The following is a 136556-nucleotide window of genomic DNA, read 5'->3' as shown; positions in this document are numbered from 1 at the left end:
ATGTTTACAAAATTAGATATCTGTATTTTGCAAAAAAAAAAGTGTTGCTTTATCTTACAAAACAAATGACGGCAAACAATTCAAACAAGTCGTGTTACTTTCAAAGGATAGTAGGCGACTTAAATCTTTGGTTGACCAAATTATAACACTTTTACAAATTCGATCCTCTTATTCCTCTACACATCTTAGAGACATTGAATGAACTTGAACCAAAAGTGGATATATAGCATTTTAAAAATGAATTATTCTGCAGTATTATTGTTGCTGTTGTAGTAGGTTTCAAATTCTCTCCTTCTCAGCGTCCTTCTTGTGCATATACCCCTCCTGTATCAGTGTTGATGAAATCCCTGGAGGTTTACCTTCAGCCATGTTCATGTTGTACAGTAGGGCTGTGGCGATTCACTTATCTCCCGATTCGATACTATCACGATTCTTGGGTGCCGATTCGATTTATATTGCGATTCTTAACACATTCACTGCCAGACGTTTTTTTTTTACTGTAGTTAGCTTCTGCCAGAGGGGTTTTTTGAGGATTCTGGCTCATCTTTCAAGACCCAAGGATTCTTTTCTGCTAAGATTTTGTGAACACACAATATCTCAAAAGAACTAATAGAATGTGTGCTTTCTCTGTCTAAAAGAGTTAGTTTGTAGAGTTAGTAGTTATGTAAGCATTAGCAGTTGAATACAGCATGGTTTTAGCGTCAGAAAAAATATTCAGAGATAAACGGCTTTTTGTGAAATTCGATAGAACAGTCACTTTAACCATTCATTTTTGGCTCTCTCTCTCTCTCTCCCCCTCCCCCTCTCGCTCTCTCTCTCTCTCTCTCTCTCTCCCTCCCTCTCGCTCTCCCTCCCTCTCTCTCTCTCTCTCTCTCTCTCTCTCTCTCTCTCTCCCTCCCTCTCGCTCTCCCTCCCTCTCTCTCTCTCTCCCTCCCTCTCGGGAGGGAGACGCACTAGGTTTAATCCTAGTGAGAGGGAGAGAGAGAGAGAGGGAGGGAGGGAGAGAGAGAGAGCGAGAGAGAGAGAGAGAGAGAGGGAGAGAGCGAGAGGGAGAGTTGCTTCAACTCCTCCCTCCGTGGGCGTTCTTCTTGGCTGCAGCGGCCGTCACAAGCTTGTCACCAGTCTCAGTGCTTTGCTGCTGTCCTGTGCCTGTGGCTGCGCGGCCGCTGTTTGAGGAAGTCGGGATGGACTCGCTCGCTTCTTGGAGTTTTGGTTGAGAGAAGCTTTTGCGATTCTGGTCATATTTATGCTGCGTGTTTCAAAGTGTGTTACACCTGTAATCTATTATGTAAATTTGCAATCCCGCATCGCCAGCAATCAGCGCGAAAACGAAAGCGTTTTCCCCCATCCATTTTCATGAGAATGGCTGGGGTGAGAATGGCGTGACAAGTTAAAAAAATGCTTGCCTTCCTCTAGTCAGGAGAGCACTGTTGCCACTTAGTGGGTCGGTGGAATGGGTTGTAAACGTTCGGTGGCTCCAATAATTATATAAGAGATGTAAAAGGGTTAGATGCACAACCCACCGTCAAAAAAAAAAAATCGATGCCAACGACGTGTTAACACGTCGCTGGCAGTCAACAGCTGGATTCTGAAAACGTGTTTACACGTCGTTGGCAGTCAACGTGTTAAGTATTGCGATTCTACGATTATTGCGATTCGATATTACGATTTATTGCGATTTTTGTTTATTTTTTTCTTTTCTTTTTTCAGTTTGTTTGCTTTTTTACACTAGATTAGAACATGTGAAAAGTTGAATCATACACTAGAGCAGGGGTGCCCACACTTTTTCAGCTTGGGAGCTACTTTTAAAATGACCAAGTCAAAGTGATCTACCAAACATATTTATTTATATATATATACACTGAGTATACAGTGGAAAACAGTGGAACAGTGGAAAAACAGTGGAAACAGTGGAAAAACAGTGGAAAAACAGTGGTAACTGTGGAAAAACAGTAAAAAAAAAAAAAAAAAAAAAAAAAATCTTCCTCAATGCCATGCGATCGACCACACTACCTTCGCGATCGACCGGTCGATCGCGATCGACGTATTGGGCACCCCTGCACTAGAGACTGTATATTATATCATGAGTAGGGCTGGGCGATATAGTTAAAAACAGGGGCGGACTGGGATCATAATTCAGGCCGGGCATTAGATACCAAGCAGGCCAGGCCGATATGGGCCGACGCACGTGAAATTTGGGCCGTTTGAAGCCCAATTTGGGCCGTTTGAAGCCAAATTTGGGCCGTTTGAAGTCCAATTTTACAATGAGATGCACCCACTTTAACCCTGAAGTGTAATTATTACTTCAGACTAACTAATAAAGTAATAAAACCACTATTAAACCAGTAGGCGGCATCTGGCCTGCTGTTCAGTGAGTGGCCTGACTGCAAGCACCAATTTTTTTTTTTTGCGATTATCGATTCTGGAATAAAAGATCGATTCAAAAAATCGTGACATTAAAAATCGCGATACTTAGGTGAATCGATTTTTTCCCCCACCCCTATTGTACAGTCATTTACATTGACACTGGCTAGTCTAGTTTCCATGACATGTCGCAGGATGAAGGATAGCTGTGCCTTGTTGTTTCCCCCTCTGCCATCGAAATGCAGCGTGCATATTTCTGTCTTTACAAGCCCAGCCTGAGCCTCCCCCTTGGAGATATTTTGAGCAGGTACCTGAAAAAGAAACTCCCGGTGACCACGGCGGAGCCCTGTGGTGTCCTGTTGCTCTTATTTTGCTAACTGGACAACAAACAGCCTCTCTAAGCCGGGGCTATTCTCTCCACCAGTACACACAGACGCACGCGTGCACGCGACCATGTGCACACGCTCACACACACCCATGCACCAGCACCCCCGATGGCTGGAAGGATACATGTCAAGCCAAGGATAGTGTTTCAGCAGCGCGTCAACAGTCGGCGTATGTAATGTAAAGGGTGTTTCACGAGACGGAAGATTGTTTTATATGAAAGCTTTTTAATTATACAGTATATGAGTGTGTTGGAGAAAAATATAAGTTCCATGCCTTCAAGTTCATTTGGTTTATGTTGTTATGTATATACATTAGCGGATGAGGAGTGGAAATTTCATTCCCTAACAGAGTGTTTCATTGGTATATATGAGAGCATTTGATGAGAGATGGTGTATGTTAGGGAGTTTCAGTTGTGCTTAGTGTATCTGTAAGGTAATGTTTGCATAAAAGGTCTCTGTGGTTAATAAACGTTTATGGGAACGCAAATTTGGGTTCAGCATGATAATCTTCACAAACGTGGATAACTTTTATGACTTTTGGAACGTAAATGTGTTTTGTTTTTTTCATTTTTAGAAAACGCTTCAAAAGGCATCAGAGTTATTCACGTTTGTGAAGATTATCATGTGTGGGAACTACTAGTTCAGATGTACCTTACGTCTCCACGGTGCAACTAAACAAAGACGCAAATTTAGTGTCAAACGAACTAGTTTGAACGCAGCAGTTAGTGTGGACTTTACATCCTAACTTAAGAGAGAACTTACGTTCAGCTGGTGCAACAGGCCACTGATGTCTTCATTTCAAAGTGACTGTGCATTGATCTGTGCTTGATGACACGGTCGGTCTTGGCTCTCAGATTTATAGTAACATCACAGGACTTCGCTATTACGCTAGAATGGTATTTGCTGCTGAAAAACCATAGGGTGACGTTGCAGACCAAGGTTGTGTGTAAAGAGGAAGCGATTGCATTTGAGGCTGATGCGTCATTTTGAGAAGGGATTACATTGTAGACTTCTGTTTTCTCAAAAATGAGATTATTCCATAGTATTGAATAATAGAAACAGAGCAAGCCAATTTGACAACAAATTAGTGAATTTATAATATCAGCTGACAAAAACGGATTTGTTCTGGAGCTTTTGAATTGTGTTGAGAGGTAGAAATTGTCAGTTCTCAATAGTTCCAGTGGACGGCTTCTTTTTGTTTTGTTCTTTAAGAATCCCCCTTCACAACAGTGAGAGAGAGAGCAGCCTCGGGGCCAGTGTGGTGAGTGATATAGTTCGTGTGACTCGATGAGTTCTGTGCAAAGAAATGTGACTGGTGGGGTGAGTCAGCCTACTGATGTAACGTCGTTTTAGGAAAAACAAGTACCGTAAGTTATATTACCAAGCTCGGTGTGTCGCACTCTCACAGGCAGGCACGCACATTACAGCCTATACAAAACAGTAGGAACATATCTATATGTACAGCACGTCCTCTCTGAAGTAGATCCAGGTGAAAGCTATGTCCCCCTTATTGTCTTCACCACCTGAATCCTCTTCAGTCAGGAAGTGTAGATGTCAACGAAGGTGGACCGAGACGGGTTCTCGAGACACCTGAGGCATGGGACCGTGCAACTCAATCTCAGGGCGGCGGTCGTGTGGGAGAATGAACACCAGCCACCAGCCCAGCGTAGGTCTTTAGATCACTTTGTGAGGTAACCAGCCCTCATTAGAGCTCCTCTTGTGTTCCTGTTTGCCAAACATGCCTCGTAGAAGGTCGTAGGAAACGGAAAACGTAGTAACCATGAGAGGCGAGGAGAACAATCTTGACTTCGACGATTTTCCTTTTCGTTGAAATGAAAATTGATTAAAGAAAATGTAATAAGTAATAAATAGATAATGTTGATGCATGACGAATAATGTTGGATTACTATTTAAAAATAAATGTAAGAAGAAAAACGAAGAATTCAAATACTAATTTGGAAATCGATTACCAATGGCATCGGTTGAAGCTTCGAAGCGTTTGGGTCAGCCCTAGTATTTACCAGCCCCATGAGTTCTGTGGACAAAAAGAAACGGTAGTTTCCTGTCCTGACGGTGCTTCAAAAGTTTTGTACAACGAGTCTCGTACGTCCAGAACGATGTATTCTAGCAAGGTGAGGATGTATGTTCTCAACAGTCTGTTGTGTGTGTCCGTGTTTCCAGGTGCTTGGCCGGTGCTTCCTCACGGTGATGCAGGTCCATTTCCAGTTCCTCTCCCAGGCCCTGCAGAAGGTCCAGCCCGTGGCCCAGTCCTGCCTGGCCGAGGCTCTGGCCCAGGCCCAGGAGCGACGCACCAACGCCCGCTCCCAGAGCTCCGGTCCCGGGCCCCTCACCGAGCTGGACGAGGCCTCGCGCTCATGGAAAGGTGCCGCTGAGGTACGTAACGCAGCCACAAGAGCTTCGATCTCGACCGACGTTGACGACGGCAATTACCCAGAGTGCCTTGCGGCCCGAACCATAACCGTAACCACCAACATCCTTAAAACAAAACTAAAAATGCATTGAAACATGTTTGAAGAGTCGTCATGGCGATTCCTCTGTTCCCCATCTTTTTCCCGACGGGAACTCGGCCTTCTTCGAGCCGCAAGGCAGTCTGGGTAATTGCCGTCATGTCGGTCGAGATAGAAGCTCCCGTGCAGCCATGGGGCGCCCCCCAGGACTGTCAGGTGAAAAGCCGGCTTCTTACACATTCCTGAGAAATGCCGGCCATTTATGATTTCCGGCCTCAATTTCCTACTTTCTCTTTTTCGGCTGCAGTTTGTCTGTGTGAACCCGGTATTGCCATATTCCATACCCTTCTTCTAACCCCCCCCGACCCATGTAAAGGAGGCCATTTTGTAAGAGGAGCTAGCTAATCCCCCGGCTAATCAGTCCCTCTGGCCCATTTGGAGCTTTGTTCTGTACAGTGAGCCAGAGAGCTGCAGAATAGTGGGCTTGATTGATCTGTTAAGCCCCGGCATGCAGAGTGTTCGCCCCGGAGGGCACTAAGGCCCGGATCGTTCTCTGCTGGAATGTGCCGCGGAATGGGCCTCACTGCCGGGGAGTTTTCACAGGGGGATGTGGCCACTGGCCAGGACTCCATTTCGGCAGCCACACATCGTTTTTTAACGGCCTGCAAATGTTTGTGAAAAACGTGTTATGTTCAGTGTCTCTGGAAATTTCCAACAAGTTTTTGTTATTGATAGAAGTTACAGTACATTTTGCAATGTTATATATTCCCAGAATGCTTTCCATGTATTTTGGCCAAAATAATATCATTACCTTGAAGTTCAGCATTCCTAAAATAAAGAGGATTTGTCAATAAAGACTTGAGTTACCGTACTCACTATCCTTCTCAAAACACCACCATCATTTTTGTGTGTGCTATCCACCCTTTCAGAAGAAAAGTTAACGTCGTTTGCCCAAACGCTAGATATGTCATTTGAAATAGAGCGGTCTGATTTTCAGAATATTTCTTTCTGCGTGATTGTTGTGTAGCTGTGTGTACAGAGAGCCAAAGTGGAACGTCACTTCCTGCTTCAGCACTGTACCAGAGATTTTCATCCGCCATTTATTTTCCCATAGACATTTCGTAAAATGCTTATAAAAAGTTTTACTTGTTCAAACCAAACTGTACAGATATATTTAGAAACGTGAGAGACCGTGTAACATTTCACTCGGACCAAAACGTTAAAAAAATGCGGGTTTAAAGAAAATATTTTTTTCGTGTTGTTTTGGTCCAAGTGAAATGTTCTCTGGTCTCTCCCGATTCTAAATATATCTGAACCGTTTGGTTTGACCAGGTAAAACTATTTCTATAAGCATTTAACGATATGTCTATGGGAAAATGAATAGCGGAAGAAAATCTCTGGTACAGTGCTAAAGCAGGAAGTGACGTTCACTTTGCCCCTCTATATGTTGCTGTCAGTCTGACTTCTCACCATGTTGTCCCCCCTTAGGCCACCGGGCGGCTGAGGGAGAGGGGCCGGGACGGCTGCCTGGCAGGCATCCAGGTTCAGCAGCTCTTCTGCTCCAACAACACCACCATCCCTGAGCACCAGCTGAAGGAGCTGAACATGAAGATTGACCAGGCTTTACAGGTAACACCACCACCACCATCCAGGGCAGGAAACTCACTTCACCCATCCACAGTTGACTGGTGGATTCCAAAAACAACAGCCATTTTCAGCATTTTAACAGCCAAAGAAGATTTTTCTTTAACGAACAGAGAGGAACCCTCAGAGCATGGTTGGTTACTTGCCAAATTGGCTGATAAAGTAGACAAACTTACCAGTCACAGACTAAAAGACTTTGCACACAGAGTCCGTTTTTTCGTCCGAAATTGACGCACGGAAAAATGAAAGAACATGACCTAATTTGTGTCAATCATCATTGACACACCGTGTCCGACAATTAAGTCCGTCGTTTAAGTTTTCGGACGAGGTTCGATTTTCTGCGTTTTTTCGCATCCATGAAAAGCGTTTTGACAGTTGTTTGACCACCCAGAGCCGCCGTAGTGTTGCTATTCACAATGAAAAATGGCGTCTGAGAAGTTAATTCACTTCGTCTCCCAGCACAAAGCATTTTATGACAAAGCAGGAATACAGAGATTCGGAATTAAAAGACAGAAAGTGCCGGGTGATTGCAGACCAGCTTGGAATGCGGGACGGTGTGTGTGTGTGTGTGAAAATTTGCAACGAAAATAAATATTGGATAATTAACGCATCGGACTCGGTGTGCAAGGTATCTGTGCGTGACGTTTTTTTTTTCCGGATGACGGATTAAAAAAACGCAGCGAACAATTCGGACACCGTGTGCAAAGACCTTAAAGCATTGCCAGCGTTTCAGGTGGCTGATGGTCATTTCCATTCTGTCATAGACAATCATTGCCTGAAGAGTTGTTTGAATTCTTGCTTTCATCATATTTTAAATTAGAGAAGAAAATATTTCACTACATTTTTAAAGGGACAGCTCACCCTAAAATCCAAAATACATATATTCCCTCTCACCTGTAGTGCTATTTATCCATCTATATCTTTTCTCTTTTAGGGTGAGCTGTCCCTTTAAACCTGTCTCACTTTGTTGCAAATTGCATCATACATTTTCCATTATACATGAGTAAAAAGTTGACTTGGATCAGCACCCTTCAGTCCCTTCAGCTAATCAAGTGCTTTATGGATTTGGCAAAGCGACGACTGGCCTACTTCTATACTAAATGTTGAATGTATGATTGTAGAGTGGTATGTGTAGACTGCTCTCTACCGTCTCTCTTGCACCATCCCCCTGTGAGACCCTGTCCTTCTGCACCACATACATCAGCATCTACTGTTACCATGTTAGCTTCCAATATGTCCCCATGCCCGTGGCACCTAGCCAAATTCTGATACCTTTATTGTACATGGCTATTAAAATGATCCTGATTTTGAAACTTTAGGTCTTTAAGCAAGCGTCCTATTTTACTCATCATAAACTCAATGACTCTGATCACTTTGTTCCTATGTTTCATCTGTTGAGACATTGAAATGGGAGACTAGCATTTAATTTCATTTATTTCATTTATTTGTTTATTTGAATAGGGACAGGTACACGTATAGTGTTCACAACATAAAGTGTCAATAAACCTATGATGTGTTGTACCAAAGCATGTATAGCCCAGGGCTAGTTTGTTAGCAGTATTAATAGAGTTGATAGCAGTTTTAGTAGTTAGTTAAATGAGTTAGTAGCTAGTTAGTAGCTATAGCTAACCCTTTTGTCTTTAAAGTATTCAATTGAAATGTAATCTTACAGGGTCGGGTCTCCAGGGCTGTTGCAGGGAAGGAATTTCCCTTGTCCTGTAGTAGTGATTTAGAGTGGCTCAACAGCGCAGCAGATGCGATAACCGTCAAAAAGTCACTAGAAGTCAGCGGGCGTTACATGCTAATTTACATATCAGTATATAACATTAGCCTACAGTCTCTGCTCGCAGTGGAGGGAGGGGGGCTACACTGTGTGTGAGAAACGCTGTGATCATCAGACCTCTCTGGATGACAAGCAAGTAGAGAAACCAACATGGGGGAGAGGCTGAAATACAGCATGCTAGCTTCGCTCATAACAGAGCTACTTCATAGAAACAACATTTTCACAACACATCGTGCCACCTCCGCGGCTCAGAGTAAACTGTCTGTGCTTGTCGCTTGCATGTACATTTGTTTAAATTCGCCAGGCTTTTCGGTTGAGTGGGGTTTGCCAAGTTGAAGCACCGTGATTGGCCTGAAGGTCCAAACCCCGCCTTAGCCAGGAAACTAGAGGCCATCTGAGGAGGCGACACCTCACTAAGCTTTACTGAATTAGGCGCGCGATGCCCTCAGCTCGGCTGCGCCGTGCGAAAAACACGAGCTTGACGCGGTTGTGGCGGCCGGGCGCTTTGCCGCTTGCTATCCACCACAGTTGGCTCGCTATTATAGTGCGGTATTCCAATATCATGGTTATTGCGACAGCTCTACGGGTCACCAATGGAATTGCACGACCACAGAAGGAGTGGAAATGAAAAAGCATTGTACTTGGTGATGATGAAAGCGATTGTGGTTCCGATGCTGAGCTGATAGTTGGTTATATTCTTCTTCTTGGTCCGCAGGCCTATAAAGCAGCACTGGAGAGCATGGGCCACAGTGAGTATGCACTGAAGGCCGGCTTTCACCTCAACCCCAAAGCTGTGGAGGCAGCCTTGCAGGTACCCACTCTCACATTACTATACATTTTTGCTCCATTGATGGATTTTCTTCATCCATAGATGAGTTATAGATGGAATAGATTTTTTTTTTTGCATTATCCTAACCCATTATAAATCAAATTTTATTTTAAAGATTGAATTAAAATGTTAACATACACTATCAATTATTGCATTGTTGTTTTGTGTGTCTGTGCCTATATATGATGCATTTTTCTTTGTATGTGTGTGCGTGCGTTAATTGTGTTTCTATTTTTGTTGACTCGTGTGTTTGGTGGTTGTGTGTGTGTGTGTGTGTGTGTGTGTCTGTCTGTCTGTCTGTGTGTGTGTGTCTGTGTGTGTGTGTGTGTGTGTGTGTGTGTGTGTGTGTGTGTGTGCAGGGCTGTTGTGGCGATGCAGAGGCGCAGCAGGCGGGCAGGATGCAGACCACCTCCCAGCCCATCCAGTGCGAGCTGCCCACCATCCCCGTGCAGATCGGCTCCCACTTCCTCAAAGGCGTGTCCTTCAACGAGTCGGCGGCCGACAACCTCAAGCTGAAAACGGTACGAGCCTCGACCCCACTGACGGCTTCCCACTTGTTTCATTGTTCGGCAACCTTGTTCTGCAGAGAAGTTCAAGTGGCCCTGCTGGAGACACGAGATGTTTAAAGGGTCAACCACCTCACATGCTCTCTATCTCTCTCTCTCTCTCTCCCTTATAACTTCCATGCTCTCTCTCTCTCTCTCTCTCTCTCTCTCTCTGTCTCTCTTATAACTGACACGAGTTCTCTTCAAGCCGTACTACTCAGTGTGGTTCACATGAGGCTTTGGGCCGCTGTGTGAGTGCGTTGTGTTTACACTGGGATTCTCCTCTTATCTACCAGAAGAACAAGCCACTGATAGTCCCTCTCATAACAGTTCAGTCCGGCTGCTTCGCTAACGATGTCTGATGATGCGGAAGTGAATTGAAAAGCTGTAGTTCCTCGAATGGCCACTAAGCGGCGGGGGTAGTAGGCATTCCGCCCCCCCCATGTTAAAATGCCCGACTTTGTCACAGGATTAAACATCTTTCCAGTGAAGGGTAAAACACGGTTTTGGTCTGTATAGCTAATTTCAAGAGCGCTTAAACGCCAGGCACGGTCCTTGAAAGAGGAGCGCTCCTCCCAGCGCGTCCTTACCATAGAGAATGAATTGCAGAAAGGCGCTAGCTTCTCAAATACATGTTGCCTGTCGATACGGCCTCTTATGATTCAGAAGAAATCGCAAGACACAGCCTTTCCTAGTGAGCACACAAGGCTCTGGTCAGGTGAAAAACAGGTGGGGAAAAATCTCCCCTGGACTCATGAGATCAATGATGATTTCAAATATTCTGGGTCACTAGTTGGAACTCAAAACAAAGCTGTTTTTTTTTATAACCTCAGCAGAGATGCAGACAATCAAAGTCTCTGGAGGCATGTTCAGCAGCATCTCTATTGTTCCAGTGTGTCGGCCTTACGTCAGCAGACAGACGCTGGTGGCTGTGTTGACGTGGCACCGCCTTGTTCTGTCTCCTCAGCACACCATGCTGCAGCTCATTAAGGAGGCTCTGGGCCAGAACGGGGTGACCCCCAGAGACGACTCCCCGGTCACCGAGGTCCTCAACCAAGTCTGCCCGTCCAGCTGGAGAGGGGCCTGCAAGACCGCCGTGCAGCTGCTCTTCGCCCAGGCCGGACTGGTGAGTGGAGGAGGGCTTAAAGACCGGGCCTCCTACGCAGGTCTGCAACACCTTTTATAGCCTACGAACCTGTAATTACGGGGCAGTCTCCTCCAGATGGTGGATAGTTATTTGGATTTTTTTTAAGCTCATTTATTTAGCTAATGATTGTATCCAGAGTGACTGGATGTAGCAGTAGAATAAGCCTCGGTTCCTATGTTACAAACATTGCAAGCAACCAACAGTACGGAGTGCACAGGTCAGAGGCGCAGTGTGCTAAAGTACGGAGTGCCCAGGTCAGAGGCGCAGTGTGCTAACAATATTCCTTGAGGAAAAACAATGGTTAAGGCTAAGAGTAGAAGGGCTTTGTTTCTTTATTAAATTATTTCTTGCATCAACCCCCCCAACTGCGCTTCAAAATCGTATCACTTTAGGAGAACAAATGTGGGTTGAACCTTGAAAAAATGTCACCATCAACTAGAGCTGCAACGAAAGAAAATGAATCGACAACTATTTTGATAATCGATTAATCGTTTTGAGTACAATTTGAAGAGAAAATGTCAAAATTCTCTGATTCCAGCTTCTTACATGTGAATATTTTCTGGTTTCTTTACTCCTGTATGACAGTAAACTGATATTATCTTTGAGTTGTGGACAAAACAAGACATTTGAGGGTGTCATCTTGGACTTTGCTACCATTTTCTTACATTTTGTAGACCAAACAACTAATCGATTAATCGAGAAAATAATCGTCAGATTAATCGATTATAATAAAAAAACACACCTGCACGGCAGTCTATTTCGGCTGGCAGCATCTCAGGCAAAGCGTGTCTCTTGTAGCAGCGCTCTGTCGGAAGACAGACACAATGATTGTGTGTGTGCAGGATAGAACATAAACAGCCTTCTAGAACACTCTCTAATGGATTTACATGCTGTGTTTCCGTGGTGTAAACTCCCACCACCACCGCGATGGTACAGTACAGAGGTCATGGAAAGTAGGTGGCTCGCCGACGTGAACGGGCCCCATTGTTACTTCAGCGCTGCTTCGCCAGCGAATCCGCTGCGTTTGTGCGTCTGTGGGGTTTGGCAACTCGCACGCCATTGTTTGTCGGGTCTGTAACGGAGACGAGGAGCGCCTTGCGTCGGCTTGCTTTGAGGAGATGGAGAGGTGTAAACAAACACCAGAGAGACACAAAGGAGGAGGCCAACATTCCTGCAACATCTGGGCGAAGGATGGGCCCAGCCTTGGGGGGCTCTGCAAACAGAATCCCCCCCTCCCCTCCCCTCCCCTCTCGTCAGAGGGGGGAGGGTCAGCGTTGCAGGCCTCTCCTCAGAGCAGCAGCAGCAGCACTCAGTGTTTATGCTGCAATGTTTATTTCCTCAGTGTGTGGTGGTCTGCTGTGTTTTGTGTGTCAGTGCTTTGGGAGCGTTCCCATCCAGCCTGCCTGCCAGCCAGCCCAGCACTGACTTATAAAACCAACCCCTCGTTGATGGACGAGCACTTCACATTCACTCCCTTATCTGAGCCTATGACCACTCCCACCCCCAGAATGGAACACACACACACACACACACACACACACACACACACACACACCAGTGCGCACGTGCACCTTGGTACACACCCATTCTCACGCACGTACTATCTTCCTCTCTCTCCCTCACACTTACGCACACACTCGTATATATACACTCTCATGCACAGACATTCTACATATATATACAGACACACTAGGGCTGTGAATCTTCACTGGCCTCACGATTCGATTAGATTACGATTCATCTGTCAACGATTCGATTCGATTCCACGATGCAGCACGATGCATCTCGATACAGCTCAAAGTATCGCAGCTCCAAGTATCAAATCCTCAATTTTCTATATTATCACTGCACATGGCTACTTTTTCATCAATTAATACAAGCAGTCAGATAAATATCAACTCCCTTTTTTACTTAGAAAGTGCTTTAAAATCTGAATGTCAACAGAAATTTAAACATCAACGATTCATCCGTCTTCGATTCGATTCACACGTCCGCATCGCGATGCATCGATTATACGATTAGTTTTGACACCCCTAACGCACACACACCAGTGTGCACGTGCACCTTCGTACACACACATTCTCACGCAAGTAGTATCTTCCTCTCTCCCTCACACTTACACACAAACTCACTCTCTCACACACACACACACACACACACACCCACTCACTCATAATATATACACTTTCATGCACAGACATACACACACTCTCTCTCCCTCTCTTTCTCACGCACACACACTTGTGCTCACAGGAAGGATCACCATATCTGTCCCATTGTCCTTCCTGGCAACATTACTCAGCACCAGCGACTCCGCCCAGCGAGAAGTCATAACTCAACGCCTGGGAGCTTCCAGCTACGGCGCTGACCTCGTCTATTTTGCTGCTGTTCCTCCCTTCCCTCTGCTGCCCCCGGTGACCTTGCCATGCCACTTTCAACATGGCGGCCACAGTCTGTGTGTGTGTGTGTGTGTGTGTGTGTGTGTGTGTGTGTGTGTGTGTGTGTGTGTGTGTGTGTGTGTGTGTGTGTGTGTGTGTCGCTCCCACACAGGACCGCTGGCAACCCGGGGTTCCCGAGGATACACCTGCTTTATTAATAACAATAGGCCCACTTCCTGTGATACAGGAAGGGGGCTCCTCCCTCTCCTGCTCTATGTGACCCAGTTGCACACGGGGTCTCGAGGAGCCAAGGCCACTTTCAAAGAACTAGGAAACATGACCAGCAGCAGTTCCAGGCTGTTTGCTGCTGCCAGGGGCTGATTGACTGAATTGACCTGCCTCACCCTGAACCTCCTCTCCAGAGCAAGTTAGAGAGAGAGTGGCGTCAGCGGAGGACCAACATGCGTGACTCATTAGCCAATGAACACCCAGGAAGGGGTCTTGCACTACTTTTGAATGCTAAAATAAAGCTGATAATGTACAATTTGATTAAAAAAAAAAAGTACAACACAAACTGTCCATTTTGCTGCAACTCGACACTGCTGCTTAATCCAGGACCTTACTTCCTGGAACTCTTGAGGGTAAAAAAAGGTCCATTGGAGTGAATGGAGATGTCGCGACTCTTCTATACATACGGCTCTGCTCCTCTCTCCACATGGGAAATTAATGCCAGACCACAGCCACAAATGCCTCTTTAACTGCTTGTAACTAACTGGCTGGTAGTTGTTGCCTTACTGTCAGATGTCACTAGTTAGTAACATAGTGAAGGAAGCTGCTGTTTTGGGATCTATCATCAACCACTGTGGCCTATGGCGACAAAAATGTTAGTTTTCCATGACAGACCTTGTCAAGAGTTTATGCAGAGGCCAAACGCAACCTCTCGTTTCACCAAAAAGCATAGTGGGATTACATTGTGTCACATCGGGAGAAATTGATGACCTAGTTGTTTTACTTGTCTAGACATAAAAAAAGGGGTCAATATACAGTCAGTGCCTGCACAGCCTGTAGTAAGAACAGACATGCCGGTGAGGAAATGCGTTCGTCAGGAGCTAGGCTAATACGTGTGTGTGTGTGTGTGTGTCCGTGTGTGTGTTTGTGTTTGTGTGTGTGTGTGTTTGTTTGTGTGTGTGTCCCAACAGGTGGTTGTTGACACAGCTCAGATTGAGAACAAGGAGGCCTATGCTCCCCAGATCACTCTGGAGGGATCCAAGCTGGTGGTCCAGGTTCCCTCCACCTGGTGAGTATTATATCAGGGGTACCGATCTTCTTTGTAAAGCTAGCGTGAGACAAAACTTGCATTTTCTGTATACATCATCTCTCCGACAAGTGGCAGTGTGGTTTAAAATGACCAAGAATGACCAAACTCTGCTGCTTAATTAGTGAAACCTCTCCTTTCTGTCACAGCTGCTTTGACAGACAGAGTATGAACAGACATGGCAGTGTGCCCTAGCTAAAAATCCCTGAAAATGAACGATCATATAGGTCTATAGATGAAGATGAAGATATCGGAAAGAAAAATTGGTTAGCCAGGTACATTTGCATGCACTTTACACAAGGTACAATAAGTATGACACCGTGAACACACAATCATAATGTTATGCAAACATAATGTACACAGTAAGATATGAGGCAGAACGGTTAGTTAGGGGAGGGAGCAAAATGACAGCATGACTTGGGTTGTTGATCCACCCATTCAGTGTGCATGAGAGCTGTCCCAAGGCGAGCGTCCAGGATCTGCTCACCACACACTAAAGGGGATTTGAGACACTGGTTCTACTGGTTCCGTACACATTATCCCCACCTTCCTAATATTGTCACGGCCCCAGAGCACTCCTAGCCACTAGTAGTAAACATTAACATTAAGCTCGTAAAAGGGTTTGTTTGCACTTCCATAGTCTCGCTGGCCAGCCTCGCCTCCCTTCCGTGAGAGGAGTCTGGCGGCACTGGTCTCCATTCTGGAATTATGATGGCGCTTAGCGGGCAGTGCCCTTGGAAGATAGTTTCCAACAATCCAACTTGCCATTTTCAGCAACGAGCTAGCGTGTAGGTTGTAAGCCGTTAGCTTGCTAGCTAGTTAGTGTTTGTGTTTTCACTGCGGCGGCAGGGCACTATTTACAGCGACACACAGGGAGGAGGAGGGAGCGGAAGCCGCTCTGATTGACATGGTCGGAGCCAATGACAGAGCTTCTTAAGCGGGGAGCGGAAATCCGGCAGCATCTGAAATTGACGCCTCCAATGGGAGAGCTGCTCTCCTGGGTAAAACAAACTTGTATTAGTGAGACTTTTTATGTAAAAAAGGTATTCGAGTGGGGATTGAATTAGCACCCAGCTACCGAGAGGTGCGTTTGATTTGCAGTGCAGCCAGCGACAGAGAGGTGCGTTTGATTTGCAGTGCAGCCAGCTAGGTGCGTTTGATTTGCAGTGCAGCCAGCTACAGAGAGGTGCGTTTGATTTGCAGTGCAGCCAGCGACAGAGAGGTGCGTTTGATTTGCAGTGCAGCCAGCGACAGAGAGGTGCGTTTGATTTGCAGTGCAGCCAGCTACAGAGAGGTGCGTTTGATTTGCAGTGCAGCCAGCGACAGAGAGGTGCGTTTGATTTGCAGTGCAGCCAGCTACAGAGAGGTGCGTTTGATTTGCAGTGCAGCCAGCTACAGAGAGGTGCGTTTGATTTGCAGTGCAGCCAGCTACAGAGAGGTGCGTTTGATTTGCAGTGCATACCAGTTGAGATGTGAAGAGGCATGGGCCACAATGAATTAGACATTACATTACGTCATTTGGCAGACGCTTTTATCCAAAGCGACTTACAATAACACATTTTTGTCAGCAATAGAGCAATCAACTATGCAACACAGTCTATGACAACTACAACCTCTGAAGGAACAGTGGTACAAGTTTTTTTTTTTTTTTTTTTTTTTTTTTTTTTAGAAAGAGAAAGAAGTTAGATCAAAAAGGGCCCAGATGGAGCCTGAATTAGCACTGCAGCGCCAGTCTGTGCCTGCCAGCCTTGTGTTTGGCTCAACTGTTCTGTTGTGTTTATCACGTGTCAGGTGTGCATCTCTTCAGCAAATGCACCTGGGCTTTTGTGTGTGAGGGATTGTGTTGGGTTTGCTATTCATGTTCTGTCCTGTTGTGGCTCTGTGTGTGCGTGTGCATGTGCGTGTGTTCGCGTGCGTGCGTGCGTGTGTGTGACTGCGTGTGTAGGTGCCTGAAAGAGGACCCAGCTACCATGTCCCTGCTCCAGCGCAGCCTGGACCCAGAGAAGACGCTGGGCCTGGTGGACGTGCTGTACACAGCAGTGTTTGACATCAACAGATGGAAGGAGAGAAAGTGAGTGGATGTTGAATAATAACCTCATTAGTGATGTCTCACACACACACACACACACACACACACACAAGGAGGCATTGTTACATCACTGATGATGTCATCAGTGATGCCATAAGACTGATGATGTCACTGTCTTATCAGTGATGTCAGTGTTCTGGAACAAGCAAAGGCTTACCAGGTATTTCCAATACATGTATCCATACTGCCTTTAAGATCGCTGTTACACTAACATACTGTAAATTTACTAAATATTACAATGTCCTATTTCTCCACACTTTGACTTTCTCCATATTGTTGCTATGGACGGTATGGGAAACAAATGGCTAGCATCTTTGTCATTGCAATTGGTTTGCTGGAAAAGGCAGTTCATATCACCCGGCGCTTTTCTTGCTTTTCTGAAAAGTGTAACATTTCTGAACCTTTGAAAGCACCTCGCTCTAAGGCTGCAGCTCTATTCTGGAGCAGCTGCCTCCCGTTGTTTTGAATGAGGAAAGGGCGCTGAAAAATGCTATTTGGACACACCCCTAATACTGAAATGTTTCAATGCTTTTGTGTGTGTCCTTCAATCCAAAGAGAGCAAGCCTTGCCCACCATTCAGATGCAGCTGCAGCGAGACTATGGGGGCCCGGTAGACCTGCCCCCAGGCAACAGCTCCAAGGCCTCCAGCGGCTTGCCCAAAACCATCTCCAAGCTGACTTCCAAGTTCACCAAGAAGGCCTCATCCAGCTCCAGCAGCAGCGGGGGCAGTTACTCCATCCCGAGCACCCCGTCCCGGAGCATGCTGTCGGCCAGCAGCTCAGAGGACAAGGCCAAGAACTTGGGTCACAGCGATGGAGGGAGGCTGCAGAGCATCCTGCAGATGGGCAGTCTGTCCCGCACCCCTGACCCCACCCAGCAGAACCCGCTGGCCAACGGCTCCGTGTCCGACGACCAGGGCATGAACCTGCCCACCGACCAAGAGATGCAGGACGTCATCGACTTTCTCTCAGGTTTCAACATGGGCAAGTCCCAGCAGGCCTCCCCGCTGGTCAAGAGGAGGAACTCGGTGGCGTCCGCCAACCCCGCCGAGCTGAAGCCCCCCAGCGGAGCTCCGACCGCTTCCCAGGCCGTCTCTCACGGCGCCCCGCAGCAGCCTCCGACTCAGCCCCAGGCCCAGCCTCCACCGCCGGTGCAGAAGCAGCAGCCTCAAGCGCAGCCCCCTCCTCCGCAGCCACAGCAGCCCAGCCCACAGGCCCTGCAGTACTACCAGCACCTCCTGCAGCCCATCAGTCAGCAGCAGCAGCCGCCTCCTCCTCCACAGCTTCCCCCCCAGCAGCCCCAGCAGGCCCTGCCGCAGCAGAGAGTGGCGAGCAAGTGGCTCGGCGGCACCTCAGGCCAGCAGCAGCCTCCTCCACAGCAGCAGGGCCCCCCGGGAGGGCTGTCACCCCTGGGTCCCATCGGGCAGTGGAGCTCCCCTGGGCTCCCCGATCTGAGCTCGGACCTCTACAGTCTGGGCCTGGTGAGCACCTACATGGACAGTGTCATGTCAGAGATGCTGGGCCAGAAGCCCCAGGGACCGCGCAATAACACTTGGCCCAACCGGGACCAGAGCGAGGGGGTGTTCGGGGGAGTCCTGGGAGACACGCTCCCCTTCGACCCTGCAGGTGAGATTCACCTCCCATTTTTACACACGTCCGCGAGCCCTTTATGTTCTTATGTGGAGTTCAGAATCAGAATCACATTATTCAAGGCCATGTCAGGGGTTTGTAGGACCAACAAACACACCGCAAGTTAGCTCCCATAGCTCCATCTCAGCCTTGTTTCAGACTACTGAATTTGACAGCGACCTATTTTAACAGCTCAAAACAAAAGCATAAAATATCCAACAGCTTGTGCAGTATAATCCCAGTGTAGCCAAACGATTGCCCAGATCCAAATGTTAAATATTCGTATCCCTCCGCCAGCGATATAGCCAGGCTGGAGGCATTATGGTTTCGGGTTGTACGTCCGTCCGATGTTAGTTAACGCGATATCTGAGGAACGCCTTGATGGAATTTCATTCAATTTGCCTCAAACGTCCACCTGGACTCAAGGATGTACTGATTACATTTTGGTGGTCAAAGTTCAAGATCACTGTGACCTCACAAACGCCATTTCCAAGCTTGTTAACGCGATATCTGAGAAACGGCTTGACGGAATTTCTTCCAATTTGGCTCAAACGTCGACTTGGACTCAAGGATGAACTGATTTGATTTTGATGGTCAAAGGTCAAGGTCACTGTGTTTGACTAGTTTCAGTAGTCAAACGCAACTAGTACTTAGTAGTATCGATTTAAAAAAAATATCGCCTATTTGGAAATATAATTTTGGAGAACCATGAGATAGCACAGCCGACCGACCATCTCAGCCGATGTAAGCCGGCTCCAGAATGGTCTGAGGCAGAGAAGTATAACATCGCAGACGGACGCAAGTGGCGCTCGCTGGAGCTCCAGAGGAGAGGAGTGGAGTTTTAGCTCCAGAGAGGGGAGGAGATGTGCGGCCTCTCCTCTCGACGGACGGACAGACGCTCGGCTATGGTAATGATCCGAGGGAACGTTTATTGTTATTGTTTATTAAAAACATCACAGGTGTTATTGCTCGGTTTGCGGGTTTTCTGCGCCGCGTGCCAGATGCTTCACAAAAACCAGTCTACATGCGAAAAAAGAGAATCCTAATTGCAACATAAAAGTCCCACATATTAATGCAAAGTGGTCTCGAACCTGCACCATGATCTGTCATTTCAATCGTTTTAGAGAAGGCTGTGATGGAACTAGTCGGGGGCCCATAAAACTCTGAAGACTCGCTGAAGACTATGTCTGGCCTCTCTCCCCTCATGAGGAGTCTGTCTGGGTGGGAGACACTGTCTGGCCTCTCCCTCCTCATGAGGAGTCTGTCTGGGTGGGAGACACTGTCTGGCCTCTCTCCCCCCTCATGAGGAGTCTGTCTGGGTGGGAGACACTGTCTGGCCTCTCTCCCCCCTCATGAGGAGTCTGTCTGGGTGGGAGACACTGTCTGGCCTCTCCCTCATGAGGAGTCTGTCTGGGTGGGAGGGGGCCCCAGTTGGAGCATAAAGTCAGCAGGGGGAGTGGGGCAGGCGTGGAGCTGTGCTGACTCTTTGGTTTTGTTAGGAAGAAGAAGAAGAAGAAAACAAAGCCTCAGAGATGGAGTGTTTTTATGTCTCAACACTGCAGTCATTAGTCAGGTGTTCATTATGCCTGCAGAGTGGAGACTAATTTTCAGACCAGGATGTGGCTTGTCACGGTTAAGTGCTTTCATATTCCGCTCGAAACCATTAACATGCTTGCGGCGGTGATCCAGCTGACAGATTAAAAAAAACCTGCTAGTTAATTCAATTCAAATCTTTATTGTCCCATAATGAGGAATTTGTTTTGCATACGTGGTTGAAGAGAAAACATACAAGAAATCACCACTTTATATAGCAGCCGGACAACCAGTTTGGTAAGACCACAGGAGTGAATGGGCCATTGTGGTGGCAGAAAATGTTCCTCGGTGCAGAATACACCGTTTGTTTACATGTACTGAGGCAACATCATCACATTATCGACGTCAATGACATTAAAAATCCAATCCAGCAATCTGATGTCTCCTCTTCAAGTGAAGGCAGTCTGAAGTGAAGGGCTGTCCAGAGGGCATCAGCTCAAACTTGGCTCAATGGGAGCCGGGAGGGACCAAGGCAGAATGACACTGGGGCCTCTTCTTCACTACTACTATTAGTCGCGGCCGACTCAAGGCAATAACCTCATTGGCTATTTTCACTCCAGCATCCTGGTCGGGTTTTTATAGCACACAGGATCAAGTTGTCAAACCAGGCGACAATACAAAAATGTAGGAACACATTCATTAGCTTGTAATCGCTGTGCGCTTTCCGTATGAACGGATCTCCTAACTGGTACCAAGTGCAGGTATGGCCTGCTGCCAGGTACTGTTTATACCAAGCAAGTCATTTGATAGTATTTCATTGTACATATTATAGTCTTCTTCTAACCACTTTACTCAGACAGATTAGAGACACTCTGGACCGTGAGGTGGGTAACATGACTACAAACACTCAAATGTAGGTCAGTGTACGAGCAGCTGTTTCCCCCCCACCCCGCAATTGGCTGTGGCTGTAATTTGACGATTTATGCTGAATTTAGAACGTGTCGGTGGCTATTTTTACAGTGGCAGCGCGCTCTTTTGATCGCAGCCGAGGTCCCTATTGTGCAGAGTTGACTCACGGCTATTGTGATTTTTCTGCTTTGCTCGACAGTCTGGGCTGAGCAGGATTTGAGAGGAAAAAGCTGAGGGAGTCACAAACTCACCGTTGTTGTTTTTATCCTCTCCCGCAGTCGGCTCCGACCCGGAGTTCGCTCGCTACGTGGCCGGCGTCAGTCAGGCCATGCAGCAGAAACGGCAGGTGCAGCACATCCGCCGCCCCAGCAACGCCCGCAGCAACTGGCCAATCCCCGACGAGCAGCACCGGACCTGGTCTCACCCGGAGTACTACAGCGAGGGGTAGGTTACCCGTTACATGCATCGCCTTCACCAGCTGATCCCCCTGCCCTCACAAATGCTGTGTGAAGCAACCAAGCTGAGAAACGAAGAAGACAATCCAGCGAAGCTTAGATTGAGAACATGTCGACTTCAACAGGGGTTGCAAAACAAGTTGTTAAAAATTATAATATAATAGAAAAAAGAATTCACATGCAGAATTATGAATATGAACTACTGTATATAATATGAATATGAACAATTCCAAAAGAACAATTGGAACTCCCAACACAGTGGCTGTTCCAATCCCATGCCCCATAACCTGTATGGGTATATCTTAACGAACATCTTCCGCTGTTCCCTGAGAATGTTTCGACATTGTCAACACAAATGTTGGATCTCACAAGTCATTCGGTAATCTCAACTCTTAAAATGCCATGGTCAAGCAGCCCTCGACCCTGTGAGTCTGTTCTCAGAGTGCCGCTAACGCCTTCGCCATTTTCTGTCCACAGGGAGGCGGTAAACAGCAGCTGGTCAGCCAATCAGGGGGACTCGGCCAGCTCCAGTGACGAGACGTCCTCAGCCAATGGAGACAGCCTGTTCTCCATGTTCTCCGGGCCGGACCTCGTCGCCGCCGTCAAACAAAGGAGGTAAACCACGGCTACTACCCACTAACAACTATGTTTGTTGTCGTGTTTTTTAATTTATCTCGTATAAGTTTCAGTCAACCAATTTGATGGGGCAAAGACATTCTAGCCGTACTGATAATTCTCATAATGCACAAGCTTTATGATGCATGTGTGTCATCAGTTTTGTTTTTATGCAGCTGGAGTTTGGGGAAGTAAGGAATTTTCCAAGGTGAATGCCATCCAAAACCGCGCAATCCGATGTTTTCTGGGCATACATAAATTTGCACCCGTGTTGGTTTTTCAAGGGGACATATGTTGGGAGTCTTGTTTGATCAAACTAAAAGGTGAAATGTTGAGATTATGGAACCGTCTATCTAATATGCCAGAGAGTAGAGTAGCAAAACAAGTGTTTCACTGGGATAAAGCACATAACTATCCATGGTGTAATGATATGAATGCTGTGTTCAGGGAAGCTGACCAGCAATTTATTTTCAGAAACGGTTTACGTTGTAGTGTTCGCTATATTAAACATAGGCTATTTCTTGACTATAAAGAAAAATGGGCTAATGACATCTGGCTCAAACCAAAATTCAGAACATATGTTCAAATTAAAAATATGTTTACTCCAGAACCCTATGTTACTTTACCCCTGGATAGATCCAGAAGATCTGTATGTGCCCAGTTGAGAACGGGTACCCTCCCTTTGGCTATTGAGGTTGGCAGGTTCAATTCTATTGCTGAGGAGGAGAGACTTTGTACTGTATGTGAATTAGGTGTTGTGGAAGAAGAATTTCATTTTTTGTTTCATTGTACGCTATATGAGGAACCAAGATTGTCTATATTTCAGTTAATGCAAAATAAGAAATCTGAACTATTTTGGTCAGGAGATGATGCTAAATTGGAATGGCTATTCAGAGATGAAGTCTTCAGTTTGGCCAGGTTTATTGGGAGTGCTTGGAAACTCAGAATGGAGAAGTTGTTCATCTGAATATACAACTCTGTCTATGTTTGAGCTTTTTGTAGCTTGTTTGCTGATTGGTTTGTATTGTTGAACTTGAATGATTTGTGTCTTGTAAGCCCAGACGGGTTGGACACCATGAATATGGTGCATGACACAGAAATAAGAAATTATCTTATCTATCTATCTGCACCACTAGACACACACACAATTTATTATGTACTATTCCATAGTGTTGTGTAACCAAGGATCTTTTCTCCATACCTACAAGTACAACCTCACTGTCACACTCATAAGCACAGCAAAGAATGCCTGCTTGGTTAGCGCTGTGCTGCTAAGGTTCAGCTGTCTGTTTTTTCTGTCCTCAGAAAACACAGCTGCGGTGAGCAGGAGGTGTGCACCTTGCCCTCACCACCACTTCATCACATGGGGGATGATAACAACCAGGTAAAGTAGCGGCCCCTGATATTTTACTGTCAGATGGTCAGATGACCCCATATTTAGATACTGAAATAATTCCTGTGACCCCAACATTTGAAACACGTGAGAATTGGGTGTTAATTTTTCATCATTATCACATTATTATTGTATCTCTTCATCGAGGAGACAGAAAAGCTGCTCTTAAAAGCTTGTGTAAGGATCAATCTGACCATGAGCCCATTTTCCACCATTTCTCTCTCCTTTACAAAACAAAATCCTTCTTTCTTAAATTCCTTGTTTCTTATCCACTATGAGAGCCAGATATTATATAGGTGAAATGCGGGTCATCCACGAAATCCCTTTAGCTAGCGGTTACCAGAAAATAACTTCCATATCATTTATTAATATGAATTTATATAGAATTATATTATGTAATTTCATATAGGAGAGAATGTACTCTGGAAAATGATCATGGCCACAATCATCCTTTTAATGGCAGTAAAGTCGACCTGATGTGCAGTTCAAAAACCATCACCGGTGGTTATGCATTTAAAAAAGCCAGTCAGCTATTTGTAAGGTAAAGTGAAGTCCCACTGATTGTCACACAATGTGTGAAATTTGTTCTCCGCATTTGACCCATCCCCTGGGGGAGCGGTGAGCGGCAGCGTGCGCCGCTCGGGAATCACATGGTGATTTAACCCCCCAATTCCAACCCTTTGATGCCGAGTGCCAAGCAGGGAGGCAAATGGGTCCCATTTTTATAGTCTTTGGTATGACTCGGCCGGGGATCGAACTCACGACCTCCCAGTCTCAGGGCGGACACTCAGACCACAAGGCCACTGAGCTGGTGTAGTGTAGTGTAGTGAGTAGGATTTGATCAATTTTTTAAGTAAGGGTCAACTAAAAAAAAAAGTGGGGGGAGAGATTAGGGTGAGTGTGTGACTTTATGTTGACTGTATGCTGACTTTTGTCCCCTCTGCTCCCAACAGGACAGCAAAACAAAGACCTGGCCCCCTAAGGCGCCTTGGCAGCACTCCACCCACACCAACACCATGCCCAATCCCAGCTCTTCCTTGTACCAGATGAACATGCCCGCCTCCTCCCAGTGGAGCGACTCCATGCAGATGCTGCAGTCCCCGGTGTGGTCCACCGCCAGCGACTGCTCGCCCTCTGCTGGCATCTCCTCCGGCTTCCCCTTCACCCAGCAGCAGCAGCAGCAGCAGCAGCAGCAACAACAACAGCAGCAGCAGCAGCAACACAAATCCATGACCAAGGGCTTCAAATCCTTCCCCGTCAAACACGAGCACAGGCCCTCCTCCTACCTTCACCAGTACTGATCGGACCGGTCGGAGTCTGATGTTGGGCAGTCCCGGGTGGGGCGATCGCGCTGAGCTGGGGCTGCAACGATTACAAAACCACACCCACTGAATTGGAAGATTTCAGCCTCGGGGGTACGCCCCAAACCGAGGCAAAAATTTAAGTATACACACTGGCTTGACATTTTGTATCTTTATTTTTCCATGTCAAACATCCCCATTTGAAAAAAAAACAAAAACAAACAAAACACAAAAAAAGAGACGTATTTTGAACTTTTTTTGAACTGCCATGTTTTAACTACGAGCGATGCATGTGTCACGCTGGCAGCGGTTAAGTCTAGTGGTCGTTTCTCTGTCTGTTGAGCTGACGTACGGTGTCTCCTCAGACAAGAGCTGGAGACGCACACGACCGTCACCCACTTCGCTTCTGCCGCCGAAGGTGTGTGTGTGTGTGTGTGTAAAGGGGGATCATGAGAGTGGAGATACACTTGCGTTTAACTACGTGTTTGCGTGATGGCTCGCGTGTCCTGCGTCCATCTGGTGCGTACCCATAAGCGTTGATTTGGATGGGACGTACGCGGGCACAGGATGCTCCAAACGGACGCACGATGTGCATGCGAACGCATAGCCAACAGCAAGTCATATCTCTGCCCTAAAGGGGGCAAGGGCTTGAAATGCTCTAATTTTGCCCATAATTAATATACTGTGTCTACATAGCTGTAACTGCCAAATCTCACGCAAGATGACTCAGAATACAGCTACCATCTACTGTTTCATAGCTTGTAAATTACTGAAGTTGAAATATAAATATTTAGTTCTTTTTATTAAGAGGCTTTGAGCAGGCTCAGCATAAATATAGTAAATCATCGCAGAGGTGTAATTTGAGAGAAATACACTACTTTTTCAAACAACTGACAAGAGTTAAGAATTATCGCAGTAACTATGTGCCATGTTGGTATTGATAGCACTTGCAGTATATTATGATTTTTCCAACCAAAGCGTTGTTCAGAAGATGAATGGTGCTGAAGAGACAGGTGGTGGTCTGAGATTAGTCTATTGATAAATAGTAACTTTACACCCGATTGGACGATAGCGTTGGGGAACATCTTCACAACCGGAAGCGCATTCATTTCCTCTCCCCTAATTGGCGGTTTGCTTTAGATTGACACTAACTCCCGAAAACCTAACTTTTGTTCCATTTAAAAAATACAATATTTTTCTTGTACAAATATTGACAGTATTAATCTTATTTTTGTATTTTCTTACATGTTATACCATTACTGTATATTAGTATACTTATAGGCATATTACATACCCCCCTTCCTCCCCAGATGTGAAAAGCACATGTTTTTCTTTCCTACAGAGTGAACTACACCATATATCTATAAAGGTTACCAAATACGCCATGCTAAACACTAAAACATTCATGTGTGTCGAGGGTGTTTTCGAGCCCTTGTTTCTTCGGTTTCTATGGCGATGGGCTTGTATTTAAAGTCCCAGAATGTTAACTTTTTGTGATGTTTGCGGATGCCAATGTTGCCTGTATTTATGAAAAGACACCACATTTTCTGAAAACTAACATACTTACCATGTTTACAGAGAATTGTTTGCTGTATATACATATAAATATATATCTTTTTATAGTTAATGTGCTTTGCACAATCAAGATATAGGGTTTGTTGCTTTTTGTCTGTGTTCTCTCCCAAACTGTTGCAGCCTTTTCTAAAGACATCATTAAAAGACCTTGGACTGTAACTGTTAGCTTCTCAGCTGTGTCAAATGGTTTACTAGTGGCTTCTACAAAATGGAAAAAAAAAAGAAAAGAAAAATGTTGCCCTGATAGACGATATGAAGGGGGACTGCTTGGCTTATGTTGCTTATTCTCTTGAGCTGGCAACTGAATCTTTCCAAGTGTACCAGCAATGCAAAAAATGAATAAAAATGACTAGCAATTCAAACTGCCTCTTGCGTTTGTCTTTCACTCACTCCTCTGTACAGACCGGAGCACCATTCCCAGTCTGTCCCATCATATCGAACTTCTTGTGAAATTCGTACGTAAGATTTAGTCATGATACTAATTGTGTAATAGATCAGTGTTTCTCAAATGTAGGGGAGCTTTGAAGGACTGCAGGGGGTACTCCGAAATGCCTAAAATGTTTTAATATATTGGTTATGAACAATCATAAGATAATTCCGGGTTCGTACAGCTTTTTAACAGTAAAGTCCAAGCACAGAGCAGATGGTCGCCCTCATGACGTGGAACAGGGCAGAGTTGAACAGAAAAAGTCCCCCTTTCGTTTCGTCAATCTAGCTCCGCCACTCTGTGTTGTGTGAGATGCCAGGAGACAATAAATATGACATGCTCAGTTATTAAGATTTTTGGTTGACAAGAGTGATTGTGTTGATGAAACTCCAGATTATGTTGAAAATCCAACACTTTTGAAGGAGTATATTCAAATTCAAGCATATTCCTAACCTTGAAAACATGACAATTAAAATCAAGCATTTTCCAAACTTTCAAGACTTTGTGGTATAGTTGTTAGGTTGATACTAGGGATGTTCATTTTGAAAAATTTCCAAAATCGATAATCGGTGAAAATTAACGATCAATTATCGATCATCGATTTTATTAATACTTAGAAAATTTTCAATATTTTAATTTTTTTTTTTTTACAAAATGAATGCCTATGGCAGAAAATACGAAAGACAACGTGTTCTCCTCAATGAACTCTTTATTTCAATGTGTCTCCTCTCCAACACTGCTGTCCCCGGCGCATGCCGGTGTGAATTTCCCATGTTTAAAACAGTTTTGTTGGCACAAAGGCCCGTGCCCAGCCAGAAAACTAGAGACTATATGAAGCTCCACCTCACGTTAGTCGGCTGTGCAATGGAGTGGGGCGAGGAGGAACGAATTCCACCCAAACCTAGTCAAAAAAAAAAAAAAAAAAAAAAATATTTAATAATTAAAAAATCGATCCAAATGCCACAGGATCGATTCCAATCCTTAACGATCGATTATCGATTTTCGATAATTGATGAACATCCCTAGTTGATACACAATGTGGCTTCTCAACTGAGATAAACAAAATGAGAAAATACAAAATATGTTTTATTCTACAAGTAAAACAGTTCTGTTTATCACAGAAAATTGTGATGAAAAAACAAAAATACATCTGAACAATCTCAATTTACAACATAATGATCCATATATCAGCACCAATGACATTTAAATATCAACATTCTCCACAGAAAGAGAGGGAAGCAGCCATCATTGTGTTCCTTCAGGTCCAACATTTACAGCTGCCATCGATGCTGGTGCCTTTGCAGCAGTGGGCTACAAACAGAAAACATAATACACAATCTGTACAGAGCCAACAGTCCAGGAATACTACAATGGAAGTGTTGCACATTATTGCACATGCAGCATGTAGTGAGTTAGCCCCATAACGTGACGCCACTTACTGTACTTACTGTACACACACAGCGTTAGAATCCTCAATAGGTGGGCAAGGCTGTTCAAAAAGCTCCTACCCGTATCCGATTGCAGATCCGAAGATATGATCGCCAGCCTAGTGAAGCCAGTAAGTTCGCGGGGGCGGTTAAATGATACTGCTGCATGAAACAACCGTTTAGAAGCAGTCTTTGCACAGCCTGTGCCGTATTGAGGACAGGAGAAGCTTCCTAGTGCCGACAGGAACCTTGGGAGTTTGAGTATTTCATATCATGTTTTGCTTCTCAGGTGCGCTGGATTTGCGTTGATCACTGACAGCCACATGTGTTGTTTGTGTGCAAGCGGTGCACCATGATAGTGAGATCAAACACACCCTGCTGTAAATTCAGTGCAAAGACTGCTTCTGAAACGGTTGTTTCACGCAGCAGTATCATTTAACCGCCCTGGCGAACCTACTGGCTTCACTAGGCTGGCGATCATATCTTCGGATCTGCAATCGGAGGTCGGATACGGGTAGGAGAGCTTTTTTAACAGCCTTGCCCACCTATTGAGGATTCTAACGCTGTGTGGCGCCGACTGCTGTACAGTAAGTGGCGTCACGTTATGGGGCTAGTAGTGAGCAGGAGTGACAACTTACATTTGAAGGAGGCATGATGTCAGGGCTGGCATCTGCTATGGTTGCCAGATAAACAATGTTGCGGTGCAGAATCTGCTGGTATCTAATGGTAAATGAAACATAACTAAAATAAATATCCAGTAGGAAAGATGCAGACATTATTAGTTTATCTAACTCACCAACGTGCAGACATGGGACACAATGAGTCAGCAAAGATAAGTTACAATTTAATCTACAGCTTAATCTATACTTGTAACAACAATACAGTTTAAACCTGGATTCCTACACATTTTCATGAGAGTAACTGATCAAAACAGTCATTGTTCTACGAATCTAAATAAGGAAACAAATGACGTTTGTTTAAACTTTACAGTAGAGACCATAGACTGTATTACACAACATTGAGGTTTGTTTGACTCACTGCACACACTCCACTGGTCTGCCCTTCTTCATGTATTCGGCGATGCATCTGACTAACTGGTCGTTTTCATCCAGCAGCTAGGGGAGATGAAAAATAGAGAAAGGGAAGTAGAAGAGCGAATTTAAATTTGTCTATGATGTAATTAATGTTTTCTGGCGTAAACCTTTAACTATGCGACACACACAAATGGTTATGAATGATGCCAATAAATGTGGCCAAGCTAACGTTAGCTAGTGAGCTAACACTCACTCACAACACGAGTTGAAACTAAAGGCTACGTTATTTGGCCGGTTTGCTAGTCACTCTAACGGTTAGAGTCTAACCAATGCTCTTAACTGGTTACCTACCCTCTGGACTGTTTCTTGGTTTATTTTCGCACTTCCCCGCAGTACCTTTGGCACAAAAGCAATAGACATTTTAGCCGACTGGCTTGGTTTTAGTCTGGGCACCTTCCACCCCGCTTTTTGTCATGGGGCGTAAACCACGGAACCAGAATGAACACCGGAAGGCAGTGCGCCAAAAAACATCTGTGTTGCTGTTAGCTTGATGTCTCTTCCCTCGATTAATTGTCTGATGCAAAGCTTCTGTATTGGCTTAAAAGATGTGAGATTGTGAATCCGCAATGTTTCTAAAAGAACTTCGGTACGTCCATCTTTTGTTTTGTTGTTTGCCGTTCTGATACTTGGGTCAAATTGTCAAGTTAACGTGAAAGTTGACGAGCTAGAAACGCTGCCATCCGGTCTAGGGCGGGCTCTAGGCCGGAACCAGCAGGGTGACAAAATCAATTGTGGGCGGGAGCCAGGCTCTTTCTCGCCGAGAAGAGCCTGGTGACGCGAGGTTAGCTTGGTTTAACCGCTTCTTCTGTTTGTTTATTTTTATTTTTATGGGCGGATGATGCAGCAGGGGTTGTAGCCATTTTAGTGGTACCACTAGGGGGTGCTAAAGCGAATGGTCCGGACCAGTTGGTGTTGTCCGTCACTGTACCACGGACCACTGGTGTGGTCGGTCAGTGTGGTCTGTCACGTGGTCCGTCAGTGTTCCTTATCGCATCGCAGTCAGCGTACAGACGCTCTGACCATGGTCCGGACCATCAGTGTGTGGTCAGTCAGCTGGTCAGTGTGGTCTATCACGTGGTCCGTTAGTGTTCCTTCTCGTCACAATGCATCAGTCAGTGTACAGACGCTCTGACCATGGTCCGGACCACCAGTGTGTGGTCAGTCAGCTGGTCAGTGTGGTCTGTCACGTGGTCCGTCAGTGTTCCTTCTCGTCACAATGCATCAGTCAGCGTACAGACGCTCTGACCATGGTCCGGACCACCAGTGTGTGGTCGGTCAGGTGGTCTGTCACGTAGGCTACGTGGTCCGTCAGTGTTCCTTCTCCTCTTAATGCATCAGTCAGCGTACAGACGCTCGGACCATGGTCCGGACCACCAGTGTGTGGTCTGTCAGTAGGCTACGTGGTCCGTCAGTGTTCCTTCTCCTCTTAATGCATCAGTCAGCGTACAGACGCTCTGACCATGGTCCGGACCACCAGTGTGTGGTCTGTCAGTAGGCTACGTGGTCCGTCAGTGTTCCTTCTCCTCTGTGTGTGGTCGGTCATGTGGTCTGTCACACCTGGTCCGTCACGACAGGGGCCAGTCAGGACCCCAGGTGAAACGGCCTCGCTCCCAGGGCAGAAGCACAGGCACGCTGGATTCTTTCTTCAAGAAGAACTGAGGCTACAAGTGTACTTTTCAAAAAGTATTACAGGACTATTTTATATTTTATGAAACCCATAATGTAACAGGCTTGGACCTGGGTTCATGCAGTTTCGTGTTTATTAAAAAGAAAAGTAAAGAAACCATCATAATAGTGTAACGGGTTGGGTTTGTGTGCTACTGTTGTGTGTTATAGACCAAATCAGCGGGATGTTTACATTTACTTCCGGGTACCCCTGAGGTCCACACATTATAATGGCGGTGGACGGCACAAACTGACGTGTTGAAGACAAAAACAGACAAAGAAGACAAAAATGGTTCGTCTGTGTTGTGTTGTTGTTTAATATCATTCATAACAACACTTTCACTAACGTTAGTGGAGACCAGACTAGCTAATTTACCTGTTGGACCAGACTAGAGTAGACTTGAAGCTAAATTAAATTGACGTGGCGTCAGTAGCTCTGTCTGTACCAGGCTCTTTCTCGCCGAGAAGAGCCTGGTGATGCGAGGTTACTCTGTCTGTAACGTAAAAAAACAGCGAGTTTGACAGTCAAACAAACGTTATTAGCTAGCTAACACTACATAAAACAAACACAGAAGAAAGGCTAGATACGTCGGACAAGCATGTTTACCAACCGTTTAACCATTTAAATTGAAAGTAGTCGGCCGAAAACAACGAGAGGGTTTGACAGCATTTATTTGACAACACGCACATTTAAACCTGCCGCCTTCCCCAAGTGGTACCCGGAAGTAAATTTGTTTACATGGTGACGTCACGGTGATTTGGTCTATACTGTTCTGTGCATGGGGGTTAACTGTGGGATTGACATGTCTGTGGGGATTTACGGGGGGTCTGTGAAGGCGACATATAGCCAGTGGGTGGGGTGAGAGGGGGGTTCACCTGTGATTGGCTGGGGGGAGGGGAGCTGTGGGCGAGCGGGGAACAGCTCGGGGGAGTTGGAGCGTGAGCCTGAGGGAGACGGCTGTGTTTGGGGAGAGCGGAGAAGCTAGGAGAGATAGCGGGGGTTTTGGCGTGGGCTACGGCTGACAGTAGCCCTGGAACCTGTGTTACAGAATAAAGTGCGGTAACAAGATCCTGACTCTCGCCTGGTTCCTGACAATGCTACAATAGTTTTAAATTAATTATATAAAACAAAACCGGTCATTTAAACATTTTGAGGTGCACAAATAGTGTTATCTCTGATGTGCCACTAGATGTCACTATTTCATGTCAAATGTAGTCCAAATGAGAACTTCTGCTATATCAGCCCTGTTGCTCTTACTGTACATTCAAGGAAATTGGCACTTTCTATGTATGCTCAATATGCATGTCAATTTCTTTTGTACATACAAAATAAATACATAATTTCTTTAATACTAGCGAGCATACATTTGTCAATACAAATAGTCTTGGTATTTAGTCAGCAATCAAAAATAAACTATCACAATTATGGCCAAATGTAGTTGTTTGTTTATGTGCATGTTAGTCAGAATAAGAGCATATAGCTAATCTGACCGACAAACAAATTGCAACAGAAAATCTGTCAACTGTTCTAATCTCATATATATGTAATTTATAACATATAAAAGTCTTAAAAATGTCCCATTGCTGACATTAATGTTCTGCTCATCTGTTTGGTAGAGCACATTTTGAGTCTCTATATCTTGTGTAACGGTATGATGTACGCGCAGCCACAACAAGCATGGCTGAAAGCGGCTCCATGGTGGACGAGTTCATTCCAAAAAGGGGAGTGACTTTGTGGACGTGGTTTGGTTACTAAAGAGCATGTGACAAACCATGGCAATATTTGAAGGCAAACCGTTGTTTATGCTGACATATACTGTAAAACTATAAGACTTATTTTGTTGCAATTGTATGTTTCTAGAAATTAGTAAAATATTTTTCAGTATTTTATCATATCGACAAGAATCTCGTTACTGCAGAAACACCCTGGAATATTGTGATATTATTTTAGTGCCATATTGCCCACCCTTACTGTAGGGCTAGTCCAGTAATATGGGTCAACCTCTCACTAATTGCAGCAAAACCAAATTCAATGCGTTTTGTCTCCTCAAATATGTTCTAAATGAGAGAGAAAACAAGTATGAAGGAATCCTAGGAGTTTTACATATCTGTGCTAGTCATTTACCACCAGCAGGTACAAAGAAAAACAGGGTAACCCCCCCCCCCCCCCCCCAGTGGCTTTTCTATTATTTTAGTAAATAGTTGTTTAGCCAGTTAATGTGGGGACACCTCCATACCTGGCCTGGAGTTTTCCTAATGTGAGGAACATTCATGTACTGTATATTATGTTCTGTTCATTGTTAGCATCCTGTTGTGAATAAGCAGAAGAGGACAACATTTTCACCAGGAAGTACACACAGGAAGTCTGTGAATAGGCTACACTGTTAATACAGAAGCATACAAACCGCAATATAATTAATAAGGTCCAATAGAGCAATAACAATACCAGTGCTGCTATAAATCAAGATATTATGACCAACAATTCACACTCAGTTAGATAATAATTACGCCATTACTTGCATGGTCGAGGTCTTAGATGTTGTTTGCTCCATGAGTCCTATGATCGATCACTAATTATTATACTATCACAAAGAAGATTATGCAAGATTATGACCACACATGATCCTGGAAAATGTCTCTATCTTACCACTGTGACGGCTGATGCTGCCGCTTTGGCCTTCTCTGAAACAAACAAGGAAACTCCATGTAATTGGCTCTCACAATGACTGTAGGATTCATCATTTTTAAAGAAAATTTCATAAAATAATAATGTTTATGTTCTGAATTTGATTCATCGGCGTCTGCCATAGACTTACTATGTATTATTATCCTCCAGCCAAACAAGGCAGCCACCACTACAACCAATACCAACGAGACCAGGGGGATGAGGATCATCTTTAGGTCAATGGATCTAGCAGAAGATACATGCAGATGAAGTGCATTTGATTCAAATTTATTTATTTGAAATATGTGTATTATCTGGGATACTCATTAAAATGTTCCTTTTTTGCACTAATGTTGAAAATGATAAGCTAGAGCACTAAAGCACATGAGTCACAAAATGCATCCATATTTCACCTATGGGCTGAGTGAGTTTGGTTAAGAAAACTGTGTTTTTAAGAAATCATCTTGTTTTATTAGACAGTTACAGCGGAGATGGACAGGGTATACTGCACATACAGGGAGTGGAGACCAAATGTGAATCAGATTTGAATCCATAGTGTAAATGGAAGTAATGGTAGGTGCATTGGATCTTTAAATAGGATAAAGTAAAGGGGACTGACCTCTGCTGTGGTGGGCCTGGCAGGTTGTCTCCACCTGCAGTGGAGTTTGTGGGCTGAGCAGTAGATTGCTCAATTTAAAACAACCAAAGGTTTCGCACAACTCGAAAAAGCATGTGCATCTCTGTTTGTGGGGTGCTGTGCTGCTTTGGAATGGCTTGGACGAAATGATCAAAAGGAGTAATCATATAGGAAATTTCAAAAGAATCTATAAACTATCAATCATCGACATGTATAAGAGAGAGCTTGAAAAATGAGTATTGCACTTACTTAGTATATTTTATTTTTCATTTCGTAGCATTAAGTTGGATTGCCTCTGGTAGGCTATCTGTTTTGTATTGTAAAGCAGCTATTATTATTTAAACCTTATCTAATGAAGTAGTAAGGAGGGGCAGGACTAGATAAGCATGGCTTCTTTCCGTCCCTTCTCGGACATATAATATGTTGTTTTGTAAATTAATGTGTTTTTAATTTCTGTTCGAGACAAATAAAAAATTCAATTCAATTCAATTCAATGCTTGTGATTGTGACCAAGGAGGAATGTTGGTGAGTGGTTGGAAGCAGCTCTATAAATAGTGAGTAATGTGAAAATACATGTCCATCCTCATTGGATATAGGTTAACTTATCAGGCTGATCATGCACTTTGAATTCTCATAAACCCCAGATTTCCAAAGTAAATGACAAGGATGGATTCTATACGTCATGATTATTGGAATTTGGAACTATTTTGGAATTTGACTTATGTTACATTTGTGTGTGTTCGCTTAATGGCTTGATTTTTTTTAAATTATGCATCATATAGGCAATCGTATGTGGCAATATGAAATGGTTTGATTCTTACTTGTTGTGGTAGGGCTCATTGTAGTCGATGAGTTTTGTTCAACAGTGATTTGCACCGGCATATCTAGGGCTCCTTTACGACACATAGTCACATTGAAGACAGAGGCACTCGCATTGATTGTCACATTAGTTCCACTTAAATATCCAGACTGCCCCACACAGACACCGTCCAGTCCACACCACGCCATTTCTCCAGAGGAATCAGTATGGCGGCAACTGACAGTCACGCTCCCTCCTTCAAATCCTAGTATCTCCTGTTCGTCCACATAGAGAATGGGCTTATCTTACAAACAAAGGCAGAGAGGAAGAACATGAGTATAAAGTATAAATAAAAGCAAAACTGAAAAACATCTTACATTTCTACAGACAGGTGCAAAAGGGAAAGTCCATTACGCTCCTACAAATGACAAGGTGATCTTACCTGCTGAGACATCCAGGTTGAATTTGTTTCTAACATGTGGCAATATAATCCTCTCCACAGCACACCAGAAATAACCAGTGTTCTGTGGCACCAGGTCATTAATGGTCACAGTGAAGATTCTTTGGTCGGTGTTATCAGATATAGAAAATCTTCCTGAAGGACTTGGTAGGTTAGTTTTGACCACAGGACTGCAGCCGTTGAAGAAAAACCCTTGACACAAGTACTTCACATTGTTTATGTACTGTGCATTATAGAGACAAGGAATGGAGATGGAGCCTCCTGCCTTCACTGACACTCTCCTCACTGTAATGCTGTGAATTCCTGCAGCAACAACAACAACAACAAGAGGTAGATTAGTTTACAATAAGGTCCCTTCATATGACTGCCTCACATAGCTCTCTGTCACACAACTATACCATAACCATAAACATGTCAACTGTAACGTCATTGGAACATGAGGAAAGAACAGTTTATCTTATATTAGAGGTTGCTTGTACCCCAATTATGAATAATCCTCAATTTACCATTAGTCCATCTGATGGACCTTAAGAGTAATACTGTACTAATTTATAAATATTAATTTGAATTTTTGATTGTTTATAATTCATTGGTAACTTCATCTCTAATACCTCATACCAACATTTCATACCTATTTGAATTTTAACCCCTCAAATGTGTGTACAGTAAGTACAGTAAAAATTTAAAACTACAGAAAAACAACAAAAAGTGAATTTTTTTCCTTCCCATAAAGTCAAACTGGATTTCCCCTGGGGGGGATTATCATGGCTTGGGATATGTCAAAGATTGGCAGCAATATTTATTCTGATCACTCTTTAGTTTTTCAAGAAATGTACATTTGCAAATGAAATCCTCAATTTACCATTAGTCCATCTGATGGACCGTCATATTTGTAATGTATTCATTTATGAATATACTTTAATTTTTGATTGTTTATAATTCATTGGTAACTTTCTCCCTAATACCTCATATCAACATTTCATACTTAGTCAGAATTTTAATCCCTCAAATGCCAGCGTACATACAGTAAGTACAGTACAATACAAAACCCTGTAGTGAAAAGACTCCTCAATTGCCTATTATTTTGTTGTGGAAATAATAAAAACACAGATACAAGTTAACGTTGAGAAACATAACAGTATTTATTTTGAATTAGAACAGAATTTTGTGGTTTCACACCGGTGGTGGCCTGCAGTTGCCTCAGAGCACAACCCTTGCATTGCATTTTGCGCAGACGCTTTTGCCGCAGTCTGCGCAGTTGCTAGAGCTGCGCCGTCATTGCACAGCTGGCACAGCCTCCTGGAGGTGGGGCGGGGGGGTGGAGCCGGGCGGGGGCCTGGACCCGTGTGGGGGGGGAGGAGCTGGCGCTGCTGCCTCTCTGGCTGTGATGACCAGGGCTGCTGCTCCCACGGCTCTTGGCAGCCGCTCCCTTTTGGCCATGAAAGCAGACACCAGGTCCTTCCCCGACTCCTCCAGGAAGAGACGCCTCTTGAATTTGGCTGCTGCGTGCCATCCTGGGTCAACAGCCTGCCACACTACCCATGCATTGAATGCAGAAACATCCAAGATGTGATGGAACAGCGCCATCGGCCAGCGATTGGTTTTCTCCGTGATGTGTAGGTCCCCACACACTGTATATGAGAGAGAGGGGGGGATTTCAGACAAGCACAATTCAGTAAGCAAATATGCTATTTGAGTAAAATACTAAAATAATGTAACAGAATAATCCTTTATATAAAAAGGGAGTAAGTGGGCCCACTGATGACCTCATCAGTGACATCAGTAAGTGGGCCCACTGATGATGTCACAATATCTATGACATCATCAGTGATGTCATCAGTGACATCATTATTGACCCAAATCATAGGCACTGAATAAGAAGAAGACTGCTACACACCTTGTCGAGGTTGTCGACTGCCCCTTTGCGCTTGTTGTAGTCCAGGATGATGGTCGGTTTTTTCTTGTCATCCTGGCTGACAACTCCCTCGCGGTGCAGGGTGGAGAGAAGGACAACATTTTTGCCCTTCTTTGGGGTGTAGCTGACGATTGTCGCTGTGCTCCGGAATGCGAACAGGGAGGAGAATCTTTCACGCCTCACGGCAGTCCGCAGCGCTGGGGGGACCTCAGCCCTGTTCTTTCGGATTGTCCCCACCAACGCCATCTTCCGCCGCAGCAGCTCCACTCCCAGCCCGTAGCTGCAAGGGTAAGTAAGCATTTACAACATAAAAAATAAAGTAAAGTAAAATAAAATAAAATAAATGCATAAATACCTGGTAAAGAAATTGTCAGTGGTTACGGTGCCCTGCAGCCCCTCTGTCAGCTGCAACACCACTCTTCCCCTGGTTCTTTTCAGCGTGGTCTCCTGTCTTCCCTGTGTAAACCTATAAGTTCGGAATACAGTACATTGAGTGTTACAAGGCATAAAAAAATAATCATTTGCAATGTAATAATAATGATAAAAAAATATAGGTTACCTCGAGCTTCCAAGCATAGGAGGTAGCCACATCGGCGAGGCACCACACCTTGAGGCCATATCTGCATGGCTTGGAGGGGATATATTGTCTAAACAGACAGCGACCACGGAATGGCACCATCATCTCGTCTACAGACTTCCCTGCCCGGGTAAAAACACATGGCAAGACGGCGGTGCCAGGAGTCCCAGAACGCCCGGATTGGGGCAAGGCGGTCTGGGTGGGTCCTGGCCCGAACTCTCCTTGTGAGCTTGTCATCAAATCTGAGGAAAATAGAATATCTGTCAATACAAATTATATTCAGTAATTATAAAAATAGACTATTCAAGAAAAGAAAAAAGAAACCTCATGTGACTGGAGATGTCCTCGAAGCGGGACCTGGACATCGTGGCCCTAAAAATGGCCCTGCCGGTGCCATCCACCTACAGGCTGCGGGTGCACTCATGGGCTGAGCGATAAACACCAGCCAGCAGCAAGAGGCCAACATATGCCCAAACCTCGTCTGCGTCCACCATCTTCCAGCCGGGGCCTACTGTTGACCATAATATTTACTCATCACCACCAGAAAGAAAGAAATACAGCCACCAGCAGATTACATTACATTAATTATTACTTCTCCTTCTCCTATGGCAAGATTGGAAAGCTCTCTCTCTCTCTCCATCTATGATCTTGTCTCAGCCCCGGGCCCACACACAACCGGTTTTCTTGGAGTTTAATCAATTTACCTGGGTTACTAAGCGGCTGTGGGATGTCACAGACAGGTGCATGTCCAGTAGCCTATTATCTTAACTATACTTGATACAATACTTGAATTCTTAAAATAGGTGGCATTCCCCTTTAAACTGTAGCTAAGGATGTTGACAAAGCTCTTGTGTTTGAGCCACGGCAATGTCGAGATTGATGTTTACTCACCTTAAATAGTGTGTCCTCCTCATGCGGCGGTGTGTCACGGGCATGTTTCCATGGTATATTGAAGCGCTTTGCTTCCCCGGCTTCCCACACTAGCCCGTAGCGCCCACCGTCCACCTGCGTCCACCTGGCTTGCCAGGCCAGGCCCGTAGGCCCGGCCTGTATGGGAGAGCGTAGTGGGTTGGGTTGACCCATTCCATGCCTGGGAAATTGCCACTATTGTTGAGGTGTTCAGTACACACCTGTGCAGGCTGAGCCTTGATGCTCTCTGAGCTGCAGGCCTGGAGGATGGAAGGCAATGTAAGCATCACTGTCCTGGTGGCACTTTCCAATAGGCTATTTCCCCAGGGATCCATGCATTTGTACTATTTTTCACTTTTTTTACAATTACCGTAATTTCCGCACTATAAGGCGCACCGGAGTATAAGCCGCAGCAGCAAAATTGCCGGTTTGTTACATATATAAGCCGCACCGGACTATAAGCCGCGGGTGTTTTAAGTTTTTTTTTTTTTTTTAATGTTTAATTACCATATGCAAGGGTTTGTGCACAGAGGGGATTGTCGGGAAAGAGATGGCTGTTTGGGGAAGCTCCCATTTATTAACATTTCAACAAAATAAATATAAAAAATAAAACAATAATAATAATAATAATAAAACAATCCTCAAAAGGAGAAGGTGCAGTACACGGCTGTAAACAAAATAACTGTAAAACAATAATAAAACAATCCTCAAAAGGATAAGGTGCAGTCACGGCTGTAAACAAAATAACTGTAAAACAATAATAAAACAATCAGTCAACAGTACTGAGCCTACCAGAAAAGTAATTAATCCTTGTCTTCATCTTTTAGGTGAAGGTGCAGCAAACGGCTGTAACCAGAGAAGTCAAGTCACTAATCCTCGTCTTCCTCTTCTTCCTGCGTACTGAAACCACCAAAGTCCTCATCTTCAGTGTCGGAAACGAACAGGTTCAGGGTGGCTTCGTCAACCACTCTCCTTCGTTGTCACTCTCAAAACCAACAAACTCCTCTTCGTCACTGTCTGTGTCGGAATCGAACAGCCTCTGAAGGGCCTCAGCTGTGGCGGCGTCATCCTCTTCATCACGCAGCAGTCCAGCCTTTCGGAACCCGTTGGTGATCGTGGATGTTTTCACACTCCTCCACGCTGTCAGGATCCACTGGCAAACTTGAGCGAAAGTTGCTTTTCGCATGCGACCAGTTTTGGTGAATGATTTATCGCCGCTCGTCATCCACGCCTCCCACTGAACGCGTAGTGCCACACGATTGACACTGATGTCAAGTGGCTGCAGATGCTTCGTTGTGCCCCCAGGAATCACAGCTGGAATTGAGTTTGTGCTCTTGATGGCTGCTTTCACGGAATCTGTTATATGGGCCCTCATGCTGTCGAGAACGAGCAGAGCTTTTTTTTGGTGAAAGAATCCTCCAGGGCGCTTGACGTAGCACTCAGTCAGCCACTCCTTCATCAGGTGTGTTTGTTAAGGTCATGAAACCCCAAACTAGACATGGTAACTTGCTTTGAGCTCCTGGTTGGTGTTGTGGAGCTGGCGACGCTCCATCTCGACGGCATGAAGCTGACCCTTAAGGCCTGAGACCGTCACCTGGAATTGAGAGGCTGTTGTGGATCACTACAATCATGGTTAGGTGCTGCTGGTAGTGCAAGTGTCCACGACATGGCATGTAACATGACGTTAGATGACATTTACTCAATTTCCCCCACGGTGATCAGCTGTTCTGATTCTGACGATACCGACCATGGGGAAAATTCCCCATTATTTAGCTACTGTCCGACTGCTGACTTTACCTCGTAACAGCCTTGAGCTTTGACAAGAGGCTATGAAAAAATATACCGTAAAACTGCCAATAAGGGCCCGGGCGCTTATTATGCTAAATCAATTTGGACCAGGCGGTAAAAGGAAGACCAGGCGGCAATTAGAGTCAGGCGGTTATTTCCATTTGGGCATAATTGAGCCAGGCGGTTATTATTTTTTTAACATAAATGCCTGCTCAGCAAAAACGTAAAGTATCAAATTGCTTATTTAAACCAGTGAGATAGTACTTAGTACACACAAGAGGCTAGGTACAGGCAGTTTAAACCAGTGAGATAGTACATAGTACACACAAGAGGCTAGGTACAGGCAGTTTAAACCAGTGAGATAGTACTTAGTACACACAAGAGGGTAGGTACAGGCAGTTTAAACCAGTGAGATAGTACTTAGTACACACAAGAGGGTAGGTACAGGCAGTTTTGACAAAAACAACAATAACAACGGTAACCAAAAAAATATTCCATTTCCGGCCCGGGCGGCAATTAGAGTCAGGCGCTTATTATGCTAAATCAATTTGGACCAGGCGGTAAATGGAAGACCCGGCGGCAATTAGAGTACAGGCGCTTATTAGAAGAATTACGGTAATTCAATTGAGTGTAGGCTACTCAACTCACCCAGTTGGCGATGACCCTCCCCGGGCTCCTCCAGCAACGCTGCAGCCAAAGTCTGACTGCCTTTTCAATGTTCAGTGAGCGTGGCCCCTCTGATCACTCTCAGGTGTAAGTCATTGTCTCTGATTAATCGTTGCAGGGAGACAGCACTCTGCTGCCTCACTACAATAAGAACTGACGGTGTTCGTTGTTCTACATCAGCGCACAGCAAATCTGCCATTTTGGAGAGACTATGCTACCTCTGATTGGTTGTCATGGTTCGGGCCAAGATGGCGGGAGCGCACACTCGCTCTTGTTTGCTCTTCCTGTCTATACTCTTTGGTCTAATAGTCTTCGTCGCTTTATGATGACGTATACATACATCGAACTTCCGCGAAATACGAAGCCAAACGAGCACAAGTAGCCCTGACTGCAGTACGCAGATCGGGGAGTGGCTCAACCTCAACGTTTGACTCATTTGCATCGACGTTTGCATCGGATAACCTCTTCACTTCACGTGAAGACTCTGGTAGGAGCCGGCTTTTAGACCTAGACGTGAAAATGGCACAGTGTAAAATGGGAAATGCGTGACGTTCGCCGGGCTGTTGAGGCTACATTCATATAAGCATTAGACAATCGAATAGCCATCATCTGAGTAATCTGCAGGAAAGATCAACTGATGTTTAATTAATGAAATATTGTGTTGCTTGTGTTTGTTGTTGCTTGCGTTTGTTGAGTAAAACAGAAGATCAGGATATGAAATAACAATTAAATGGTAGCTAAATAACAGTAAGCTATATATAAAAAAATCTGATCATTTGTTTTGGGCCGGTCTGGGCCAACATTTGTTGTTGAGATGAAAAATTATTTAATTTTGTCTTGTGGATTTTAATTGCTGTGCCTTTTGTCTATTCTTTTCCCCTCTGATATATAGAGACACCTTTCTATTATCATAGATGGTGAGGTCACTGAAATTACTAAATGCAGGGACAGTGAACTTGTCCACTGTCCCTTCTGTAAGTAGTACACGGGAGAAAAGCATATGGTTGACAACCATATAAAAGGCCATTCCACAGTGAAACACAAAGGTGCGGAACTTACATATTACACAAATTAATTACTTATTATATATATTATATACTATTTTTTCACAAGTATGAATCTTGTTCCCTTCATTCCTCTCTTACAGAATTCACAATGATCAAGTGTGGCCTAAGTTGTCGGACGGCAACACATTTTCATTGCTGCTATTGTGCAGCAACAATTATAAATAGAATGCAATTTGCAAGGCATTTACAAATACACCAGCTCCCATGGCGCATCACAGCTTCCATGGCACCCATGCAGCACTCTGTGGCCCCCACACAGCCCCCATTGGCCCCCGCTCAGCATCCAGAGGCCCCCACACAGCCCCCATTGGCCCCCGCTCAGCATCCAGAGGCCCCCACACAGCCCCCATTGGCCCCCGCTCAGCATCCAGAGGCCCCCGCTCAGCATCCAGAGGCCCCCGCTCAGCATCCAGAGGCCCCCGCTCAGCATCCAGAGGCTCCCACACAGCCCCCATTGGCCCCCGCTCAGCATCCAGAGGCCCCCGCTCAGCATCCAGAGGCTCCCACACAGCACCCATTGGCCCCCGCTCAGCATCCAGAGGCCCCCGCTCAGCATCCAGAGGCCCCCGCTCAGCATCCAGAGGCCCCCGCTCAGCATCCAGAGGCTCCCACACAGCCCCCATTGGCCCCCGCTCAGCATCCAGAGGCCCCCGCTCAGCATCCAGAGGCCCCCGCTCAGCATCCAGAGGCCCCCGCTCAGCATCCAGAGGCCCCCGCTCAGCATCCAGAGGCTCCCACACAGCACCCATTGGTCCCCGCTCAACATCCAGAGGCCCCCACAAAGCCCCCATTGGCCCCCGCAGAGTATTCTAAAGCCAGTCAACAAAAGAAATTCACTTGTCCTCATTGCACAGTGAAGTTAAACAAAAAAAACTTTAAAACACACTACAAGAGAAAGCATACCCACCACTTTGAGACAGTGTCTCAAGGACAGATTTTTGGCCTGTCTGTGTGTTGATGTTAAACATGGTGTGTTTGCAGTTGAGAAATCATTTATTGGGCCAGCAACACCCATACACATCCATCAAGGTTGTAGATGTGGGATGTCACAGAGCTGGTTTTGCAGTCATTTTTCCATTTTCATTAAACCAGTATACTTCAAATCTGCTAATGATCTTTTTTTTTTTACATCTTGCATTGTTATTGTGCCTATAAGAACCACAATCTGTTTCCTTTCTAGAAGAAACTGAGAACTTGCCAGAACTGGGAACAGGGAACGGGGTATGTTGCCTGTTGTGGGCTTTTCTTATTTCACTGTTTTCTGCCTTCTCCAACCTGGTTTTCTTTATTTTTGATTAGGAGGATGCTCTGCTTAGGGACACCATTGAGGCAGCAAGGTGGTGTGGCACAAAAACATTCAAGGGAAAACTTTCCCTTCCCCAAGTCATCACCATGGACAAGGAAGATCGCTTGAGGGCAGTGGTGGAACTGCGACAGATGTCTGATGGCCTGGATGAAGAGGAGACTGAACTAAGGGAACCGTTCATGTTCCATTTCAGTCTGCAGGAAGATTACGAAGAATTTTGTGTAGAAATTATAGACACAAGGCGAATGCGGGTGTCTGCTGCTTTTGGAATAAAGGAATAGAGTGTAGAGTGTACAGAACACTTACTGTTTTTGACACCGACAGGAATAAAGCGTGTTCAAGTGTCAATGGCACAGACATCACTTCAGTCTCTGATCTCCTTAATGTAGCTGATATAATTGAGTGTACACAAATTTAACATGTGTCACTCACTTGTGGAAATGCTATGGTATATATTTTTTTAAATATAGGCAGCATGGATAAAATAATGGACTTAGTAAAAAGAAAACATTTAACAAGTAAAAAATATAGGGATGTCTGTCTATCAAATGCATTGATTTCACTTCACTGTTCCAATTCAGCTGGCCCTAGTTACACAGGTTTCAAGTTCAGTGGGAGCTGAACTTCAGTAAGAAGTTGTGTGTGAAGTTTTGAGGGCTCATGAAAATGTAAACGTGTTCCCATTATTTTATTCACAAGATGAGACAAGAATATCGAATATTAGGTAAAACATATCCCAACACCTACACAGAACATTACAATAATAATGTGTTGTAGTCACTGATGGATAAACCTATACAAAGTCTGCTAGGATCCCCACTAGCTGCTAAACACAGTGATATTCAGAGTCGATGGGTTAGGTTTTCTATAGATACCTGGTTTCGTCTAGTGAAACAACTTAAAATTCAGAAAGAAATAATATTGAGGTGGCTGAGCTTTGACCCAGACTTTAAGCCAGCTGCAAGTGATAATATATTTATTCAATGGGCAGAGAAAGGAATCACAGCACTGTTTGTTGGTTCAGTTTGATAAGCAGGAATTTCCAGACAATGTCATAAAATTACGATCTTGTTCAACAGGATTTTTACAGTCATATTAGAGTAGTTTTGTGGATACATGATAAACACTGTAAAAAGAGTCACTATGAACTTTATCCTGCGGAGGGCAGTAATACGCCTAAAAGCGTGCACACTGCCGAAGATCTGATAGAAGAAGAAAGAGCTGAGTTTTACTTTGAGTGGGCGCCATAGACTGTATATAACGTGGGCGCCCACGTTGAGCCACTCCCCGATCTGCGTACTGCAGTCAGGGGCTTCTCAACGAGCGGGATGCAACTTATGATTGATTCGTGAATATTATTTTTTATGTGTGCTGAACGTGAGTTCACAGCGAAACATCCATTATTCCTTAGTCCACGTGGTTGACTCGGGGACACCTCGGCATTCCGAAATGTCGGCACTCCGAAATACCGGCATTCCGACAAAATTGAGATCTGTCTCGCCATTGCGAAAGAACCCTCCCCCAGACCCTAACCCTAAACCTAACCTCTCCCACCCCCCATGCCTAAACCTAACCTCCCCCAGACCCTAAACCTAACCTCTCCCACCCCCCATGTCTAAACCTAACCTCCCCATGTTGATTTAAAGCAACCAATCATGACTTTGTCCTTTGATTAAAATCAAGTGGCCAAATTAGTCTGGATGTAAAAACCTCACTCCGAGACTTTAATCCAGCTATGGGCGGAACATAGGAACCAAAGTGCTGTACTCCAGGAAAATATTCTGCTCAATTCTTGCGTTCCATTCAGACGTAATGTTATGGAACCGGCAAGTACTTCGTTGAATATTTTGTTTGGTATGTCCATGCTTCTTATTTGTTCTCTAACTCGTAGCCACTGGCGAGGTTAAGCTGCCTACTGCTGCATTACTATAGGGGAATGAAAACACTGCGGACCAGAACACAGGACCAGAACACAGGACCAGAACACAGGACCGGAACACAGGGGCGGGACATCCTGCCTGTAGTAATGCGTACCATGCTCTTCTCCTCGGGAAGAGCCTGGTGACGCGAGGTTAGGCCAAATGGATTTAAAGCGACCGACCGGGGTGGCGTGGTACCCCCCCCCCCCCCCCCCCCCACACACACACACGCACGCACACACTCACAAACACACACACAGACTCGGCATAGCGCCACCTACTGGCAAACACAAAAAGTGGTTTATCTCAAGAACTGTTCGTCCGATCGACTTCAAACTTAGGAACTGTGCTGTTGGCAACCCCAGTCCCCCAGTGCAGTGCTGAATTCTGTACTATTTGGCATAGCGCCACCTATTGGCAAACACAAAAAGTGGTTTATCTCGAGAACAGTTTGTCCGATCGACTTCAAACTCAGGGAGTGCGCTGCTGGGAACCCGACAGAGTGCAGTGCTGAATTATGTGCTATTCTGCAAAGCGCCACCTAATGGCAAACACAAAAAGCGGTTTATCTTGAGAAACGTCAAGAACCTTTTATCCAGTGAAGCTGAGGTTACACTACAAGACAATTCCCCAGACAGACAGGATTTCCAGTTGGGCAGAGTCTGTCTTTATCTACAGTAGTCTCAGCTGCAGTTGTTATGGGCAGTTGGCAACAAAATCTGTGTATGAGAGCTGTAAGATGAGAATAGTAGTGTCATCAGAAAATGTGATTATAAAAAAAACACGAGCCTGTTAGTGCAGGAACAAAGTCTACTTGGACAGAGTGCATGTTCCTGGTTATATAGTTTACAGCTCCACACAACAGACAGCCTACTCCACGGCCTGCAAAACTATACACCGCATTTGTTCTCCCCCAAAAGGTAGGTTGTGTTTATTTACAAACTTTTTAATATATATATATTTGCCATTGACACATTTGACATTATTGTGTTACAATAATGTCCAATAGTCAAATCCTCCAGATAAGGGATTTAAGCCTTGAGACAATTGACACCACTGTGCTAAAATTAGGTGCAACTCAGTAATATGAAAGTGTATCCTGTAGCCTATTTTACAGGACAAGATGAATTTGGAGGAGTACTTCAGAAGGATCCAGTTCCATGGCCCATATGAAAACCCAGACCTGGCAACACTGACGTTGATCCACAGACAGCACATCATGACAATCCCCTTTGAAAACCTCAGCATCCACTGTGGGGAGAGGATCACCATGGACCTCGAGGTCATCTTCAACAAGATCGTCAGAAGCGGCCGTGGGGGCTGGTGCTGTGAGAACAACTGGCTCTTCGCCTGGGTGCTGAGGGAGCTGGGCTACAACCCTGAAACCTTGGGCTCCAGGGTTTTCAACAGCATCAACAACGACTTCAACCCCACGGATTCTCATCTCATCAACAAGGTCATCATTGATGGCAAGGCATACGTTGCAGATGTAAGCTTCGGGGTGTCTAGCCAAATCTGGGAGCCCCTAGAGCTTGTCTCCGAGAAGGAGCAGCCTCAGGCGGCCGGTGTGTTTCGTCTGATAGAAAAGGAGGAGGTCTGGGTCTTGGAGAAGACTGGCAGGAAGCCGGAGGTCCTGAATCCGGACTTTGCCAAGTCGAGTCTTGTGAGTAATATGCAGACAAAGATGATCTACTGCTTCACCTTGGTGCCGCGGGGGGTCGATCATTTCCTGGAGACATCCCACAAGCTTCAGACAGATCCCACTTCACTCTTCACCAACAAGTCCATCTGCTCTCTGCAGACCCCTGCAGGATTCAGAGCCCTCATTGGCTGGACCTACAGTGAGGTCACCTTCAAGCCTGAGGAAGGGGTTGATCTGTTAGAGATGAAGGACATACCGGGTGATGAGGTGGAGAAAGTTCTGAGGGAGAAATTCAATCTAAAACTGGTGAATAAGCTCGTCCCTGTAAACAACAAAGCATCATACACATTATGAGGAACTCTAGATTTTCTGTTTATGTAGCCTACTGTAAATATGATTACACCTGTGTTGATTTAATGGCTTATCAGATTTTGTTGGCAGCTTTTTGAAGAAGATATATTTTAATCCATATAATGGATGCTTTAAATTTCCACATTCGTTCGATATACACTCTGCTAAGGGTTTACTATTCACTGTCAATACATGCAAACCCAACAGGGATTATACAAGTGTCCTCTGAAGGTTCAATATGATGATGATGGCTGCAAATGCAACATGTTTTTAATTTGATCTTTGTCTTCTGTTGAACTGAAAATTCTAATAAAATACAAGTGAAAAAATATGGCATGTTTTACATGTTATTGTTGGAAGTCGTTTTCTTACTTTGCCCGGTGAATATGTAAAGCACGATAAGAGTATAGGCATACTGTGTTCCTGAGGACTGACGAATCTGTTATAGGTTATGACTGAGTGGCTCAGCACCGCGTCATCATAACCTCGCGTCACCAGGCTCTGTCGTCATCATTCTCACGAGTCACGTGGTCAGACCCTCACTACAGTTGCTGAAGTGGAGTGGACTAGTAACCTTGCAAGCAAGCTGGATTCTCTCGCGAGAACAATACTGCCCCCTTCTGGCAAATGTCAGGTTAGTGAACCAGAAACTAGACGATAGTGGGCGTGCTCTGTAGGAGCGAGTTGGCTCATGTTATTTACATAGACTGTATAATAAATAGGTTATTTAGTTTTACAATTTTGAATGTTACGATTAAGTCGAAAAACAATCAAAGTTACGATTGTCACATTTCAATTTAAACGGTTATTTTTTATAATTTATTATTATTCTTTTTAATTCTCGCTCATGGGCGTGCTCTGTACTTAGGGGGCGTGCTCTGTACTGGCTCCGGCCGGAGCTACACCCTTCTCTCTCACTGGCTGGCCTATGGGCTCGAGGGGGAACTTGGGGAAGTAAGCAGCGGCAACAAACAACAGCGAGAGACAGACAGACAGACAGACAGACAGACAGACAGACATGAATTCCTTGGAGCAGGCCGAAGGTAACCAACACAGCAAGCAAACCTCTCACTAACAGATAACGTAGTTAGTAGCGGATTTGTTTTAGCGTTTGTGTGACCACCATCAAAGGGAACTCAGACCACAGTTCTCAAGATGCAGGTGCAATGATGTAGCTAACGTTAGCTGGCTTTCCCGCACCGCCACCGATTAGCTTGTTGCTAGCCAGCCCCCATATAGCTTATAGCCGTTTTAGCCGAGATTTCAGTTGAGCTATGGTTAACGTTAACCTTGGTTTCTTTTGGTAACGTTACTGTAACTAGATAGATAAATTATGATTTGCCAGCAGCCATCGAGATCTATAAAGGAGACTGGCCATGATCAGCTGGCTAAACATGCATGCAGCAAGTTCATATTTGTGGATGTTTGCAACAGCCAAATTCAAATGTCCACTCAAGTTTAGTTGCTCCTATTACATCTCTATTCAGGTACTAACTATTAACTGTGCTAACCTTATGGTAACGTTAGCCTTAGAGTTGAGGTGTGCTGTGAATCCATCCCACTGTTAAGGAAAATGTTATTCCTAAAACTACCAGTTTAATAACTGGTCATGTAGTAAAGGCACAATCCCAAATGTAACAATATGCATTTATTGCACTGACATCAAACTAAAAAAATGCACTGTCCCTTTTTGTTGCCAGACCTAAAGGCCTTTGAGAGAAGATTGACAGAGTACGTCTCCTGTTTGCAGCCTGCAACAGGTCGGTGGCGAAGTAAGTACATATTTGTGGCCACCTGGCCGGATGATTGCAAACACCAAGCAAGCCACAAACATAACACTTGTAAGCACACAATGCACAGGAATTGGTTTTGGAATTAATTTGGTGCAGGACATTTTTTACAACATACAGAGTTGTCAGTAGGCTAAATAGTATATTTGTGAGCAAAGCCAGAGATGAGATGAATGAAATTGAGAGATTGATATGAGGGTTGGTGATCATTTCTCGCACTAGTCTGTGTCTAATTCTCACGTCTTGTTTCAGTGATTTTGATAGTGATCTCTGTTTGTACGGCTACTGGGGCTTGGAACTGGTTGATAGACCCCGACACACAGAAGGTACGCTTATGTTTTCAACTGAAATGTTTTGGATTGTGGGCATGTCTATCATGTGGCCCAGTTATTTTTATTGTCTGATCTATCTATCTAGATATTATATCTGATCTCTCAATAAGATCTCTATAAGTCTATTTTTTTTTAACTTTATATATACACACACACACACACACACACACACACACACACACACACACACACATATATATATATATATATATATATACATATATACATACATACATACACAGGCACATGTATATATATGTACAGTACAGCAGCTCTATAAGTCAATCTGTTGGTTGGTTCACAAAAATTCACATGGAGGCGAATTGGTGTTTGCACTTGTTTGTATGTTATGTTTATGTTTCCCTTGTGATCATGCAGGTGTCATTCTTCTCATCACTATGGAACCATCCGTTCTTCACCATCAGCTGTGTCACTCTAATAGCTCTGTTCTTCGCTGGAATACACAAACGAGTTGTTGCTCCATCAATGTATGTGTATGTTTCAACTCATAGGAAGTTGCCTCTTAGCAAGTACCATAGTCTGTTATGCAACAGGCACAACAGCCAAGTGCTCTGGTCAAAAATGTGTCATTTGTACTGTTAATTCCCATAAAGCGCAGCTGGCCATTCTTTATTAAATATGGAGTTGCTGGACCAACTTATGTAGTAATTGAGGAAGCAGTCAGTCTTTAGTGTTTTGTCCAGGTTTCATGTTTGTACACTTATTGGAATACAGGTTTTCCAACCGTACACGCCTGTTGGAAACATCGTCATATTCTAGGGAGTTGTTTAGCATATCTAGCTGCATCACGGTCATGCCCATGATCACAGCAATGGCCGCCCTCTCAGTTATTATTGCTATACAGTCGTGTAGTTTTCACTACACATTCATTTGAGAAGAAAATATCACAATGTAGTCTTTGAACAGGCAACAGCTCGCATGACTTTTTGTTTTGTATCACACAAAGAGCTTGAACCTAACTTTAACCCATTGATACCTGATGCAGCATTTGTGTGTGTATCCCTTTAAGACTGCGTCACGCAGTTCACGGTCTTAAAGGGATACACACAAATGAGGGATATACACGCAAATGCTGCATCAGGTATCAATGGGTTAATATAAAGTACCACTAATAACCTGTTGTTTCTGTTGCTGTTTCCTGCTGACTTAATGCTTTTGACCTTTGACCCTTCAGTATCGCTGCCCGCTGTCGGACGGTTTTAGCAGAATACAACATGTCGTGCGATGATGTGAGTTCAACCGTTTCTGGTCATTTTGTAATCACTAGTCTGTTCTGTTCTGATTTGTGTTTTTTCATAATTGTAACACTTGTTTTGTTTACTTCTTATTTACAGACGGGGAAGCTTATTCTCAAACCACGACCAAACATCCAATAACCACAAGCTGGTGTGAGCTGGTCCAAAAAAATCTACCCGTGTAAAAATCACCATGTTGATAGCGACTGATCGCTCAGGATCTGCGATCCTTTGGGTGGACAGCAGAAGGGGAACAGTACTGAGGCAGTGTTTGTTCACGATGGAAAATGTATTGGTTAAGAATGAAGAAATGACAGAAAATGCCTTTTATCAATGTCTCTGTTGAAGCTGCTTCTCTGCTCAAGTTACCTAATGATATATTTTACTCATTCATTGAGTTCATATATTTATTTCTGATTATATGCATGATTTTAGATAAATGTTTCTATTTTTAAAGTTATTTACCAAATAAATACTGAATGTGTGAAACCTGTCTCCCTTTCTTTCAATGCTTCGCTTATATTGATAAGCCTCTTCCCAAGTTCTTGTTTCATCCAGTATGTTCTGAGTTTTGGTTTGAGCCAGATGTCATTAGCCCATTTTTCTTTATAGTCAAGAAATAATCTGTTTAATATAGTGAGCATTACAACGTGAACCGTTTCTGAAAATAAATTGCTGCTCAGCTTCCCTGAACACAGCATTCATATCATTACACCATGGATAGTTATGTGCTTTATCCCAGTTAAACACTTGTTTTGTTACTCTACTCTCTGGCATATTAGATAGACGGTTCCACAATCTCAACATTTCACCTTTTGGTTTGATCAAACAAGGCTCCCAACACATGTCCCCTTGAAAAACCAACACAGGTGCAAATTTATGCACGCCCAGGATGGCATTCACCTTGGACAATTTCTTGCTTTCCCAAACTGCAGCTGCATAAAACAACATTGGTGACACACATGCATCATAAAGCTTTGAAAATGTAGCATAACCAAGTTTTCACTTTACTCATTACTGTAGCCACGGCTCTACCAGCAGTGTCGGCCAACACACTAACTAATGCCCTCTTCAAACGTCAAATGTATCAAAAGTAAATCCAAGATATGTATATGAACTCAACTGGTGTATATGCTAATGACATAGCTCCAACATGAAAATCAAAAGTGCTTCTCCTTGTTCCTGATTTCCAGAAATGCACATTTTGATTTTTTTCTCTATTGTCTACATTTTAAAGGGATAGTTCGCATTTTTTAAAGTCTAGCCCTATTTGCTACTTGCCAATGATGATGTTGATTGGTAGAGTTCTTTCTCAGCACAATCCATCCTGTTCCTCATAGTAGCTCTGGGAAGTTGTGCAAAAACGAAGCAAAGGTCACTGGGGTCACGGCAGAGTCCTGCACCGGGTCGGGGTTCCGCGGGGCCCCGCCGGGTACCCGCAAAAAAACGCGGGGGGCGGGTAAAAAATACACTTCTGTAAATTGGTGGGTCGGGCGGCGGGTAAAAATTAATAAATGCGGACGGGCGGCGGGTGGAACAACGACGACGTATGAGCCATGTATGTTTTTCTGTTGCACTCAGATGGAGGCAGGGGGTGTGTCTGGCAGGGGGGGGGGTGTGTCTGGCAGGGGGGGTGTCTGGCAGCTGGTCTGACTCGAACAGGAGAAAAGTTTCTGACGCACGTTTTCGCTTTTGTTTAGGCTACATAACCGGCATCGTTTCAAGTATGCGCATACTGTGCAATGTGTGACGCTATATTGACTGCACAAAACATTCAAAACTCAGCTGCGGTCAAGGTGATTGATTGGAGACAATACGAGTCGGACAGATAATATAGTAGGCTAACGTTAGCTTCCAGTCAAACATACACACTGGCTGTTTTCATAGCAACAGGCAACAACATGTCATGGATGGATAGCGTGAAAGTGGAGAGGTCTCATCCCAACGTGGATTTACGTTCCTCCAACAGCGATCATAAAGGCAGTATGGATTATACCGGACATATTGGAAATAGCTGGTAAGTCACTTTGCTTGCTGTAACTGTCTGTGTGTCTGATAGCAGAGCTATCCAGCTGGTTAGTGAGCTAGCAGCTGCTAAAAGCTAATTAACGTACATCAGCTGACGAGTCTCGGCCAGAAAGACTGCTGTTCGCCTCTCGTGTGAAAGGGTGGCAGTTTCATTAGGTTCACTACAAAATGTTTGCACTGCAGATTAACGGTTATTATATATATGCGGTTCCGGGTCGGGGGGCGGGTCTCATGTCTGCGGGGCGGGGTGGGTTGCGGTACTGATTGATCATATGTGCGGGTTTGCGGAGCGGGGTCGGTACTGCACGTCGCGGGGCCGGGCGGAACCGGGTCTTGAAAATCAGACCCGCGCAGGACTCTGGGTCACGGTCCTGTATGTAGAAGCTGACTGAAGCTGACTGAAATTTACTTTGTGTGCAGTGTGGATGAAATTTTAGCGATCCTCAGTCAGCTTGTACATACAGGACCGTGACCCCAGTGACCTTTGCTTCGTTTTTGCCCAACTTCCCAGAGCTACTATGAGGAACAGGATGGATTGTGCTGAGAAAGAACTCTACCAATCAACATCATCTTTGGTAAGTAGCAAATAGGGCTAGACTTTAAAAAATGTGGACTATCCCTTTAAGATGAGTAAAACATTCTTAGATCTAAAACTGAGAAGCTCCGTCCTTCCTCTGAGTCTGCATAATGAGACAGTCATCAATCACTCTTATCCATTACAATGTGACAAGAGGGTGACATCACAGGGGAAAGAGACCAGCCAATAAGAGAAGGCCTGTTCAGTAGCCTATAGGTGTCGGGCTTCACCAAACATTTGAGTTTAGGTGTAGTTACACTGGTGGTTTTGTTTTGGTGTCGTTTTGTTCTGCTATTTTACACTCAAGTCTATGGGGAGTGTCTTTTGCATTGCCCCAGAAAAGGGGGCGGGGACATGTTGCCCGTCTGATGTAATAGTTCCTGCAATAGGGAATGGTTTTGAACAGAGCCATTGTTTCCATTTTGACTCATTTACCACATTAGCAATTTTTGTGATCATTTTTTATTGTGTTTTTTGTGTGATACATAAACACAGCACCACACAAGCACAAAAACATCCATTCCACATAGACATACACTCAAATAACCCCTCAACCACAGACAGCAATTAACACATTTTCATACAATTTCAAAAGGTTTCCATGTTTTCAATGATCAATAATATAATTTCCATGTCATGTGACTCAGAATCAATACCAGAAATTATAACTATGGACAACACAGCTGCTCTTTATATTGGTTTTTAGTGCTTTGTGTCACTGCATCATGGAAGCTGTTGAACTAAAACAGGAATTTAAATTTTACATAAAGATATGAATATAAAATACAAGAAGCACTCAAACTGACACATATTAGACGCGAGCTACATTACGTCAACAGCTACAGGGAATACATTTGCTTATTTTACATTACATGGAAGGTTATCCTCAAGAAGATTACTGCAACAATTTCATCACACACAACATTTCATGACTTTTCCTAAACTTTCAAAGATTTTACTAATTTTCCAGGGCTGGAAAACAAGATTTTGAAATCCCATGACTTTTCCAGGTGTTCCATGGAACCCTGAATTGAATGTTTACTCTCCTGTGTGGACTATCATGTGTCTCTTCAATGTGTGTTTACGACCAAAACCTTTACCACAGACTGAGCAATTAAATTGTTTATCTCCTGTGTGGACTATCATGTGTGACTTCAAGTGTGCTTTTTGACCAAAACCTTTACCACAGACTGAGCAATTCAATTGTTTATCTTCTGTGTGGACTATCATGTGTCTCTTCAATGTGTGTTTACGACCAAAACCTTTACCACAGACTGAGCAGTTAAATTGTTTATCTCCTGTGTGGACTATCATGTGTGCCTTCAATGTGTGTTTATGACCAAAACCTTTACCACAGACTGAGCAATTAAATTGTTTATCTCCTGTGTGGACTATCATGTGTGTCTTCAAATTTGCTTTATGACCAAAACCTTTACCACAGACTGAGCAGTTAAATTGTTTATCTTCTGTGTGGACTATCATGTGTGACTTCAAGGTGGTTTTACGAGTAAAACCTTTACCACAGACTGAGCAATTAAATTGTTTATCTCCTGTGTGGACTATCATGTGTGTCTTCAATGTGTGTTTATGACCAAAACCTTTACCACAGACTGAGCAATTAAATTGTTTATCTCCTGTGTGGACTATCATGTGTGACTTCAAGTGTGCTTCATTACCAAATCTTTTACCACAAACTGAGCAGCTCAAGTGTTTCTTCTCAAGTTCAGTTGAGCAGCTGGCTAGAGGCTCTGCCTCTCTGTTCTCCTCAGACTGGCTTTGATGAAGTTGTGAGGGCTGAGGTTTCTCCTCATATTCACTCTTCACAGGGACAGCAGTGAATGGGAACTTGGTGATATGAGCCTCCTCTGGCCCTTGAAGCTGCTCTGCCTCCTGACTGGTCCAGAGTTCCTCCTGTTCCTCTTTCATGTGTGGGGGCTCTGGGTCCTCCTGTTCCTCTTTCATGTGTGGGGTCTCTGGGTCCTCCTGCTCCTCTTTCATGTGTGGGGTATCTGGGTCCTCCTGCTCCTCTTTAATGTGTGGGGTCTCTGGGTCCTCCTGTTCCTCTTTCATGTGTGGGGGCTCTGGGTCCTCCTGTTCCTCTTTCATGTGTGGGGTATCTGGGTCCTCCTGCTCCTCTTTCATGTGTGGGGTCTCTGGGTCCTCCTGCTCCTCTTTCATGTGTGGGGTCTCTGGGTCCTCCTGTTCCTCTTTAATGTGTGGGGTATCTGGGTCCTCCTGCTCCTCTTTAATGTGTGGGGTCTCTGGGTCCTCCTGTTCCTCTTTCATGTGTGGGGGCTCTGGGTCCTCCTGTTCCTCTTTAATGTGTGGGGTCTCTAGGTCCTCCTGCTCCTCTTTAATGTGTGGGGTCTCTGGGTCCTCCTGTTCCTCTTTCATGTGTGGGGTATCTGGGTCCTCCTGCTCCTCTTTCATGTGTGGGGTCTCTGGGTCCTCCTGTTCCTCTTTCATGTGTGGGGGCTCTGGGTCCTCCTGTTCCTCTTTCATGTGTGGGGTATCTGGGTCCTCCTGCTCCTCTTTAATGTGTGGGGTCTCTGGGTCCTCCTGCTCCTCTTTAATGTGTGGGGTCTCTGGGTCCTCCTGAAGCTGCTCTCCCTCCTGACTGATCCAGAGTGCTTTAATTATTTTCTGATTGGTCCAGAGTTCTTTAATGTGTGGCGGCTCTGGGTCCTCCAGAAGCTGCTCTCCCTCCTGACTGATCCAGAGTTCCTCCTGTTCCTCTTTAATGGGTGGGGGCTCTGGGTCCTCCTGGTGCAGACTGGGGCTCCACTCCTGCTGCTCAGCGGGAACCTCTTCTTTAATGACCAACAGCTGCTGGAGGTCTGGATGCAAGGCTTCTCTGTGTAACCGCACAGCATCCGGTTGATCTTCAACAGCCGCAGTTAAGCGCTGCTTCACCACAGCTCTCAGCTTCTGGTCTTTAGACATTTTCACTATTTTCACACAGTGACAAGAACTTTTCCTCATGAACTTTACTGACCAACTTTATCCTTCAAAGCTCCAATAAATAGTGTGATGAAATGTGAGGGAGGGGCTCTCTCCCTGTGGACTGATGACTCACCTGTGTTGCACATACTGGACTGATGATTTGACTGATGACTGATGATGCTCACCTGTGTTGTCTGTGTGTGGAAGCACACGCTGAGATAATAAAGAGACTCCTATGCTTGACCCCCACAGGGGGGTCTCGTCTGCCCGGGGCGAGTTAAGTTTTAAACTCTCACTAGATACTTTCATGTTGACTGTTGTCTTGTCAGTCTTTTTGTCTTAAGTCTATAGCATTTATTTTTGAAATATTTACAGTATCTAAATCCTAATGCTCATCACCCTGCCAAGAGCCCCAGGAGGCAACATTAGTGATTAGAGGGGTCCTCTGCCCCCTCCTATTGGTGAAAGTTGGTTTTGACCGGCCTAGTTGTAGTTGTGCTGTGCATCTTCAATACGGTTTCATTAGTGTGCAGTGGTTCTGGCAGTGTTTTTGCCAGGTTATCCTAATTCACTTGACTTGCAGTGCTGTGCTTTTTAGGGAAGTGGGGGGGGGGGGCATCTAAGCTTACTGAGGGTTGACCTTTTGGGGACTTATTGCTGGGGTGCTGTTTTAAACCTGTGGCCCAACTTTGGGCAGAGGCAGCGAACCAAGGCTCTCCAGGTCATCCAGCTGTGTCCATGTGTCCAAATGGGGTAGAAATTTGATAGTACTAGGTGACGTCAGCAAACTGTACATTACTGTTATCAATGAAATCTTGAAAAATGAACTTTTGATGTGAAAAAGTGTGAAAAACTAAAGAAATTGGATTGTTGTGATTTTTTTGCATACATCATTAAATAGGTGCACTGCATACCCAGGTATTTGAACTCAAAGAAAAGAAAAGTCATTTTTGGGTTCAGCTCGACTTTAATGAATTGTTGTATCCAAATAAAACTTGCATCTTTTGTACCTTAACAGTCTCTGTGGTCAGAGATGGGCGAAAATACATCATAAAGTATTTTGATACAAATTACAAATACTTGCTCAAAAAATGTATCACAATACAAATACAAAATACTGGTCTGAAAAATGTATTTTAGATACAAATACGTATTTTGTATTTTGAAAATACATAAAAATACATTTGATAAAAACATAAAGAGCTGCAACAATTAGTCAATCCATCAATTCATTGCCAAATATTACATTAATTGCCTATTTTGATCATCTATTCATCATTTTGAGCTGTAAGGAAAATGTCCTAATTCTCTGATTCCAGCTTCTCAAATGTGAAATGTTCTGGTTTCCTTAGATGGCAAATCATCTCTTTAGTCCTCTGTGACAGTATTCTCCTTTGTGTACCATCTAACACATTACAGTTCTTTCATTTCAGTTTTAGCTGTTTTTCAGCACAGCTAATTTCTCCCTCACTTCAGCTGTTAATCACCTTCTGTGAGGGCTTTTGACTTACAGGCAGCATTTCTACAGTATATGTTAACCTCAAGTTTTGGAACTTTGACCATGTTAGCCCTAGATATCTGACATCAGAGGTGTAGTAGTGCTATCTCGAGAAGTGGGGGAATGCACCAATTATGCGGAACACCCCCCTCCCCGACTTAACTTATTGTGTCCTCTGACACTGCAGAAGTAGCCCATAACATTTCCAGCTCTGAAACTAAAAAAGATGTAGGCTACATAGGCACAGCAGAGCAGAGTCAGTTATCACAAACAGCTAAGCTAAACAATGTCTCCACAAGTCTCAAGCATTCACACAAGTTGCACAAGGCATAATTGATCATCATTTGGCACGGCGGCCGACATTTTTAGTAAGTAACTTACCATTTTGTGCCGAATTCTGGCGATGCAAATTGCAATCTGGTGATTAAAGCTAACTTTTGATTTATTGAAAATAAATCTCGGTAATGTAACGTGCACTCACATTTACACCGTTTGCGCATGTGCATAAACTGAGAAACATGATAAGAATATGATAAGAGCTTAAGAGAAAGTGGATTATAGCTCACTCAGATAAACATGTGAATGTTGTGTGATATGCAAAGGTTGTTGGTTCAATCCCAGCCTCAGGCAATTTCTTATAAAGTACTCACATTATAAGCTGCAGCAGTGATCCTTCTTTATCATCACCAGTAGTTTGAGATCCAGACATGTCATATACTGAGTCTAGAGCAGTTTTTCAAAAAGTTTTTTTTACGCCTAGCGGCAGCCAGGGCACGTCAAGTGCGGGTGGCACTTAGCCTGGGTGGTGGCAGCCTGGAGGATGGGGTGGCTGGCCTGGGTGTCTGTGCCCAGCGGGGTGGTGCCGCTGGCGGCGCTCTCCTCCTCTCCTCTCCCCCTCTCCTCTCCTCTCCTCTCCCCCTCTCCCCTCCTCTCCTCTCCTCCTCTCCTCTCCCCCTCTCCTCTCCCCTCTCCCCCTCTCCTCTCCCCTCTCCCCCTCTCTCCTCTCCCCTCTCCCCTCCTCTCATCTTCTCCTCTCCCCCTCTCCCCTCCCCTCCCCTCTCCTCTCCTCTCCTCTCCCCCTCTCCCCTCGTCTCCTCTCCCCTCCTCCCCCTCTCCCCTCCCCCTCTCTCCTCTCCCCTCCCCCTCTCCTCTCCTCTCCCCTCCTCTTCTCTGTCCCCTCCTCCTCTCCTCTCCACCTCTCCCCTCCTCTCCTCTTCTCCCCTCTCCCCTCCTCTCCTCGTCCCTCCTCTCCCCCTCTCCCCTCCCCTCCTCTCCCCCTCCTCTTCTCCTCTCCTCTCCCCTCTCCTCTCCTCTCCTCTCCCCTCCCCTCCCCTCTCCTCCTCTCCTCTCCCCTTCTCCCCTCCCCTCTCCTCTCCCCTCCCCCTCCTCCTCTCCCCTCTCCCCTCCTCTTCTCCTCTCCCCTCTCCCCTCCTCTCCTCTTCTCCTCTCCTCTCCCCCTCCTCTCCTCTTCCCTCCTCTCCCCCTCTCCCCTCCCCTCCTCTCCCCCTCCTCTTCTCCTCTTCTCTCCCCTCTCCTCTCCTCTCCTCTCCCCTCTCCTCTCCTCCTCTCCTCTCCCCTTCTCCCCTCCCCTCTCCTCTCCCCTCCCCCTCCTCCTCTCCCCTCTCCTCTCCTCTTCTCCTCTCCCCTCTCCCCCTCCTCTCCTCTCCCCCTCCTCCGGTTTTATACACGTCCCAAACATCGCAGGACAACGCGATTGGCTGGCTCAGATTTGAACAGATCTGAGCCAGCCAATTGCGTTATCCTGTAATGATGTAATGTCCTGTGCCCCATGACCGGATGGACCATATATGGACTTCCCCCTCCGACTCCCCCCCCCCCCCCCCCCCCCCTGGCTCGTGCTGTCATTGCTGCTGACTGTTACTGCATTATCCGTCAGATCCCTTTGCAATACCAACCCCGTGCAATCCATAAAGGTACATGGATGTTACTCTGCAGAACAACAAACAACAACAAAATCACGAATTGCTCTGTTTTTGGAGCTCTGCATGTCTGTGTTGGTCTAGTTTTAACGTTAGCTAACGGCTAACATTCGCTAGTTAGCCAACCAACCAGTAGTCTCTTAACCTTTGTACCCCAATTACGAATAATCCTCAATTTACTGTTAGTCCATCTGATGGACCTTAAGGGGAATACTGTACTAATTTATAAATATTAATTTAAATTTTTAAATTTTTGACTGTTTATAATTCATTGGTAACTTCTTCCCTAATACCTCATACCAACATGTCATACCTATTCGAATTTGAACCCCTCAAATGCCAGTGTACAGTAAGTACAGTAAAAAAAAAAAAAAAGTACAGTAAAAAAAAAAAGTGATTTTTTTCCCCCCCCTTTCCATAAAGACAAACTGGATTTGGGTCTGATATTATGGGCAGGTTGAGGTGTTTTACAAAAGTCACCACTGCAAGATGCCTAGTGTCAAAGATTGGCAGGAATGATGTCACAATACCTATGACATCACTAGCCTATGACATCATCAGTGAATCCACTTTTCTGTCTTTCAAAAACCGAAAAGCATTTATCTGGAGCACCTCGAGCAACCCGGAAGTCATTCTTCCAGGTTGCTTCAGATCAGAGAAGAAGAAGAAGCGGTGCGCCAGATAAATGCTTTTCGGTTTTTGAAAGACAGAATAGTGGATTTTATGCAACAATTTGGATGCAACAACTATATGTCATTAAAAGAAGAGGATGTTTAGCATCGGATAGCGTCTTCACTTCACGTGAAGACTCAGCTAGGAGCTGGCATTTAGACCTAGACGTGAAAATGGCACAGTGTTTGATGGGAAATGCGTGACGTTCGCCGGGCGCTAATGTGCTCAGTATGAGCGAGAAATGCCCGGCTAGCGGGGTAAAGTGTTTGTGGTGTGTGGGAAATGTTTGTTTGAAAAGCTTGTGTAATTACGTTTTCATTAGCGTTAATACACTAATAATTAATTTCAATGTCCGCTCATCAAGAGCAATTCAGTTAGTTCATGAAATCGCGCTATGCCGACCACTCGCAATGCCGACCGAGGTTTAGGCGTGGGGGGTGGGAGAGGTTAGGTTTTGGGTTAGGGTCTGGGGGAGGTTAGGTTTAGGCGTGGGGTGGCAGAGGTTAGGTTTTGGGTTAGGGTCTGGGGGAGGTTAGGTTTGGGCATGGGGGCTGGGAGAGGGGAGGTCGGAACAGCGAGAGGTCGGAACAGCCGCAGTGGTTGTGGTGTGGGAGATTCCAGCTGTCAAAAGAAGACAAAAGACTTGCTCCTGGCCAATCCCGGCGCTTGACTGCTGCGTAGGCCCAATACAGCCATGGCGTAGGCGGGCACAGGGCGTGGTTTTTGCGTAACCTATGTGGGATTCGAAATAACGCGTAGATGATGTAACGTTATATCACTCGTTTAACTCGTGGTTTTGCGACACCCTCTCCGCTTTCCGTTAACGTCAGCTTTACGGCAGGGAGTCATCTTCCACATGGCCTCCGCCTCCGACAGGCTGGAGTGTTTTCTCTGAACCGAGTGAACGACAAAGCGTTAAAATGGGTAAAAGTAAGACCACTAAATTCAGACGACCCCAGTTCAATTCGGCTGGCCTGCCCGTGAAGCCTGTGAAGGAGGCAGAGGAGGAAGAGGAGCACGACGAGGAAGATTGTTCTCCAGCTGGGGAGCTGCTGGAGAAAGTAGGAATCCTGTAGTAGTGCTAGTATTACTTCATGTCATGTTTTTAAAACCTTTGAGTCTTTTTGGATATTGACAGTATTATGCTGTTTACCCTAATGTCACAGAAAGAACTGTCATCGCCAGACCAAAAAGAAAGCATGAAAATAGAAAAAAATGACTGAGAGTGTGACATGAAGCTGTCGTTTGCTACTGTGTGAGGCAAAAAAAAAAATCTGGTGCAAAATTGATCGCTCAAGTCGACTCGTCACAAGTTGAATCTCGAGTTCATCCACTGATGAGAATTGTCAATGAAGAGTTTAAACATTTGGTTGTAAAGTTTTTAAAGAGTCAGTACGTTGCGTTTTGGTAAAAAACAAAGGTTATATGGCCACACTGTAGGCTAGTTAGTATCATCTCCTATTACCCGTTATGTAAAGGAGTCGAGACCAAGACCTCCCAGTGCAGCTGGGAATGGTTTGGGTGGCTTGAGTGTAGTGGTGTAGTCTAGTTTATATTTTAGTGGGTATACTGTACATTTCATCTTGGAGTGAGATATGTTTCCACGCAGGGGTGGGGGGCTATGAGGGGTTTCCAGGGGATCCCCATCAAATTGATGAATTGTTATTATTTTGTTATATATTCATTATTATTTCATTTACAAGAAGTGAACACAATTACATAATATCATTCATTTCATTCACAAGACGTTAGCACAATTAAAGAATGTATAGAATGGCTGTTTTGATCAAAGTTTCACTGTTATCTCTCTCCTCTATCTCTCTCCCTCTCTCTCAAATTTGGCTAGAAGCCAAGGTATGGCGAGTGCCATACCTTGCCATACCAAATTGACGCCTATGCACCCTGGAGCCTTCCTAGTGGGTTTACTATACTGCATATACCTGCATATCACATAGACTACACCACTGCTTGAGTGGAGTCTGTGTGAAGCAGGTCAGCTCAGATTAATGGCTTCATTCACCCCTCGTGTTTCCAATGTGAAGCTGCAGAGTCCCAGCGCGGACATGCGAGAGTTTGCGTGTGCCAGCATCTCTCGGGTGGTGCAGCAGAGCCAGTCCATCCCCGCCTTCCTGCAGAGGGACGCTGTGCGGCGCCTGGGGCCCATGCTGCTGGACCTCAGCCTGCCGGTCAGGGAGACTGCTGCTGGGGCGCTCAGGTGAGCTGCTGTACCCCCCCCCCCCCCCCCCCCAAAACAAACAAACAAACAAACAAACATACATACAAAACAAGAACAAAACAACCCACCCGCAGTCAGATACTCCACTGACACCCTGCTCCGCACAACACGGACACCTGTAGAACAAACCAGAGATCCGGCTCATTTGTATCCACCTTATTTTTGAATGCCCCACTGTAAAAAATAATTGTGGGAACAAGGTCCGGTTGCAGCTTGCAACAATGAGTCATGCAGGCTTCTTCTGCAGCCTTTCTCGGCTGCAGACCCGAATTATAAACCGGAAGCTGGAGTCCGTTATAAAAGTTATAAATATAGTTGCGTTATAAACAACTAACCAATGCTGCGGGTCCGTAGAAACAGTGTTACTCTAAATTTCAAGATTCAGATTCAAGTTTATTATTTGTCCCCGAAGGGCAATTTGTGTGCAGCAGACATAAAAAGCATAGCGAATACATGAAAAAACAAACATGAACAAATTAAAACAAACATGGAGCATGGCAGCAGTTTTCCAGCAGAAAAAGGATCAAGTAAACACAGGATAAAAGTAAAATAAAAACAAAATAAAAACACACCTCAGGGGATCTGTACGATGTACTTAAAAGTAGTAAAGACACGTACAATGTACTTAAAAGTAGTAAAAGACACGTACATGAACTTAAAAGTAATAAGAGTCCAGGACTATTTGAGCTCACATAAATAGGTAGGTAAAAAATAAATAAAGATATATCTCGAATATAAAATATATAAAGAATATTTATAGCAGCAATACCTACCTAAGAAGAGAGACAAGGAGAGAGAGTGCATCATCTCCTCCGCCCAGCAGCGTTTAAGCTGCACGAGAGACAGAGAAAAGAGAGCGAGACACAGAGAGAGAGAGAGAGAGTGCACTATCTCCTCCTCTCAGCAGCATTTAAAGCTGTGATAGAAACAGGAACGAAAGACAGTTTATATCTGTTTCTCGTAGCCCTCGGAACCTTTAGCCGAAGGCCCGAAGGAAGCAGCACATACTCTGGACAGAGAGGATGAGTATCGTCCATGCGAATGGACATGGCCTTTTTAAGCACCTGTTTGTTAAAAATGTGGTCCAGGCTACTAAAATTTACTCCGGCTATTTTTGATGCCGCTCTCACGATCCTCCCGAGAGAGTTCCTCCCTTGAATACCAAGGTTTCCATACCAACAGATAATAGAGAATGAGATTACAGACTCGATATAGGCACAATAAAATAGTTTCATCAGAGTCCTGTCAACCTGGAATCTAGCAAGCTTCCTTAGGCAAAAGAGACGTTGTTGACCTTTTTTGCACAGCATTTCACAGTTTAGATCGAACTTCAACTTGCTGTCAAAAATAGTGCCAAGATATTTATAATTGGTCACCAAGTCTACTGGTTGCCCATGGACAACACTGTTCTGGGGAACTGGGGAGGATCGTCTAAAATCAACACAGATCTCTTTAGTCTTTGAAACGTTAAGTTGGAGGAAGGCTTCTTCACACCAGGACAGAAAATCATTTAAAACCTGGCCATGACCGACCTCATCCCCATCAAGCAGGCTGACAATAATAGAATCATCAGCGTACTTGATGATGAATCTGTCGGCATGACGGCTAAAACAGTCATTTGTATACAGAATATACAAGAAGGCAGACAAAACACACCCTTGTGGTGAGCCGGTCGAGGATGTTAAGAAGCTGGACAGAGTTCCGTTTACTCTCACTTGTTGTGATCTATTTGTGAGGAAGTCCAAGATCCATCCAACAAGACCTGCGTCTAAACAAAAAAGGCGTACAAGTTTCTCAACCAAAATGTGAGGCTGGATCGTGTTGAACGCTGAAGAAAAATCCACAAAAAGCAGCCTGGCGTGGTTCCCACTGCCTTCTAAGTGCTTACAGACAAGGTTGAGTAGGGTAGCTGTGGCGTCTTGTACACCTCTCTGTGCTCTATACGCAAACTGAAAGGGGTCGAGCATGTGCTCAGTTTTTGCTAGGAGCTCTGCTTTAACTAGCTTTTCAAATTGCTTCATAACCAGAGAGGTTAAAGCAACAGGCCGGAAGTCGTTCAAGCTTTTGGGGCTGTTTATTTTAGCCACGGGCACCACTATGGATTGTTTCCATAGGGATGGCACCTTCTGCTGAGAGAGAGACAAATTAAAAATGAAACTAAAAATAGGACCAAGCTGGTCAGCACATGTTTTTAGTAGGCGACCGCTAAGTCCATCGGGGCCAGGACTTTTCCTGGGCTTGCACTTTTTAAAGCCACAGATTACATCGTGTTCATCAAAAAAAGGATTCAACGGTGGAGCCAGCTGGAGATTGTTTCTGATCTCGGAGTGCTTGTTGTTAAAATCATGAACATCAAATCGAACATAAAAATCATTAAGGCATTGAGCCAGCTCAGCGTCTGAATTGTATTCCTTGAGCTGAACTTTTTTTCTACCTGATTCTTTGGTCCCCGTGATTGTTTTCAAGCTGTCCCAGGCAGAGCCTAGATTATTCATTCTGAGCTGAGACTCAATTTTATCTTTGTATTTCAGCTTACAGGACCTAATTTCACGTTTAATTTCTTTCTGTAGATTATATAGATCTAGCCTATTCCCTTCTCTAAAGATTTTTTTCTTCATATACAGAAGCTTTTTAAGAGACTTTGAGACCCACGGCTTACCATTGGGATAGGCTTTCACTAATTTGTCAGGAATAATACAATTTTCACAATAAGAAACCCAACTGCTCACAACATCAGTCAGCTCGTTTATGTCATCGGAGGAATCTTTAAACATGTCCCAGTCGGTCGCATCCAGACAGCCCTGCAGAGTGAGACAGGCGTCTTCATTCCAGTCTCTCACACGAAAGCTCTGTACTGCACCTCGCTTTAGTACAGTGCGATAGACCGGTATGAGCTGAATGCAGCTATGGTCGGACGAGCCCAGGGGTGGAAGGGGGATAGATTTGTATGCATTTTTCACATTGCTATAACATAGATCTAGAATTTTGTCCTTTCTAGTCGGGCATGTAACATATTGATGGAAATCTCTCAGTGTATTTTTCAGGGTGCAGTGATTCATGTCACCAAGGATAATATTGGGGGCATCCGGGGATATAGATTGTAGCCTCTGTATGACTTGATGTATGGTTTCACATGCATTTTTTTCATTAGCCCTTGGGTGAATGTAAACAACAGTTACGAATATCTGTGGAAATTCCCGAGGCAGATATGGAGGACGTAAAGAAACAGAGAGCAATTCTATATCAGTGGTACATAGCTTTTCGCGGACAATAACATTTTTGCACCAACGTTCATTAATGTAGAGACACACCCCCCCCCCAGATGACTTGCCTGTTGCAACGGCGTCCCTATCCAGCCGGATAGGCGCCCCAAAACCCACCGTCTCTAGGTCCTTGTCTGTATCCCTGTCAGACAACCAAGTCTCGGTAAAAGCTAGGATGCAGGCATCTCTAAAATCGTGACTGTAACGAGCTTGAGCTTGGAGTTCATCAGCCTTGTTGCGCAGAGACTGGACGTTGGAGAGGATAATTGAAGGTAACGCGATGCGGGAGAGAGGTTGAGTTTTCAGCCTCAGTCGAACGCCGCCTCTTCTTCCTCGTTTTCTAGTCCTAGTCCTTCGATCTCGTCCCCCGGAGAGGTCACGGGAACCGGACATCTGGAATCCATCGAAGTTAACCGGATTGAGATCAGCAGGAGGATCATGTGTGTTCCAGCGAAGAAGCAGCTCTCTGCTGTACTGGAGCCGTGGTGGACGATCAGAAGACAGCCGTGATGGGCGATCAGGAGACAGAAGAGCGTGTCCAAGATTGCAGGCTAGATGAAACAGTAGCCACGCTAGTATCATGGCGTAGAAATCCATGTTTACACTGTGTCCACAAGCACAAAGGAGAGTTCCCGATTCTGCAGGCTCTTAAGAAGAGAGTTCCTGGATCCTCAAACACAAAGGAGAGTTCCCGGTTCTGCAGGCTCTTAAAAAGAGAGTTCCTGGATAGCCGGGCTCTTGTAGACGGTGATCAGTGGCTCTCGGTTGCAGGAGAGCTTTTGCGACCATAGGAGGATGGCTGGCAGTTAGCTAGGCAGTGCTAGCGTTATCTAGCGTCGGCTTGTTTGTAGCCAGTATGCTAAGCGTAGCCCGTTGCTAGTAGGTTACTAGGCACGGCTAATTTAACAGGCTTTTTTAAAAATGAAGAAGGTATAGATTAGCTCTATGAGAGATTCCTCGAGTCTCCCAGGGAGAGGACAGTCTTTAAATCCGAGGCGTGGATTTAGAATCCGAGGCGTAGATTTAGATGGTAGCCCTCCTTGTAGCACTGGTGGTAGCACTCCGAGCTAGCCTAGCCAGGCTTTCGCGGGAAGCAAGACAAAGAAGCCGCTCCGACTGACGGCGTAACGTTACGTTGTTGGTCGCTCAACAGAGCCAAAGGTGTAAAACAGATAGTCAGTGAGTACTTGACACAAGAATACGTTAAAACTGCTCCTAAAACACTTAAAACAACGAAAAACTTGACAAACACCGCCGTCATTCACATCTGCTGCTGGTCGCTGCGTGCGCATGCGCCCTTAAATGGTTAAAAGTTAAATCAATTTGGTCATTCAGTGGCGTTTTACTGCCATGTAGAGTAACTATTATGCTAGCCGTTAGCATTAGCCAGACTAGCCGACTACCCACAATGCATTACGTTATCCCAGCACCCGAACGACACGGCTGTAGAGCAGAATGGCTCTGCTGTAAAATCCTCATAGACGTTTTTTTGACAAGTTAAAACAGTGTAAAAAAATTACACCGGAAGCGGAAGAAGCACCCATCAGGCATCATGGCAGCTAGAAATAAGGTGGATAGAATATTTTAATTGTCATAACCACTGGCCAATCACTGGCCAAGTGAACGGTTCCCTCCCATAACCAACCGGCTGGGGGGAAGCTTCCCAGACCCAGAGAGAGCTCTGCAGCAAGTCTCAAGTCTTTGAGGGGCAAGTCCAAGTCAAGTCTCAAGTCCCTATCGATGAGCATTCTATCATCTGCTGCATGCCATCCGGTCTGCTTAGAAGACTGCATAGCTAAAACTAAGGAATTCAAAGCATGTAGCTACTAGCGTATTATCCTCACTCCGTATCTATTAGAATACAGTAGCAACAATGATTAGAGATGACATTACCGTAAATTCCGGACTATAAGACGCACCGGTCTATAAGCCGCAGCACCAAAATTGACTATTTTTTTCTTCTATAAGCCGCACCGGACTATAAGCCGCGGGTGTTTTGATGTTTAATTACCATATGAAAGGGTTCGTGCACAGAGAGGAATGTCGGGAAAGAGATCGCTGTTTGGGGAAGCTCCCATTTATTAACATTTCAACAAAACAAAACAAAAGTCAGGTCACTAATCCCCAGACAAAATCACACAACAATAGGCTACCGTACATGTGCAGCAAACCTGTAACCAGAGAAGTCAAGTCACTAATCCTCGTCTTCCTCTTCTTCCTGCGTACTGAAACCACCAAAGTCCTCATCTTCAGTGTCGGAAACGAACAGGTTCAGGGTGGCTTCGTCAACCACTCTCCTCTCTCCTTCATTGTCACTCAAAACCAACGAACTCCTCTTCATCACTGTCGGCATCGAACAGCCTCTGAAGCCTCTGACGGCCCTCAGCGCCAGCTGTGGCGGCGTCATCCTTTTCATCCCGCAGCAGTCCAGCGTTTTGGAACCCGTTGGTGATTGTGGATGTTTTCACACTCCTATAATATTCCGTGATCTTCCTTTGTGTGAATTCGCCGAAGTTTGTGATTTTCTCCTGGTAGTCGGGAGGGAGTTGTTCAGTAGTTCTCCCCCGGACGGACAGTCCCTTTCGTCTCATGAATCGGTAGCACCAAGATGGCCCACCTCTGAAATGTTCAATTTTCATCTCGGTGGCGATTGTTTTGGCCTTCAGTCGGATCTGCACCGTGGAAACGCCTCGGCCGTCTCCTCTCTGGGTCAACACCCAGTCCTCAAGGGAATCTTCAAGTTCCGGCCATCTGCTTTTGTGGCCTCTGAAGGACTTTTTTGTCTTATTACACTGAGACAGTTCCTCCTGCTGCTGCTTCCAACGTCTCACCATTGACTCATCGATGCCCAGGGTACGCGCTGCTGCTCTGTTTGTTTCTTTTAGTGCGAGTTCGACTGCTTTCAGCTTGAAAGCTGCGTCGTGTGACTTTCTGCGTACCTTCCCCATGGTAAGTGAGAGAGAGACTGCTCGTCTTGTTGTGATTCCGGGCTGATGAACTTTGCTTACCGTAATTACCATATGTAAGGGTTCACGCACAGAGGGGATTGTTGGCTGTTTGAGGAAGCTCCCATTTACCGTATTACCGTAACATTTCAACAAAACAACATAACACAACACCTTTGTTTATTTCGACAGTGCACACAGTGTCCGCGGTGTGGTGAAAAGAGGGCAACAGAGGAAATTAAAACAGAAGTGGATTTATAGGTAGAAAGAGTGCTAAAAAAGAGAGATTTTATTTGTATTTGAAATTTTTTTTCTGAAAAAATCCATAGATAAGACGCACCGTTATATAAGCCGCAGGGGCCAAAAAACGGGAAAAAAGCCGCGGCTTATAGTCCGGAATTTACGGTAGTAGGCATTTCCTTAATGTTAACGCACCAAAAAAAGAAAAAAAAAGAAAAATAAAGATTGTTCCGAAAAAGTCCCAAACCTTCATGTCCAGGTCAAGTCTTAAGTCAAATCTCAAGTCACTGTGTGTGCGACTCAAGTCCCCATCTCTGTCGTGTGGTAGTGATGAGTGTGCGTGTGGTCTGCTTTGCTCCTGACAGGAACCTGAGTGCATGCGGAGGCCACGAGGTGTGCGAGGACATGGTGAAGCACGACGTCATGACTCCTCTGACAGCACTGCTTAGAGAAGTGAGACTCCGCCTCCGCTTTCTGCTCACCCAATCACTTCACCTCCTCATCAGCAGCTGCTAACTTCATGCCACTGTCTGTATTCCCACGCAAACAGCTTTCATTGTCACTATGTGAAGTTCCTAACTATCTTAAAAAAGTTCACCCAGAAATGAGAATTTTAGAACTTAAACAGAGTTACAGCAGGGACCAACTTTCAAACACAGCGGGGGGGAAAGAGCCCCCCGTACTGCTCATCTGGCGTAATCCAAGTCTCCACAAGCCCCGAGATGCCAAATTGACTTGAAAAGAAGTCATTCACACGCTTTTTTGAGCTGAAATCTTCACTGTAGCTGTGACCTTCAAGTTAAAGTGTAAATGTGACTTTCAGCTCACCGCTGGCTACACTGAAGATTTCACCTCAAAACAGGGCGTAAATGGCGTCTTTTTCAAGTCAACTTGGCATCTCGGGGCTTCAGGAGGCTTGGATTATGCCAGACGAGCAGCATTATGGAGGCATTTCTTTTTTACCTTTGAAAGTTGGTCACCATTCACTTCACTTGTTCAGGAGAAATGCTGTAACTCCGTTTTAGAGTTCTCAACGGGCCTGAAAATTCAGACCCGACCCGAGTTAAGTTGAACCAATTAGCATAAGTTGAAACAGAACTTTAAGCTGTGTCTGTGCATGCATGTGTGTGAGTACGGTAGATAATGACTGCATTTTCATTTTTGGGTGAACTTATCCTTTAAGCGTTTTACTAACAAAATAGTAACACTCAATATTTGCTGGGGTCATGTAACGTGTATACCGTAATATCTAAAGCACTTATACATACAGAATGATAGATAGGGAAGAGTTTTGGAAACGTCAGATCACTTGTGCTTATATAACCCACAATTCTTATTTTTCACATTTTGCAGGGCCAAATAATTTAGTACATTTTAAGCTTCTAACGGTGGTTCAGGACACTTTGACAGGACATAGTAGCTGGTTATGAACATGCTGTTGCAGGTATCGACCCCGCGACCTTCTTTTTACTGGACGGTAACAGTCATGTCAAGAGAACAATACGAAAATCCCTATAGCCAAGAACAGCGCGTCGCACAGTCTGCCTGTTGAACAAAATAAGTCTGCCCATACCTTTTGGAAATGTTTATCCAAAGTCATCAAAGTCATGGGTGTGCTTCAGAAAAGTTGAGATGTTTAGATTCTGAATTTTTTTTTGATGCATGAGTTCAGAGAGAAGAAAACTCATAGCTGTGCAGTTAGTCACCATGTTGTTTCTCTGCAGTGTTGTGCGGGTTTTGACAGCAGCGCCGTGCCGATGAAAGAGCAGAAGAATGGTGTGGAAGATGTAGCCAATGAGGCCGTGAATCTACTGTGGAACCTCTGGTAAGAGAAGAGCTTATGAATCTACTGTGGAACCTCTGGTAAGAGAAGAGCTCATGAATCTACTGTGGAACCTCTGGTAAGAGAAGAGCTTATGACTACTGTGGAACCTCTGGTAAGAGAAGAGCTTATGAATCTACTGTGGAACCTCTGGTAAGAGAAGAGCATGAATCTACTGTGGAACCTCTGGTAAGAGAAGAGCTTATGACTCTACTGTGGAACCTCTGGTAAGAGAAGAGCTTATGACTCTACTGTGGAACCTCTGGTAAGAGAAGAGCATGAATCTACTGTGGAACCTCTGGTAAGAGAAGAGCATGAATCTACTGTGGAACCTCTGGTAAGAGAAGAGGTTATGACTCTACTGTGGAACCTCTGGTAAGAGAAGAGCTTATGACTCTACTGTGGAACCTCTGGTAAGAGAAGAGCTCATGAATCTACTGTGGAACCTCTGGTAAGAGAAGAGCATGCATCTACTGTGGAACCTCTGGTAAGAGAAGAGCTTATTAATCTACTGTGGAACCTCTGGTAAGAGAAGAGCTTATGAATCTACTGTGGAACCTCTGGTAAGAGAAGAGCTTATGAATCTACTGTGGAACCTCTGGTAAGAGAAGAGCTTATGAATCTACTGTGGAACCTCTGGTAAGAGAAGAGCTCATGAATCTACTGTGGAACCTCTGGTAAGAGAAGAGCATGACTCTACTGTGGAACCTCTGGTAAGAGAAGAGGTTATGACTCTACTGTGGAACCTCTGGTAAGAGAAGAGCTTATGCAACCACCTTTTTCTTCGTCTTTATTTTCCCAGGAATGGTTTGCTGAACATGCATGCTCTTTCCATACAGAGCATGATGCTCTGCAACTCATTCCATACACTTACACAGATTAGCTCCTGGAAGCTGCCCAGGGCTAGCCTGGCTAGCCCTGAAGCTGCACCAGGGCCTGAAGTCAACTTTCTTCTCTCCACCAGCCTCTGAGGCAGGTGTATGAAAAACGTTACCAGCCACTCAGATATTTCACCAGCCAGTTCTGTACCGCATAATAATAACTGGGACAGAAAATCTAGATCCACAGTCAATCTGAGTTATTATTCATTAGTCACATGTTACGAATGCACATTGAAATTGACATAGTCAGAAAGAGGGCTTATTTCTTCAGTCAGCACTATTGAATTCCATCAACAGCCAAAAATTATAAATGTCGCAGGATGAATGGAACAATGAACACATGTTGAATGTCAATGCTATACCTGCAATAAAGTATTAAAAAACAAAAACAGCCATATGTGTTTGCGCCCATCTCCTGTGGTTTGTATACCTCAGGCAAGTGTTGGCACATTTAGAGGACCACAGAGCTGACAGTGCCTCCATGCAGACTATGATTGAGAGTTGAGATTTATGAGAGCCATGTTTTTGTTGTCAGTTGAGTATCATAATTATATTGTCTGCAAGTCTTCCAATGCCACCAACAGCAATGTCTCTTTCCAGAAATCATGACCCCGTTACTCAAGATAACCCACAGACTTTGTTATGAGCAGTTTCATGTAGGAACTATTTTCTTTTGACCGAACTACAGCCGCTAGCTGCTAGCTAGTTCCTACATGAGACTGCAAAAGAAAATAGTTCCTACATGAAACTGCTGACAACAAAGTCTGTGCATTATTTTGAGTAACCGGGTCATGATTTCTGGAAATAGACAATGCTGTTGAGTTTTTCAAATGTATTTTTTTGAGTGCCATCCAGTTCCATTGTATTCAAGAGAAGGCAGATATCTCTGCCGCCGATATCGCCAAAACTCAGGCAACTATCTCAAAACGATATAGATAGATAAATAGCACTACAGGTGAGAGGAAAAATATGTATTTTGGATTTTAGGGTGAGCTGTCCCTTTTAAATATGCAATCATAGTAGTTGCACTATCTTGTGAGAGAAAAATCACACTCATCAATGATGCAGTGAGATAGTTCTTACTCGCATACCTGCATTTGGCAGTTGGCGGGTGTTAATTTCACACTCTGGCCCTATATAACCTCCTACTTCCCTCTTCTACTGAGCAGCTCAGATGGAGCCCTTGGGTGTTGAGTCCCTGACTCAAGTAGTTACCTTACATCAGCTGTAGTCGTGGAAGGAGGGGAGAACATTACTTATTTACTTCCCCAGCCAGTCCAGGGACCTGACCTGGTGGGACACAACCTTCTGGGTCACAAGCTGGCTCCTCCTAACATTTAGGCGACTGGCCACTATCATTGAAATGAGCAGTAACCGTGAATACTACTGACCCAATGTGTGTTCTTCTTTGCTTGCCTTAACATGCAACTCTGCTGCATCATGTTGTCTTGCCAGTGAGAGCAGCAGCCAGGCGCTGTCTGTGTTCAACAAAGCCGGCCTTCTGGATGTGGTTCTACAGTGTCTGGAGAGACACCCACACAACGTGGAGCTGGCCATATCTGCTGGTAGGACTACAGTATATAAATAATTGTATAAAACAGGTGTTGAGTGTTGAAAATTCTTAATTTTTACATGACAGTATTTGCAGACAGACTATATATAGTGCTCACACCTGAGCAATTATCCAATGTTGCTTAGTCAAACTAACTACCACACATTATGCCTCATCTAGGCCTGGGCCCAGTTGCACAAAGCACCTTAGGTTAAGATTTCCCTTAGTCAGAGTTAAGGTGTCCATAAAATAAAAAATCGGCTTCACAAAACACCCTTAAATCTTGTGCTAATGTTTTCCTTAAATTGTTTAACCTTATGGAGAAGATTTAAGGGTGTTTTGTGCAGCGGATTCTATTTTATGGACACTTTAACTCTGACCCTAAGGGAAATCTTAACATAAGGTGCTTTGTGCAACTGGGCCCTGATCTTTAACTAGGTTGTTTTTGAAGTTTGAGAAGTCTCCATTCAAGAGAGCCTTTCAAATGAAACCGGTCAGCATTAGTAGTTGCATTTAAAGTCGAAGTGAACCGGAGGCGAATGCAATTGCGCGACCGTCGGAGACTCGAACAAATCTTGTCTGAGATGACAGGGTTGAGAGGCGGACCACAAGCCGCACAATGCCTGGTGTCGATGATTTGATTTGACAATTCTGGGGACTGGCTTTGGCATTGGCCAATCATGGCGTGTTCCACCCCCAAATCGAGTGGGATTCAGCGTGTTGTCGTGCTACGTGAGTGGGATCCGCGGAGTACCAGGCAGCCACCTGCTTCGTGCGGAGCGAGCGGACAATCCGATGCATGGGTGCTGCCCGCCCGCCTGGGAATCTCCGAGGGGCGACCCCTGACAACCAGGCTCTCAAGCGCGCCTTTATCGCTATTGCTGTAAATACAATATTCCTGGAATGCGCGTTTTAACGAGCCAGTTACATTTCTTTGCATTCTTAGACATTACCGTTTTTGTTTTTTGTTCATGTTTCATACAATTGGCCAAGTTAGTAGTTAGTTTATGAATTCTGCCAGATGACAGGCACTAGGCGCCATTTTCTCTTTCTTTTGGAAGAGAAAAGTATCCTGAAATGAAGATTTGAATGACCGCTGCCATGTCGTGATATGATTGGTTGAAATGGGGTAGAAATTTGATAGTACTAGGTGACGTCAGCAAACTGTAGATTACTGTTATCAATGAAATCTTGAAAAATGAACTTTTGATGTGAAAAAGTGTGGAAAACTAAAGAAGTTAGATTTTTGTGATTTGTTTTGCATACATTATTAAATAGGTGCACTGCATACCCAGGTATTTGAACTAAAAGAAAAGTCATTTTTGGGTTCAGCTCGACTTTAACACATTGAGTGCCAAGGACGTCTGTGGACGTCCTAAAAAAAAGTAACGAGGAGTGCCAAGGACGTCTGTGGACGTCCTAAAATCATAATTCATATTATTCCATAATTCTGCTGTTTAAGGTCGTACCTAGCCAGTGAGCATGAATCCCTTCAAGGGATCACACGGCGCCACCTTAAACATCGTCACAGGAGCTGCTCCACCCACCTCAGATCCTTTACTTTGTACAGGAGACAGCGGAGAAAGCCGTGATCAAAGTGGAAACCGATGCATGCTTTCTGCCAGAGCCGTATATATTGCTCTGTCTACAGCGGAGAGTGGGCTCGGCTGCATCCGCGCTCACAACTGAGCTCTTATGCTTCTATCTATCTCCACACGATTTCCTAGAAAGCCAGCATCCGAAGCCGAACGGCCAAGCCTTTTCGTTCAGTCGCGTTTGCCAGCGCGCATCATTTCCTTGATGGGCGCTGGGATCTGTCCGGGGCAAAAACGGAGTCGAGAAAACAAACTCTGTGCGTGTGGGAGGAGCCCGCAGCTCAGAGGTGGAGGGGGGGGGGGGTGTGTGTGGCACACAGGCTGCACAGAAACCACACCACACGCCACCACATCAGAAAACACCAGCCAGAGTCAGTGAATGTGCTCGAAATTAGAGTGCAAAAGGTATTCATAAAAGGGACTATATCTTGGAAAGTAAAAAAAAACGACAGAAAACCCTTGAAAGTGCACTTTTTTGAGAGGCTGTCATTTCATAATGGAACTGTCTAGAAACAAAATTTCTTCTTTGGAAGAAGCAGGAGTGTTCAATGTTTCATTAAAGTCCAGCCCCGTTAATATAGCCATAATAGAAAAAATTCTATAGCTGTTTTCAACTGAATGGAAGTGAATCTGGCACAGGCTCCAGACAATTTTACTGAAGCGCTGTGGCACTCAATGTGTTAACTATAGCGCACCTTGTATCTCGTTTAGGATGTGGTTTGAAATGTCATGTTTTTTTTGTGTGGTCTGCCCAGCCCACTGTTTGCACACTGTAAGCGAGGATAACGCAGAGCTGCTATGCAGCATGGACGCCGCTGTGCTGGGCGGCCTGGAGAAGGTGCTGAGTTCCTCTCAGCCCGGCATGGCGCACACTCTCCTCAGGACGCTGGCCGCAGGTACAATCTCACTACTAGTAATGTCTTCTTTTTCTCTCGAAATTGCTCAAAACTACAACTTTCCACCATCACACTAGTTGAAAAGACGCTAAAATGACACTAAAAGCCCTCTCTGCACAGTCATTTCCTAGAAATCTATATATAAAAAAAAGTCTGAATATACCCATCCATATACTGTAGGTTTTTATACATTTTCATTTTATGTTTTGGGCATGTAGCTGATAGTCTTCTCCAGAGGACATTATAATGAGTGGAGAATAGGCTCCCAGACAATAGACCCTTTTCACGGGGGCCATTTTGTGTCGAAAAGGCAGAATAAACACAGGTGTGAGCAAAACACTAATGAGGGTTTCCACATTCCATTCATGAAGTTTGAAACCCTCATTATACTTTTGCTTGCCCCTGTGTTAACCCTGCCTTTTTGACACAAAATGGCCCCCGTGAGAAGGTCATATAGATGAAAACAAACTGCAATTTATAAAAATAAATAAATAAATATGTGATTTAGTGTTTGAATATCTCTTCCTGAGCCCTCTGCCTGCTTTATCACACACAGGAGCAGTGTGGAACATGAAGAGCAGCCTGCCCGCCGCCCGGCAGGCTCAGACCCTCAACGCCGTGGTGGCCATCTTGTCCCAGAGCCTGGATGTGGACGCGGGCGTGCTGATCCCCGAGCAGAGACGGGCCGAAGAGGCCCGCCTCGCCAGCTCATCACCGGCCTCTGCCGACGCTGAGGAGGAGCAGGCCGCCAGAGAGCTCGCCGTGGAGGACATGGACGAAGAAGAGGGAGAGGCGGAAGGGGGAGCCAGGCACAAGAGGAACGGAAAGTCTGTGAAGAAGATCGATAACGACATCTCGGACCTCTTGCCTGTAAGTGCTGCCTCCTGGTCTAGATATAGAGAGCCAAAGTGAACGTCACTTCCTGCCTTTCTCTCGGTACCAGCGTCTGAAAAAATGTGAATGGTGGTGAACGGCGAGAGACGATACTTTTTTGATCCCGTTTGAATTGTGCCACAGGGGTACACGTGTAAATTTTGTCAATTCAAAAGATAACTATGCATGTCAAGAAAGTCTAGAGCTGTAGGGCTCTTCTAGAGCTGGAGAGCTCTTCTAGAGCTGTAGGGCTCTTCTAGAACCGGCAGATTGACATTTGACACCGGTCGTCTTGTGAGCGAGGTGCACCACTCTACTGTAAAAGAGCTGGTACTGTAACAATGCTCTCAATTAAGGTGCGTTCACACCGAGATATTTATTTTTCGCTCTGTCGCTCAAGTCAACCCTTTGGAATCGCTCTGTCGCTCTGTTTAAATCGCTCATCAACAGGCACACGAAATGACGGACATGTGGGGGATATAACGTTACGCACGTCATGCTGTTTGTCCACTACGAGCCACCGTCATTGTTTACAAGCTAAGCCTATCAGCGTGCTCCTAATGCGAGCTGCATACCGGTAGTACAGACTTCACTTCATGTCAGCTGTCAGCCTGTCAATGCGGTTTGTTGCCACACAATAAACCAGCGGTTTGTTCCAAGCCAGAGTGACCTTGACTCGCTCTCACACGGCAGCCAATCAGCATTGAACAGCGAGCGACTGATGCCAGCGTATTTTCGCTCGAGTTGGAATATTTCATCTTGAGCGACGAGCGTATTTTCTCCCTATCGCTCTGTCTCTGCCGCTCGGACGCCCAGCGATTATTCTCCCAGGCGAATATATGCTCAATCGCTCGTTTGCATTGACTTTGTATGTAAACTCGACGCCAGCGACCAACTTTAATAGGTCAGTGTGAACGCAGCTTTACACGGCGATAAAAGTTCATCTCGCTGTTTTGGGTCAAACAAGAAAGGCGAGGTGAGAGGAAGTGACGTGTGCGGCAGTCTGTCTTCTGGGGAGGGAGGGAGGGAGCGAGGGAGGAGGGAGGAGGAAGGAAGGGAGGGAGGGAGGGAGGGAGGGAGGGGTGAAGTATTCCGGAGAGACATATTACTAACAGGTGGGAACTGAAGCCTATGAGTCATCTGGGAGTGTGAGCCAGACTTCCACAGCGTAGATGAACTGTGGGATTTGGCGCGGGAGGTTTAGGACGCTCGAGTCGGCAGGGTTCAGCCTGGGACCGGCTTCTGCCTTCCACCATGCTGTCCCTCAGCCCAGACCTGACCTGTCCCTCAGCCCAGACCTGACCTGTCCCTCAGCCCAGACCTGACCTGTCCCTCAGCCCAGACCTGACCTGTCACTCCCCAGACCTGACCTGTCCCTCAGCTCTGTCACTCCCCAGACCTGACCTGTCCCTCAGCCCAGTTACAGCTGGGGGCCCTCAGATCGCAGGTGGCATTCATGGTCGTGTTCCAAAATAGGCTGTAATGTATGGGTAACACAGTGGGGTTGTCTCTAGCCCCTCGCTTCTTCTGAGTCTAGTGACGTTAGCGTACAGCCGTGCGGAGCATTTCTGTATCACAGCACTGTTAAACCCGCCCAACAACGCACACTCGCACACACACTTGTGTTCTCTGCCCGGCCCAGACTCTTCTCCTCCCTCCTGGCTCGTCACTGGTGGGATGATCTAACCCACCTCAGAACTGCAGGCAGGCGCTCCCCATTTTCTGCTGCAGGCTGAAAGCTCATCTCTCCAGACTCCACCTCACCCCCTGACCTCCAGCCCAGCCAGCCTTAAGGGCCCATTCACATCTAGAACAAGAGCTACGAAGATAACCATAAACTATATAGATATGTTGGTGCTCAAGCATTCACACCGCAACTGCCTGCTTCTTATTGTCCAGAGAGGTAACAGTCATTGTTTTGAGTGGACGTTGTTGACTCCATGCCTGCTTCTTATTGTCCAGAGGGGTAAGGAGGAGCTGAGGGAGGTCACGGCCTTGCTGACAGCCCAGCAAACGTCCTTGGAGATCATCGTCAACATCTGCTGCTCTGATGGTGAGTGTTGCGGGCATGGACAGCAGTCACCTACCACATAACCCTAACCCAGGCACTTTACATCAACGTTATTACATGTGACACGCGCATTGGCCACCTAAGGAAAAGGTTTTCTAAGGAAAAAAAAAAATCCTAAGGAAAATTTTGATCAGATTCTAGTACGTGAAATGCGTTCATGTGAGTGCCTTAAAAATCCTTTTGTTATTTGAGTCTGCGTGCCAGTGTTTGTCGTCTTGACCCACTTCCACGATTACCCCCACCAATTGTATATGTGCGCGGCGCGCTTGTTTTCAGACCCTTCTGACGACGAGTGGGAGGAGTCGTCGAGCAGCGACGAAAGCGAGATGGGTCCCGATAGTCTCTGTGATGGAGTCTCCAGCCTGATGTCCCCCCTGTGCTTGTCAGCTGAGGTTCACGAGGCCTTAATCAACCACAGCATCCCAGAGAAGGCGAGTTCCTATCTTGCTTCAGTCACGCCTGACCTGGCTCAAATACTCATTCTCAGTGGGACTATAAGATGGGTGGAGTTTGCCTTCAAGTGCCAGCACATTTAGGGAATAATGGGAAATGTATGTAGCAGTCGTTTTAGTATATTTTGCTGCATTTATCAAGCTACCTGACACAATATCTGGATTGTCCTAATGATGCAGTGAACCCCACCCATCTAGTACTCCAAGCAGTTTAAAGTCAAGTCACGTCGATTTTATCACCTCCCTCTCTCTCTCTCTGTCTCTCTCTCACACACACACTCACTGACTCACTCACCCCCCTCTCTCTCTCTCACTCTCTCACTCTCTCTCTCTCTCTCACACTCACTCACTCACTCTCTCTCTCTCACTACTCACTCACTCACCCCTCTCTCACTCACTCCTCTCTCTCTCTCACTCACTCACCCCTGTCTCTCTCACTCACTTACCCCTCTCTCACTCACACACACACACACACACACACACACACACACACACACACACACACACACTGCACTGTATGAAGGCGGTAGTAATATTTTGTCTCTTAATTCAATAATCAAGGTCCTGAAAAAGTCTCAGTTCCCCGGCGGAGAGGCCATGGACGTGTGCCAGCAGAACCCCTCCTGGAGAGGCCTGATAAAAAAGTAATTGTCTCACTTGTCTTTAGAGAACAGCAGCTCTGGCTGTTAACCTAAACTCAAATGCCTGATAAAAAACTGTGCTCACGGCAGCATTACACTCTGCATTGTCCATGTCTAGTGTGCGTGTCCACTGGTGACGTTTGTTGGCAGTGATTTTTCTATTGAAACAATGGCAATCAAATATACTTGACTGGAATTATCCCGAATTGGTTATGGACGGTGGTTTTTCAAGAGCCTTTTGCCGTACTGTGGAAAGAGCTTGGGCAAGTTACTTTCAAAATGTAATATACTACATATTACTAGTTACTCTCATTTGAAAGTAATACGTTACTTTACAACATTACTGTCTGTGTAGAGTAACTTGTTACTTATGACACTACTTTTGCATTACTTTCGCCAAAATAACAGCAGTAGCAGAATGACATCGCCGCCCCGGAACCATCCCGAAAAATAACTTTAATCGTCTTGAAGTCAGTGTAAACATCCAAAATTCTAAATGTTAACCTTTTCCTTTGTTATTGTCATCTATAGTGGTTATTTGCATAACAACACACAATTTGATTAGGAAATGATTGTATCTTTATTAAATATGTGCTTTGATGGAAGAAAAGTAACTCAATTTGTAACTTGTGTTACTTGACAAAGTAACTGGTATAATATTACTGAAATCCTATTTGTAATAAGTTATATTACTGAGTTAGTGCTAAAAGTAATATATTACATGTAATATGTTACTTTTGTAATGAGTTACCCCCAACACTGGCCGCTGCACTGTAATAGAAGCCGGCTGTCTCTCCTGCAGGATGCAGCGGGTGCAGTACCGCGCGCTGACGTGCCTCCATAACATCCTGTCCACGATGGACGCCGAGTCCCTCGGAGGAGCGGCCGCTCTGCAGGGCGTCGCCCAGCACCTCTCCACACTGGTCTTCTCTGCTGCAGGTCCCACCTTTATGTCAATACATGATAACAGAGCACATGTAGATCTCATTTAGAGCTGCAATGATGAATCGATTAGTCGATCGACAGAAAATTAATCAACAACTATTTTGATAATCGATAAATCGTTTTGAGTAACTTTTTAGGAAAAATTTCAAAATTCTCTCATTCTAGCTTCTTAAAAGTGAATCTTTTCTGGTTTCTTTACTCCTCTATGACAATAAAGTGAATATCTTTGGGTTGTGGGCAAAATAAGACATTTTGAGGAAGTCATCTTGGGCTTTGGGAAACACTGAATGATATTTTTCACCATTTTCTGACATTTTATAGACCAAACAACTACCGTAAATTCCGGACTATAAGCCGCTGCTTTTTCCCGTTTTTTGGGCTTTTTTGGCCCCTGCGGCTTATATAACGGTGCGGCTTATCTATGGATTTTTTCCCCCCAAAAAAAAAATCTCTCTTTTTTAGCACTCTTTCTAACTATAAATCCACTTCTGTTTTAATTTCCTCTCTTGCCCTCTTTTAACAACATAACATAACATAACATAACATAACACAACACAGGTAAGCAGAAAGAAAAAGACGAAAGAAAGAAAGAAAGAAGCAATCACCGCCATGAATGAGGAAATGACTCACCTGCTGGAGGCTGGAGATACACGGCTTGGGCTAAACTTTTACTCCGTGAAACACTATCGATTAAGTCCGACATCGCTCAGAGGTTTGAGCAGCTTGAAAACAAGTTTGAAAACGTGCAGAAGTCCATCCACTCACTCACTAAAGAAAATAATGCAACCGTGAACAGTTTCTAATGCGGAAAAGCGCATCAGCGCACTGGAGGACAAAAACAACACAGTGAGTCCGAAAGTGGATAAAATGCAAAAACATCGAAACGCTGCACACGCAGGTTGATGACTTAATCAGCAGGAGTAAAAGAAATAACATTCGCCTGATCAATGTAAAAGAGGGAGCTGAGATTGGTGACATGGACGCTTTCGTGGCAAAATCCTGTGTTACATCCTGGACCTGAAGGAAGGCGAGAAACCACCAGAGGTGGACAGGGCACACCGGGCGCCTCGGCCACGTCCAGACCCCGGCCTGCCACCGAGGGCCATCTTCATCTGCCTACTCCGCTGGCCCGACCGTCAACTCATCCTCCAGGCTGCGGGGAAGAAGCCCCTCACCTGGGAGGGTACGCGCTTTTTCGTCCGGCAGGACCTCTCCGCGTTGGTGCAACAGAAACGCGCAACATACAAGAGCATCATCGAAAAGGTTAAAGTCAATGGATATCGCTTTGGCGTACTGTACCCAGCGAGACTCGTCATAACCATTGATGGACAGCGGCGGAACAAGAGCTCAAAGTGAAACTGCCGAATATCTTTTGAGTTGGACTGGTCAATAGTACTGTGAGTAACTAAAATAAAAAAATAAAAAACGGAATTCTCTCTTCTTTAGCACTCTTTCTAACTATAAATCCACTTCTGTTTTAATTTCCTCTCTTGCCCTCTTTTCACCACACCGCGGACACTGTGTGCACTGTAAAAAAAACAAAAAATACCATTAAAACACCCGCGGCTTATAGTCCGGTGCGGCTTATATAAGAAAAAAATAGTCACCTTTGAAGGTGCGGCTTATAGACCGGTGCGCCTTATAGTCCGGAATTTACGGTAATCGATTAATCGAGAAAATAATCGACAGATTAATCGATAATGAAAATAATCGTTAGTTGCAGCCCTAATCTCATTTAAAGGTCCTTTGTTTAGTTTGATTATTTACTTGTGGGGGGAAAACTGCACGTATACATAGAAAACTGATAGAAAACACGCAACGGGAAAAAATACAAACTGTGCCGGAGGTAATTTTGTTTTGGAGTTTTCCCACGGCGCCCGCTAGCGGAGATGTGGTCATATAAAGCTGCGTTCACACCGACCTATTAAAGTTTTTCGCTGGCATCGAGTTTACATACAAAGTCAATGCAAACGAGCGATTGAGCGTATATTCGCCTGGGAGAAAAATCGCTGGGCGTCCGAGCGGCAGAGACAGAGCGATAGGGAGAAAATACGCTCGTCGCCCCAGATGAAATATCCCAACTCGAGCGAAAATACGCTGGCATCAGTCGCTCGCTGTTCAACGCTGATTGGCTGCCGTGTGAGAGCGAGTCAAGGATCACACTGGCTTGGAACAAACCGCTGGTTTATTGTGTGGCAACAAACCGCATTGACAGGCTGACGGCTGACATGAAGTAAAGTCTGTCCTACCGGTATGGAGCTCGCATTAGGAGCACGCTGATAGGCTTTAGCTTGTAAACAATGACGGTGGCTCGTAGTGGACAAATATCATGACATTGCGTAACGTTATAGCCCCCACATGTCCGTCAATTCTTGTGCCTGTTGATGAGCGATTTAAACAGAGCGACAGAGCGATTCCAAAGGGTTGAATCAAGCGACAGAGCGAAAAATAAATATCTCGGTGTGAACACAGCTTAAGGAGGCATATTCATGTGAGTCAGCCACTCACTCAGTCTGGAACACTTACTGAGGAATACTTACTGAGGTGTCCAGGGTTCCCACGGCCATGACATTCCTGGAAAAAATATTAAAAAAAAAAACTGTTTCCCAGGCCTGGAAAAGGTTAGTTTTTGGCTATTGTTAAATTTTCTTTTAATAAAAATTCCAAAATATGTCTTAACGTTTTTGTATTACCAATTTAAAATCTAGACTAGGCTGTTGCACAGGGTGATGCTTCACTAGGGCATGTCACTAGGTTGACGGTACAGTACACTAGTAAGGATTTTGAACATTTTGATGAATCAAAACAACCACAATCCTAGTCAGAAACACAACAGCATAGCTATGAGCCTGTTCAAATTCAAAATCCTTACTACTAACACTTAAATAACCTGTACTCCACTACTGTACTGTACTGTACAGTCAACTTAGTGACATCTAGTGGCGCCCTAGTTGGTGAAAAAGTGAAATGTTCATCTTTCTAGCAAATCTAAGTAAATGTCAGACTCTTGTCTGAGGTGAAATGCAAATGAACTAGTCATATGATCAAATCTTGCATGTCCTCATTCATGTGGCGTAGAGATTATGAAGCATTTTAATATATCTGCTAGGTAAGTAGAATTTACTGCTTGATTTTTTTTGATTGATTGATATTTTTATTTAAGTGTCATGCAGCTGGGTGCCCAGCCCATATGGGCTTACAAGACACTATATCATATTTACAATAGCTGCTTGAACCTCAGGCAATATTTCATACCTTGTTTTCAGAGATGCCAAAAGAGGAGGAGTTCCTGGAGGCCGTCACCAGCGCCATGCGTTCACTCTTACAGATGATTGCCTCCAAAAATATCCCCCAGGTACAGCATAGACACTACAAACTCTGTTTTTTCTCTGATTTTATACAGCATTTTGTGGCTAATTTTAGCTTCGTTTCCATGTTGATTCCTGTTTTGGTCTTACGGTATAATCCTAGTGCACATTGCAATATTGAAAATGTTCTTATTTAAGGTGCTTAATTGTTGGTAGTGGATTTTTTTGTAGTGTTTTTGCTGTTCTTCTGCACCATGGCAGAACAAATACAGAGACGGACACATAGCATTGAAGCTGATAGATTTTGTATTCCAGACAAATTTACAAGTCCCCTGCCAGTTCAAACTCAACCTCATCGTCGACTAGGGCTGTCATGAATACCATTTTTTGGACTTTGAAGCTTCTGTGAGAAGTATTCGAATATATTTGAAGCTTTGGCGGGGCGGAGCACGTCGTAACAATGAGAGACGAGAAGGGCAAAAATCTGACTGACTTCAAGTATTTTTCTTTTTATTGAAATGAAAACGGCTACAAAATTGCAATAATCACATCCGATGTGACAGAGATAGCCCATAAAACAAATGTGCTCATATGTAGGCCCTGCTGGCTGCGTGGTCAAACTGTCCCAGTTTTAGTGCTGGTAAGTAACGTTCGATGAGAGCTGTGAGGCACAAAACTATCACTAATGTTGAATGTCCTTCTCTAAGAGAATAAGTCATAAATATTAATGTTGATGCATCATGAATAATGTTGGATCAGTATAAAAAAACACACAAAAACCGGAAGCATTCGAATACTGATTGGATGTTGATTACCATGGCAACCATTGAAGCTTTGAATCAATTCAATTCAATTTATTTATTTGTTCGATAGGGGACAGGTGTACATTAATGAACATTTAAAAAAAATGTAAATGCACGACAATTGCAGTCACAAGACTAATTTCCATTGTTAGTCCCCCTGCCAGATGATACAGGCTTAGAGTCCTGATAGGGGTAAAAATGACATAGTGCAACAAATACATATTTAAAATGTAAACACATGTGCAAAGTGCAAGTATACAGAAATATACAATCAGATACTAAAAACCTGAGTGTGAGATCTACATACAGCTAAGTGTAAATTGCAAAGTACAAATATACAGGAATATACAATCGGATACTAAAACCTGAGTTTGGGATCAACATACAGCTAAAATGTAAGATCTACAAAGAAGACTTACTCAACAGATATAAGAGGACATATCCATACAGTATAAGCATACTGTTCTATACCCTAGTGATGTGTACAGAGTTGAGTGGACTTCAGCCATCTCTTCAATTGACCTTTAAACATGCCTAGTGTTGGACATTCCCTTATGGCGGATGGAATTGTGTTCCAGAGTTTGCCACCCTTGACAGACAGAACTGTCTGGCCAAAGGTGGTGCGCCTGTATGGGATAACACAGTCACCTCTAATTGAGGCTCTGGTGGTTCTGGATGTGGATCCAGATACAGGTCTCTGATTGATGTACTCAATTAGCGGGGGAGGGGCAAGGCCATTCAGTACCTTGAAAACGGTGCATGCATATCTAAAGGAAATTAAGTTATTGAAACTTAGGAAGTTGTGTTTAACCAGGATGTTACAATAGTGGTAGGAGCGGGTTTTTTTGTCAAATACTTTTAGTGCTCTCTTATAGAGTGACTCAAGTGGTTTGAGTGTGGATGTGCACGTGAGAGACCAGCTGGTCACACAGTAGTCCAGGTGAGAAAATATCATAGCATGTAGCATTTGGGTCAACCCTACCGCCGAGCCGTGTTTATTGTGGATAACTCTGTATTTGTCTGGCTGGTTTTGCTTTGATTAGTGTATGAGCCCCCAGCAGCTGATGAGCCTGAGCGAAGCCGCCACCCGCTGTGACGTGGTCAGCGTGAGGGTCAACGCCGTGGCCATCCTGGGCATCACCGGCAGCACGCTGGCCAAAGAGAAGGGCACGGCTGAAACCCTCCAGGTACCTTTTGCGCTCTCCTGGGGGAATATATAGAGAGGCAAAGTGGAACGTCACTCTTCAGCACTGTACCAGCACTGTACCAGAGATTTTCATCCTCCATTTATTTTCCCATCGACATTTCGTAAAATGCTTATAAAATAGTTGTACTTTGTCGAACCAAACGGCTCAGCTAACACTATAATCAGGAGAGACCATAGAACATCGAAAAAATATTTTCTTTAAATCCACATTTTTTTTTTATGTTTTGGTCCCAGTGAAATCTATATCTCTCCTTTTTCTAAATATATCTGTACCGTTTGGTTTGAACCAGTAAAACTATTTTTATCCGCAATTTACGAAATTTGTATGGGAAAATAAATGGCGGATGAAAATCTCTGGTACAGTGCTGAAGCAGGAAGTAGGCGGTCACTTTGCCTCTCTATTGTGGCAATATTTGTTCCACCTCTAAGAAAGTCTGCTCGTTTACAGATGATTGGAAACGCCTTACTTCAAGTGGCGACAAAAGATGCCAACCTGGTTGTGAACGGGGAAGCCCTCGACGCCCTGTTTGATGTGTTTGCGGATGGGGAGGAGGCGGAGCTGGCAGCTAAGAACATCCACTTACTGCCCGCACTGAAGGCACTTCAACCTGTCTTCAAGGCCAAGGTACTCGAGAGCTTCTTTTTGTATGCCTCCGCGCCAGCGATAGCTGTGGCCAGACGCAATATGTTTTCAGGTTGTCCGTCTGTCCGTCCATACGTCCCTACGTCCATCCCATTCTCGTGAACGCGTGTATAAATTTGAAATGAATGATTTTGGAAGTTAAAAGTTCCGGGATGAAAGGGACACACTTTCCCAGACTCTCTTCCAATTAATCGACCCCTGCCAGCTCATTAAATCAACATTCCAGACTTTGGTCACACCCATTGACGGACATGTCAATTCTTGGAATTTCTTGGACATAGTAGATAGAGAGCCCTCACACTTAGGTTTGGAATTTATATAATTGAGTAATGGATGTATGGGAAGGGCATTCCTACAGGGAACTCCAAGAGCTTGAATAACCAACCTCAGTTGTAGGTAAAAAATAAAAGGAAGTAGATTGTAAATTATACGTTTTTAGGCCATGTGGGAAGGATCAAAGGTTTACCACCTGAGGAAAGTAAATTATTTTGGAAGATTGGTGTGTGTGTGTAATGTCATTTCACATCCCAGTTTCCCAGCTTTTCAGCCCTCTGCCCTATTTGGATAGAATGAGATATGATGGGGCCAAATTTTTCCTGGCAGATTTTTTGAGACAAACCACAGAAAAGAACTTCATCCGTGATAAAATTCCTTACAATAACCATGATAAAATTCCTTACAATAGCCATGATAAAATTCCTTACAATAACCGTATGTTTTCAAAACCATGGTAAATACTGTCCATCAACCAACGTTGGCAACCGTCTCCCAGATGCAGACACGTAGCCTTGGAGAAATTATTTCAGTGAGTGTCTCAATCCTTTTTGGGTCTGAGTTTTCAATTTAAAACTTGGTGAAATGATTTCTGTGAGTGTGTATTCGTACTTTTTGGACACTTTCAGCACATTTTAACAATACCGTGATAATACTGATAACCGTGATAATTTTCGTCACAATAATCGTGATATGAAATGTTCACATCGTTTCATCTCTAGTTGTGAACAATAATGATTCAATACACGATTCAGGTCCTCCGAATCTTGTGTTAATAAAGAATAAAAGTACTAAACATTTCCTCACAAACGTTGTTTCAGCTTCTCTCTTCAAATGGCTTGTGAAGCCATTTCTACGGTTGCAATAGCCACGTTTGTAATGACTGCTTCTGCTTCTTTTCAACTAGCTTCGTAAAGAGGGCAGGGGGAAGCACAGCCCGGAGCAGCTGTGTGTGCTCGACAACATCAAAATCAATTTGAGAAGATTCATCGGTTACCTGGAGAAGGTGGTGAAAAAATGAGGGTTTTTCCATACTTCACAATCTGATCATGTGAACCGCAATGGCTCACAATGTACAGTATGGACAGATATGCCAACAGAGCCACGGCATAAAATGGAGAGTGTGGTTGTGAAGTCATCAAGTATTTATTACATCGGTAGCAAAATATTCGTATTTGCTTGGTTTTGATTTTTCTATTCTCTGAATAATAGTTCACTATTTTACTTGGTTAAGTGAACTTAATTTTTTCTTTTTTAACAAAAAACGAGATGGAAACATAAGAGTATGTTGCAGTACTGGGGAAGGTTTTGTGCTTCCTGTCAATCAGTATATTTTGAATGTTCTTTATTTTAACAAAACTGTTGTCAGACATGAATTTGTATATTCTTGTATATTCTGACCATTTTCATGTCCACAGTAGCAAATGTGTTAATGGCCCAAGTGTGTGGAGATGACATCCTCTTTGCTTTTGACATCAATGTTGACATTGATACTTTCTTCAAGCTTGTCCTACATTGAAAAGGAAGGGTCATTGAACGTTAATGTTCACTTCTGCTGGTCCTGACCAGTATTGAGAAGCAGTGTCCATTTCTGTGCCCGAGAGTGGATTATAGTGCTAGCTATATGAAAAAAAAAGTTTGTTTTATTGAATCTGGATTGAGACACTTACTTGTCTAAGGAGAAACAAATGAGATGGTATGACCTTTGTGTACCAGACTGAACTGAAAGGATTTGACATGTACACTGGCAAGATTGTCATAAGACTAAAATCTGTGAAGACACAGAGAGGTTTTTCTTGGTATTTTTGCCTAGAGAAAACATTATCCACCTCTGCCTATCAATGCTTCCCATCTCTTAGATTGGATTAATTAGACACACTGGGAGACACTACGCTCATGCAAAATGTTAATTCCTCTCTTTGTACATTTGGCGGTGTTCTGTCTACAAGTCACCAAATTGTACTTTTACTTTTGATGATAATCCAGGCCACCATTGTAAATAAGAATTTTCTCTTAATGACTTCTTGCCTGGTGAAATAAAGGTGAAATAAAAATAAAATAGTCAGCCCTGTTGGTTGCCACAGCAGAAAGACATAGTTGGCAGTAACACAAAGAAATGTTGACCGAAGCTAAATACAAGCTAAAAATTGATCAAATGGCTAAAGTGTCAGTAAACGTGTCGTGTAGTCAAAATGTTGATTCGAAATCTAAAATTGCGGACAAAATTCAGTCTTTATCTTTTTTTGCACCTGGTCAGTGAGTGATCATGTTGACATGAGTTTTAATTAAGTGGTCAGTGATACACACAAATGCCATTTACCTAAATGTGAAAACCCACAGTGAATGCTGTGATATTTCTTTCATTGTAAAAGAGTCAGACACAGCTTTCCTGGTTTGGATTTCCAATGATTTTTCAGGGTAATTTGCATACCATTATTATAAAACTGTATTTCAGAGATATGTTCTATGGCATCAGGATTTGTATAAATTGCTGTTTTGAAATAAATCCTGAATCATCATATGGCTGTCATTTTTTCTCTGTCCATAGTATGTAAAAAAAAAAGTGCACGAACTATGACTCTTAATAAGTTTAATTTAAGAGTAGTGTAGACTGAAGTTTCATAGGTTTGTGTGAATCTAAAACGAGATTCCAGGGATGTAGAACCTCGTAATGCAAATGATAACCAATAGAGACATTTTCAGAAAAACAAACAATTTGTGCTATTTGCCTTTGGGACTTGTATTTCCGTCTAGCAGTTTGATACAATTTACTAGATCGAGATTTATTGTCACTGAAAAGGTGGGTAAACTCCAGGGATGTTGTGATATACTGTATAAAAGGAATGTGCACTATGACCTCTGTTGATCACCATAAGTCAATCATCAATACAAACGTAACACAACTTAAATTTAGACATTTCCCCCCTTTAAAATGCCCAATATAACTGGTCTTAGATCACTTGATATTCAATACTCAAAGTCCTGGTGTTCATTTGATATTTATTATAAAATTACATAAAGAAATTGGTTTAAGTGGTTTTTATCCACCACTGTATCTGTACATCTTATTTCATTAATCAGCCGTCGGGACTCGTTACGTAACAAGATTCAAGAAACATGTTGTTCTCTTGCGTAACACCTGTTTCTCCGCCCCCTATTCACTCGCCGTGCGGCTGCGCAGTCGAGCAGTGTGGTCCGCCATTGAATGAGGGACCCATGAGCAGGAGGAAAGGGTCAGATTCAGCGCTTGGAGAGGCAGCAGCCGCACGTTTTCGCCAGTTTAAACCTGAACTTTGGGCTTGAGCGTTCAATTTTTAACACGTCACCTACAGTCTCTTCACATTTCTTGCGAGCGATTTTTGGTTCACAACTACAGGTATCGCCTATACAGGAACGTGTTTTTAACCAGCATCCAAAAGTAACGGGGCAGGGGCTGCGAAAACCCCAGCTAGCATAACGAGGCTGTAGGCTAGCTAACGTTAGCTAGCAGCTACCTGGCTAGCTTCACACGAGCTGTGAGCCTGTGCTTGGTGGAGGGGTCGGAGCGGGCGGGGGGGAGTGGGGGCAGTTTGCCTGCAGTGTCGTTTGATGGATCCAAGAATCGCCTGGTTTCAACCAGAACAACGCGGACCCGCAAACAACCTGTGGATGCAGATTTGGGAGACGACACAAGGGCTCGGGTATTTGCATGTAAATAACAACTATAATAACGTCAACGTGACTACGGGTTCTCCGAGCAGCACAGTGCTGTCGAGCCTGAAAGCGAACGTGAACGGGGCGTCGGGGAGCGTTCACTCCAGCAGCAAACACGGAGCTGTCAACTCCAGCAGCGAGGCCAGGAGTCAGGGAATGTCCAACTCAATGGAGGGGGACCGGGACATATCTGAACAGCGAGACTTTCTACCACTGGAAACCAATAACAACCACAACAACCGAGCCCTGGGCAGGGGCGGCACGGGCGGAGGAGGGGGGCAGCAGCAGCAGGTCAGCGGGGTCGCCGTGGTGTGGAGAGGGCTGTCGGACGCAGCGGGACACCCCAACAAGAGGAAAAGGGACAACAAGGCGAGCACTTTCGGATTCAATTCGAGCCTCTTGCACGGTGGCAGCGGCGGCTCCGAGACGGGAGGCTACCCGGCTTACCACGGCACGCCATGGAAAGTCAGGAACTACTCTGAAGGGATTGTGGGGTAAGAAGAAGTTAGAACATTTTGTTAAAGTTGAGTGAGAAAGCAGACAGATCCGATGCACTTGTCTCTTTTTTCGAAAGCCAGCTGCTTGTAGCGGCACTTGCTCGCCTCCCACAGAGCAAGCCCTCATAAAACACATAATCTCGGTTTTAGTGAAGCTGGCACTCCGATGGTTTGGCCAACGGTTCCTAGAGTGGGCTCCGGGGACCCCCCAGGGGTGCGTGAGGCTAGTGCATGCATGGGGTCCCCAGTAAATGGGGGGGTTCCTCTGTTATTTCACTTCTTAGATGTTAACACAAATGAAAGACCTTGTATTGGATGACTGGATTTTACGTTTTACTAGTCACTGTCACCTCCTCCCCTACTGTATTCTGCTTAATCAAACACTTCTCGTTGGGTTACTTTAAGTCAAACTCTTATACAATGGCAGCCTATAGTCTCTAATGTTTATCTGTTTAAGGGATCTTGATATGAACAAGTTTGGCAGTCGCAGTGTTAGGCCATAATGCCTCCATATTTGGCTTGTCATTCTACTGTCGGTGGCTGTTAGAGGCTCTTTCCAAAGTTGTGTGGTGGGGGTGGGGGTGGCCTACTAAGTGCAATTTCACAGTTTGTGAGCTTGATTATTCGGTGTCTCTGCCAGCCAGTGTGTCAGCAACATGTGTCCTCGCTCGGTCCAGACTGCTCAAATTGAGAAGTAAAAATAGAAGCGTTTGAAATAGACCTAATGATGATACAGCATCTGCATCCTACAAATAATGCTTATAACATCACGCTGTCCAGCTTAGGCAAGTCAAGGCATTTCCTACATTAGACGGATGTTCCACTTCTCCACCCCATTCCTTCTTCATTCATCCAGTTTGATCAGAATGTTCTCCCGGGACCTTCAGCAGCAACAGGGAGGGAACCATTTCAAATTGGTTTTAGTGTGTTTAAATATGTTTAAGGAAAACGCCTAGGATCATTTAAATGAGTTTGCGATTATGCTCCTGGCTGAATCCCAGTACTGGAGAGAGGCACTTGAACTACAATGGCAGATGCAAATAGTTGTTTAATGATTCCAATTCCATTATAATTGAAATTGATTCATTTCACTATTATTACCAGTGTGTATTACTATTTTCTTAATGGGTTTCACTTTTACCTTCTGTTACCATGGAGTATTGTATTGGATATATTGAGTTGTGTGATTCGGTACAAAGTCATGTCTGACAACAAAATACTCTCAGATATATATAATATCTACATATATATATAGATAATATATATATATTAGGGATGTAACGATAACCGGTTTTAATGATCACCGTGATTAAATTCCTTATGATTACCGTACCGTTTCAAAATTTCATTATCGTTAAAACCATGGTACCGTGGTACCGTGATTACAGTGCATTGAAAAACATGGTAAATACTGTCCATCATCAACCAAAGTTGGCAACAGTCTACCAGATGCAAACGTGCAGCCTTTGAGAAATGATTTCAGTGAGTGTATCAATCCTTTTTGGGTCTGAGTTTTCAATATAAAACGTCGTACAACGATTTCAGTGAGTCTCTCAGTACTTTTTGAACATTTTCACCTATTTCTTTACTAATACCATGATAATACTATAACCGTGATAATTTTGGTCACGATAATCGTGATGTGAAATTTTCATAACGTTACATCTCTAATATATATATTCCTTCCTTTATTGCAAAATAACTGGGATGTGGAGGCAAAATGATGTCACATCCATCTTGTTAGCGTTCCATTTACAGAAAACGAGCTGGGAAGTTCGCTGTTCAATTGCGTCACATCCGTTTAAACGAGTCAGCCCTTGGTCAGATCCAGTCGCTAGCCAGCTAGCCATTGTTAGCAATAACAGTTGATAACAAGGCATTTTGTGGCGTTTTGCGCATACAAACACTGCAGCAGCGTGTCCGCACAGATAGAAGTTAGGCAGTGCTGTGTGTACAGCTGATTTAATGAGACACAAACAAAACAGAAGTGCTAATAAATAATAAATAGTGCTAATAAATCACTACGATTATAACTACTGTTTTTGCGCGGAGCAGCCATCTTGGATTTTTGAGGCCGGGGCTGCTACGAGTTTTGGAATGGGAAATACCAGGTCTGGTGACGTCACTGTCTCAGCTCATGACCTTTGAACCGTAGGAGTACCAGTTCCCAGTTATAAAGGAATGCACCATAGGCAACCAGTTTCCCTGCTCTATAGCCGTTTTCACACATGCGCTTTTTACCGCTAAATGACCGGAAAGCGGTCTAATGCCTTCATGTGTGAAAGTTGGTTTCCGGTATAAGCGTTCCCCCGTCATCGCGGACATTTCACCAGTTTCGAGCCAGTCAGAAGAGCGGTATGCCGTGATAAGGGACACACACAAAGTGTGAAACGGGTCCAGTCATTTGCCGGTCCTTCTCTCGTGGGCGAGGTGTACACACGTTGCTTAACGTTCACTTCCAGCGTGCATCATCTAATCATTCGCGCACATCAAAGAAACTACTTCCACATTTCGCTTCGTGCATTTGCTTTCTTTACATACATACAAGCGTTGGGTGGCTTGCAAGCCGCTGCCATTCTCGCTGTGTCTGTCCTGTGTCGGACTGCTGCAAAGTGCGGAAGGACTGGCCTCTCTCGAGCAGAGCAGGGAGGGGGAAATCGGCTGTGTTTATTACGCTGGCTTGACGCTGCCTGGATACTACTCTGCACTGCAGCCCATGAGCGAATGTGAAGGATACAACATACTCTTAAGTCAAACGAGTGTGATTTATTGTGTGACAAGCAAACTTATTTCACCATCGGAGTTTTGCCGACCCCCAAAATAAGACCCCCCCCCGCCCCCCAACATACAGGCTATTTGACGACTATATTCACACATGCGAGCGCTCAGGTGTGAAGGGAAATTCCGGGAAATGGCCGATATTGATTTACAGGTAATCTTCCTGTATGCATGTGTGAAAACGGCTTATGTGAGAGAGCTGTAGGCTATTCAGTGCCTGGTTCAAGACCTCCCCTCTGAGCGGCCGCTGAAAGCTAGCAAACGGTCTAAACAATGACCAGAGATTGACGGTAATTGTGTGGCTGTTACCATACAAAGCCAGGGGGAGAAATAAGCACACACTACCTTCTGTGGTGTTGAAGACCCCAGTGGCAGGAAGCAGGATTGAACTTGAGTTCTTCTCTTGTCAAGTTGGCGATAGTGACACTTTGAAGTACATGTTGCCCGGTTTGCCAATTTGAAGTTTTTGTGGATTTTTTTTTAAACAGGAACATTGCAGTTAAGTAAATGGTCCTAACTTAACTTAAGAATCCACAAACTTGATCAGTTTGCGTTGGACTACCCTGGAGTATTGGTCTGCTCGTGATTTCTTTCTTTCTTTCTTTCTTTCTTTCTTTCTTTCTTTCTTTCTTTCTTTCTTTCTTTCTTTCTTTCTTTCTTTCTTTCTTTCTTTCTTTCTTTCGGGCAAGCATGCAATATCAGAATCAATCATACCAACACAATTATAGTACAAAAAAAATACACCGATATTAATTTATTCCATTTCTGAGGTCCTCTTTTCCTGACTAGTGTTCACTAGCCTATATATATACAGCTATGATAATATCTGGGGAGAACTCCTGAGGTGGGTGGGGCTCTGTTTAAAGGGCCTTTTGGGTGGCGAGTTGTGTCCTCTCTCTCTCCCTCTCTGGCTGACGTGTGTCGGCAGGCAGGCAGCACAGCAGAGCCTGGAGCTCAGAGTCTGGCCCATCCTCTTTTATAGTAATATGCAAGCTCTTGTGTTTGCATAAGGACATTCCTCAGTGATTAGCTCCTCTAATTCCTGAACCTGAACATCAGAGCCCAGATCAGAGTCGGTCACTCACTACCTACCACTGTTCCAAATGCAGTGATTCTTAATGTACAAGCTTACATTCTCAGTTATTTTAACCCCCCTTTTAAATCTCCACTCTTGGAAATAAATATTTTGCTGAGTTGCCTGAGAGACGTACGCTCTACGCTCCAGTGGGGAGACACAGGAGGGAAGTGATTGACATACAGGCCAGGGTTGGAACTGAATTGGGCACTAGCCCACTGGGCAAGTAGAGTGAAATTTCTACTAGCCCAGACAAATTATTACAAGCCCTGCCCAGTATACACAATGTAAGATTAAATTTGAATTATGGCAGAACAGGCTCTAAAATTATAGCTGATTGAAGTTTGTGTACTTTTGTATAACCTATTTTATTATTGTTTGCTCAGTATGTAGGGCTGCTTTTGCAGACAATTAGTCATAGACTTTAAATGTTTGTGTTTAGTCTAGCACTATGCTTAGGCTAATCTTTACCATGAAACCAGCACATAATATTTAATATATTTAACAAGGCAAACCCTGTTTTAAAATTATGTACGTGTGGGGGGGGGCTGATGATCACAAGTGAGTTATTTTGTATATTTTTCTCATTTCTTTCAAATGCTGCCATTTCAGTTGGGGCTTAGGTTTCTTTGTACTGCTGCTGCTTTTGTTATGGTTAGCTAGCTACTTCTGTCAGTGAGCTGAAGAGCTGCCTGTCTGTCTTCATGCCTTTGAACCTTGGCGCCCTGGAAGCAGCGCAGAGTTCTGATAGGCAGGCTAAGACAGCAGTGCAGAGTTCTGATAGGCAGGCTGAGGCAGTGCAGAGTTCTGATAGGCAGGCTGAGGCAGCAGTGCAGAGTTCTGATAGGCAGGCTGAAGCAGTGCAGAGTTCTGATAGGCAGGCTGAAGCAGCAGTGCAGAGTTCTGTTAGGCAGGCTGAAGCAGCAGTGCAGAGTTCTGATAGGCAGGCTGAAGCAGCAGTGCAGAGTTCTGATAGGCAGGCTGAAGCAGCAGTGCAGAGTTCTGATAGGCAGGCTGAAGCAGCAGTGCAGAGTTCTGATAGGCAGGCTGAGGCAGTGCAGAGTTCTGATAGGCAGGCTGAAGCAGTGCAGAGTTCTGATAGGCAGGCTGAGGTAGGCAGGCTGAGGCAGTGCAGAGTTCTGATAGGCAGGCTGAGGCAGCAGTGCAGAGTTCTGATAGGCAGGCTGAGGCAGCAGTGCAGAGTTCTGATAGGCAGGCTGAGGCAGTGAGGGGCCTCTGGATTTTAAGGTGGAACCCAAACAGAATACAGGTGACTGAGAAGCACTGACATTTCAATGGTAGCCTACTTGACACCGTCACTACTCTAGAGCCGTTTTCCCACATGCGTACCGGAAAATTACCTGTAAGTCAATATCGGACATTTCCCTTCACACTTCGGCTCGCGCATGTGGGAATCTATCAGCGAATTTTCCTGTATGTTCGGGGGCGGGGGGAGGGGGGAGCTTATTTGGGGGGTCGGCAAAACTCGAAATAAGTTCGCTTGTCAGTTGTCACACTAAATCACACTCGTTTGACTTAAGAGCAGCGTCAAGCCGCCAGCGTAATCAACACAGCCGATTTCCCCCCTCCCCTCTCTGCTCGAGAGCAGCAGCCACGGACAGACACAGCGAGAAAGGCTTGCAAGCTGCTCAACGCTTGTATGTATGTAGAGAAAGCAAATGCACAAGCGAAATGTGGAAGTAGTTTTGCTTTGATGTGCGCGAATGATTAGATGATGCACTTTGAAGAAGTTGGGATCCGTGTCTGAGAGAAATAGTTGCTGGTTCGATGTTTATCCGTTCACCTGCGTCGCGTTGAATCACTTTTTACAGACTGGCTTCGTTTGATGTGTCCGGGGTTGCCTTCGGAAATCAGCAAGCTGACATAGCCTACTGCTCTTATTAGGCTATCACAAGATCATTTAGCCAGTTTGCTTTAATGTGCGCGAATGATTAGATTATGCCCGCTGGAACATTAAGCAACGTGTGTAGGCTACTCCTCGCCGATGATTGAAGGACCGCTGTCGTGGAAAATGACTGGAACCGTTTCCACTTGCGTCCCCTTAAGAGCATACCGCTCTTCTGACTGGATCGAAACTGGTGAAATGTCGGGGACGACGGGGTCGCGCTTATACCGGCACGGCGCCTTTCTCACATGCAGGCATTAGACCACGTTCCGGTCATTTTGCGGTACAAAGCGCATGTGGGAAAAGGGCTTATATGTTTGTGAAGATTTGTGCATCATGGGATTGAGAAGCTGCTGCCCCCAAACTCATATGAACCCTGGAAGGGTTCAAGGTGGGCGTAAAAGAGCAAACACATTGTTCCACGGGACAGCCTGTGTACACTATACTTGGCTGTCTGTCGGGGGTTGGCTAGAGGTGGAGGAGGGAGGCCCACCGCTAGAGGCATGTGCTCATCTTTCTATGTGCCTCTTCAGCCTGTAGAGATCGCTTTGGTCCCAGAAGCTCCAGAAGCTCCAAGCAGGCCGCCCCTCGAATCTCCATGCAAAAGGATCATTGTTTACATGCTCCACACGGCAAGCATGTCTCTGCCTCACGTCCCCCCTCCTCCTCCTCCAAAACAAAGCCAAACCCAAGAGAGAGAAACCCGAGCTCCTTCATCCTCCGTCCAATCAGATCTGGAGCTCCGAGGGAGTGTTCCACATCGTTCCTTTGGTCATGCAGAAAATTGTTTTGAGGTTCTTTTTATACGGGGCCAGAAAGTCAGTATATAACTTGGTTTATTTCTGTCCTGTTGGAACTTGTTTGGATCCAGTTATTGTATTGAGGCTCCTTTCTTTTCATTGAGGCTTTTTATTGTGTAGGCAAGATACAACGCTCCAAAGTTCCAGTCATTTGGTAACAAAGAGAGGCTTTGTGACTGAAGGGATTCAGAGAGATAGGTTGATTTACTGGGTCTTTTGTGTTCTCTAGAATTGGCCGGTTCCACTCTAAATTACCCCCTTTTGAGAACGTTACTCGGTTGTATAAAATTAGCAATGGTTTTTTGAGACTGAGCTGAGATTCACAACGCCTTGACAGTTCAAATTTTTACTTTGCGTTTTCAAGTAGAAAAGGTACCCCAACACTGTTAAACATTTAAATAGCAAGCCATACTAAATGTTTTAGCTTAGAAGGAAGTCTAGGGTGGCATTTGTTTTTTTTGGGGGGGCGCGGGGCTGGGATGTAAACTCATCACATACATTGAAGTAACATTTGGAAGTAGGCGTGGCCAGAACAGACCAGCCAGCCATCACTAGCGGGACCTGAAAGGTGCGGCCTGCGTGCAGCTCCTCGGAAATGTAGATGGGGAGATAACAGGAGAGAGTGAAAAGCTATGACCAAGTATACGCACTACATTCTCTCCTTGGGCTAACTTCTAGTAGTCATTGAAATCCTGGTGAAATCACACAATTTACTCATTCTGCTGGGGACTGCCCTGCAGCCCCCTCGTCAAGCTGACCTTCGAGTATATAGGACTAGCTGCCGCCGGCAAGGCTCCAAGTCGAGGCGGACGCAGAAGTATGCTTCAGCCTTTAGTCTCACGTGGTCGTCAGACCCAAGCTTCCAGCGATGGAGGGTCTGAATCACAAGTCAACTTTCCGGGAGACCTCCAGCAAAATCTCTCAAGATGTTGTGGGAGAAATCTGATTGGCTGGGCTGTGACGGAAGTTGTGCGTTTTCACCAGGCCGGGGGGTCTATTTAGCTGATGCGCGCATTCCGAATGCACCGACAATAAGGTCCGTGGTTGGTCAATTCATATGTCTGTCACGCATCCTTTTTTTTGTCTTGGGGGCGGGTGCTGCTAACCACTTAGCATCAGAGTTGGGTTCCAGATGTAGATGCATACGGCTGGCTACTGCGAGACTAGCGACACCTAGTGGGGGGTTTTCCCTGCCACTCAAAAGGGTTACTTATGCAGGCCAATGGATGCGATCAGCCCTCTATAGACCTTATTCGATTGACGTCACTCACGTACGGGCATGCCCATCGCCGCCATGTTCTCGACATAGCGCTGCAGCTCTTAAGTGACAACCTAATGTGAGAGCAGCGTTTATAGGAAGCTAGCTGCCGTTAGCGTTACCTGTATCGTTCCAATTGTGTTCGGATTGTGTGACCTGCGTTACACACGGCTGTAGTAATGACAGCAATAAAGTCCCCGTGGTTTGTTTCTATCTCTACCGTCCTCAGACGTGAAGGGAGCGAGACGGAGGATACGTCAGCAGCACAGGAGATGTGTGGATAGTTGGGAGAGACAGGTGAAACTTTCTGACAGCTCCTCACAGCAAAGTCTGTTCACCTCGTTTTTTCTTTTGTTTATTATTACAGGCATTAACGGCAGCATACAAACAACAACTCTGGGTTTTTTATTGCTGTCATCACTATCGCTATTTTGTAATGGAACAGAAATGACAATAAGGCCGTTACTATAGTTGTCAGCTGCAGGACGGTATGCCAACAATATGGTGCCGTCAGGGGTTAGCGAATAAGGTCTATACCGGCCATTCCCGAACTGTGGGCCACGAAGGTATTGCAAAATCATTTGCAAAACATTACAATCTGGATTTTTTTTTTTATTATGATTATGATTATTATATGAGAATGCATTTCCTCCATTGTTGAATGATACCGCTATTTAATGTGTAATCAATTATTTGTTATCCAGTCTATTGTAGACAGCCCCTCACTTTTAGTCTCTGATTTCTGTGTGGTGCTGAGGGACAGCTCCTCTTATCTTTCAAATGAAAAGTGCTCTGAGAATATACCTCCGTAATGTTCATGGTCAGATGTGGGCTGTGAACACTTTTGAGATTTTCACCTGCGCTATGAGTTGGAAAAGGTTGGGAAACCGCTGGTCTGTACCAACTAACTTGGCCTAATATGCACTAAAGCAATCTTTATCTGCCTTCTATAAACTCTATGCACTCTGTGCATTGCATTGCCTCATAGGACCTGTTGGGCAGAACCTTGCTTTATGGCACACTTAATCTTGTTGTTCTCTCTTCCTGAATAGATCCTTGCTAATGTATAGATATGCTAGATTGTATAAAAATCTCATTATGTTGTATGTCACTTTGGATATAAGCTAAATGGGAAATTGTTATAAGAAGCCGTTTACAGATGTGTACAAATTGTTAAAGATCCTATTCACCTTATGTAGCCACGCCCATTTGACCCGGTTGTGTGGTCGTGTGACGACTTCCGGCAAAAAAGTAAGAAAAAGAAAATGGCTGGCTGCTCCAATATCATCTAACTCTGAATTAACTAATAATTTAGCCAATTGTATGTAACATACCAAATAAAAGCAAACGGCAATGTCTAAGAATGCAACGCCATGTAACTGGCTCGTTAATTCTCGCATTCCAGGGAATTACGCTAACGTCTGCGGGTCTTATAGACGTAAGTGGCTCGCACTGCCTCGGAGGAGAGAAAACTATCTGAAGCTTTCTTTGTTGGAGTCCAGGTATGTTTTACAAGAAAGTGCTCGTCATTGTCGACCATAACGTTATCTGACCTGGCTAACAGTGGATACTTGCTTGCTTGCTGTGTACCGAGCTCAAAGTAGTAGGTAGGTTACGTTCTTTGTTTTACCCCCTGCACTGTCCGCTACAAAAACAACTTGACGTTCTTCTATATTTCGCGCTGTGACCGCCGGAAGTGTTAACACGACCCGGAAGAATTTGGCCCACCCCCGTATCTGAACATAAGGTGAATAGTCATTACTACATTGCCGCTGTGATAACAAACGGGCCCTTGCTGCTATTTGGGACCACCGATTGGCCGCCAAGTAACTTGTGATGATGAAATGGCTCTTAGGGTATCATAAGAAAACAGCCTAGTTTAGAGGTGGCTTTTCAGACTGCATGTCTGAACAGGGCTTATATCAAAGATGTCTATGAACTGTGTTGCAGAGATATCTACTGAAATTAGCACGCACGCTCTCTCTCACACACACACACACACACACACACACACACACACACACGCATTGTGCATGTGTTTAGCTTCAGCAACAAGATTTGTCTTGAGTTTGACCCTAGAGGGCATACCTGCCATTTAGCTGAACTGTCGTTGCCTCCTAGAATAATGCATCTAGTTTTGAGGCAGAAGTTTCACCGCATCTCGCTGAGCTCTGCTTGCTACTTTCACTTTGACTTCTTCTGCGTGGCGAGAGAGTGGACAACACCAAATCATTTATTTTTTCCGGTCGCTTTGACAATTACTTGCCAATTACTCTTTGGTGCCAAAACGTTCACTGTGCCCTGCGCCTCTCGTTTCTATTTCATACAGGGTTGTTAATTTCTCCAAGGAAGGGTTGTTCAGCAGATACACTCTTTTTTACAGCACGCCCCGACTCACACTCAGCATCCTCGAATCGAGAAGCAGCAGAGTATTTGAGGGGGGGGGGCTTAGCTGCCTTGCCCAAGGGCCCCTGACTATAGTTGTCGAAGTAGGGAGAGCATTACCCATTCTCTTTCCCCCACCCGTGATTTTGCTACAGTCTAGTGATTTGAGTGACCTTCTGCCCTTCTTTGTAACCCTTTTAAGCTCCCATCTCCTCTTATCATGTCTGCACATCTGCTGAGTATCTTCTCCATGTGAAGCATTTTGACCTGTGGCCAAAAACGGTAGCCCATGACAGTAGCAACTCGCACGTGATTAAATCTGAACTGAAGCCTGGAGTCAGCTGCTAGTGTCAACGAGTTGCAGGGAACCACATCACTGGCCGTGTGACTAATGGCTCACTGGTGAGTGGCACTGGCTCATGTTTTTATTGCGCTGCCGCCACTCTTGAGATTTATGATGAGTCTCCCAGTGCTAGCACACAGATAGCTCCCAGGGCTAGCACACAGATAGCTCCCAGTGCTAGCACACAGATAGCTCCCAGTGCTAGCACACAGATAGACTCTCCCTGTGCTAGCACACAGATAGCTCCCAGTGCTAGCACACAGATAGACTCTCCCAGTGCTAGCACACATATAGCCCCCAGTGCTAGCACACAGTTAGACTCTCACAGTGCTAGCACACAGATAGCCCCCAGTGCTAGCACACAGTTAGACTCTCACAGTGCTAGCACACAGATAGCCCCCAGTGCTAGCACACAGATATACTCTCCCTGTGCTAGCACACAGATAGCTCCCAGTGCTAGCACACAGATAGACTCTCCCAGTGCTAGCACACAGATAGACTCTCCCAGTGCTAGCACACAGATAGACTCTCCCTGTGCTAGCACACATATAGACTCTCCCAGTGCTAGCACACAGATATACTCTCCCTGTGCTAGCACACAGATAGACTCTCCCAGTGCTAGCACACAGACTCTCCCTGTGCTAGCACACAGATAGACTCTCCCTGTGCTAGCACACAGATATACTCTCCCTGTGCTAGCACACAGATAGACTCTCCCTGTGCTAGCACACAGATAGACTCTCCCTGTGCTAGCACACAGATATACTCTCCCTGTGCTAGCACACATATAGACTCTCCCTGTGCTAGCACACAGATAGACTCTCCCTGTGCTAGCACACAGATAGACTCTCCCTGTGCTAGCACACATATAGACTCTCCCTGTGCTAGCACACAGATAGACTCTCCCTGTGCTAGCACACAGATATACTCTCCCTGTGCTAGCACACATATAGACTCTCCCTGTGCTAGCACACAGATAGACTCTCCCTGTGCTAGCACACAGATATACTCTCCCTGTGCTAGCACACATATAGACTCTCCCTGTGCTAGCACACAGATATACTCTCCCTGTGCTAGCACACATATAGACTCTCCCTGTGCTAGCACACAGATAGACTCTCCCTGTGCTAGCACACAGATAGCTCCCAGTGCTAGCACACGGTTAGACTCTCCCTGTGCTAGCACACAGATAGCTCCCAGTGCTAGCACACAGATAGCTCCCAGTGCTAGCACACAGATAGCTCCCAGTGCTAGCAGCACACAGATAGCTCCCAGTGCTAGCACACAGATAGCACCTCTGTGACCCAGGCTCCATTCTTAGAACAGTGGCTTAGCCAGCCTCTCCTGGCCTTCAGGTCTCTCTCTCTCTCTCTCTCTCTCTCTCTGCTCTGCTCTGCTCTGCTCACTGGCTGGCTCCCAGCCAAGTAGTGTAACCCTATGGAGAGAGAGGCATGCATGCCACCACGCTGCTGCTTTGGCCTGTAGGTGACTGTGGGCCCTCTTTGAACAGCACGTGTGGGCAGCCCTCCGTAACTCCTGCCTTCACATGTGCGGTGAGGAATGTGTTTTTCTTTTTTTTTCTCTTCCCCCCTTCCTGTCCAATGGAAATCCTTCTCAAGCTGCCAGACTGATGCAGTCAGCAAGCTACACACGGCGTTCTGCGCTTGTGTCATTGCCTCTGTTTAGACACTGTGACCTTTTGAGTCTGTGTGCAGAATGACACGTTCTTTTGACCAGCCAATAAGATTGTTGTTCAGTGTTACTTGTCGGTTTTGTCGCCGTACCAAAATTTCAACTTTCTGACAATTATTATTTAAACATTCTGAAATGATACCATGGCAAAATGAATGAATGAATGAATGACTAAAAAAAAATAGTAGCCCACTTCAAATTGTGGAAAGTGCAGTAATCACAATTGTACATTTGGTTTTGGACTGTGTTGTCCATCGCAATGTTATTTTGAAGAGGCATAACAAAGTGTTTGTCAGGCTTGCTGTGGGACATGGTGGATTTACGCGCGGATAGTTGATGGCCAAGACACACTTGGTAAACTGAAGTCTCGATGAGTAGGAACGCTGTGGAACTTGATAGCTGGGTCTGCAAGGTTCGAAGTTGGGAACGGTTGCAGAGTGTTGTCGCGAGATGAATCTAGTCTATGAACAACTGCAGAGGACCTGCAGAACCGAACCTTTATAGGTCCCGAATATGACATCACCTTGTGTTATGACATCATCAGTGAGTGAACTATGACATCACAGTAGGAATGATGACATCATCCTCCTAACAGTACCCTCCCCTCTACGACTGGCGTCCAATGAAACCCTCAAGGAAGACATCTGGAGAACAGAAATGCCGCAGACTCCGGTGGAGGTGCTCTTCAGCAGGTGGTTAGATGCAGGCAGACAGTGGAGGTGCTCTTCAGCAGGTGGTTAGATGCAGGTAGACAGTGGAGGTGCTCTTCAGCAGGTGGTTAGATGCAGGTAGACAGTGGAGGTGCTCTTCAGCAGGTGGTTAGATGCAGGTAGACAGTGGAGGTGCTCTTCAGCAGGTGGTTAGATGCAGGCAGACAGTGGAGGTGCTCTTCAGCAGGTGGTTAGATGCAGGTAGACAGTGGAGGTGCTCTTCAGCAGGTGGTTAGATGCAGGTAGACAGTGGAGGTGCTCTTCAGCAGGTGGTTAGATGCAGGTAGACAGTGGATGATATCTGGAGAACAGAAATTCTGCTCTCTTCTCCTATTCACCTTATTCTTTGCACATACAAGGACGCTTCTGCATGACGTCATTTTGTAATCGTCCTTCCGTTTTAGACACGGAAGTAGATTTCGCCTACCTTTTATCATTTTTAGACTTGCCAAAAAGCTGTTTTCAAGCAAAAAACAAACAAACTGTTATAAAGTTTTAATATTTTGTCGGATGAGAATGTAACATTCATGTGACGAGTTCATCAGAATAAGCCTATTTGCACATTTTTAACGAGGAGCGAGGAGCGCTGGCTGTGTGACTGGCTGTCAACCTCTACAGTAGGCTACTGCCTGGCAGTGAGAAAACACTGTCGACGTGCTTTTGTAACCAACGTTAAATGCAGACCGGGTACAGCCATCGGCTCCTCGCGGCAGTAACGCTATGAACATGTAACTGAAGTTGGCCGCAGTGTAGCTTCTGAATGTTGCCAAACTTCATTCATAGTGACTTTTTGTTTTGAAGTCGGCCGCCGACTAGCGCTGAACCGGAAGAACAAATACAATTGCGTCGACGCGGAAGAGAGAAAAAGTGGGCGTGGTGAAGAAGGTGAATAGATAGGACAGATTTGACTGATGCCTGTGCTTTCACATACTAGCAGAAAAACAGCCCAGTCATAGTAAAAGAGCATATAATTACCGTATACCTTAAATCAGAATCTCTGGTAAAAAAAATGTAAGGCAATGAGTTGTTAGAAGAGTTATGTTGGTGAATGTGAACCTTATGAAAGCTAACGAGGGTAAATAATGATGTAAAACGCAGCAAAACAACGTACTATGAATTAAAGAAATTAAATTACTTTCTGATATAAAATGTAAGCTTTCTTTTGGAAACTGCTGGCTCTGGCTTTATATCATATTGCTTTTTTAGTGTTGTTTATACATATTTATAGTGCTGCACTGTCCCTGTTTTGACCACAGCTGCTGCTGTGCGGCAGTGGTTCTGGTGTGACCATACCTGCCCCCAGCAGCAGCAGCAGTGGTTCTGGTGTGACCATACTAGGGATGGGCATCGAATTTTCGAATAATCGTTGTTATTATCAAGGTCGACTTTTATTATTGAAAGTCGAAATTCGATTTTTTTTTTTTTTTTTTTTTTTTTTTAGTGAAATGTTGCATTGTCTCCCCTGATTCTAAGTATAGTCGAATCGCTTGGTTTGAGCAAGTAAAACAATTTTTATAAGCATTTTAAGCAAGGTTTCTGGAAAAATGAATGGCGGATGAAATCCCATGAAGAGGGAGAGGGGGCTTTGGCACCCCTTTGGCACTCAGACCTGAGCCTACTAAATATTTAATGAACCACTCATGATTGTCAAAACTGTTTTTTATTTTCGAAAATGTCAATGTAAAAAAATGTTTTTTTTTTTTTTTTTTTTTACATTTTTTTTCTTTTTTTTCGAATTTCGATTAAAAGTCGACTTTGGCCAGCGAATTTCGAATAATGTTTTTGCTAGAAATGCCCATCCCTAGACCATACCTGCCACCAGCAGCAGCAGCAGTAGTTCTGGTGTGACCATACCTGCCACCAGCAGCAGCAGCAGTGGTTCTGGTGTGACCATACCTGCAACCAGCAGCAGCAGTGGTTCTGGTGTGACCATACCTGCAACCAGCAGCAGCAGCAGTAGTGGTTCTGGTGTGACCATACCTGCAACCAGCAGCAGCAGTGGTTCTGGTGTGACCATACCTGCAACCAGCAGCAGCAGTAGTTCTGGTGTGACCATACCTGCCACCAGCAGCAGCAGCAGTAGTTCTGGTGTGACCATACCTGCCACCAGCAGCAGCAGCAGTGGTTCTGGTGTGACCATACCTGCCCCCAGCAGCAGCAGTAGTTCTGGTGTGACCATACCTGCCACCAGCAGCAGCAGCAGTAGTTCTGGTGTGACCATACCTGCCACCAGCAGCAGCAGTGGGTTTTCTATAGCCGTTTTCCCACATGCGCTTTGTACCGCTAAATGACCGGAACGTGGTCTAATGCCTGCATGTGTGAAAGTTGTCGTGCCGGTATAAGCGCGACCCCGTCATCGCGGAGATTTCACCGGTTTCGAGCCAGTCAGAAGAGCGGTATGCGCGATAGCGGACTCAAGTGTAGAACGGGTCCAGTCATTTCCCGCGACACTCTCATGGGCGAGGTGTACACACGTTGCTTAATGTTCCAGCGGGCATAATCTAATCATTCGCGCACATTAAAGCAAACTGGCGAAATGATCTTGTGATAATAAGAGCAGTAGCCTATGTCAGCTTCATGTGTGGGCGTGCTGATTTTCCCCTCTCTCCTCTCTGCTGCCTGCTCGCTCTCTGGCCACAGTCCGTCCTCCTCCTTCAGTGACAGCCCGACAGGGACACAGACGAAGCAAATGCACGAAGCGAAATGTGGAAGTATTTTGCTTACGTTGCCGACAGCGAAGGCAAGCCCGGACACATCAAACAAAGCCAGTCTGTAAAAAGTGCTTCAACGCGACGCAGGTGAACGGATAAACAAGCAAACTTATTTCACCATCAAGAGTTTTGCCGACACGTCACTCCGCACCCGCTCTGCAGTGCCGCCCCGCCCCCCAACATACAGGCAATTTCGCTGCTAGATTCCGACATGCAGAGGAGAGGTGTGAAGGGAAATGTCCGATATTGACTTACAGGTAATTTTCCGGTACGCATGTGGGAAAACGGCTTATGTAAGCAGAGCCTGTGCCTCCCGGTGGCCAACCCTTCACACCTCCGCTCGGCGCTCAGTTCATTGATGAAACATTAATGAATGGGCCATACTCCAGACATCGACACCTCTGCCTCCGTGTGCTGTTGTTGTCCCCCTTTTGAAACGCAGTGTGTTGCGATGCGTTTCCCCTCCGGGCAGCTATGTTCAACCTGAACTGGTGCATGCATATTGTAGAGATGTATTTTAGGGAGGGACAATATCACATAACACATGCACACACACACACACACACACACACACACACACAGACACACACACACACATCTTTTCTTCGTAGGCATTCTCTGTCTCAAGACATGATAACGCCTAAAATGATCTAGTTTAATTATAGTCTGGATCTGATGAGCAGCATTATTTAACTGCACTTTTGGCATTTTATATCAACATAAGAGCACCGCAGGAATGAGTCCGGAAATAGCACGGAACGCTGAAGTCCCGGACTTCCTGGAACTTAACGGGGAAAAGTCAATGGGGGTTTTAGAATGGGGATTTCACTTCAAGTTTATGGGAGCGGTAAGTTGAGTTCAGCAGGATAATCTTCACAAACGTGAGTCACTTTTAGGACTTTTGGAACGTAACTGCATTTTTTTAACGCAATTTTTAGAAAATGCTTCAAAAGGCATAAAAGTGATTCACATTCGTGAAGATGATCCTGTTGAACACAAATGACCACTCCCGTACACTTTTGTTAACCACAGACCTTATTTGAGTGAAATCCCCATTCTAAAACCCCATTGACTTTTTCCCTGTAAGATCCAGGAAGTCCGGGACTTACGCCTTCCTGACGACAAAAATACTGTACTGCGATACTCCTATTATGATTTCTTTTCATCTACAGTGGACGTTTGAAATTAAATGTTTGAATATGATCAGTATGGCAATATAATATGATTATTAATTGTGGAAACTTAACGGGAATATACAGAATTAATATGCAGCCATGAGGAAAAGGGACAAAGTTTTCAACACAAGTTGTACGTCAGCACTTTTCTTTTTACCGTTGACTTTTGCTGTTTGAGGAAAGGTCTTTGGACTGAAACCTCTACCGTTGAATCAAGAAAACTGCTGCTGTTAAACTTTGTGTCTAGATTTATTTTTCTTTGTGCCATTTAGTTGTACAAAAAAGGAGGTAATTTTAAAACTAAATAACAGATCATGCTTTTCTCTCCAAAATGGCGATATTGTTTTGGATTATAACTCACTTGTACTCCATTAGTAGCGGTTGTCACCGGGCAGACTGATGATCAACGGCGTGTGGGCAGGGTGTTTGGAGTGCAGGCCACGTGAATGGGGGAGGAGAGGGTGTTCCCGGGTGACGCGAGTGGGTGTGACGGGTGAGTGTGTGTGTGTGACTGTGTGTGTGTGTGTGTGTGTGTGTGTGAGTGAGTGAGTGTGTGTGTGTGTGTGTGTGTGTGTGGATGACACGAGTGTGTGCTGGTACCTCTGTGTTGGGTGGCATTCTTGAACACAGGCCAGTACAGTAAGGTCATGTGTCTCCAATCTGGCTGCAATATTTGGAGCTGGCTTCTGCTCAGTGGCCAGGCTGGGGCACTACAAGTTTGGCAATTTTTGTCATTTACCTTTTCTTGTCTTAAAATGGGTTTGGTGCTGCCCCTGAACCCAGGATCAGATAGCATCATAGGCTAATTTTCCACACAGAAATTCCATTCTATACATTTGGAAAATGGAGCAGACATTGAACTTGAGGCATGGGCATTTAAAATCTATTTTACATACCATGATCCAACATTAATTAATGAATCCATTAATTAATTCCTGTTCTCCTACAATTTTCAGGTGAAGAGTGTGCGCTCCATGGGGCTTGTCTGGCTCATCGGCAGACGTGTTGTCGTTTTTAAAGCTATGCCACGGCCCACAGGTGCTTTGACACACACCTCTGTACTGTAGGGGGCAGTATATCTGACACACACCTCTGTACTGTAGGGGGCAGTATATCTGAGCAGTCAGTAAGCGGTGCTCAGCGTGATGCGACAGGAACCTCTTTCTCCTTGCTAGCCTACCTTAACAGATGGTCCTCATTCACAGGGAGGGCTTTCACCACCACACCCAATTTCTCTGTCTCTCTACTCTCCCTCCTTATGCCTTTACCTCGGTCTCAGAAGGCTCTTTCACACCGGCCATGAAAGCCGAAAAATGCACGGAAAATAGGATTAGCACCTCCGATGTGAAAGTCGTGAATGCGCTTTGGTGGACAATTGTTTTACGCCTTTTGTCCCGCGACGGGAGGTAGTAACAGCGCCGGGTTACCTGGCAACCCGCCTCCACTTGAAAGGTCGTCGCAGCGAGCCGGAAAAGATGCGAATGGTCTGCTCATTCATAAAAAAATGACAGGGGAAATCACCTCATGTGATCAAGAAAGTGCAGTAGTGAAAGTAAAAAAAGTAGCCTATACAATCATGACTGCAGGGACGCCAGGAGGAATGCTCCGTGCGGTTAGGCTTTATGCTCAAACGATGTTGACATTAGTTAACGTTAAGTAGTCATGTGCATTTATAGCCTATACTATTCCCCCGACGAACGTTATGCAGACTGCAGCTGTTTGATATGCGGGCGGTCGTGTATCGTTCCAATTTTAGTAGGACACCATATCGATCTGCCCGCCCACCATGCGAGTGCACCTATCCTCCCTGCTCAGCGGACTAGGAGGGAAGTCTTGTTGAATGAATTCGTTCATCATACACTAACCTATGAAAATATTAATTTGGGCTAGGAGGAGCAGGAAATCCCTCCGCTCGCCTTTCAATGCGGGAGCAGGGGATTTCACCTGAAAGTACACAGCAGCACGGTAATGTGGCCGTGCTGCTTGGCTCGTGTGAAAGCAATTTCTGTGGCGAGGCGGCTGCCTTTACGGGACTCCTAAACGGCAACTTTTGCGCGATCTGTGTATGAAAGAGCCTTCTCTCTCTCTCTCTCCTTATGCCTTTACCTCGGTCTCTCTCTCTCTCTCTCCTTATGCCTTTACCTCGGTCTCTCTCTCTCTCTCTCTCTCCTTATGCCTTTACCTCGGTCTCTCTCTCTCTCTCTCCTTATGCCTTTACCTTGGTCCCTCTCTCTCTCTCTCTCCTTATGCCTTTACCTTGGTCCCACTCTCTCTCCTTCAACTTTTCTGTCCTCCCCTCCTCTCCTTTCCCCTCTGCTTTTTCTATTTCTCTTGCTCTCTCCATCTCGAGTTATTTCTTTCTTTCTTTCTTTCTTTCTTTCTTTCTTTCTTTCTTTCTTTCTTTCTTTCTTTCTTTCTTTCTTTCTTATTTTCTCTTTGCTCTGTCTGTCTCTCTCTCTCTCTCTCTCATATCCTCCCTAACCCTCCTTCCTTCCGGTCATTGGCACTCTCTGTCTCTCTGCCTGGCTGTCAGAAGAGGCTTTGCCACTTGTTTCATCCCTCAAAGCACCCCCCCCAACACACACACACACACACACACACACACACACACACACATATATACACACACACACACACCGTTCCATCCCAAGGTCCTCCAGTTCCCAAACGGGTTCATCTCCCTTTGCCTCAACCTCCACGAGGCCCGTGAGATGCAGAGACTCCTTGTAGCCATGTTGGCTGACGCCCAGCGTGACTTACAATGAGCGCAATCAATGACAATACTTTGTCTGCTTTGACTCTGAGATCACTAAGATCACAAGTGCAACTGGGTGTGAGTCGCAATGCACCATTCACACACCTTTTCCCACACTGACTGACCCTAGAATAATTATATAAGAGTTGCGTTAGTGTTAGGTAAAGACAAATATAGAGCTAAGGACGGAGGTAAACATTTTATTTATTTATTTTATTTTATTTATCCAGGAAGGTTCCATAGAGACACTGCGTAACGCATCATCATTCAGAAACCACGCCCAAGACGGGGGAAAACAGAAAGCCCCCCTCCAATCCTGGCGTTCTCCTATGTCACGTGCATGGTTGCGTGTTGCAGAAAAATATCATATATACGGAAGATGAACACTCCAACTTACTTCCTTGACAGCTAGATCCACATTTTTCTTCTCGCCAATTCTCAATGGCTTCCTTGTTTTGCTCGGGAGTACAAAACAACTTTAACTGGCGATTTTTTACATTTGTTGTCTGCGCCGCCCACCACCACACAACAGCTTTTAGCTACGTTTAATTCAAGGAAAATGACGCCGGTGTGTGGAAATGAACGGAGCCTTTCCCCCGTGATGGGCGTGGCCTATTTCATGCAGTGTCTCTATAGAGATACAACTAAGACCTTCTTCCAGGGAGTCCTGGTCAAGAAGGCGGTGAGTGCATGAAGGATTCAGCTCTGCCTCTGTGGAAACCTTGTTCACACAGGATTACATCATATCCCCATGATAATATAGGCAAGGTGGATTATCTGATAAGCAGTGCCAAGGGTCCATGTGTTCCCTACGCAGGCTCCATGTGTTCCCTACGCAGGCTCCAGGCTCAGATGTCATTTGATCCGAGGAGGCAGGGTATGGGATGTGTGCCCGGCCGTCACGTGCGTCTCTATTGGACAAGGGCTGCGGTGGCACTCACTCAAACCTCTTTTCCCCCTGAAACGAAACCTATTGCTTACTGCTGGAGGCAGGGAATCCTCATTGTCATCAGCTTATTTATAGCTTTTGGATAAATGAATCTAAGTGACATACTGGACAATGATAGAACATAGTGACATACTGGACAATATGCTACAACATAGTGACATACTGGACAATGATAGAACACTATAAGAAAAACTGACTCCTTTTAGCTCAATGAATGGGCGTGTAATTCTTGACATCTCCCTGAACCCATATAATCCTTTAATTTAATTCAAACACATGAAATGTAATTAATCTGGAATGATGTTTTCAGCTGACACAGCCATGTTGATAATGGCGTGTGGACAGGAGCTGTTGAGAGCCGAGTTCTTAACCCTGAAGACCCACGCTTCTGGGAAATAGAGGCTATAGTTGCTGAGGGTTAGGTTCATTTTACCCTGAAATTAAACCTACTGTTGCTGTAATATAGAGGCTATAGTTGCTGAGGGTTAGGTTCGTTTTACCCTGAAATGAAACCTAGTGTTGCTGTGATATAGAGGCTATAGTTGCTGAGGGTTAGGTTCGTTTTACCCTGAAATGAAACCTAGTGTTGCTGTAATATAGAGGCTATAGTTGCTGAGGGTTAGGTTCGTTTTACCCTGAAATGAAACCTAGTGTTGCTGTAATATAGAGGCTATAGTTGCTGAGGGTTAGGTTCGTTTTACCCTGAAATTAAACCTAGTGTTGCTGTAATATAGAGGCTATAGTTGCTGAGGGTTAGGTTCTTTTTACCCTGAAATGAAACCTAGTGTTGCTGTAATATAGAGGCTATTCACCTTATTCTTTGCCCACACATGGACGCTTCCGCATTACGTCATTTTGTAATAGTATTTCCGTTTTGACTTGCCAAAAACTCCGCAGGCAAGATGGCTGCGCACACTCCGCTCCTAAAGTGACAAAATTACTCCCCCATAAACGAACATATCTTGGCCAATACGTATGTAACATACAAAATAAAACAACCCGTAATATCTTAATTTTATGTAGAATGCAGAGGACATGTAACTGTTTAGTTAAACTTGCATTCCAGGAATATTGTGCTCTTAAGATGACGTTAGTGGAGTGGACGTTAGGTTGCGCACCTATGTTAGGTTGCGTAACCTATGTGCGATTCGAAATAACGCATCCGAGATAGAAACGTTATGAATATAGCCACGTTATAAACAACAAACTAACGCTGGTGATCCGTATGGAATCAGTGTTACTCGAAATGGTTAACGGTTATATCAATTTGGTCATTCAGTGGCATTTTACTGCCATATAACATAACTAACTAGTGGCTAATATTATTAGCCACTAGTGGCCTTCGCAACTAGCACTGAACCGGAAGAACAAATACGTTTGCGTTGAACGCGGAAGAGAGAAAAAGTGGGCGTGGTGAATAAGGTGAATAGTTGCTGAGGGTTAGCAGAGATGGGAAAAGTACTGACATTCTGTACTTGAGTAGAAGTACAGTTACTTGTGTAAAAAACTACTCCGGTAAAAGTAGAAGTACTGATTCAATTATTTTACTCAAGTAAAAGTAAAAAAGTACAGGCTCTGAAATGTACCCAACGAGTAAAAGTAAAAGTATTTTTCCCGTATCTTTCTGAATGACTGAACCTCACATCATAGAATATAATTTGAGGATAAAAGATCCCCTACAAATGTTTTACACATCTTAAAACTCTACTTTAAATAGTGTGCTATGGTTTTTCCACACAAAAAAACCCATTAAAATCATATCTAGTCCTCCCTCATTAATATTTCCATGATATATGAATGTGCAAATAGTTAGACAAGTTTAACTGCTGGATAGGCCTACAAGGTGTCCCGTACAAAGTGCAGAATCACAATACTCGAGACTGATATGATACTGATACCTAATGGATAAGGAACTGAATGTCCACAGGTTGATCACATTCACAAATTCAAGGTTTATTATTAAGACAGAACTGTCTCTGGTGTTAGAACACCACCATATTCCATATTAGCTGAATGTTGACAGTGCACAAACTGAATGTATGTGTTAGAACAACACCATAAGGGGCCATGCGGTTATTTAAAAAAGAACGCTTGGAAAAGCCAGATTATTGGCAACTCTGGAAGCAGCGAGATGAAAATCCTCCTCTCCTGGGAGAAGACTCGAGGTGAGAGGAGTGAAGAGGAGCAGGGCGCTTTTCCTGTTAAACTTTCCTCAGCTTTCAGCGGCCAGAGCGCTGCGCTAAAAAAAACACCACCAGCTTTTAAACGCAATGAAATGCTTCTTGAAAGAGATGCGCGATAAGCGCGTACTTATAGAGAATAAATTGCAAAAAGAGGAGCGCTAATAAGTGCTGGCTGTCTGCACGGCTCCTAATGTCTGCGTGTGTCTCCCCTCAGAGAAAAGTGTTTCTCTTTGTCCATGCCCCGGAGGAGTGCCAAGTCATACTATTGGCGGAGCTGGAATGAGCTTTTATCAGCAGCGCTGGGAAACTCGTCTATTACTTCTGCTCCGTTCTCCCGTTTCTACTCGTTTTTAAATTACATTCTCGTGCATTTAAACAAAAGTAACAAACCTGTTTTGAAAATGTACACAAGTAAAAGTACAGATACTTGTGTTAAAATATAACGAATAAAAGTAAAAAGTCGTCAGAAAATTAAATACTCAAGTAAAGTACAGATACTCGAAAAATCTACTTAAGTACAGTAACGAAGTATTTGTACTTCGTTACTTCCCATCTCTGAGGGTTAGGTTCGTTTTACCCTGAAATGAAACCTAGTGTTGCTGTAATATAGAGGCTATAGTTGCTGAGGGTTAGGTTCGTTTTACCCTGAAATGAAACCTACTGTTGCTGTAATATAGAGGCTATAGTTGCTGAGGGTTAGGTTCGTTTTACCCTGAAATGAAACCTAGTGTTGCTGTAATATAGAGGCTATAGTTGCTGAGGGTTAGGTTCTTTTTACCCTGAAATGAAACCTAGTGTTGCTGTAATATAGAGGCTATAGTTGCTGAGGGTTAGGTTCGTTTTACCCTGAAATGAAACACATATTTGATGTCACATGTTGCAAAGAGAGCAAAGAACAACTAGACATGGAGGGGAGCTAGCAATAGCATACCAGTGCCTGCCTTTTTAGCAACATGGCATGACATACACGACCCTCCTGCCGACGTCCCATGCGAGATGTGTCAAACGCGTTCTGCAACACGACTAGAAATTGTCATTAGAAGCGGTTATAATCAGCAATGGCAATTTGCCAGCTGGTTCCTAGCATCCTGATTTGTTGGACAGAAAATGTGCCCTATCTAAAGCCACAGATCTGATGTGGTCACGTCGTGTAAGTGACACTGTAAGAGAGTCAGCCTTAAAGGAACACTCCGCCCATTTTCAACCAGCTTTGTATCATTAGAACATCAGTAGTATATCAGAAAACTGTAAACGGTTTTGAAGTCTGTCATTTAATTTGACAGTTATTGAGTGTTAAAGTGTGGACCAGTGACATCACTGGTCCACACTAACTCAAATTAATAACTCATTAACTCAAATCAACTCTCAATAACTGTCAAACTATTCATCATTCATCTAGTTTGACAGGTATTGAGAGTTGATTTGAGTTAATGAGTTATTAATTTGAGTTAGTGTGGACCAGTGATGTCACTGGTCCACACTTTAACACTCAATAACTGTCTAATTAAATGACAGACTTCAAAACAGTTTACAGTTTTCTGATATACTACTGATGTTCTAATGATACAAAGCTGGTTGAAAATGGGCGGAGTGTTCCTTTAAGGGAATAGTTCAGTGCAGAATGAAAAGCTGCTCCTTCTCTACTCACCCTCATGTCTGTAAAACACACACACACACACACACACAGAGTGTTGAACTTTGTAATATGTACACAACATGCAGCTAGTTAGCTTGTGCAGCTCCGTGACTTTTGGACCCAGAGTGCACTAGTTTGGCTTCAGAGAATCTGGGGTTATGGCTGCACGGCTATTTAATTTAATTTAAATTTAATTTAAATCCCCCCCAATTTTTGGAACTCTAATGAACATGCTCCCGGCCACTTCTGTTATTTTGGCGAAGGCTACCATGGAGCTTGCTGTGTTATGTAGACTTACAAATGTCACCAGTGTTTGACTGGCATGAAGGTGAGTGCCCTAGATCATTGGTTCCCAAACTGTGGTTGGTGGTCCGCCAGAGAATTGCTTTATTTTATTTCTTTATTTTTCCAGACAACCGTTAACCCTGAGGAGTAGCTGGGTTGGGCCAATTTTCGGAAATATCTCGATATTTGGGAACTATCACAATTTTGAACATTTACTTTCAGAGGATGCAGCAGGCTCAGTTTTAAAGCCAGTGAAGTTTCTGGTATCATATGAAACTAGAAGACTTAAGGAATGGATTTGTACCAACCATGTCATGCTAGCTTGTCAGGTAGGTAGCTAAATAACACTCCAAAGTTAGGCTACATTTTGGCGAGGGGGAAAAAACCTTTTCAAAGGGGTCCTCTTTTTCACAGCCTAATGTTGGCAGGTGTGTGTGTGTGTCCGTTTTGAACCAGCTAGTAGCCTTATATTGTCGTTTAGCCTTTCTGCTGCTATTGCATGTTTAAATCAGCAAATTTGATTGGGGGGGGGGGTCAGTTAGTATATTCAGCGGAAGTGGTCCCTGGGAAATTTGGTTTGGTACATAGAGGTACTTGGTTGAAAAAGTTTGGGAACCCCTGTCGTAGAGGATGAGCCTTTTTTGGGGGTGCGGTGGGGGGGGGGGGGGTGAACTATTAAATGATTCAAGACATACCTGCTCTCTGAACATAGCATAAGAGCCTCAAGATCTTTGCTGGTTACCTGCCAAGGTGGCTGGCAGAGTCGAACAACCTTACAAGCCACAGCATTTGGACTTGGTGGCCAGTAGTGATTTCCAGTGCTGCTCTGTAGTACCAGTCTAATGTGCGTAATTTTTTTTTTACTCTTGGCACCAGACAGGAGGAGAGTACCCCCCTACTGCCTGTCCTCTATCGTTGCAGCTCTAGCTTTAAGACCAGACAACAGGAGGAGAGGAGCCCCCTAGTGGCTGTCCTCTACCGCTGCAGCTCTTAGAGAGTGAGACCTGCATCCGCGCTGCAGACCATGCCGTGTGCTTCAGGGTGTGTTCATGTTGCAGTCCTCCTCCCCGTCGCTGCGACTGGGCATGATAGATGCCGTCACGTTGCCTCTGCAGCGTAGCGTGTGTGTGGATATATGAAATGCCATTAACCCCGCGTGGGAGTGTGTGTGCTCACTGCACTGAAAGGACATCTCAAGAGCCTGAATTAGCTATAGATATCTTTTTGTGTGTGTGTGTGTGTGTGTGCAGCGACATAATGACAGAGCACATAGTGACACAAGTACAATACCGGCACACATGGTACAGGTGAGAACAGGACCTCGCCTTTAACGGAAGGGGAGAGTCATAAATCATAGTCATAAAGTCATAAATATGACTCCAAATACATTCAGAAATATCTATCTTTGCACTCGAGCAACATGGCACAAAGTAGGTTGTAGCTGAAGGTGTGAATCCTGCGTAAAAGTGAAACACTTCTATTCACAAATGTAACATTCATCGTTCGGTTGCTAATGTGCAGTGTCTGAATTCTCAGAATGTACTGTATGTACGTCATTAATTTGCTCCTCCAAAGATGGCGAGAAAGAGAGGGTGATCCTCCTCCGTGTGCCGCCCCTTGGCCAGCTTTCCATGAAAGATTCCTCTGCCAACCAACTTGCAGGGTGCAGCTGAGATGTTACTGATGGCATCGACGTTTCTGTCCTGTTCCCTCAAAGTCACCTTTGGGTCATCAGCTTGTCAGCTTAACGTGACACAAGTTGGGGAACTCATGCGAGTGCTTTGTGTGCACTTTGAGTCAAATGAGATCGTCGTCGGATTTTAGGCCAGAGAAAAGAGGATTGCCGCACACTGTTCCTTTACTTGCGATCAACTTTATTACTTTACAACAGTTTGGTCTTTAGACCTTCATCAGATAAAATCCCAGCTGGTTAGGAGGGCAGTGGTTCTCAAATCTTTTCACATAAACCCCTAAACTGACGTTTGATAGGATTTTGTCCCACGGTCCCCCATATGATAACAAGATTGATGCTTTTAGATTTAGATTTTTTTTTTTTTTTTTTACTCTGGTCTGGTAATAACGTTGCGCGTTCTCGGCCAGCTATAATGGCGATTCCGCTGTGTAGTAAGAATATCAGACACTAGCGCTGTGGCCAGGTAAACAAACATGTTACATGTCAGGTTACATGATGTAAGGCAATCGGCATCTTCCTGCTTAGCTGACAGCACAAGAGTCAAATCAACAGGTCTGAGCCTCACTGAGGTCCGCAGACCGCTGGGTGCGTTTGTTTGTGTCCCCGGCGCATGCCGGTGTGAAATCCCCATGTTTAAAACAGTTTTGTTGGCACAAAGGCCCGTGCCCAGCCAGAAAACTAGAGACTATATGAAGCTCCACCTCACGTTAGTCGGCTGTGCAATGGAGTGGGGTGAGGAGGAACGAATTCCACCCAAACCTAGTCCGCAAAAAAAAAAAAAAAAAAATAATCGATCAAAATTCCACATGATCGAATCAATTCCTTAACGATCAATTATCGATTTTCCATAATTGATGAACATCCCTACAACCCATGCATGACGCGACACTGGAAACGGGACAGTCAGGCGTGAAGTGTCGCGGGACGGCACGCCAGCCAGCACACACCTATAGCACCTAGCTGGTGTGCGGGGTGGAGTAGAAAATAATAAGGGTGTCTATCTGGGGCCGCGCACCGTACGCTGACGGTGTGTTCTTCTGGCCCGTAGGCTACTGCTAGATTATGTGTCTTGAGACCTGAGAAGGAGCACAGGGTGAACCCCAATCAACTTCTGTCAGACGACTCGAAGACTTCTCGTTACCTAAAACCCAGACAGGACACACACACACGCACACACACACACACACGCACACACACACACACACACACACACACACACACACACACACACACGTGATGCTCTTTGGAGCGTAATCAGAGTGACAGCCAGTCAGTGTCATGGGTAGCTGCTAGCTAGAGTTTCTCCTGCCCGGCTCTCTCTGTGCTACACTGAACACTCACTCAGGCTTGGCCCTTCACGCTACCTTGTTTTTGTTTAGCATCTCCCCCCCTCCTCTCTCTCTTCCTCTGTCCTCTGCCAAAGGACACGCCTCTCTGCCAAAGGACACGCCTCTCTGCCAAAGGACACGCCTCTCATTAGGACATGCCTCTCATTGGCCTGATTGTGGCCTCATGATGTGGTTGTTGTTTACATGTGCATGTGTTCACCGGCACATGCCCTGCATGTTTGTGTGCTTATTTGTACGCCCACACAGGCTCGCGTTTGTGTCTCTTGTGTGTATAGACACAGCTGGTCAGCGGAAGGTCAGCACATGTGGGCAGAGTGACCTCTGCTACCAAGGACGGACGACTGCGGTCACATTGCTTTAGCCTGGCCCCTATTCAAGTGCAAGTTGTTTAGTGACATTATATTAAGAATCACACTGAGGGACAGTAGGAGTTCCTAGTATCTTGTCTCTTCTCCGGCCTGGAGAACTACTTTCAAAAAGAAGTGGTTGGCAATGGGAGGGGGAGGGAAGGTGAGGAACCTCTGCTGCGTCTCTTTGGGAAGGTCAGTCCCTCGTTTTTGTGGTGTACCGAAGACAACATTTAAAAAAAAACGTATTCACTGTCCCGGTGATCACAACACCCATTGATCGTTTACTTCCTACGAGGGATGCAGCGATATGAACATTTTGGCCGAGACCGATAACCGATAGTAACATTGATGTTATGGCTGATAACCGATATTTACTGATGTCGGTATGATCTGTATAAAAACTCGCGGAGCCCAGCGTCGGCTACTACTAGACTGACGAGTCCCGCTGTAAAAAAAGAACGTCACATGTGACATGAGTCACATGATTTTAGATGGGTAATATATACAAAGTAATATTTCCGGTGTATCTTGCCCATTCTATGGCCAGACGAGTTGTAATATATTGTCGTGTCATGGTGTTGTGGGGTCATTAATAAACAAGATTGTTATTTTACTATAATTTTTGGGGGTCGTGCTATTTTACATTGAAGTCAACGGGGAGAGGCTTGTGTTCCCGCCCCTAAAAGGGGACGGGAACATGTGCCGCCTCCAAAATGACGTATTGCCGCCGATGTGATGTATGCAGTTGTCTGGAGGGAGTAATCGTTCTTTTCTTGATCTCTATTCACCTTATGTTCAGACGCGGGGGTGGGCCAAATTCTTCCGGGTTGTTTTAACACTTCCGGCGGTCACGGCGCGAAATACAAAAGAACGTCAGAAGAAGAGAGTTGTTTTAGTAGCGGACAGTGCAGGGGGTAAAACAAAGAACGTAGCCTACTACTATGAGCTCGGTACACAGCAAGCAAGCGAGTATCCACTGTTAGCCAGGTCAGATAACGTTATCGTCGACAATGACGAGCACTTTCTTGTAAAACATACCTGGACTCCAACAAAGAAAGCTTCAGATAGTTTTCTCTCCTCCGAGCGCAGCTCGAGCCACTTACGTCTATAAGAACCGCAGACGTTAACGTAATTCCCTGGAATGCGAGAATTAACGATCTTAGATATTGCCGTTTGCTTTTATTCGGTATGTTACATACAATTTGCTAAATCATTAGTTAATTCAGAGTTAGATGATATTGGAGCAGCGCAGCCATTTTCTTTTTCTTTTCTTTTTGCCGGAAGTCGTCACACGACCACACAACCGGGTCAAATGGGCGTGGCTACACATAAGGTGAATACCTGGAGAAATTGACACATAGAAATGTGTGATTGCCCAAGTCTCACAGTCTTATAGACGACTCACAGATTCATGCCACGATTATACAAAAAAAAAAGTACAGCGGTTGAATGCAGCCGTGTGATTTGTCTTCCAGCCGTGTGATTTAGCTGATAGCATGAATGTACCTGTAGCTCTCACAGGAGAGCTGATAATGGAAGTATTCAGGGAACTCAGTCGCTGCTGCTGCAGACGCCTGCTCTTTTTACAAACCTTTATTTGCCAAGGGAAGGTTGAGCACACGTGCTCTTTTTCTTTTGGCAACACCCTGCTTCACATTCACCACGTTACATAAATCCATATCTAGGACCTGCCTCTATTCTGACCAATAGCAGGCGGTGCGAGGAGCTACGATTGCATCTAGTTTTGAAAGGGCAAATAATGCTTTACCCCCCCCCCAAAAGAAAAAAAAGTATATCGCTTTGATGGGTTACCATGAAGTCACTAAAATTAAAGGCGCTAAAGTCTCTAATTATAGTGTGTAAATTATTGAGAATAGTATGAATTAACTTGCAAAGGAAACATTAGCTGACAATTATACTCCCGTCTGTCTGATAACCCGATTGGATGGGCTGACTAAAGTTATCATGATATGGGATAAAAAATGAGAAGACAACAAAGTGCCCCAAACATTGTGTAAATGCCCCCCATTTTTTAGACAGTGGGGGGCAAAAGTTGCCCCCCATTTTTTCCCCTACACCGACCCTAGCAGTGAAATTATTCTTCTCACTATAATCAATCTTGTCACTATAATACTAATAATTTATTTCATATAGCTCCTGTCTAGACACTCAAAGCACTTCACACATCAGGGGAGGGAACCTGAACTCATCCACCACCGATGTGTAGCAGCCACCTGGGTGGTGATGATGCACGGCAGAACGCTCACCACCACACATCAGCTGTGATGGTGGAGAGTCGAGGACTGATTGTGCCAATTAAGTAACGAGGGGCGATGATCTGAATCTGTGGCATTGAGTGTTGTTGGCACTTGGCATCATCAGCTGCTGTCACCCTGCCTGGCAGCATAGCATAGCACTTTGCTGTGCTGGCACACTGGCCTAATGGGGCATTGCTTAACATTACAAAGTGACACACATTCACACTTGGCCGCTGCCCAGTACTACTTCTTCAGCAACATACGGGTGGCCGCCGGTCTCGGTTGCAGGTGGAGGTTTGGTTCTTAGCTCAAGAGCACTGTGGCAGTAGTTGTGCACAGAGAGGAGACACGTTACTAGTCATTTCCCTGTCCAGGGGCCTGTACTGCAAAGCAGCATTTGGGTTTAGCGAGGTCAATTCATCGTGGATTTTTTTACTCCGGACATCGTGATGACAGTTTGTAGACACATCGTCCAACCCTACTTCATACCGGGGTAGATCACCATGGTAACTTATGCTACATGGCTAACCTGCTCTGGGGCAGGTTGGGTATGGGATCATATTATAATTGGCCATGTTTATAATTGTTTTAAAGTTACTGTTGCGTATGAATTGCACTGACCTTATTTAATTGGATTCCCGGGAGTGTTCCATTACCGCAGCCTCGCAGAACATGAGGTCGATTTTATGAATAGAAAATCTTTTTACAGCCTCATGTGTCCACAAACTTATTTATTTGACCAATGAAAAATATTCCTTCTACGACGTGTCCTAATGACGCAGCACTTCCTCCAGTGAACCTCTAGTCTTGGAAGCAGAAGCGACATTTTAGTTAGGACCAGCAGCTAGTCGTTTGGTCGGTCGGTCGGTCGCTCCACAAAAGGTTCAGCACCCTTGAGCGGGTAGAGTTTTCGCCCTGCTTGCTTCATAAGTACAGGCCCCAGGTTGTCCCTTTTGCTCCACGGATTCAAACAAAACCATGTTCCAGTCACAAGCCTGCTTCTGCAAACATTTTAGCCTATAGCTGCCCTGTGACTGCCACAAGTTCCTCTCTTCCTGTTTCATATTTACTGTTCATTGAACCTTGCTTAATAACGGATGTATTGTCTGTGTATGTCTGTATTCCTCAACACTCGTCACAATGTCGTGTCGTGTGTGCCCCACGCAGGTTACACGAGGAGATCAACGACTTCTACGAGTACATCTCCCCACGGCCGGAGGAGGAGAAGATGAGGCTGGAGGTGGTGGACAGGATCAAGGGTGTCATCAAGGACCTGTGGCCCAGTGCTGAGGTAACACCACCACCACCACCACCACCCTAAAACCCTGTTCCAATGAGAGCTGCACAATTGATTGTGTATTGTCATCATGATTTTAGTTTCCACAATCAATAATCTTATTGGCGTTCAACATTGAACTTTAATAGCCACAGTAAGTACCGGTAATCAGATTACAAACGAGGAATTTGACTTAGTGGGCTTGGTATTGAGGTCTCTCTGAGATAGGGCTTGGTAGTGATGTTTTTCACCCGAAACCAACCATCATGTTCCTTTCTGTTAGAAGAAACCAAGGGGTTGGTATGGTAAAAGTGTCTGGTGAATTTTGGAATGGCCTATATATCACACACGTTGGCAGGTGAGGCTACTCTGACCACTCGCACAAATTGAAAGCACTCAATTGCCACAGTAACAATGAACGCCAGGCGGTATGTGCTGGCACGCTAATGGCTGCAAGCAGCAGCCATTCACAGAACATCCTCTGGTCCCACTGTTATCGGCCGGCTGTACAGAGCTCTGTATAGCTCTCCTAATCAGCACTTCCCAGGTGTCCTCATTCCCACTGACTTTGGTGCAGCTGACAGAGCTGTGCTTGAGAGAGCTAGCTTAGCAGCTCTTCATTTGAGAGGTACACTACTGTCCCTCTTCGTCCCTTTCTCCTGCATCCTGAGAGGGGAGCAGGGCCAACTCACGTGGTGATCTACTCGCTTTGATTGATCAGCTCAGACACCTAGGAGGGACGGTGTGCCAAATTCGCCGGGAACTATTTCGACCATTCTCGTAAGATCTCCAACCCCCACCCCTGACGCGAACAAGGCTAGTCATACTGACGTTAGCTAGCCGGGCTAGGCGGACGTGTTAGCGTTGTTCGTTAGCATAGATTCCCGATCTTGAAACCTTTTCTTTGTTGTCTGAGTGTTGTTTTATTGCCGTAATAATACCGTTTTAACGCAATTGATCCTAATCCAGGGGCTGAGCATTCATTTTTCTCTTGTCTCCTAGAGACAGTTAAATTGCGCCCCCTGGTTGATAAGATGTCTCATTGCTGCCATGTAGTGAAATTCATTCATTCAACGTCTATTTGATACCAATGTTAGATCAATCAAATTCCGTTTTGATCTACAAAATCCAGTTCCACGACCACATAAGTCCTCGTTCACCTTGGTGAGCCGTTGTAGTCACATCGGCCCTTTTCCAGAAGTCTTCAGGACTTTAGTATTCATTCATTCACAAACACGCCTCTGCGTTCCAGCCCAGTCACATTAGCCTAGGGCTAAGCTGATTGGCTGGTTAAAGTAGGAAGCAGGGAGGAGGTTTAAGGGAATAAAGGAGGCAGGTTTAAGGCTATTTCTGTGCCCTCTGTGCTTTGTCCCGAACACGTAAGATGATTTTAAGCGGTTTATAGCATTCAGGTTAAGAGAGCACTGGGTAAAGAGTGTCGTAACCGATCTGTACGTCATGTGGAATGAAACAGCAAATCTCTGCTCTGTGTGAGGGAGGCCACTCTGATCCCTGACTGTATGTGCATCTGAGAAGCAAATCTCTCGTGACACCGTGTGCGCTCTGGCCACTGACGTGCTCTTAAAAAATGCCATCTTCGTCGCTGATCGCTTAGTGTTTGTTCAGGCTTGTCGTCGGCGTCGTCGTCGTTCATATAAAAACACTGTTAACCTGTCAAATGATGCTAATTCTACCAGCTCGGAGAACAGGTTTCTGTAACAGCAAAACTCCAGCCACAGAACTGCTGCTTAGCGTGGGAAAATCAATGAACGCTGCCTCAGCCTCACTGCTCCAGCTCGGTGACGCTGTCTTTCCTCGCTGATGTATGTGGCACCTGTCCCCCCGAGTTGCAATGCCAGCCATGTTTTTCTCCTAAGGGGACAGCACGTTGTTTTGATGTGACAAGCGTGTGGGGAAAAAAACCTAATTTACATAATGCCCAACTCTAAAAAAATAATAATAATAAAAATGAAATGTAAAGAATAATGAAAATTGTATGTCTGTGTGTGACATGAACAACTGACCATGTGTGTGTTTTGTATCCTTCAATGTACTCACACCCTGCACCTCTTTACTAGAGCCCGACCGATATATCTGTCCACTGATATTATCGCCCGATATTGGCCGATAACCGATATGTTAGCTGATATTGCATATATATATGTATATATATATATATATAGTTATATACAGATATATATATATCCATATTTTTTAAGTTATAGACAGCATGTTGTGTATATGTTATCCTTTTTCTTAACTCAAATTATATATATATATATATATATATATATATATATATATATATATATATATATATATATATATATATATTCGTTCTATTTGTGTTTTTGTATTTCTAGTTATTTATAATTATTAAATTCCAGGTGAAGTTTACTGTTTCATTGCACTGATGTCAATTTGGACAATAAAGTTTATTGATGTAAAAGCTGTAAAATATCCTCCCTACATCACATATCTCAAGTCATGTCAACTCATATCTTTGTCAAGTGTTTGATATTTGAGTGATCATTGCGAAATAAATTGTGTAATATAATGTGTATTATATAATATAAGAATATCGGCCGATATATCGATATCACTTTTTTTTTTACTCCCTAATATCGGCATCGGCTTCGGCCTCAAAAATCCAGTATCGGTCTGGCTCTACTCTTTACATACATTTGACTTCAACTTATTGGATGAAAAGCAATCCTTTATATGAGTCTTTGTGGCAAGTGGCATATAATGATGCTATGAGGATAATTCTCAAGAGACCTCGATGGTGCAGTGCGAGTGAGATGTTTGTTACTGCACGAGTTAACACATTTCAGGCAGTACTGAGGAATCTCATGTACAAATTTATGTGTAGACTGGATGTGTCTGGAAACAGCATAATTGTGGCTCTCACTAACCCAGTCAAGAGCTGCACTCGATATACGTCCAGTCTCAGGGCACATTGGCTTAAAAGCCTGCATATGAATTTATTTTAATGTTTTTTTTATTTGACCAGTTGTTTTTTAAAGTGAAATGTATATTTTTTATGTTATGTGTGTGTATCTATGTATTTACGTATGTATGTATGTTTTTTCTATGGACCATGAGTCTGCAATAAAGCAATCAATCAATCAATCTTTGTGCTATTTCTGCAGGTCCAAGTGTTTGGGAGCTTCAGCACCGGTCTTTATCTGCCAACAAGGTAAGCCATTTGAATCTCTAGGCTGCTTTAGACGAGCAAACACGTATTTGTCCTCTCTGCCAATCGGTGACTGTAAACTGGACTCTTTAAAAAAAAAAGACCCGTAAATCTGTTATGCCAGCAATTCATTATTTCTCATTGTTTTGTGGATTAAGGAGCTTTATTGCTGCTAATCCTGGGCCTTTTTAAAACTTTATTCTCAGAGGCACCTGCTTAACAAACACCCAGCAGCCACATGTACACAAAAACACACACATCCCGCCGACACACACACTCCAAATAGCAGCTACCCGCACTGACGCGTCACCTGGATTAGTGGACTCTTGACACCGTACCGAGGACTCGAGATTAGTGCGACTAAGGCATGTGTGTGTGTGTTTATGATGTGTGTGTCTGTGTGTGTGTGTCCACGTGCGTGTCGGTAAACGTGTACGGGGGTTATGTCTGTGTGCTTAGATGTATTTGCAAAGTGTGGGTGAGTTGCTTCGGAGCATGTGTGTGTTTCTCCGTGCGTCTGTCGCCGGACATGTAGATAACGCGAGGCACGCATACACTAACACAAGTTGGCAACATGTGCGAGCTGTCCGCTCACACAGTACAGTTGAGGTCGGACGATTGCATACAATTAGGTTGAAGTCGTAAAAACATTTTTTTTAACCACTGTGGAGATTTCATGTCAAAAAACAAACTGTAGTTTGGTAAGTCGATTAGGACATTTACTTTGTGCGTGACACAAATCATTTTTCCAACAAGCGTTTATAGACGGATTATTTTCACTTGTATTTCACGATATCACAATTCCAGTGGGTCATTAGTTTGATACTAAATTGACTGACTTTAAATGACTTGGAAAAAATTCCAGAAAATGATGACATGCAGCGTTTCCCCTACCATTCTACAGGCCTGGTGCGCCCGCCAGACCAACAGCGCCCCCGCCAGGCCACAAAAAAAATATGTTTTTTGTTTTTTTGTTTTTTTGCTCTCCCAAAAATGTCAATAAACGTTTATGGCATATTATTACAATACAACAATATTGGTGTTGACAGTGTTGACAGTAATAGAAGATGCCAAATCATTCAAAACAATAAGCATTTTGCTTTTAGGAGCATCATGCCAGCATTCAGCGCTGTTCCAAAACGTGTGTGTCATTGCCTGGGAAACGCACATCCCATAATACAACTGTTTGCATCGCATCCCATAATAGTATGATGATACTTGGGATGCCATTGACAACATAGATGTGAACAGGTTAGCTAAAAGTTTAGCGTCGCCAGCGACGGCCCCCACCATTGCGGTCGGGGTACGTTTCGAAATCCCTCCAGGCCTGAAAATTGTTCTAGGGGAAACACTGACATGGCTTTAGAAGCTAAATGACATCATTTGAGTCAATGAGGTGTACCTGTGGGTGGGTTAGCGTTAGGGGGGGTTAGGGTTTAGAGTTAGGGCGGAACATATTTTGACGCGAAAAGTGATGCCATCTTTAGAGCCTTTACCCCAGATGCACAATATTGTAATATGGATTTGTGTCACATTGCAACATGTGGACTAAACAATGCAAGAAACACCTTTTATTACATTTTGTGCTGTTGCATGTCTTGCTTGCGTTCACAAGTAATGTGCTCTCTGCTTTTGGGATGTAGTGCTGTGACTGACACATCTCTTCCCTCCTTCAGTGACATTGACCTGGTGGTTTTTGGAAAGTGGGAGACGCTCCCTCTCTGGACTCTGGAAGAGGCTCTCCGGAAGAGGAAAATTGCAGATGAGAACTCCATCAAAGTTTTGGACAAAGCCACGGTATGACTGTGATCTGTGTTGTTGTTGTTGTTGTTGTTGTTTATTTTGTTTCTGTATTCACTGGTTTTGTTTTGAAGTTGCATTTTGGAAGAGAATTTGATGACATTTTCTGGGGTCAGGGAATCAGGGAATTTTTTTACAAATGGGTCACTTTTTACAGGAATATACCAGAATGAGTTGTACAACTTGTTTCACACATTTCATTGCATTAGAATCTAATGGATCCAATGATTAGATGGTGCTTTTCAGCTGTTTTTTCCCCACAGCAAGCCCAACTGTAACAATTGGAAACGAGACTCTTTCAAAACGTCTCCAAGTTAAATCACAGTAGTAATCAATTAAAGCCGCAGGAGGCATTATTATTTCATTGTACTTTTGGTTGTAGGTCTGACAAAAAAACAACCAATCGAGGTTAGTTAATTAACCAATGGGAAGGGGGGAAATTGTGTGTGCTATCTTGGATGTATTTCTAAAGGGAGGAGGGTGTTCTTGTGTTTTAAATTTAATTACTACAATATGGTGGGCATATTTTGACGACATGGACTTCCATTCATTTTGGATACTCATTCATTATTATTCACGTACTGTATAACTGTGGCAGTTACCTCGACTAGTCAGTAGATGGTGTGATTTCTGTAGAAATTATTTCAGGTTGGCTTTCCAAATCCTCATGGCCTCACTCTTGTCTTCAGTGCTTGAGGCAGTGTTGTTTGCCAGTGTTATGATTAAATACGTAATGCAATACAATGATTAATAATCTTTAATCAATATGGCATGAGCCATATTGATTAAAGATTAAAGATTGATTAAAGCCATATATGTTTTAATAAACTGGAAGGTCATTAGTATCATAAGCTATGAAGCACACTTAACACGACTGGGCCCTGACCATGTTGGTTAACTTCCCTGCCCAGTAATCGGGAATGTCTTTTTCCTGTATGAATATCAAAATTCATCAGCTCTTTTGTACGCCTTAAAGAAACCATTCACCCAAAAATAGGTGGATAACAGATGTGGTATGGATGGAGTTTCAGTCAAATTGGGAGACACCTGTCATTGTTTTTGTTTTGTTTTCAGCATAAGCATCTTTTGGTGGCTGGGTAGGTCAGTTTTTGTGAATGATTTACTCTCTGGCCCTATTCACCGTCAACACCTGTGTCCTTTCTGTCTTGCGGTTTGTGTCTGCAGGTTCCCATCATCAAACTGACTGACTCCTTCACTGAGGTCAAAGTTGACATCAGCTTCAATGTGAAGAGTGGCGTAAAAGCCGCCCGGCTCATCAAGGAATTCAAAGAGGTAGGCGGAGTCATGGTTCTGTACCGCTGCCGGCAGAGTCATGGTTCTGTACCTCTGCAGAGTCATGGTTCTGTACCGCTGCAGAGTCATGGTTCTGTACCGCTGCCATTTTAGCATCACTGTCGGGTGAAAACCTGCCTTCTCAAAAATTGTCACATTTTCAGGAATTAATAATTACGTTATTGTTTTTAGACTGACTACGGTGCAACTTTGAGTTTAATCACTCGGGTTTGAAAAGTTTTTATACATTTTTCTCACCCCATAAAGGAACAGGTGATCCCTCAAATAAAGTTAAAACATGAAAATCAATCACCAACACTAGATTTTTTAGGTTTTTGCAAGACAACAGATATATGCCTATTAAATGAACTCCTCTGATATATATATATTTTCCCTAGAAACAAAAACTCCGGTTGGAAAATGTTTTAAATCTCCCAGCTGGGGGCATTATCAGTGATCAGTATGACAGACAGGCTGTTAAAAGGCTGGATGTTTCCTTGAGCCACATGACTTTCAAGTAATGTTTTTCTTCCCCACCAGAGGGTGCTGTAGATATCAACATGAGTAACGTTGTTCCTTGCTGTGTCTTTCTTGTGTCCTGTAGAAATACCCTGTGCTGCCTTACCTGGTGCTAGTGCTGAAGCAGTTCCTGCTGCAGAGGGATCTCAACGAGGTTTTCACCGGAGGAATTGGCTCCTACAGCCTCTTCCTCATGGCCGTCAGCTTCCTACAGGTCAGATACTAGAACATCATTGGTGCATGTAGCTGATTGATTCCTGCAGCCGTGTCTTGATCTTAAGATTTTACAAAGTCTAGATTTAAAAACAAAAGACTTGACCATCAGAGCTCCTAGAGTTCGGAACGACCTACCTTCATATTTATGTAACATGAACAACCTTCTCCTGAGGCGAAACTGAAACTTGTGAGTCTCTTTAGCACGGATCCATGGAGAACGGCTTGTACTGTCTAGCACGTCATTTTAGGGGCAAGGCCTTCGGCGTCCCAATTTTTTGTAGGGCACAAGGCCACATGCCAGGGCACAAAGACCACTGCTCTATTGAAATCGTGATGAACGATCTTTCTGAAATGTGGGTTAAAATGAGTCAATGACACATCCTTTGCATAGGGCAGGCTACATTAAACTGAGACCACTGACGCTTTTAAAGCAACTGACAGTAGCAGGCTGCTAGCAGGGCACTGCCAAGGTGGCCTGAGGGATCCCAGGGCATCACAGCCAGAGGGAGGGGCAACAGAGACCATATCCTGCATGGCCTCCGTGTAATTCCTACCCTGCTGTCTAGTCTTGTTTATTTTTTTTATTTTTTTTAATATAGCCAGTAATCATAGTCAACTCTCTTTTTCTTTTTAAATGTTTTCTCCAGATTTTTTTATCCCATTTTTATCCCCCATTAGTGCTAATTTTAAGTCGACTCTCCAAGGGCTTTTACATACAAACAAACAACATCGTACGTAATTACCCTGTTACCCAGTGGAGTTCACTCTGTTTGACATTTCCGATCGTGCCGACATCCACTCATCTCATCACGTCTCGACTTGCAGCTCCACTACCGGGAGGACGTGTGCAGTCCCAACACCAACATCGGCGTCCTGCTGATCGAGTTCTTCGAGCTCTACGGCCGCCACTTCAACTACCTGAAAACCGGCATCAGGATCAAAGATGGCGGCTGCTACGTTGCCAAAGACGAGGTGCAGAAGAACATGATGGACGGCTACAGGCCCTCCATGTTGTACATCGAGGACCCACTGCAGCCAGGTAGGGGACAGGTGCACACAAAAACCTAACGTTTGGAAAAGTGAGCCATGTGATCAAAAGGTCACCAGGTCAAACTCCCTTCCGAGTTGGAGAAGTTCTCCTCACTGACTTACTGGGCCTTCCCTCGGTCACCTAGTGCTGTTGAGATTCCCTTGAGCCAGTTCAATGGATTTCAATGTGAACATCTCCTTTAAGAGAGGGTGAGGTAGTGGGCTCCTTACACAATCCAACCCTACAACCAGAATGGGACAAAATTGGATAATTGAGAAAAGATTTGAAGAAATGCTGATATCAAACTGCTCAGAGGTCAAGTCTACTTGACCAAAGTGAAGTGTCTCTCACACATTTTTATATATCTGCTCTGTTGAGAAATGCATAGATTTATGTATGCCATCATTAAATATTATAGTTTCATAGCACTACAGACACTTTAAACTCAAGGTTGTCTTTGAATGTGAAACAGGGCAAAGAGGTATGCGTTTCAGACATGTTTTCCTCAAATGAATTTGATCAGTGTATGGATCCAAGGATAGCATTTAAACGGTCTCTCTCGTGTCTTACAGACAACGACGTTGGCCGGAGTTCGTACGGTGCCATGCAGGTGAAGCAGGCGTTTGACTACGCCTACGTGGTGCTCAGTCACGCCGTGTCGCCCATCGCCAAGTACTATCCCAACAACGAGACCGAGAGGTAAGGAGTTCAAGGCTCTCTGTGTGCATGAAGGTCTTCTTTTTCTAAATCTCACCTGTACAACGTGTAAGTCTCTTCTTTGCCTTTTAAGATTTCTATTATGTAAAAAAAACAACATTACACCCCGTCGAACTAAAGCAAATTCTTTTCGGCTAAACAGCTTTGGGCCAAAACTTTTGAGTTTGTTTTGCTGTATATTGCAGTAAGAATTGCGATACAGGTGGATCATAATGTTTTTGGAATTTTGTTATCCAGCAATAGCTCGAAAAAACATTTGATTGTGAAATGCTAGAGAAATGCTGAGAATTTAGTTAGTTTGAACATAATGAACAACTTACCCCATCATACTACTTGCTTTGTGGGAATGTAGTAGACAGCATCAATATAGTACACTATGCACAGCATCAGACAACATTTATGTAAATTGCCAGATTAGAACATTTGCAACTCGTGCTACACGGTCATTCTGAAATTAACAGTCTAGGCCATTACGACCAGTAACATTTGCCGTCAGAGTGCTGCATAAATGCTAACCGCTATGCCTTTTTTTCCCCATGTGCAATCACAGCATACTTGGTCGAATAATCCGGGTGACCATGGAGGTGTTTGAATACAGGGACTGGATCAGCCAACAGTGGCGGAGTCAGTCTCAGAACGACCCGCCGCTCAACAGTACGTTCTACCACTGAAGCCACTTTGGCGCGACACACACATTTCAAATGACACACAACCCTGACTTCGGTATGGGCCGGAGCTCGCAGGGTGCCTCCAAGTGGACGTTTGTCTCATGTTTGTCCCTCCACTGTCGCCGTAGGAAACGAAGTCACGCTGTTGGTGGAGCCCCAGCAGCTGGACGAGTGCAACAACAATGTCCCGGAGGACGACGACGACGACGACGACGACGACGTGGTGGTGCTGCCCCCGGTGGTCCCCCGCAGCAAAACCTCCTCTGTGTCCTCCTCTCCATCTCCCTCGCTGTCCTCCTGCTCTCCGCTGTCACCTTCCTCCTCTTCCACCGTCTCTAGCTCCAGTGACGGGGTCAGTCCCAAAGCCCTACACACACACACACACACACACGCACGCTGCCTTCAAGTGCTATGAGAAATATCAAAATTACGAGTTGCATGCACGTGAAGAGCCCAACAACGTGGGAGATATGTCTATAATAACGGAGGTACCAAGAGTCAGGTTCAGGTTCAACTTTATTGCCCCAAGGGGCAATTTGTCAGTACACATTACACAGCTGCTTCACATAATCTTTTTTAATCAGAACATCACACAACGAAAGCTCGCTGCAGCCACCAAAACAAAAACTTTTATCAATACTTTTCTTTCCAACAAAAAGCACTCCTGAACTTGGAAGTTGGAGGCACTTGAAGGCAGCAACATTCTGTTTGGCGGGGCAGTATGCCCCCACAGGCCACAGGGGATGACTCACCAGCCCCTTTGACCATTCTAGATGCCGAAAATATTGAACCAGCCCAAAAGTGTTGGCCAGATGTATTTATCGTCTAGAGCAGTCAGAATGTTAATATTAATCCAAGAGGAAGTTGTGCTTGACAGTCTGTTCTTCTAGGCAAGTGATTAGTGATCTTTATGTATCATGTTTATCATAAGTAGTATTTGCAAATCGTTCTTGTTAAACCATTTTGAAGTACAGTACCAGATGGGCAGGGGTTTGCCAAATAGGAGCATGAGTATAAGAACCGTGACGTATTTGAAAATCAATTCAGTGTGCTTTTCTACGGGTGACGACTTAAACAACAACATTGGAGTGGTAAACACCAGCCATCTGGTCTGGTTTAAGTCAGTTCTGGCTGTGCATTATTTACCAATGATGACAGAATCTGATTAAACTCTACCATGTGCAATTTGTTTGAGCATTTACATCAAAACCTCTCTTGGATGTTGGAGCAATGTGGGGTGTTTCGTGATGTGTTTTTTTGGTTTTTCCCCGCAGGACTCTGACGGCACCCCGTGCAAGACGGCCAAGCAGCAGCCTGGCCGGGGCTCCAGCGCCCACAGAGAAACATCCAGTGTTGTAACCAATCACCGAACACAGAGCCACTCCACCAGCACTCCACCTGGAAGCAACAAGGCAGGAAAGGTACACTCAGCTAACTTAGCTTAGCTCCGTTTAGCACAGCTCAACTCAACTCAGCCACATGCCAGTGTCTAGCGTGTCATTCATTTTGAAATGGGGAAAAATGTATAGGTACCCTGATGCTATTTTGTGTGCTCCTCCCCCCCCCCCCAGGCCAGGATGTCTCGTTCCCACCATAAGAGCGGCCACCAGGGGCAGCAGAGCTCCTCTTCCAGCGCCAAAAACCATCCGAGCAACAAGCCACACCACCAGGGCAACGGCAAGAAGAGGAAAAATCAGCGCGACTCCACGCAAGAGGACCTCTGCAGATAGGGGGCGCCTCGCTGCCCCCCCCCCCACACCCCCCGTTCTCGTCCGCTACTGACTTGACTGACTGTCCTACTTCTGCTGCCGGACTCCAGCTTTGGGAGGTTGTTAGTACTATTCAACATCTTCATCTGTCTCTCTCAAGCTTTTTTGGTGGGACGAGCAACATTTATAGCAGAAAAAAAGAACAAAAAAATATATAGGAAATGGGGGTTCTGTTCTTGGACCTGAACTGAAATTATGAAGGATAAATGCTCATTTGCTACACAATAGCTTCTTTTCTGGAGCAATTTTCCCACAGCCAGCACCTACACGATATGCCTCTTGCACCTCCTGGTGTACAGGAGGAGACAGGACGGGCGTCTGGAATCTACTGTGGAGCAATACCTGAAAACTGCTGGCTGTACTTTTCAGCGAGAAATATAAAATAAAAATAACAAAAAAAGGAAGAAAAAGGCAAATGGCTAAAATGTACAAAAAATGTTATATTGGGGGGGGAAACATGTACACAGATTTTTTTTTTAAATGCAATCCGTAAGAGTTGGGACATAACTTATGCATGAGGTTTCTTTTTGTTGATGGGTGGTCTGTTTTTGTTATGTCTAAGCAGATTTGTACAAAAAAGAGACAAACGAGCAAAAACCCGAAAAAAAAACACACACACAAGTAAGAAGAAATTGTTTCATATTACCTTTTTACAAGATATACCGATTCAAGACATGTAGACATGCACATTTTCTTACCCCCCCGGCTTTTTGGCATAGCCAAAGAGCTGGTTTGGGTCCCATTGCCAACATACTGTACATCATCAGCATCTATTTCTTACTCCTGGTTGCTCTCTGCGAGTGTGTTACAGTGTTAGCATTTAGCCTTTAGCGAGCTAATGCACACGCACAGCCCGATAGATGCCTGGAATGGTGCCTGATCTCTCACACAGCTCAATAGCACAGCCACACCACTTTAGAGGCTTTAAGACGACCGGTTTAAATTAGCAAGGGGTGATAATGGTTTTATTGAAAAATCCTACACTTGAAACAATGTTAACGATCCGACTGTGGATGGGTAATCTGTTCCCTTAGTAATTTACCTACTATAAAAAATCATTTGTATTTGTTAAATGTATTTATTTTTTTATTAATTATATGAATATAGTATGGATATGTATTATTAACATTAGAGCCCGTATACTTGAGATAGGATGAGTTGAGGTAGTGGGGAGGGGGGGCACAGTCAAGTTCATCAGGTACAGTACAACGTCACCGTCATGTTATTGCATTGCCTTTTCTTTCAGTGATAGTTGAGTGACCAAGTTACTTTTGAAAAGTTGAGACCATTTTACAAGTCATAATATGGTGATACTTGTGTTTTAATACGTGGCTGGTCTACTGACTTTAAAAGGGAGCTGAGATTTTGGTTTTTTCTTTTTCCTTTATTTTTCTTTTAAATATTGGCAACAAACACTACTTTGGCATGTGTCAATCCCCCCCTCTCATTGCAGTGCAACAGCTAACCTGTAGGTGGGGTCAGCGCTCCGGTCTTGAGTCCTCACAGAGTTTGCGCTTGTATACTGCATTTGGATGGTTTATCTGCGTTGTTTTCCAGATAGAATAATATCCTGTTCCACATAAAAAATTAAAAAATTAATCAGGGGGAGTAAACACACCAAAGCGCACTGCAGCTATTGTGTTACTCCCAAATATAACCCCAGCTATCCCACAGTAAATACATTGGGTCAGCAGTAACTACCACCTTACTGCATCTACTAGTCAGACATCGGTTATTATTACGTTGCTTTAGAATTACTACTACAACTTAGTCGGGTGCTACAATTACATTCACCTCCACTCTTCACTCACTCCAACCAGGGTCCAAAATCAGCACCAGGCAGCCACCAGCCAAATGGTGGTAAAATATAGACGGTTTTCACTGAATTGCGTTGCTATGGGAACAGTTTGAACCCTATCTTATTTCCTGTCGGCTATTGCATTAGCAAACATTGCAACAGGACGTAAGCTAGGGGCAATTTTGAATGTTTATGTTGTCAAATTAAAAGCGACTATACAAGTGGCTTGTAGATTTGCTTCACTCACCAGCCAAACAACACAATAGTCATTGAGTGGCTGGTCAAATTTGAACATTCACTACCCTTTTGGCTGGTGGAGAAAAAAAAAGTTAATTTTGGACCCTGACTCCAGCTCAAGACAACACTAATATCTCAGCAGTTGTGCTCCTCTGTATTTAAACAGGACTTATTTTTGTTCAATCGATTTCTCTACATTACTG

The 136556-nt window shown here is 44.6% G+C and overlaps 6 protein-coding genes across 6 annotated transcripts in view; 5 read left to right on the top strand and 1 right to left on the bottom strand.

The window, feature by feature from the left end:
• The window catches only part of garre1 (granule associated Rac and RHOG effector 1), a 38706-nt gene extending 12940 nt beyond the window's left edge, over positions 1 to 25766 (top strand). The window contains exons 2-13 of the mRNA XM_083662359.1: positions 4932 to 5144; positions 6707 to 6847; positions 9361 to 9456; positions 9834 to 9995; positions 10987 to 11145; positions 14744 to 14841; positions 16805 to 16930; positions 17504 to 18573; positions 21297 to 21462; positions 21951 to 22088; positions 23394 to 23472; positions 24435 to 25766. Coding sequence (XP_083518485.1) covers positions 4932 to 5144; positions 6707 to 6847; positions 9361 to 9456; positions 9834 to 9995; positions 10987 to 11145; positions 14744 to 14841; positions 16805 to 16930; positions 17504 to 18573; positions 21297 to 21462; positions 21951 to 22088; positions 23394 to 23472; positions 24435 to 24782 — 2796 coding nt within the window. The 3' untranslated portion in view covers positions 24783 to 25766. The remainder of the gene's footprint in view (positions 1 to 4931; positions 5145 to 6706; positions 6848 to 9360; positions 9457 to 9833; positions 9996 to 10986; positions 11146 to 14743; positions 14842 to 16804; positions 16931 to 17503; positions 18574 to 21296; positions 21463 to 21950; positions 22089 to 23393; positions 23473 to 24434) is intronic.
• A 2094-nt stretch (positions 25767 to 27860) lies between these two features.
• ss18l2 (ss18, like 2) lies at positions 27861 to 29709 on the bottom strand. The gene is made up of 4 exons (XM_083662370.1): positions 29597 to 29709; positions 29250 to 29326; positions 28850 to 28931; positions 27861 to 28095 (listed from the first exon to the last, which is right to left on the bottom strand). The coding sequence occupies exons 1-4, from the start codon at positions 29663 to 29665 to the stop codon at positions 28030 to 28032; spliced, it is 294 nt and encodes a 97-aa protein (XP_083518496.1). The 5' UTR covers positions 29666 to 29709; the 3' UTR covers positions 27861 to 28029.
• A 17092-nt stretch (positions 29710 to 46801) lies between these two features.
• On the top strand, positions 46802 to 47674 carry LOC310799769 (arylamine N-acetyltransferase, pineal gland isozyme NAT-10-like; the record flags this gene model as incomplete). Its single annotated transcript, XM_083662368.1, has 1 exon — positions 46802 to 47674. The coding sequence occupies one exon, from the start codon at positions 46802 to 46804 to the stop codon at positions 47672 to 47674; it is 873 nt and encodes a 290-aa protein (XP_083518494.1).
• Positions 47675 to 48606: 932 nt separating this feature from the next.
• Positions 48607 to 51463, top strand: cnep1r1 (CTD nuclear envelope phosphatase 1 regulatory subunit 1). The gene is made up of 6 exons (XM_083662369.1): positions 48607 to 48714; positions 49372 to 49443; positions 49714 to 49787; positions 50172 to 50281; positions 50989 to 51043; positions 51149 to 51463. Exons 1-6 carry the CDS (start codon positions 48690 to 48692, stop codon positions 51188 to 51190), a joined length of 378 nt encoding a protein of 125 aa, XP_083518495.1. The 5' UTR covers positions 48607 to 48689; the 3' UTR covers positions 51191 to 51463.
• Positions 51464 to 61618: 10155 nt separating this feature from the next.
• On the top strand, positions 61619 to 89820 carry heatr3 (HEAT repeat containing 3). Its single transcript, XM_083662361.1, has 15 exons — positions 61619 to 61768; positions 62750 to 62922; positions 69757 to 69844; positions 71116 to 71216; positions 73550 to 73659; positions 75997 to 76137; positions 76694 to 77007; positions 78973 to 79063; positions 79358 to 79512; positions 80095 to 80177; positions 80977 to 81113; positions 84386 to 84474; positions 86274 to 86417; positions 86886 to 87062; positions 88261 to 89820. The coding sequence occupies exons 1-15, from the start codon at positions 61628 to 61630 to the stop codon at positions 88372 to 88374; spliced, it is 2058 nt and encodes a 685-aa protein (XP_083518487.1). The 5' UTR covers positions 61619 to 61627; the 3' UTR covers positions 88375 to 89820.
• Positions 89821 to 90941: 1121 nt separating this feature from the next.
• On the top strand, positions 90942 to 134989 carry tent4b (terminal nucleotidyltransferase 4B; the record flags this gene model as incomplete). Its single annotated transcript, XM_083662360.1, has 12 exons — positions 90942 to 91540; positions 123002 to 123125; positions 126263 to 126309; positions 127983 to 128103; positions 129292 to 129399; positions 130004 to 130132; positions 130960 to 131173; positions 131737 to 131863; positions 132432 to 132535; positions 132678 to 132901; positions 133824 to 133970; positions 134121 to 134989. 12 exons carry the CDS (start codon positions 90942 to 90944, stop codon positions 134277 to 134279), a joined length of 2103 nt encoding a protein of 700 aa, XP_083518486.1. The 3' UTR covers positions 134280 to 134989.
• Between the last annotated feature and the right edge of the window lie 1567 nt (positions 134990 to 136556).

Source organism: Poromitra crassiceps (assembly GCF_964638095.1).
Source record: "Poromitra crassiceps genome assembly, chromosome: 28".
NCBI lineage: Eukaryota > Metazoa > Chordata > Actinopteri > Beryciformes > Melamphaidae > Poromitra > Poromitra crassiceps.
The sequence above is the reverse complement of the archived record's forward strand: the minus strand, read 5'-3'. Positions and strand labels throughout refer to the sequence as shown.

Coding starts and splice junctions, on each gene's coding strand:
- ss18l2 (XM_083662370.1), bottom strand. CDS start 29,665: ATGTCTATTGCTTTTGTGCCAAAGGTACTGCGGGGAAGTGCGAAAATA. Junction 29,327..29,596: donor ACCAAGAAACAGTCCAGAGG/GTAGGTAACCAG, acceptor CATCTCCCCTAG/CTGCTGGATGAAAACGACCA. Junction 28,096..28,849: donor ACATCATGCCTCCTTCAAAT/GTAAGTTGTCAC, acceptor TTCTGTTTGTAG/CCCACTGCTGCAAAGGCACC.
- cnep1r1 (XM_083662369.1), top strand. CDS start 48,690: ATGAATTCCTTGGAGCAGGCCGAAG. Junction 50,282..50,988: donor CGAGTTGTTGCTCCATCAAT/GTATGTGTATGT, acceptor TTGACCCTTCAG/TATCGCTGCCCGCTGTCGGA. Junction 51,044..51,148: donor ACAACATGTCGTGCGATGAT/GTGAGTTCAACC, acceptor TCTTATTTACAG/ACGGGGAAGCTTATTCTCAA.
- heatr3 (XM_083662361.1), top strand. CDS start 61,628: ATGGGTAAAAGTAAGACCACTAAATTCAGACGACCCCAGTTCAATTCG. Junction 62,923..69,756: donor ACTGCTGCTGGGGCGCTCAG/GTGAGCTGCTGT, acceptor TGCTCCTGACAG/GAACCTGAGTGCATGCGGAG. Junction 80,178..80,976: donor TGGAGAGGCCTGATAAAAAA/GTAATTGTCTCA, acceptor TCTCTCCTGCAG/GATGCAGCGGGTGCAGTACC.